We start from the raw sequence: 144,179 nt of genomic DNA on the forward strand, positions 1-144,179 counted from the left end.
ATCTACCTACAATTGACAATAATGAATAAAATAATAATCATTGCATTTGATATAGTGCTTTTCACGTCTTCTAGACATCTCAAAGCGCTTCACAGAATATACTGTAAAGTGAATTGACTGTATATTTGTGGGTGAAACGCGGCAATTGCGCACAGCAGTGTCCCACAAACAATTGTGGAATGAAGTGACTAATTTATTATTGTTTTGTTTTCTTGAGGGATTATTATTATGTGTGTGGAGTAAAGAATCTTGCCCAGGGTTTTGCCCTGCTGGGAATCAAACCCAGGTTGCTCACTTGCTGGGCGAGTGCTCTAACCACTGAGCTACAGGACTCCACACTTCTACACTTCCCTCAATTGTACACTTCCCTTCCCTCATAGATACATTCATAATATCGAGGTTTGACTGTGCAAACTCCTTGCTTGTCAGCCTCCCCAACTCCTCCCTCCAAAGGCTGCAGAACTCTGCAGCCCGGGTCCTCTCTCACACCCTATCACTCCCATCCTTGCCCAACTCCACTGACTTCCCATCACACGGAGGATACAGTTCAAGATTCTGGTTCTCTCCTTCAAAGCTTCCATAGCCTTACTCCATCCTACCTCTGCGACCTCCTAATCCCTTCCCATCCTGCCTGCTCTCTCCACTCAGTGGGCTGCAGCCTGCTTCACGTCCCCTGCCTCGCCCGCCCCACCATTGGTGGGCGTTCCTTCTGCCAATCTGCCCTATCCTCTGACTCCATCCCGCATTCCCTCCACCTCGACCCCTTCCTAGTCTCCTTCAAGACCCATCTCAAGACCCTCCTCTTCGATCGTGCTTTTGATCACCCTGCTTCCCCCCAGGCCTACACCCTCCCCAATCCCGATACCCAGCTCGGGTCTGTAACACTGACGGTTCAGCGCCTTGGGACGTTCTCTCAATGTGCAAGGTGCTATGCAAATGTAATTTTGTTGTTGTTGTTGTAGTAAATCCTCCTGAAGTGAATGAAGCGTTTTCAGACATAATCCCTTAAAGAAAACTTAACACACGCCTCTGTTTACCTAGCAGTAAGGAGGAACCCGGTTGTTAGTTGATTGGCGGATCACTTTCCGGGGGGTAATAATCTCTTCAAATTTAAAAAAATTATGTTGTTACTCAATCCACAACTGTTTGTGGGACACTGTTGTGCATAATTGACTGTTGGTTTCGCCCACAAAACACACACTTGACAGTCCACTTGACAGTATAGCTTGTGAAACGCTTTGAGACGTTTCGACAACGTGATAAAGCGCTATATCAAATGCAAGGATTATTATTATTATTATTACCAAAATTTCCTGGCTGACAAGTACCCACCAACACTACTCCTGAGTAGGACCAGTTTGAGGGATCTGGGGCACTAAACTAGATCACATTTTGGAGACCTTCGTACTAACCAGGCAAAATATGCAACAATTTTTTTTTGTGGATGACAGACATAGCAACGTAGCAAGACATTTTAAGAGCGTGTAAAGTTGTAATTGACATGATTGATAAAAGCGGATAAAAAAGCTGATTTACCTATCATTTCCAAGACAAAATGTCACAAGAACATCAGCAATGGGGGGGTTTGCACATCAATAATGTTGTTAATATTGACAGATGGGTAGACAACCAGTCAACAGCGATTTTAAAATGACCTGAGAGAATACAGAATCATAGAATGCTACAGTTTAGAAAAAGACCACGCAGCTCATCAAATCTGCATTGATGCATTACTTCTCTCAACCAGCACATAGAAACATATGTATACATAATATCTATGTAATAATAACATGCCCCCCAATTTTTTGTGGAAAAGCAAGCGCAAAACATTCCTTTCCTGTTCCAAATCACTGTTTGGGAGCCCAGTCAGCCGTGTAAAGTACTTTGAGGCATCCTCCCGATGTGAAAGGTGTTATAGAAATATAAATTGTGTTGTTTTATTGCATTGTAAAACTCTAATGTATATTACCAGGCTTTCCATTTTTTGTTGTTTGAACAAAGTCCCCAAATTGACAGCTCTATCAATCTCTGTTGAATTTTCCATGGCTATTGCAGTAACTTTAATGTTGTGCCCCCTCCCTCCCCTCCATCTAATTTTATAGCTTCCCTTATATTTTGTTTTGGATTTTGGATGACCTAATTACCATATAATTGAGAAAGAAAGTGAATCACTGGCTAGTAATTACTATATCATATTGAATTCTTTCTTACATGGTCAGCACTAGGAAAGGACAAACTATCTATTTTCAGGGTCAAGACATGCCCAATCTGAGGTAAGTGTCTGTCTTAAATCTTGAAAGCCAAAATTTGAGTCAAGCCACATAAAACAGAACTGAAAATCTTGCTGGCAAAAACACTAGAGAGAAAGGAGGATTGTGAATTAAGGTTGCGGTCAGATCTGGTTGGTCATTCGTACACTCAGCCCCGACCGTCACTGTAAACTCAACTCCGTCAATTGCTTGCTTTTTCTTTCTTTCTTTCTTTCTTTCTTTCTTTCTTTCTTTCTTTCTTTCTTTCTTTCTTTCTTTCTTTCTTTCTTTCTTTCTTTCTTTCTTTCTTTCTTTCTTTCTTTCTTTCTTTCTTTCTTTCTTTCTTTCTTTCTTTCTTTCTTTCTTTCTTTCTTTCTTTCTTTCTTTCTTTCTTTCTTTCTTTCATGTTGCATTACTTTCTTTTCTTCCTCCTTTCTTTTGTTTTCTTTTCTTCACGAATCTTTCCTTCCAAATGCAATTGATTTTCACACCTAAACCAAAATGAAATTGTCACTTGAATTAAATGTATTCTGCCGTATGTATATAAAATTTAAATGTAACCTTATTTGTGTGAATTGCTGTATTCATGTGTGGACATAGAGAGAGATCAACCATGAGTTCAGCTCAATTTGCGATCAAACATAGAATCATCCTGGTCTGCATGACTCAGACTGCATATCTCAATATCAAACCACAGAAATGTCCCATAATTAGCCATGAATGACCAATTTTATTTGGGGGATTGTTCGCCAGGACATTTGTTAGTCTGCAGCTTGTGTAGAGAAGAGCTGGGGAGTCTGGTGAGCAGAGCATTGGTAGAATCAATCTTGAACTGATGTGTTTAGCCCATAAAATATAATCAATTCACTTTGCATTGTATTTTGTGAAGTGCTTTCAGACTTCTCTTAGACCGTGCCTTCGGTCACCCACCTACCCTACCCGCACCACCCTCCACCTCTCCTGACAGCAACCACCAGCTCGGGTCAGATCCCTGATTGTCCAGCGCCTTAGGACATCCTCCCCACGTGAAAGGCACTATACAAATGTAATTGTTATTGTTGTTGGACAAAAAGGTCACAGCCTCAGGTTCATGAAGGACAAGGTTAGGTAGGACAGGTACCAGTAAGTATTTTCTTATACAGAGAGTAATCAGAAGCTGTAACACATTACCAGGAGGGGTGGCTAAGATATTACATTTAGCTGCAGACTAACAAAAACTCTGCAGTCCATGTCCTCTCCCGCACCAGACCTAGGCTCCACTGACTCCACATCCCCCAGCAGATAAAGGTTAAGATCCTCATTCTTCAGGTTTAAATCCTTCCTTAAACCATACCGACATGGTTGCTCCCTTCACTCAGTGAACACTAGCCTGCTTTAGATCCCCCGCACTATCCACCCTGCTATCAGTGGGCATGGAAATCCAACTTTGGGCTTCTCTGGCTTGCTCCCTCCATCCTCCTTGCTTTGACCATATTTTCAATCATCTTTCCCCTCCTCATCCCTCTCAGCTCCCACACTCAGCTCAGGTGACCAGCCAGCATTGTCAAGAACCTTGAGACATCCTCCTGATTTGAAGGGTTCTCTACAAGTGTAAATTGTAAAATTACTGCTTTAGCATATCTGAAAATATTGCCCTGTGTTTACTTACTCTATTTAGAATATTAAGTCCCCTTAGCAGATTTATTTTTAAGGTTTTAAGATGAGTTTATCCAAGCATACCTATCGGTTCATTCCACTAAAACTGTGATGAGCCAAATTGCTCTCTTCTGTACTACCTCGAGGATTATGGTAGCCCCCTTTACTTTTCAGCAAGCACAAATATACACAGCCTGACCAGAGTACTGCACAGTTTGAGTAGGATTTAGGGATTTGAAATTAACTACTTTGGCAGTGAAGTCCAGTACCCTGCTTGATTTGTTTATTGCTGTCTCACATTGTTTGGCAAGTGAGCAACAGCCAACTAATACCCTTAAGTCTCTTTCAACTTTCCCCATCATAATTTCTATTCCTTCCATGAAGTTCCTCTGATAGCTATTTTTGCTTCCTTTATTCAATACCTTGCATCTACTGGCATCTGTTGCTTAGTGGTCAGAGTACTTGCCTCGCAAGCAAGAGGACCTGTGAACGATTCATGGGCAGGGCAAAACATTTCCTTACTCCATATGCCTCTGGTTACCAAACAAAAAGTAGGAACTCGGTTGTTAGTCGATTGGGGGAATTGCTTTTCTGGGGGTAATAAACCCCTTTTTTAAAAATTTGGTCACTCAATCCATGACTTTTTGTGGGACACTGCTGTATGCCATTGGCTGATGCGTTTTGCCCATAAAATATGGAGTCAGTTTACTTTGTGAAGCTCTTAGAGATGTCTCGAAGATGTGATAAGGCACTATATTAAATGCAGGGATATTATTTATCTACCTGGAACTTTGTTTGCTTGTGATCGGACCAGCTGCAGAGTCTGTCAAAATATATTAACTTTCCTAAAATAACCCTTCCATTTGATAGAGCGCTTTTCACATCGGGAGAATGTCTCAAAGTGCTTCACAAGATTTACTGTAATGCAAATGACTGTGCATTTTGCTGGCAATTGCTTTAATTGTAAAATGCACAGAGTACTGCGAAAGGAAACAGTTTACCCTTTATACTTGGCATCATCTTGTAAAGGAGTTTCTAGCACTTTATCAAAACCCTTTTGGAAATCTAGACACATTACTTCATATAGATTATTGCTCTCAATTTGAGAATCCATCTTCTCAAAAAAGCCTGTGAGCGAAGGTTAAGCAGGTCAAGTGAGATCTGCCCATTCTGAAACTGTGTTGGCCAAATAAACGTATTTCCATTTTACTTCTGATTATTGATTCCATTAGTTTTTGAACCATTGAGGCCAGGCTCAACATTCAAGAACTAATGGAACCAATAATCAGAAGTAAAATGGAAATAACCTAATATGAATCTGTTGTTGCCAGGTATTGTGCTGTCAACTCTCTTGAATATGGGAACCACATTTGCTTGTTTCCAATCTATCAGACCATCGTAACTTGGATCGAGTTCCTCCAAATCACATGCAGTGCTTCCCAACTTCCTTCCTTGCTTCTCTGACAAAACTGATGAAGAACTGACATTCTGATGAAGGGTTGTGGACCCGAAACGTTGACTCACATTCCTTTCTCCATAGATGCTGCCTGACCTGCTGAGTTTTCTCAGCTCTCTCTGCTTTTGTTTCAGATTTCCAACATCTGCAGTATTTTGTGTTTTGTCCATCCTTTACTGTTCTTCCTATCTTTCTGAAACCCTTGTACACATCTTGTACTAAATGTATTCAATTCAGATTTCTGATTCTTATATTGTTTTATTGTTATACTTCCATCATTTTATTCTGGTTGCTTATGGTATTTATTGTATACTAGCAAATGTGTGTTTTTGCTCCTTGAACCGCTTACCTTGTCTTTGGGTCTTTCCTTGAACGTTTTGCAATTGACTCAATTCATTTTTCACAATCTGTTTTCTCTCCTGAGTTTTATCTTTACCGCTGTGATCTTCTCTAGTTTCACACTTTTGCTCGTCCCCTTCCGCTTGCCAAACTCAGGCCTGCTGCACATTCCCATCCTCTCTGTCCCACCATCAGGGATCAAGCCTTCAGCCACTATGGAACTTTCCAGTGGAACTCATTCCCTCATCCATTCAATATCAGCCCCATCTATCTTCGAAAAAAAATATCTTACAACCTACCTCTTTGACTATCCCTACAGTCACCTCCTTCCTGCCTCACCCCATTCAGTGTCTGTCACTGTTAAGTGTATGAGACGTTAGTCTAGGTGAACAGTCAATTCTCTTTACAGTATATTCAGGGAAGCGGTTTGAGACATTTCGAAGACATTATAAGGTGCTATATCAAATGAAATAATTATTATCCTATGTTGCTGTTGTTGTTGAACTTCAACTATTCCTCTCTCCACCTCCCTGAGATTTGAACTTTCCTACACGTAAAGTGATACGTGATGACTGGAGTGGCCACCATTCATTATATTTGTTCATATATTTGTAGTAGTTTTAATGTAACAACTACTTGCACTTGTATAGAGACTTTCACATAGGATTAAATGTTTCAAAGTGCTTCACACTGAACAGGGAGGAGGGGAAAGGAGAATTTCAGGATTTTATAACAATAATCCTTGTGTTTGATATATCTCATGGGAGGATGTTTCAAAGTGCTTTACAGGATAGCATGAGTGTAATGACTGCATTTGTATTTGTAAGTACACAGGGCAGCCAATTTGCACATAACACTATCCCAAAAACAGCCATGAAATGAATGACCAATATTATACTGGGGCAGTGTTGGGCCAGTGATTATCTCAGAAAGTTTTGAAGACAGGGAGGGAAGAAGCAAAGGATCAGGTGTTGCTGCTCTCTGATATTTTAATATGACCCATTATTAAGCAATGGAAAGTTAATGCTTACAGAGGTGAGTTGCTGATTTTGTCTATTTTGTATTATTGGTATTGGGTTAATTATTTTAACAAGTATACGACGTGTCAGCCTTGGACAGCAGCACAGAGCAGGGATATTTTCCCAGCAGAAGGTGACACTGCTGGGGGTCAGGTTTAACATATCCATCTCCAGCCAATTCCCTCCAGGACTACGATTTGGAAAGTTGGGCTATGTGCCTACTTTCTATTTACACTGGCTAACAGGCTGCTTCACCAGGTCACGTCTCGTCGTCTCAATTGCTTCGGGCCACCTCGGGTTTCACACTCCTACACTTCTTTTGTCCAGAATCTCGAGGTGACATCTCACTTCTACATATCAGAGACAATCTGAGATTGGGTTCAAACAGAGGGATGCGCTGAGAACATGAATAAACGGAAGGAGGCTGTGATTTATGTCTCTCTCTCTCACACACACACACACATATGATGTGGAATTGTCTTGGTTGGATTTGCAATAGGGGAATGCGGAAGGGCTGGAGGTTGCCCAGAGTTGGTCAATCACTGAAACACACACACACACAGATCTGAGCTCTCTCTACTGTCTCATAAGTTGTCCCTCAATTGCTCCCGTCTCGCAGCTTTGCTCGTTTTCTTGCAGAATGTCCCTCGGTGCCTTTCCCCAGCGTCCCTTAGCAGGAAGATCATATCACCCCTACAGTCCCACTTTGTCACCTCCTCTGTGCACCACAAAGCGGTCATTATTTATGTCTCGTCTGATCGACCCAGTACACAGCACAGTGCAGTTATGTTGGTGCCTTCCTGCGATCGCCCTGTCGTGTGCACAAGATAAATCGCATTCTCTCCAAGTGCACTTATCGAATGGCTCTTTTTTTTGTTCCAAGAAAAAAAATCTTAACTTTCTTATCTGATAGGGGTGTGTGTGTGTCTGTGTCGGAGGGGATTATTAACCAGCTCTCTGCTGCCGTTGAACCACAGGGGGTTGCTTAAGGCACATCCTAACCTTCTTATCTAATGGGTGTGTGTGTCTGGGGGTGGGGTGGGGGGAGAGAGAGAGAGAGAGAGAGGGGGTTATTAACCAACTCTCTGCTGCCGTTGAACCACAGGGGTTTGCTTAAGGCACATCCCGTCTGGGAGCTTCACTCTTTCAAATGCCTGTCCAGGCATTTAACAAATGCTTTCTGTGGGACAAATGTGGGTCAGATGCAGCCGATGCTATAGGTAGATGTGGGGGAATGCAGATTATTGCAACGCTTCCAGACAGAAGTACAGATCCTGTCTTGTACTTTTATCAATATACGTGTGAAAGCTATACTGCAAAGTGTGTGTGTGTGTGTGGGGGGGGGGGGGTTAAACAAATCCACTACGATTTTCAAGATAAAACTCTTGGAAGTTTTGATTTTTTTTCTCTACCCTGACCCAAATTAAAATTTGCAGCTCAGGAGATTGTTTACTTCACAGGGTTTTTTTCTTTGGCTGGAAATGGAAATAAATGGTGCAGTTCTAGATCTCGTGGGCGAAAGGCAAACAAACACGTGGCTTTGCTCTTTTAAAAAAAAACTGTGTTTTGATTTTCTTAATATTATATGCAAAAAATTGTTTTTGTCGTGAGAATAGATCGGGATCACGACAGCATTAACTGTAACTTGTACTGTATCTCTCCCTCCTCTCTCCCTCCCTCCCTCCTCTCTCCCTCCCTCCCCCTCCTCTCTCCCTCCCTCCCTCCCCCTCCTCTCTCCCTCCCCTCCTCTCTCCCTCCCTCCCTCCTCTCTCCCTCCCTCCCTCCCCTCCTCTCTCCCTCCCTCTCCTCCCTCCCTCCTCTCCTCCCTCCCTCCCTCCCACGCCATTCCCCTCGCACACATTTTGGATAAGAGTTTGCAATCGCAATTTTTAACACGATCTTTGCTTTGAGAGAGAAAAAAAGTTCGAGGAAGTCGGCGGATTTCTCACCCCCTCCCACCCCCCCCCCCCCCCCAACCACCCCCACACTCACCCAGGCGGCTATGTCCTCCCTTCATCTCAGAGAGCAAGTGATTCAGGAGAGGGGAGGGGAGGGGGGAAAGCATCAGTCACTCCACTTACTGCCTCTCAAGGCAGCACTTAGTTACTGGAACTCGATTGAATTTGCTGTAATGATTCTCCTTTGTGAGTGCACTTGTCCTTACGATCCGCACCGCAGCGATCGTTTCAAATAACTTATCCCCAACGCAACGCAACACAACACAGGGCAACACGTTGAGAAAGTCCAGATTAAAGACGTTGCATTTTTTTTTGAACCCCCCCCCCCCCCACCACCAACAAAAAACGAATTGCTTTGCGTGTCTTAATTCCAGCGAATTGCACCCAAACAGCTCTCCGTGTGGGAGACACGAAACCATAATAAAAACACTAATAATGTTCATTTGTTTCCCTGATTTCGATATGACTGCAGTTTTGTGTATTTAATCGTGTATTGTAAACACACATACGCTCTGTGCAGAATTCGCCGAGAGTGGGTTGTGTGTAGGAATTCCGTGAAGATTTCCAAAGAATTAAATCACGTAAAAGGTTTGATCCCGAGTGCAACGTGAAGGATGAACAAAAACTGGGAGCTACAGTGGGGAAGTGCCTGTAGGTACAGATGGCCCTGGATTTCTAACACGATCTGTGTTAGGATTAGTCAAACATGTAGTTTGGTTTGATTCTCTCTCTCTCTCTTTCGACTCCCTCACTGATCCTACAATCCACACTTACTCAGCCCCCGGCTCCTGTCTTAAAAAACCTTTCCCGATCTCCCAAACCTTGCAGGAAAACACATTACGTGGTTCCCTCACTGCCACTGTCATTTTTTTCCCCCCGTTCCGATCGTGGGACTCTGCAAACACGCACACACATAACTGCCTCACATCGACCCGTGTCCACAAGGAGTAAGCCATAACCCGCACAAGTCTCATTCCTTGGCGTAGGAAGTTTGCAACGTGTAGACAGAGACTGGTTCAGTGCCAGTGTGGGATAGCGATTCAGATGCGAAGCAGCGTTAAACCAGTGTTTAATCTACAAGTATGTGTTATGTTGCGGTCACGGGGACCTGCCAACAACTGCAGATATTAAAGGGATGTGGACATATGATTTATTAATGATCTTGAAACCGGTGAACAACGTAACCGGCATCGAGATACTTGTGATTCACTGAGAGCAGACATGGTAATGCTCGTGTCAGAGCTGTCACCGTGAAACGCTTCACTTTTGCCTTCTGGTTATGATTTAGTTACCAGTCTTTCAGCGCGTTACTGCGAACACATCCTTACAAGTTAATTGAGAGCGCCTTTGGGGTCGGGTGGACGTCTCAAAGTGTTTGGAAGAACCCCCTCTGTAAAGTGATGTGACTGTATTTTTGTAGGTGAGCACAGCAGCCAATTTGCACGTAACGACACCTCACAGGCAGTCGGGGATGGAGAGCCTGACCACTTTTTATTGGGGGGTGGGGGGGGGGGGGTTGGTCAGGATACCACAAACTCCCTCCTCAGTGATCAATAATCACCCATCAACAGACCTTCAACACCAACCAGCCAACAGCCCGATTCGTTTGAGTTATTCTCGGGTCAGTTAACCGGTCACCATCAAGTTTGTGTGTTTTTTTTGTTGCAAAAGAATAAAGTGCATCGTTTCAAATGATGGTTCGCCTTAAAAACGTCGACGCAAATCGGTAAGAATAGAGCGGCGCAAAAGCTTTCACCTTTGATACACGTGTTGCAGTGCGGTGCGGTCTGGTTGCAGGGATGGAGGCATATCTGAGAGGGTTATTCCGGGCTGATCGGCTTCCAGTGTTTCTCTCGGGAGAGACTGTTGGTGTGTGAGAGCCTCGTCGTGAGAAAGTGCGGTGACGGGCAATAGTCCCACAAGGCAAACCCTGCGCTGCGATCGCCTTGTGCCATTTTACTCAAAGAGCATCACAACAGCTTCGTAACAGTGCCCGGACTTGGCGATTTATTTATTGTGCAGCGCTTTCTGGTCTTGATGAATGGGTTGAGAAGTGTTGCCAATGGGGGCTGGAGGGGGAGGGGGAGAGAGAGAGGAGGGAGGGGAGGTGGAGTGGAGTGGGTGGGTGGGTGGGGGGGGGGGATCATTTGCGGCGTTAGGACCCCACGGAAGCTGTGTGGGAAGTTTGCTGCAGGCAGGAGCTGTGCTGTGGATGAGACGGGAGCACAGCACCCCCTATTAGGTTTCAAAAGCAACGCGTTTTCTCTCTCTCTCCCTCCCTCTCTCTCTCTCTCTGTCTGTCTGTCTGTCTGTCTCTCTCTCTCACGTCGTGCCCTTTGCTTCCCCCTTCGGCTGAACCTGAGCTGCCATTTATACCGTAAGGGTTGAACGTCATCGCTGAAAGCATTACAAGAGGCAGCGGACAACATCAGGGGCACCAGTGGTACTGTGCAGTCACTGAGCTCCAGCCACCAGCTCTCTCTCTCTCCCTCTCTCCACTTACTCATCTACAGGACAAGACCCACTCACTCCTTCCTTCCCTCCCAAACCATATCCCTTCTCCCCCCTCCAAACGAGCACCTTTTTTTCCCCCCCAATTCCCTCCTTTCTGAACCCAACGCGGATCTGCTAATATTTGGCTCTTCCCAGTAAGAGGAATTCAGATTTTTTCTTTGCTCGTCTCCTTCCTCCCCCCTCCTCCCCCCCCCCCAACACCACCCATTCCTCCTCCACTCCTCTTCTCCACACTGCTCCTCGTGGAATAATGTCTTGGGGGTTTGATTCTGTCAGAAACTTCCAACGTGTTCACTGACTGATGAATTGGAGGACACAGCTCACCTACAGGGATACAGTCTGCGGTGAGGCAGATGCATCTGCAGAGGTAATACTGTTTCAGACGCTCTCTTGAAAACACGTGCGGTTTATTTCTCGAGTTGTTTGCAATCGGACTGAAAGCAATGTGCTGAGCCGTATCCTTACGATCGCGATGGCGTGTAATCCGTAAAGGTATATCGTTGCTGTAAATAATGATGTCAATCCAATAATCCATTGGGCGCGATCGATATTACGAACCTTGAATTTCCAAGGAACTCGTTTCACTGTCTGTGATTCAATTCCAATAAAGCATTTGGCAATTGCCACGATTTCATTTGCTATTAGCTCATTCCTCAACGGGATAGAGAATTTTTTTCTAGTGTGATTATTTATAGCTGCTTATCTTAAAATGTCTCTGTGTCGTTTCTTCCATCCCCCGCCCACCACCCCTCCATCTCTCCCTCCCTCCCTCCCTCCCTCCTCTCTTTCTCCAGGTCCGCAATCGCTTTAACATTCGCCCTGAGCGAGGGTGGTCACCGCTCTGAAACATGTCTGGAGGCTTAGGTGTGAAAGTAGAGAGCTCCCCGTCCCATGTGTGAACAGCCGGACACACACCCGGAGTCTGAACTCATTGCTTTGACTGCCGAGCAGGCGTTTGGACACACAGCACAAGCCTTTGCCCTGTCTCAGAGATCCCCCATCCTCGGCAAAGGGGCAGTGATCTGCTGAGGTGCAGTGTAACTAATTCCCAAATCCAATGGCACAGATGCATTTTCGACTTTTCTCCTTTGCGCTGGTCCTGCTGAACTGTATGGATTACGGATACTGTCAAAGTAATCGAGGGAAACGCAACAAGCGAGGTTAGTAACGGGGTGTGCAGCTCAGGGGGGGTGTGGGGGAGGGGGGGGGGGGAGGGCTCTCTACCCTTTCCTTGGCTACACTTCTGACTTTACTGTGCTATTTCGCAAACCCCATCCACAAACCCACCCGCTCTGTTTTCAAATAAAGAAAAACACAACTCCGCCACATCGAGAACTGTTTCGTTGACACTGTTTTAACTCCGCAAAATCTTCCCCACTCGCTCACTCACTCACTCACTCACTCTTCGAGCACTGTAACCCACATCGGTTTATAACCAGCCCCGAAAAAGACGGAGCTAAAGCGGATCTCATCGATTTAGGCGACAGTTTTATCTTGAATTCCTAATGGCACCGTTATTGCACAGAATAATCCCCCCCACCCCCTCCCCACCCCCCCCCCCCCCCACCCCCCCCCCCCCCCCCCCCCCCCCCCGGTAAGATCAGTGCAACATTTATTGCAAAATCCGGCGCTGGTTATGGATCTGGTTAAACCGGTGTCCGATTGCGCTGCTTTTCATCATGTGCTTTTCATGTTCGATCGCCCTGGTCCCCCCGGGGCGCGGGGCATCGTCAGTGCACTTTATGGATCGCGTGGGAATGAATCGGTCCGGGTTTACAGTGAACAGCTGCTAACTAACTCGGTTTGAAAACTGCCGCGGAATCGTGTCAGGAGGTTTTATGTATGACTCTGCAGCAGCCAGAGACAGCACTGGCCAGTGCCTGGTGCCGTGCAAGGCTGTGCCTGCCCTGCCCTGCCCTGCCTGCCCCGGGGTGGGCTGCCTGGCTCCAGCACCCCATCACACTCCTTCATGGGATCATCTTTGCTAATCCGATTTCAGTCTCTGTTCTGCGGGCGATAGAAACAAGCGAGAGAGAGAGAGAGAGACAGAGCAGAAGGCTGCAGCTCTGCACAACACATGTGCGTGTGTGTCGGATTGTTATATTAATAATAATAATTGTTACATTCTAAGTTTATGGGGGGTGGGGGAGGAGGGGGGAGGGTTTTTTTTGCATCTATTTAAATAAGAACGTACTTTAACACTCCATTTAATATTCTTGACCGTCCAAAGAAAATTGGCCATGAGTTTGTAGAAAGCCCAGATCGATTTGCTCCCAAGTCGGCGGAGGCAGAGTTCAATACAGACCGAGTCGCCTCTCACTCAGACCAGGGCTGAAGGCTGCAGATGATCGGCCTCTGCTCTGCCTGACTTGGATACAGTGGCTATTAGCAAAGCGCCCTCTTAATGACAGGTATATTTTTCGTACAGTGTTTTTTTTAAAAAAAGAACATATAAACCTCATGGTTTCGCCGATTGCCAGTTAGACCCATCGCCGACTCATCTTTGGGTGGTGGTGTTGACCATGTTACAGGTGCAGCAGCTCTCTCTCTCTCTCTGTGCGCTCTGCACGCACACACTGGAGGAGTGTACCCTTCCAGCCCTCACTGCACTGCCTCCTGGATTTAACCCACTGCTTTTACGGAAATCCAGATGCACGTCGGTGCCTTAAGACCAATAACGGGCGATTAGCTCATACTATACCTATTGCCCATTACTGCATTTTCTTGCAAACTGCAAATCCAACCCAAGCGCCATCAACTGGTCTCAGAACAACGAATCCACAACCCAACACCCTCATATGTTTTTATATGGACACAATTCAAACCAAAAAATGCAAGGATTATTAATTAGATGTCTTTCTTTTTTTTTAGAAACAATCTATCAAGGACAGTCCCATTTTAAAATCGATTTTTCCATTTCATGATTCTTTCTGTTACGAAAGAGAGATGGAAATTAAGAAGTCATGTTGCTCTCTCGTAGTTAAGTCAATGGTTGTTCCTGATCTGGAACTTTGTTCTTCAGGAACTGGTAATATGAGATTTGTCTTCCCGTCACCTAAGTCCCTGCTCTCCTCAATAAAGGTAATGAATGATCTTGATCGGGCAACATCTCTTTGTTGGAAGAAAAATACCTTCCTGTTAATCCATTCATTTTTCGTTTGGAAAAGGGGAGAGGGGAATATTTAAAAGTGGAGAGCGCGTAGATTTGTCCCAGAGAGCGAGTGAGTGAGCAAATGCACAACCAAAGGTCATACAGGGTGGAAGGTTTCAGGTTCAAATGATGTCCTGAGTTAACTAATGAGGTAGTCAGGGCAGCCGCAGAGGTGCCACAATTGACCTCATGTTCCTGGGTTTGAGAGGGGAAAATCAGTGCAGGTTTCCTGTTGCTGATTGTTAGCCAATGATCCCTGCTGGAAGGTACAGAGTTTGACTGCGATGCTTTAACCCCCCCCATGTACAACTAGCTTGCAAACACTTAACACGCTCAGGAGGAGCAATCCGAGTAAGTAATTGGGAAGGTGACAGTGCTCATTGTACCACAATAAGACCAAGCAAAGGAGCAGAGGACGTTAAGGGATGACCTGATAGAAAGCTTCGCCATTATATGGAAATGACAAGAGTAATTAGTATCGCTGTCAGGAACAAGGGGCACAAATGTAAGGTGTCCCAAAAGGAATTAAAGGGAGGTTAAATGCCTTTGCAAGGACGGTGTTTAAAAATGTGAAATGCTCTGACGCAAACCGTTGTTGAAGTCGAGTCCACTGAGATTTTGAGAAGGGAATTGGACAGATGCTTGAAAAAGAGGAATCTCTGAGGTGTGGAGAGTGTTCTGGGGAGTGGGTTTGGAGTAGATTGGAGGCTCATGTGCAGAAAAACACGGATTTGATGGGCTGAATGAACCTGTACCAATTTCATAATTCATAATACCTTAAGGAGGAGAGAGGATCTGAGAACAATCTATGAACTTCCCCTGCACTCTGAGACGGGCTGATATGAGAGATGCTGAATCCAGTTTTACTATATTCTGTATTGTGTAAACAAGGCCTTCTGGTTGCTTTCTTGCTCTGTTAGTATCACTGGCTCTAAAGTCCTGTACATAGGCTGATCTCTCAGTGGCATGCTAACAGAATGGAAATAACAAAACCAATACTGCAGAACACCTGAAAACCTCAGGACATATTGGCACTATAGCTGGTCGGCCAATTCTCTCATCCACCGCTGGTTTGATGGAAAATAACGCACTTGCACTTGGAGCCTGGAGTGCTGACTGCGCAACCTGCGAGTGGCTCATTTCCCCTGAACTGCCAGATCCTGGCGGGTCTTCTATTTCTACAACGTAGCTGACAATTACAATCTTATCTACAATGTGTTTGCTGTGAGGTTGCTGACTCCAGCTTGCTGTACCAGGGCGGCAGAGTGGCGTTGTAAGGTGATGCGTACAAACACGCGTCTTGTTGGGAACTTATCTTAAGTTTTTTTTAAAAAAAAGTTGAGGGGAGAAAGAAACCTCTTCCTCTCGGCGCTCTCTCTCTCTCTCTCTCTCTCTGATCGATGGAGCATATGATTCTCCAATGGGTGCCTCAAGTAAAGAAGTTGAAGCTGCTGAGTGTAAATCATTGGTACTTCAAAAGCATGTTGTGTAATGCTGTTCTTGTGCTGCACGTATAGGTGCAGTGCGAATAGCGATTTAACAGTCAGAGCCTTAGACAGCGTGCTGTGGAGTCAGTGCTGGGTATGGCAGTATTCCATATGTTCACCAAGTGTTGCTTTCCAGCCTCTGATTGATGGGACGACCTTCTTTTTTCCTTTAGAAACCGAGAATTGTGCTGCCAGAGTGCTGTTGATCTCAGCCAGAGCAGCAGGAGGGATGCTGGAGTTGGCTGAGTGTGTTTTCTCCTCCCTGCTTCCTGACCCAACGTCTTAAGGCTCCTGTCCTGGATGCTGCTCAGTGACCCATGTTGGGAAGGTTGTGCATGTTGGGTACAGACTGGATCTTATGGCGCTCTGATGCCCCCTATGGTCAAGTGTTCTGTTTAGTGCTGCGTTTGACTCACACTTGACAGTCGAAGCGCAACAACCTTGGGTGAGTGAGTTCCCAGAGGCTTAGTTAATGTGCGACAACCCAGCACACGCTAGTTTTGGGGCATCTCAATCATTTCTTATTGCATTTCTCTGCCATCGAGGGCTTGCAGGTTTCAGATACTTCAGACTTTCCGAGTGCTGGTTTCCTGTAGCATTAAGGGAGGAGTTAAGTGGGAGGGTAGGAGATGGATGAAATCAGGGAGTGTGATTGTCAGGAATTTGATGTAGGCGGGATGCATGGAATTCTCAGTTTGGTTTGGATATTCTTAAGCATGGTGATGGGTTTCCCCATGTGTCACACACCCAGCTGAACACCCCCCACCCCCAAAACAAACAAAAAAGAAAATGCAGGCAGGTCACAGAAATGGCTCATCAGACATGTCCTGTCAGTCCAGTTTTTTTTTAAATCCCGAAATTAGGATCATGGCCAATTCTGTGAACATCAGAGTAAGCTGTGTCAGACTGAAGTTTTTTTTTTAGTAAGACTTTGGCTTTCGGATGGACATGGTTATAAGAGCTGACTAGTTATAACCTTCCACCGAGTGAGATGCAATCTTGCATTGGATCAGGGGCATGCTGAAAGGGATAACAGAAAGCATGAGAGAGTTCCCGGGAAGCGAGGATAAAAGAAGAAAGAACAAAAAAGATTGAAGGAGAGAGTCTGCGTATAATTAACTAACTGGAAGCGCTGTCAGAATGTCTGAAGTAGTGATATAAGAATGGCTCTGAACTGAAAATTGTGGCCATAAAAGTAGGATCAGGCAATTCTTTGAAGCTAATTAATAAAGAAAACGGTGAGAATCAATTCTTTCAGGAATCCTGTGGGTGAGAACTGTTTTGGGTCTCTACGTTCTTCCTTCGCAATCTGTTTAAGATGCACAAACCCCCCATCGACCCTAGGTGAATCTCAATCCCTTATTTCACTAAGCCTAGAGGAACTTCTCTTTTGAATTCCTGGCACTTCCCTGATATTTCTCAGCTCTCTCTTCCCTCCTCCCCGCCCCCAACAAGTTATACACGTGGTTGCATTTCATTAACTTTTGTCTGATCTGCAAACCCAATAATGACTCATTTTGTTACAAACAGCAAACAGTACTATTGGGGAATTTGTAGGCATTGGTTTGCTGGTTGGGATGTGTGTGATTCCTGATTTGTACATAGAGTACACAATACATTCTGGATGAGTTGATGATTTTCAGTGAAACCAGAATACCCTTGGGCTGCTCATTTAAAATTGAATAATAATAACAATAATCCTTGCATGTGATATGGCACCTTTTCACATCTTTGAGACGTCTCAAAGCGCTTCACAGAATATACTGTAAAGTGAATTGATTGTTTATTTTAGAAATTCTTTAGCCAATTGCGCACAGAGAGCAGTGCCCCACAAATTGGCATTGATTGAGTGACCAAATTATTATTATTATTTATTTGCAGCAAAAAAACTTATTATGCAGCAATTGGATCTTTGGCTTATCTAATTTTTATCTTTTTTTAATTAAGCTATAATAAGAAGTTGGCTTCTTCTTGCTTTAGTTCCACACGGTCACAAGGTGAATATTCCCATTTATGTGTGAAATGTGATGCTGTGCCTGTTTGTGGAACTGTGGCTATGGTTGTAATGTTGATAGTAGCTCCTGATTGTGGGGCAGGTCCACTGTCAGCCTACACTCCTGCTGCTTAGTTGTTTACACGCTCCATTGAGATTTTCTGTATGTATCGAACTTCATTATGTTGCACATATGACGTACAAGGACCAGTTGGCAATTTTTTTACTGAAAAGGAAAGCCACTGTCAGTTGGTGAAGACAGAAGGGATACTCAGTGGATAAGGGGGTTCAGCCATGCTTCGGTAGGCTAGGAATAGCCCTGGCTCTTAATTTCTAGAGAGGCCACACAGATCACATTGAAATGAGTCCAGCATATGTCGTTCACTTTCCTGGAGGAGGAGGAATGAGGGGGAAGCTGCAGAGAAGAAAACACTTTAAAAAAAACACACCTCATGTTGACTGGTGCAATTTGAAAGGAAGATTGTGCAGCTGGTAGTAGTTTGGTAACTCCCTCCTGTTATTGGCCAGCAGTGGCAGCTTTGTACTGCCCTTTGATGTCTGTTGGTTGAGTATGGTGGAGTGGCATCAGCATCAAATAGTCAGAAGGCACTAAATGACAGTAAGAAATGGATATGTGCTGGTGATTTACTCTGCCTTTTCTTCTCCTCTTTCCCCACTCCCCTACCCATCACCCTGACATGCCCATGAGTATCCGCTCAGCAGTTACTTGGTGTAGGAGACAACATCTTTCGGAATGTACTATCCATTCAGCAGCAGAAAAAGACTGGGAGCGAGTTTCATGTCTGCCCCCAAACAAGAATTGGAACTAGTTACGACAGGGGGTTGGATCTATAATGCGAGTTGGGCATAATATACAGTCAATTTAGTTTACCGTATATTCTGTGACGTGCTTTGAGATGTCTTGAAGATGCAATGACAGCAACAAGAATACATTTGTATAGCGCCTTTCACGTCGGGAGGATGTCCCAAGGCGCTGGATAGTGTACAGCATTTCAATAAGGCACTATATCAAATGCAAGGATTATTATTACTCTTATTAGTATGTAAAGGAATTACAGGTGTCTTCAATTATACATCTAACCAATGGAAAGGGTGACTGGTGATTCAATAACCTTTTTCATTGGGCAATAGCATAATTAAAGATATCTGTAACTCCCTCTGTTTACATGAGTTTAACACATGGTTTACAAAACTTGCATAATAGAACCCATTGTCAGAACAACTGAATTTTGAGAGATTGTAGATTTTGGCCCACCACAATCTGACTAACATTTGACTTGTTAGTGTTAAGTAGCTAATTTATTTTCTTTAGCTGTTAGACTCTGAAGGAACACAACTTTGCCTATCAACGCCCACACTGATGTACTTTATGTCTTTTTTTTGGTATGGGCTGGGATTTGTATGCAGCTTTTCTCCCATGGTGCAGAATGCCTTCAACACTGAATAAATGTGAGTGATGTGGGCTATCTTGCATTCTCAATGTGTTTTACATTGGGGCTCCTGGGAGGAATCTCCTTCCAAGGCGTAGTTTTAATAACTGAGACACTTTTTTTCTGCGTCTGTGGTCAGAGCCAGTAAAAGCATCCAAACTGCTGCCTGGCTGAGATCGGCAAATTTAGCAGAAAATGGAGATTCAAACCTACAACCATAGTATGTCCTTAATGCTATACTCGACACTGCCTTTACCTCCTCAGCCATTAAAGAATAATAATAATCATAATCCTTGCATTTGATATAATATACCTTATCATGTTGTTGAGACGTATCCAAGCGCTTCACAGAATATATTGTAATGTGAATTGACTGTGTATTTTGTGGGCGAAACGTGGCAGCCAATTAGTCAAGTGTCCCACAGACAGTCATGAGAAGCTACATTTCTCATCTGCAGTTGGTTGAAGACAACATTGACAATAGGATCTGTGTTTATGTGAATAAATATGCCCAATTCAACTCTGAACTAAGCTGTAAGAAGTTACAGCATCTCCCAGTAGATGAACAGGAAAAATTGAAAAGAATCATGCATTACATGGTGGTTATCTACAGGGGGCACTGGTGCCCTCTGAGATCACACAGTGTGCTTACCCTTGGTAGCAGGGCTTTGGCCATCTGGACAAAGAAAGGGTGTAATACCAAAATGGAAATTTACCAAAATACCAAATGACATAAATATTTTTCTCCAATAAAAGACACTTTAGAAGAGTAGATGTTCCTCTATAAAGTGTTCAGTGCAAAATTTCAATCATAATCAAAGTAGAACTATTATAACACAGTTTTGATGAAGTGAAATGACATATTTTGGAGCCCTGTAGCTCAGTGGTTAGAGCACTTGCCTTGCAAGCGCGAGACCTGGGTTTGAATCCCGGGCAGGGCGAAACGTCGGCAAGTTTCCTTTCTCCACATGCCTCTGTTTACTTAGCGGTAAGTAGCAACCCAGTTATTAGTAGATTGGTGGATTGCTTTTCTGAGGGTAATATTTCCTTTTAAAAAAATAAATTGATCACTCAATCCACGACTGTTTGTGGACCAATTGGCTGACACATTTCACCCACAAAATACAATCAATGAACTTTACAGTATATTCTGTGAAGTGCTTTGAGATATCTCAAAGACGTGATAAATGCTATGTCAAATGCAAGGATTATTATTATTTATTATTATTATCCTTGAACAATTCAGATCTGCTTTCTTTTTAAAACAAAACATTTAGTTTACATAGTTTACCTTTTGACTTTTTTTTAATGAATACATTTTTTATGCAGGTTAAAGGAGATGAGCAATAGGGCTATGCATAAAATATAATTTGCCTATCGGAGTTGGTGAATCTAAAACATATTTACATTTGGGCAGTAGATATTCAATGCAGTTTAGTCAATTTGGAAATCTTGTATGTTGAGAGATTTTTAGTGATTGTAATCTGGTGGGGAGAAATTCATACTAGCTCTAGATTTAAATAGCATTTCAGAGGTCCAAAATTTGGCAAATTGTGAATTGAACTGTGAAACCGCTTTTCTGTAAGTTATTTTAAGTTCTACATAAAAACTGACTTCAAAGTCGAGACTGAAGTTCTTAAAAATTGAACTTACAGCTTCAAACCAGCTTCAAAATTAAGACTGTTCAAGAATTTGCCAAATTCTGAATGCTGTAAAATGCCTCATAAATAGAGTAAATCTAGTCCCAAGTGGAATTTATCACCATAGAAGTTGTAGTTAACTCTACAATTCTGGTCTGCAAAAATCTAATTTTATACGGCAGTTTTTCCTTTATAAAAGACTTCATAAATTTGAACTTTTATGTAGTCTTGTAAATGCTCAAAACTTCAAGAGGAAGCCAGACCTGCACAATGAGGGAGAGGGGAATAGAAGAGTATGGGCGGGAGCACAGGAATAGGTGGAGACTCGTTGTGGGGTATAAACACCAGTATGGACTGGTTGGTCTGAGTGGTCTGTTTCCGTGCTGTAAAGTCTTTGTAAATCTTTGTTAGGTTCGCAGTATCTGTATTAACATTTTGTGTTAGAGAAGGAAGGGGCAGAGTAAATCAGTTATCCAGGTCAATAGAGATTGAATTGGAGACTAGAGTATGAATAACTTTTTGCATTCAGCCTGCAACAGGTTGATAACCGATTAATAAGTGCAATATACATTGATTCAATGCACCGCAAGTAATTGTTTGAAGTAGTTAATTTTTTATCATTGGTAGGCTCACTCCATGCAATAGTTTATTTTCCCCCATCAAATCTGTATTAGAGGCTGCCGAACTCCTGCAATCCATGACATTTCTTTTATAATCCAATCATCCTTGTAAACTTCAAATGTTGCATCTTGGTTATTTGCCTTTCTAGTGAATTTGATGTCCTGGAAATAAGTTAGTTGCCTTGACTTGTGTGTTATGCATATGTTTTTTTAAAAGCATGAAAACATTCATTCCCAGTGGTCATTCACTTGATAGCTGTTTGTGGGACATTGCTATGTGCAGATTAGTTGCCACATTCCCCTACCAAAAAGTCACTACACTTTACAGTAAAGATCTGTCTTGCCCCTTTCCTCCGCACTTACAAATTCCTCCTAAAGACCTTCCTTTTTGATCGTGCTTACAGTCACCTCCTCCCTCCCTCTCCCCCTGGCTCAGGGTCAGACTCCACCACTGTCAAGTGCTCTGGGACACTACCCGTGTGAAGGGTACTAAATAAATGCAAGTTGTTGTTAAATCCTGCGAGATGTCCTAACAGCAATGGTGCTATAAGAGATGAAAGGATTATTCTTATTATTATTATTATTAACATTACAGAGCAAAGTGTGTTCACTCTAATACTGACGTCCAAAGAAAACATACATAAAAAAACTTTACTAAACGTTTTAAAATTGGTGCTATGATATTTAATAATGTGACCATAACAATTGTTGGTTTTAAGGACTGAAATGAACACTTCAAGTTGAAGACCTGGCCATAATTTATAATTCTTTTTTGTCTTATTTACAGAAGAATTGAGTATGTGCCTGCTTGACATTTTGAATAATTCACTGCAAAAAAAAACTTGAGATCTGAGACTTATTAGCTTTACATATCTAAAAACAGGACATTCCAGGTTTTACATGCACAATACTATATTAAAGACTTGATGTTTGCAATAACTATATATCCAGAACTAAATTATGATCAGCCTTATGTGGGGAGTTTTTTTTAAAGTAAACTTTAGTGTTAGCCTGGACATGTATAATTTAGACAGCTCATTTTACAATTGAATCTGTTTTATGGGATTCCTAGAGTAGCGAGTTCATGTTGCCAGTTTTAAGACCACACAGCTGGTATAATGAGGTGCTTTTTTATATATCCACAGGCTTAGTTTACCTTTTTGGATCAGAGGTTCAGAAATGAAACTCATCAGCGCAAGCCGCAGTTTTTCACAATAAAATTGAACACCTTTTAGAAGTTTCTCCATGTATTCTTAACATAAATTTCTATGTAATGTGGAAGTAGGAAGATTCTTATATTTTGGATTTGAGGTTAGCCTGTTATTTTGCTAACAACAATTTCAATAGCAGAGTTCAGCACTCTGCTAAACATATGACTTGTTCTTTTCTTGAAATCTACTCAGTCCATGTTTAATATAATGGCTTTATAATGCGAGTGATTTGACATTGTTTCCAAAGTATGGTGATTTGGAGATGGAAACCAGGTTAAAATTGTAACTATTTGGTACCAACCACAACTTGCACTTGTAATAACATCTTTTATTTCAATTTCTTAAAACGCTTTAAAAGGACAACAGGGGCTTTAGAGGGTCACTGAACAAGGTGAGTAGGTAGGAAGAAGTTGGTCAAAAACACAGTCAAATGGGTAGGGTTTTGGGAGTGTTTTAAGAGACAGTAAAAAACAAATGGAGTTCTAAGAAGCAGGGAGGAGCATGGTGACTGACAGCTTGACTGCCAATGGTGAAAAAAGAGGGAGTGAGGGAGCAGCAGCAAGCCTAAGATTGCAGTGCATATAGTGGAAGAGGTGGAACAAGGAAGCCTATTTGATAACAACTTTTAAGAGAGAAGTAGATAATTATTTGGGGAGGACAGGTTTGCAGGGCTATGGGGAGAGATCAGGGAAGTGGGATTGAATTGGATAGCTCTTTTCAAAGGGCCGGCACAGACACGATGGGCCGAATGGCCTCCTTCTGCGCTGTATAATTCTATGATTCTATGATAAGGGCATGGAAGGATTTGGATCTCTTCTGGGTACAGAGACCCAAATGAGTCTGAATGCAAAGTGTTCGATACTAGTCATTAACTTTGAAAAGCTTACAATAATATAATCTTTGCATTTAGTATAACACCTTAGTCATGGGCTGAATACCTGTCTTCTGTGATGTAAAGTTCGATGGTTCTATGTCATCAATGTCTCAAAATGCTTCACAGGATTTACTGTAAATTGAAGTGACTGTGTAGGTGATTCTGACAGCTGATTCCCCCAAAGAACCATGAGGTGAGTGAGTAATGTTTTCTACAGGATTGTCGGTTTGATACCTTAAGGGTGGTGCATTGTTTAAACCCATTTTATTTGCAGTTGAAACTCTTGACTGAATCTACTGCAGTAACATTTTTTTGCGACCATAGGCCTCAATTCTATTCAGAAACTATCCTGATGAAGCCATTTTTAATGCCCTATCCTTGCATTTATGATTCAAACCCGTTGTTCTGTTCCTGTTGTAAAACTTTTTACAGTAAAGCCTCTATATTGGAGAACGGAATGCTCCTGGCCTTCCAACTTGGGCTGCATTTTCCAATCCTAAATGTGGAACATGATTCATCCACTAGTGTCGATTCCTGGCATCCTCAATGCTTTTATCACCTGTGTCTAAGGCAAAGATGTCTTGTTTCTGCTCATTGCCTCAAATACCTGAATGTCTTGTGGTTAGTAAGGAAGGCCAACCACATTTGATGGAGAACTTTTCTTTCACTTGCAGACTTGTCTTGCAGAGGGCTATTCAAGGGATGGGGTATTACAGTTTTGGCCTATTCATTTCAAAGGTATACTTTTTACACTAACCTGTAAGTTGATTTTAAATACTATCTGTCCACCCTTTTTTCTCTCAGAGAAAAATCAAACTGCTAAACGTTAAACTAGAAATAAGAAACCTAATGTCTTCCTCAAAATTTAACTTTGCTCTTCCTATTTAAAATAACCTGAATCCCTGCAACTAAAATTGCGGAGAGGTTTGAACATTTTAGTTTTTCTTAAAACCTTTTGTCACAGAAATTTGCCGATTTTTCTCTTGCTGGACTCTTAAAAAGAGTCCAGCAAGAGAAAAATGTTTTGGAAGAAATTTCTGGTTGAGAATTCGATGTGTGTGAGAGATTGTATTTCCATTTAAAAGTCACAATTCACTGTCGATTTTGGAAATAATCTGATTTTTTTTCTTTCCCTTCGGGTACCCCAAGTCCAATGTGAAGATTCTACAGTTGCATCATTTTCTGTCCTACATCTGTTAATAATTGAGTGCACACAGCAGGGCACCTGTACCACTATTGCTTTGGTATGCTGTTTTGGTCTTAACACAATTTTTTCATTTTTTTTTCTCTTTTCATAAATAAATGATAGTATGGTCTGGATAAAAAATCTTGGCAGAGACTGAAAATAACTCCACTTTTCCCACAAAGCCAAATATTGCAATGCAAATCATAGTTACTGCATGAATAAGATAAATGGAGGAGACTCGGCAATGAGGAATGGAAGAAACTATTCCACAATTGAGGAAACCTTTTGTTCCTGATTTGTTTGTAGAATGATTGTTATAAGTTTCTCTTTCCTGAATTTAGTCTTTTAAAATCAGGGTGGAATTTGATAATTTGCTTGTGAGGGAGTGGGGCAGGAGAGAGTGTAAAAGGATGTTTGGAGGTGGCGGCAAAGATTCTGCAGGGTTTTATTTGAATTGCTATAAACTTGTGTGGATTTGATCACAGGATTTTCTGTTGCACAGCATGAACCCATCCAACACACTTCTGTTTTGTACATGCAAAGTGCAGAAATTGGTGAATTGCAGCAGGATATTTCTGAACTATATTTGTCAGTTGCCTTGCACAAACACACACTTTTTCTACTTGTAGTTTAGTGCAGCATGTTTCTTAACATGTTCCTTTTGGTATAGTTTTTCTTTTTGTCTTCCTCCTCCATTCCCCCTCTTTACATGCCTAAGAAATGAGCCAAAGGACAATTTGCATTGTTTTCACTTGCAGTTGTCTGTTTAACTCCAGTTAATTTAAAAATCCGCGCAAAATTCATTAGCTGAAGGTTCATTTTGAAAAAAATCTTTATATCACAGTGTATATATATCTATATATTTCTGCAAACGTTGACATAGCAGCTCAAGGAGGTTTTCAGTTCAAGGATCTGAAGCTCATATTTCAGAGTTGCTTGACACTTGAACTTGCTGCATTTGTTGACGTCTTGCAGTTCCCTGCTGTGCAGTTGGATGGAGCACTGCATGGAAGCAAGTTGTTCCATTCTCTAAGCAGAAAGGAACAACTTGAGGGGTTTCTGCTCTCTAAACTAAAGGAGAGACTATGGGCTTTAGAGGCAGCAAAGAATTTTGACAGAATTAAAAAAAAAATCTATTTAATGGCTGTGAAACTGCCCTTGTTTCTAAACACTGGGGTCATTCTCTGTTTGTCAGTAAATTTACTGATTTTTGACATGATGTGCTTATAATAGTATTGACAAAGCAGACTCTTCACCTCAATTTTGACCCCTGAAGTGCAGAGATAATTTTTAAAAATATATTGGGAAAAGGTACAAGGGATGCTTCAGAAACTAATGTAACAGCTTTGTTTAGTGGTGCAAATCGCAAAATACTCCAGATGCTGGAAATATGAAACAAAACAGAAGTCGCTGGGAACACTCAGCAGGTCAGGCAGCATCTATGGAGAAAGGAAAATGAGTCAATGTTTTGGATCCACAACCCTTCGTCAGAATTGGGGCACGTTGGGAGGGAGAGGCTTTTAAGGGCTGACAGAGAGGGGGGAGGCAGGGCAAGGAAGACAAAGGAGAAAATGAGGTAGAGGACAGGGGATGATGGGTTAAAGAGGTGTTAATGATGCAAAACAAAGGGGCAGGGAAATTGCAACAAGGCAGGGAAATAGAGGTGTTAATACATCAGCTCTGCTGAAAACCTTTCTTTTCGACCGTGCCTTTGGTCGTCTTCCTCCCCCTCTCCCTGGCTCGGTCCCGGGATCCGTTACTGTGAAGCGTTCTGAGACGCCGTCCGGCGTGGAGGGTGCTATATAAATCCAAGTTGTTGTTGTTAATACTGCAGACCAAAGGGGGTAAAAATTGCAGCAAGATAGGCAGACCAGGGAGAGAAAAGGTATGTCTGGGACCAAGATAATGTGGCAATGGTCACAGAAAAGGGGGAGGGGGAAGGTGAGCTGTTATAATCTGAAATTGTTGAAATTAATATTGAAACCAGAGGGCTGTAAGGTCCCTGGGAGATAAATGAGGTGCTGTTCCTCGAACTTGCACTGTGGGTCATTGGAACAGCGTAGGATACCGTGGAGGACGGTTTTATTTAGTGGTGAGTGACCCTAACTAAGCTCGTTCTGATTCTCTTTTGCCTATTTTTTCTAAATCCTGGTTTATTAGCCAGGGGTACAAAGTTTGCATTTTACACATTTGATTTATTGTCCACTTTGTTCACACGCGAGTGTGTGTGTATGCGCATGTTTGCACTTGCTGTGATTTGGGAGGGATGTGCATAGTTGACATTGGATAAGCTTGAATGTTTACAGTGTTTTGAATGAGGTTCCATCTCCCATATAATTATTATTATAATAATGTTTTCCTCTTTTGGGGTCACAAGGCTACGTTTATTTCTCCCTGTCCCCCAGGGATCTGCGATTATCTGGACTCCTGTTGCTTTTCAAAAGTTTGAAAATTTGCCATACAGCAACGTCCCACAAACAGCCATGAGGGAATGACCAATTTTCCTGGGAGATTGTTGGCCAGAACAGTGAGAGAAACTCCCTTTTCTTTTTGAATAGTCCCAGGGGAACGTTAATATTCACCTGAACAGGCAGACAGGATCGCATCCTAAGAACAGCATCTCTGACAATGCAACATTCCCCCAGCATTGCACTGCAGTGTCAGCCTAAACTCTGAGCTCAAAGTCCTGATGTGTGGCTTGAACCCACAACCTACTGACTTGAAGGTGAGAGTGCTATCAACTGAGCCAGGCTGACGCCCTGCAGCGAGCACAAAGATTGCAGTAATTTCAGAACAATCAATGTAAACATTGATGATTTTCTAAAAATAGATGAATATGAAATAGAAACTAAAACCTAACTGAACTTTTAAACTTCAACTTTTTAAAGTGGGGAATTAAAATGCCAGTTTTGTTTTTCAAAGCTACTTTTTTTGTTCTGCGAATTTAATCCTTTCCTTTTTATAGGAGTCACGTGATAAAATAAACAACTTCTGCCCTAGTGTAAACCAAGTCTCAGTCAGCTAAATAACACAAGGCTGTGCTACTTAAACACACTCAGGGGTTTAAGGACAAATAAGGAAAATATTTGAAGAGATCAACTGAAGTTATTTGATTACAAATAACGTCACCTGAGAAGGATTACTGCTCTCAAAGGCTTAACCTGTACTGGAGCCAGCATTTAGAGTTCCCATTAAATCGGATGGTGCTGGTAGTTCTGTACCATGATTATATTACGTTTTGTATAATCCAGAATAGAGACGAAAGCAAATGTACAGTAGTAGCGAGACACCTGAGTTCAATTCCAGGCAGGGCGAAACCTTGGGCAAGTTTCCTTACTCCACATGCCTAATAATAACCCCTCCAAAAAACAATAATAAATTGATCATTTTCAATCCACGACTGTTTGTGGGACACTGCTGTGTGCAATTGGCTGCCACGTTTCACCCACAAATATACGGTCAATTCACTTTACGGCATATTCTGTGAAGCGCTTTGAGATGTCTAAAAGACGTGAAAAGCGCTATATCAAATGCAAGGATTATTATTATTATTACCATCAAAACATCCGCCGATTTTTCAACAGTTGCTATTGGTGAATGATTCCGACACACCCCTGAACTGTGGTGCTGAAAATAATACTGTATTATCTGTAATACAGGACTGTATTATATGGATTAAATCTACACAAACTTCAGAATAGCTTTCATAATACTAAAAAAAACTTGCACCAATCACTTAGTACCTTTCATGTTAGGAGGATGTCTCAAAATGCTTCAGAGGATTCAATGTAAAATGTACTGACTGTATTATGTAGGTGAACGTGACAACCAATTTGTACATAGCAATGTCCCATAAACAGCCAAGAAGTGAATGACCAATTTATTTATTACTCTTACCATTAATAATAATTCTTGCATTTGTTATAACTCATTTATAACTCATAGCACCTCATAGGATTCTACTGTGAACTGGAGTGCCTATGTATTTAGGGCAACTAGTTTATGCACAGGAATATCCCACAAACAGCCAAGAAATGAATGACAAATTTTATATGGGGGTGTTGCTGACCGAGACGGAGGGAGGCACTCCCTACACTTTTCACATGGGATCTTTAATGTCCACATGACTAGGCAAGATGGACCTCGGTTTAAAATGTCATCTGAAGGATGGTACCTCGTCCAATGCAGCATTCCTCCCCCCAGCGCTACACTGAAGTGTTGGTCTTGAAGACTCTTAGCTCAAGGTCCTGATGTTGGGCTTGAACCCACAACTTTCTGACTTGGAGGCGAGAGTGCTACAAACTGAGCCAGGCTGATGCATCATAATAACCTCAAAATGGTGAAACTAAATGTTCATCCATTTTGCTTTTATCGCCTTTCCTTTTCTACTACCTGTTTTCTAATTTCTCTGTCCAAGTTGTATTTAAGTTTGATTTCAATTCTTAAACATTGGGTTTCCACATTAACTGCTTTGGAAAGCACCAGCTTGCCTTCTCTTGCAGTTCCCATAGTACATTTTGTCAATAGAATCTTTTTCTGTGTGTGATACATTTGAAAAATTATTTCAGAATGGTTTGTAATTGCTGACATGACAAGCGCTGGTGTGTTTTTAAAACTCATTTGAACTGAGTGAGTTTACATCTGCATCCCTATTAACCCTAGAATTAAAGAAATGTACAGAACACAAGTAGAACTGCAACAGCTCTCAATAATTGAAACTAACTGACATTCATTGGTTTATATTTAAATATTAAATTTGCTATAGATTTGCTTAGATTATATGTTTTTCATTTGTCTTTCTTTTTTCCATTGCCTCCCAATTTATTCTTTCAATTCCAATAACTAGTGGTGTTTCCCTTTTTTGTACATAAAATTTACCTGTTTAGTCATATTCAGAACACATGTGTCTGTAGTTTGCACTGATTTTGTGTTAGCTTGGCTGTGTGATTGCTATAAAAATCTGTATTGAGCTTTATCAAATTAATTTAGCAGCTGGTAAGATTTTTCTCTGAATACCAGCTCTGCTAGAATAAATTCGGCTGAAGTGTATTACAACAACTTGCATTTATAAATTGCCCTCCATGCTGGCAGCATTTTGGAGCACTTATGGTTAAGTGCTGGGAAGTTTTATTCATATCCCAGCATTTGGGATGTCCTCCTGACATTAAAGGTGCTATACAAATGTAATTTGTTGTTATGTTATGAACCTTCAGCTCTTCAGATATCTTTAGTCATCTTCCAGTTTTCTTACTGCTTCCTAGCGTCTCTGGCTTAAAAAGCTGCCAGGGCCTTTACAAATAATAATCAACTGCTGAAAGTTCAGGAAAGCAACTGGAGGTCACTGACCTAACCAAGGAAGTTTTCATTCGCTGCTTTATCCCTCATCTAAACATAGGGCACTAGAGGCAAACCACCATATTCCCTCTGCCACACTGCATTGTCGCTCCATCCAGCACTCTCCACCCAAATGTTATATCTGGATGTTAGACATAAAAAATATTGACAGCCACAAATTGTTTGAACTATAAAGTTCCCCATACTGTGGATTTGAAGTGAACTGTTACAGATCTATGGCCTCTTTCAAATTACAAGCAGCAAAGCCAAAAAGAACAGCTGAGATACATAAGAGCCTATTGATAGTCTAATTAAATTGAGTGCTTATTTTTGCAGTAGAGTTCGCTTGAGCAGGATGTGATTAAAATTGTATGTTTTTCATTGAAATACTATTTATGTTCACTGCGATGCAGAGTATCATTTATGGTGACCTAAAACCAAATTCCCCAATCTTCTTCCTCTCCTATTCCTATCTTTTACCCTATTGCCAACAACAACCACACGCTTCAATATGTATCCTAATTATGCACAAATCTATCTTTCTGCCAGCGCTCTTGATTCCCAGACGTTGTGTTTCTGACTGTCTTGCATTCACGTCTGACTTTCTGCAGCTGAATGTCATGAAGAATGAACACATCTTACAAAGTTACAGAACGATACAGCCCAGAAATTGGCCATTTGGCTCAACTAGTCTGTTCATACTCCACGTGAGCCCCCACCCTTCCTATTTCCCTCACCTATAGCCCTCTATATTCCTCTTTCTCTCAGGTACAGTGTACATCAAATTTTCTCTTAAATACATTGATACTTTTTGCTTCAACCATGGCTTCAGGCAGTGAGTGCCACATTTTCACCATCCTATCTTGTTTAAGTTTTATTCTGTAATTTATGTTTCTGAATCGTATACTTCAACCTTCCTGGTAACTTAATCTGAGTGCTGGTAATCTTAACATTCTGCTTGACCCTCTGAATTGAGTGACAAATCCCACATTGGCAAGACTACCTTCTCCCTCTATGGAACATTGCCTGATCCTCTGCTGGTGAAAGCCCTATCTATCGATGGTTTTGTTACCTTGAGCATAACCTAATCCTTGTGCTTGATAACATATCAATGTTTTGGAGTTTCACAGATTTAATTGCTGTACCAACTGCAAATGTAGCAGGCAATTTGTATATATTAAAGTCTCCCAAAAAACATGAAGCTAATTGACATTTTATCTGGAGGAATGTTGTCTAGGACATGGGGAGAAACTTGCTTCTCTTTGCAAATAATCCTGTAAAAATTGAAAATAATCCTAATCCTTTGTAAACAATACAGACAGGCAGGACTTTATTTCAATGTAAATGTCTAATCCAAAATGACAGCACTTTCAATGAGGTAGTGTTCCCTAGCACTCCTGCAATCAATTACTATTAATTATTATTAGTTTGTTGCCTTTGGTCAGCATCTTCAAATCTTTAATTTGCCTGGGTTCCCTGTCCACTGCTATATTTTGCCATGCACTTTAACATGTTCTCTTATGTATAATGTGCTATGTCAGATGCAACAACAAAATTATATTTGTAAAGCTCCCAAAAGCAAGTGTAGTAGTTGCAAAATGCATTTGTTAATCAATGCATCAACAGAAGTTTCTTGACTAAATTAAGGTTAGTTTCTCCAATGATTTGAACATTTTGTTCCACAGGCAGTGAGTGGGTATCACAAGCTTAATATTGAGCAAGTGTTTAACATTTCTCTGTTTAATATCCCTGCTTAACCTGGGACACCAAAGCTATTCGTAGCAGTTAATGCTTCTCCAATTGAGACCTGCTAACTCAACACAGACATCTCAGTGCTCTGAGATGCTACTCTGCAAGGAGGACACGTATTATTGTAAGTGGTTAATTAATTTTGGTGCTTTCCAACTTATCTAACTGAGCTACTCATTGAATATCTCTCAAACTATCGGTGAAGCTGTGATCCTAATTTTAAAATTAAATCTGCTCAATATTCTCATGCAGATTTCATTTTAGGAAGGCTTCACTGTTCGTGTGGGGGGGAGGGGCTTAATTCTTCAGTTCTTTCCAAACAAATGATTTTCTTCTTAAGTGTGGAAACTTAGAAATCTACAGTGCAGAATGAGGCCAATTGGCCCATCGAGTCTGCACTAGCTCAAAGAGCAAGGAGATCACTTCAGTTCCATCACCTGCCTTATCCCCACACTACTTCAGGCCTCTCTCTTTCATATACCTGTCTACTTCCCTCTTGAAAACTACAATGGACTCTTGCCTCCACCACCTTTGTATAACAACATTGTGTTGCTTTTGCCATTTATTGGTATGGTTCATAATGCTTGAAGGCTGTAGAAAAGAAGTGCATATTATATATATATAAATAATGGAGCCTCTGAAAGATTTGATTTGAAAATTAAGGACTCTTGAAACTACGTGTGCTGGTTAGATGTGCAAATAAAGCACTGTGTGTATATATATATTTTAGAAGTTCATGTAATATAATCACGAAAATTGGATCCTTTTCCTGTTCTGGTCTCGCAGGTGCACTGTGCATGCTATAAATTACAAAGTCTCAAAGTTACTAATTTGTATCGGTAGAGTCTTTTGAGACATCACCCATGTGAAAGGCTCAATATAAACACAAGCTGTGTTGTATTTACACTACTTAATACCAAAAAGGAGATAGTGATGTGGAAATGAACGGATTGTGAAAGTAAATGCAATTTGAACACTGGAATCTATGAGTCGAAAGTATTTGAAGTCAGTGATATTGTCATTAAGTTTGAGAGGTACAGTATGGCTATAGAACAGAACATTTGTAGATCTTAAAAAAAAATTGTCTAGCAAATTTAGGTGGAACGGTAGTTGGAAGTTTTCTTATAAGGTCTATAAATATTATAATCTACTTAATATTTTTGTAGTAAATTAAATATCAGATGAATAATTCTTGATTGGGTCCATCACAAGATTATCAAACTCTCTGAAAATCAAACAAGATTTATCAGATATTGGCTAAAGAACAGATTGAACGATTTGTACATTAGATGCTATTTCTTCATTAAATGTACATGATGTAAGTGAGTGAAATCCAGTTGATTTATGCTCCTCTCTGCTGTATTTTCTAATTTCATTTGCAGGTAATCTCACTCAGATTTATTTTTTCATTTTCATGCTGGTGGACACTTGAAAGAAATCTGACTGAACTTCAATAAGTAAATGATTATCTTATACTTTGTGCATCACTTTTGGAAGTAGAGACTTGAGTTCTTCATAAGATCCTAATAGTTCCTGGGTATCATTATGACAATACTTGTCTTAAATTGTAACTTCTGCAACTTGTCAAGTAAAGACAGCTGAAAATTACTAGAAACAAACATTTATTGTAATAAATGACAAATTCCAATATTACAGTAACTGATTGGACTTTGAAAGTGTGTGTGTTTATCTAAAGCTCTGGGAGGCGAAATTTCACCTGGGTCTAGATTTAACACTACTGTACTTTCTTAGAATATTAGAATATGCAGAATTTAGCAAATCCTATTAAAAATATGATAGTAAAAATATGAAATAAGAAGAGTGTTTTTTCTCAGTGTCTTAGCCAACAATCCTCCAGATAAAATTAATCATTCACTCAAGGTTTATGGGACATTGTTGTATACAAATTGACTGCAGCATTTGCCTTCGGTTTAGTTTTTTCACAATCTGTTAAACTATTTTGAGACATTTTGACTTATCAAGGGCATGGATTATTATTAATTTAAAAACTGTTTTCAATAACTAAAAGAACTGCCTTTAAGAATTTACCAAATCCTGCATTCTCTTACACAACAAGAAATTGCATTTATAAAGAGCCTTTCACGCAGAGTAGCATCTTGGAACACTAAAAAATAGGGTAGTTTGACACTGAGCCAGGGAGAATGGGGAGGCAACTGTAGATACATTTGAAGAAGAATTAGTCTAAAATCTAGACCCTGATAGAATTTATTCCCTTTTAAACCTGTACGTACCTGACTATGGGGGAAAGTANTTTTTTTCAAACTGAAGATTGAATGATAATTCTAGAAATGGAGGGGTTTGAAATATAAGGGTTATCATCCAGCAGGCTGTGGGGGTAGTTCACACTAACTATTTTTATACAGAATTACAAACTTGGTAGCGCCTATTTTGGATATAAAAGTACTGTAATAGCGGTGACATCAACGCTTTGCTCTGTAAGAGCTAATTTGTGTAAGTCTTTTGCTTTATACTTCAATTCAAACAAATTGAAACTTGGCTCACAATGCCTTTCTTCTAAACGTTGACATTATAAAGATTTGTTGTGTAAAGGCTTGATAGATACTTTGATCCCAGTGCATGCTTCTGAATCTGCTGTCTGTTTCTAATTTCAGTTTCCTCAGCTCAAGACTTGTTAAGATTGAAGTTTGTAGTGTATTCCCTCCCTCAACATTGTTACAGAAAACCTTGACACTTCTACAGATGTTGACATGTATAAGATGCAGAGTTAGTTTGGGGAAAGTTTTTTTTTTTTTTTTTTGTCGGACACATCCGGAAACCCATCACTATGCTTAACCAAACCGAGTTCCATATGTCCCACCTATACATGGAAATTCAAGAGATATTTATTGGAATGGAATGCACACTCTCTCCCTGGAGGGACGGATCCTGTTTACCTAATTCCTGAGAGTATTAGGTACAGGTTGGCAAGAGCCAAGGCTTGGGAGCCCAGAGTGTGGGCTGGGGTACTACTGGAATCTAACCTGCTAAAACTACATGCTTGCCTTTGAAAGCACTGACTGACAAGCTTTCCAGCTGATTGTCCAGCTGGGACTACCCTTTCAATAGGGCTTTGACTTGCAGGGTTAACGGGAACTGAGTGGAAAGAGTCCCTGCCCTCAGTGACTGGTCTGCTCATGATCTGCCAATGAGCCAGGCTGGCTGTATTGTCATCAGCAGTGCTCTGGAGTACTGTGGACCTAACCTGCCTGAATCAGGAACTGGACTACCGAGACCGCCACAGAAGGTTGGCTCGATTCTGACATTTTGTCACCTTGGAGCTAGTTCAGCTCCAAGAAGATCCTGCTTCCCTCTCCCCCGATGAGAATAGTCTAGAAAAAGTGTTTATAAAATGACTTTTCTATGTACCGTGGGGACATAAACATTATTTGTTACAGAAACATTATAAAGTTATTGATTTGCTGATACTGAACTTGGGGAATTGAAAATAATTGATTATCAGGTTGATCTCAGGTAGATTGAGGAAAGAGAATTAGCTTTGGGAATAACTAAATGGGAATAGTTTACAGGAGTGAGCTTTGGTGATACAGTACTAGTAGATTGATCATCAAATCAATCAATTAATCAAATACAATATTGGTGTGCAGTTAATGGGATACTGACCTTGTGCATAGCTTAAATACAGCTCTTCCCCCACCCACTCTTCTCTCCCTGCAGAGTGCTGTGTAGAACTCAGTTTGCTCTCGTTCCATTACAGTAGGATATCTTAGCATGGGAGAAGAAACTGAATTGGGCACCAGCATAGCAGAACATAGAGACACTGGAGATGAATAGGCTCTAGGAATATTTCCTTTGGTCAGCTAGGTGTCTGACACTTGTGGAAACCAACACCATGTTTGAAAGTATCCAAACTTTACTGAGCAATCCACATATGTATAGCATGGGGATTTTCCAGTGTCTGGAATGGAGTATACACTCTCTCCCTGGAGGGATGCAGTTTGCACACCTAATTCTGTGAAGCATTAGGTGCAGTTTAGTGAGAGCCAAGGCTTGGAGATCCCAGAGTAAATTGAGTACTGTTGGAGTTTGACCAGCTAGAACTGCGTAGCTTGCAGTATCTGTCAAGCAGAACACCCTAACTGTGAGGGCTTTGGGTTGTGGGGTTAAAAAACCAAGTGGCAAGAATATCTGCCTACCGTGATCTGTTTATCCCTATTGAATGGTTTACTCTTCTTCTCGGACACATATCACTACCCATTGAGTGATTGTTCCATCAGTTGAAGTATATAGCTTGAGCAGAAGCTTCTTACCTCTCTGCATGCTGGTCAAGCTGAATACTAAGCCCTAGATATATGAACAGCGCAATATCCCACAGACAGCATAATTAAGTGAATTATCTGGTGAACGTTGGCCAAGATTTTTGAATAATTGCATGGGATCTGTATTGTGCACTTGAATGGACTGACAACACCTCAGTTTAACATCTCACCTGAAAGACAGCATTTCTGACAATGCAGTGCTCCTCCAGCTGTGCACTAGAATGTTAGCCTATATTGAGGTCAAAGTCCTAACATGGGTCTTGAACCCACAACCTTCTGTCCTGGGGAGGGGTTGGGGAAGAGTGTTACCAGCCGAGGCAGACTGGCACCTGATCCCATTACATTATTCAAAAGAGATGAGGGTTCCTCCCATTTCTGGCTAACAGCGCTTTGAGGCATCTCAAAGATGTGATAAGGCGCTATATCAAATGCAACAATTATTATTATTTTTATTATTAACAATCTCCAGATAAAATTGTTCATTCATTTAATGGTTGTTTGTGGAACATTGGTCTGCACAAATTGACTGCCTTGTTCAGTCACTACACTTGACAATAAATACTGTGAGGGTCTTTGAGACATTGCGACAACATGTTAAGGTATTATATCAAACGCAAGCATTATTATAGACTACCCAGGAGGTGAGTGAGAATTCAAGCGGAAATTGGATAGCCTCATTCAAAATACCATAAAAATTTAGACCTTTTCTGTTGCTTAAGAGTTACTACAATTCTTTCAAGCAGTTACACTTCAGATGGGTTGGATACAAATTTATGCAGTATTCAGGCCTGGATGAACGCCAGCTTTCTGCAGCTGAATGTTGACAAGAAAGAAACCATACTCCTTGGTTCCCGTCAACATCTTCTCGCCTGAGGCTCCAACCTCTTTGACCTCCTCATCCTATCCATCAGCCTTGCTGAACCTGTGTACAACCTAGGAGTCAAGTTTGAGTCCCAGCTGTCCTTGACATCCGGTCCCTGACAAGGATCACTTTCCTCCATCTCCACCACATTGCCCGCCTCCAACCATACCTCAAATTCAACACAACTTAAACCCTTATTCATGCATAAATCGCATCCCATCTTGATTTTATTAATGTGCTACTTGCTAGTCTGCCCAGCTCCATTTTCCACAATATCCAATTCATTCAAAATTCTGCCGCCATTACTAAACTGCACCCTCATCACCCCAGTCCTTGCCAGGCTCCACTGGCTCCCTATTGTGAATGGATCGACTTCAAGATTCTTGCACTCGTGTACAAATCATTTCATACCCTAGCAACTCCCTATCTCTCCAACCTGCTTACACACGCTCCCTTCGCTCAGATTGCCTCGGCCTCCTGCACATCCCCTCTGCTCCACGTTCAGCAGACATGATTTCAGCCGCTACAACAACAACTTGCATTTATATAGCGCTACTCATACAGGGTAGCGTCCCAGAGCGCTATGCTCAAGACATAGAAATGCTGCGTCAATTGCTCAGCCTTGCCCCCTCCTTGCCCATATTCGGATCACACCTGAATCCCTTCCTTTTCAACCATGCCTAAAGTCACCTCTCCTGTCTCCCTGGCTTGGCATCAAGTCCTGCTACTTTTAAGTTCTCAAAGATGCTATCCCGTGTGAAGGAGTCCTGTAGCTTAGTGGTTAGAGCACTCCTCTCGCAAGCGAGAAGACCTGGGTTTGATTCCTGGCAGGGCAAAACGTTACTCTCCACGCCTCTGTTCATCTTGCAGCAAGTGAGTTGATTGGTGGATCACTTTTCTAGGGGTAGTAAACCTTTTTAAAAAAAAATCAAAAAAACAATAATTTGGCCATTAAAACCACGACTATCTGTGGGACACTGCTGTGCGCAATTGGCTGCCGCGTTTCATCCACAAAATATATAGTCAACTCACTTTACAGTATATTCTGTGAAGTGCTTTGAGATGTCTTGCATATGTGATAAGGTGGTATATTATATAGATGTCTTGAATACGTGATAAGGTGGTATATTATATACTTGTAGTATATAATGGGTTGGAAAAAATGATATGTTATTATGGTCACTATTATTGTCATTATCAAATCAGAGCACATTTTTACTCCCTTATTTTTGAGTGGAGTATTGGGTCTTGGGTTAGTGGCTTCAGTGAAAGCCTGGTGCAAGTATACTTTGGTTAACTGGGTTGATAACTACTGTTATACTAATAGATAATACAAGGGGACTAACATCAGACTTTGTATTGGAAACCAAGTGGGAGGTGCCTGCAGCCTGTTACAGATTCCATAGTTTGCCAGATGCAAAGCTTGGTTTATCACATTCAGTGTATAATGCTACTGATCAGGTTGGTTGTGAATTCCCAAACGCATTGAATACCCAAGTGTGGCAGAAGGAGCTGCCTTTCAGTATTCAACCTACTGTAGTGGAGCCATGTTATATGGCTCTCAGAAAAGTTGCAACCCATCTTTAAAAATGAGAGCTATTCTCTTCTCATTAGGCATTTCCGATTAATATACATAAAAAGCTCAGGAAATGAAGTATGTGAATGTTATTTTCTTAATTACAGAAAATTGGTTTTCAAATTAAGACTGAATTATATTTTTCCCAAATATCTGAATGGTCTTAAAATATAAATGATTGGCCTCAAGTCTAGGACCGTGAAATTTCCCTGGTTGAATATACTTTTATTTAAAAAATCGCAAATCTCACATCTGGTTTTATGTTTCAGCTTCACCTGGAAATGGCACCTAATTTGTTGCATTTCCCTGGTATTTGTTCAGAATCAAGTCCAGCACCAGCAAGTTGTGCAGCTCAACTGAAGAAAAATTAAGTTACAACTAAAAGTACATTTGCTGAGGTTTTGTAATTAGTTTCTAAATTGCAGTTTTATTATTCATCCCCTTTTTTATGTTTACTGTTTTCAAAAAAAAATTAAATGAATAATTGATAAAATATAAGTGATTGGACTCAAACCTAGGACCATGAGGTTTCCTGGTTGAACATAACATCAGAAAGATAGGAGATCTGATCCCCAGTTTACTTGTGCATTACCTAATCTGAGACTGTGGTCCTGTTTTTTATCTAGGCTCCCCTTGTTGGAGGTTTAAGTGTGAATGCTGGCTGTCCATAATTCTGCTCCACTTTAATGTCTGCTCAATGTCTAATAGTCTCCCAAAGTATGAATGATAAGTCATTTGAACAGGGTATTGGATAGCATTTTTTGAACCAAACAAGTTACATCTTTATTGAGCCTTTCAACATCAAGGCACTGGACAGTCATGGATCTGCACCTGAGCTGGTGGTTGGGATCCGGTGGGGGGGGAGGATACAGGTCAGAGGGTGACAGGAGGCATGGTTGAAGAGAAAATTATTAATTTAGCAATGGAAACTGAAATCTGGGGATTTTAAAAAAACTGATTAAAGACCACAGTTTCAGATTAGGTAACTCAGAGTAAACTGGGGATCAGATCAGCTATTTTCTGATGTTATGTTCAACCAGGAAATCTCATGGTTCTAGGTTTGAGTCCAATCACTTATATTTTATCATTTATTTATTTTAAGTTTGTTTGAAAACAGTAAACATAAAAAGGGGATGAATAATAAAACTGCAATTTAGAAACTAATTACAAAACCTCAGCAAATGTACCTTTAGTTGTAATTTCATTTTTCTTCAGTTGAGCTACACAATTTGCTGGTGCTGAACTTAATTCTGAACAAATACCAGGGAAATGTATGTATTTGCATTGTAGTTATGAAACGACTAGTACGGTGTATTGCTGTTGAGTTATAGCACTTTGCTCGACGATAGATACAAAAGATTTTTGGTGTAAAGATTTATTTTGTTCCATCACTATCTTCGCACATCCAGGATGACAGACCAATTTTTTAAAAATATGACATAAAATTTTGGCTTATTCAGGCTTATCATCTAACACAAATTGAGTTTCATTCCGGGTATCCCCATTATGTGTTCTTGCTTAAAATTACACAGAAGCTGGGCTGGTTACATTCCACCTGGAGAGTTCTTTACCTATCAGTCTTGACTGTTCAAACAAGCCTAGTTGGTGATGGGTATGTTTGTGTTGTCAGAGCAAATTGATGTGGGGGAGATGAATTCCTTTCTTTTCCTCTCAAACACACCAAAACAAGTAAATTTGTGGACTAAAAATTGTATTGAGTATTGAAAATGGAACGCGCTTTTGATGTATCTATAAATGTAACAATTGATAACTTTACTGCAAGCTAACATAAGTTACAAATGCCCCGTGAAGTTGTTTCCAATTTATTTGGTTGCTACAGCTTTTTATTTTACATTCCACTCGTGAAGCAAACCTTTTTTGTTTTGTTTTTATTTGAGGATCACTTCTTCTAAGGGATCTTTGAAACAGCGAGAGGTGGTGGGGGGTGTGTATGAGTTGTAGATAGATTAAATGCCCATACTGAAATATATATGTAATCAACTTAAGATGTCAGTGTAGTCTGGGCTTTATACTAACACCTTGGTATTTACTAATTTTCATAGGATCAGTGAGTGGAGTGTTACCTCTGAATAACCTCAGCAATATGTTTGCTTTAAGAACTGGGTACAGCACACAAAATGTATAATTTGCTGCCAAAACTAAGAAATAAGTTGGAGTGAGACTGGAAACTAGAGTTTGATATTATGCTACTGATCACAGTATATTAATGTTTTATATTTGGCAGTGTACTGGAAGTTTATTACAATTCATAATTCATTGATTATTCTATTCAGTGGTGTTCAAAACTGCCAGCTGTACACAAGGTCATCGTGTTTTGAGTATTTTTATGAAGACGGTTATTTTTAGTAATGAAAAAAAGTGCATAGTCGCATTGGAATTGTCCATCTTCAATGCAATTTTACAATCTGTTAGCAACTTGTTACTGGTTAGGGAAAGTACATAAAACCATAGAAATGGACATCACAGAAGAAAGACATTTGAACCATCCTGTTTGCCTTGAAAAGAGCAACCTTTATGTAACATTTACCTTCCCTTTCCCATATCCCTATGGACAGTCAAGGAGCTTATCCCATTAGTGTCAGAAATCATGTCTGCTTTTTCTGACAATCCAATGTGTGCTACTTTGGAGGGAAGTGGGGGAGAGAGGCGTCCTCTGTTGCTTCTCGCAAAGAGCATTTATTTTGATGGACTCTGCAGAGGCAGCCTGGTTTAATTTTATTAAGTCATGGACTGAAAATGATGGGGTCTGTGCTTTACAGTGGGATCTTGCAATGGAGTTGATCTTGCTTCTTAAAGAAAAGCTTAGTCAGGATTTCATCTTAACAATGAACTATGTTAAAATAACAAGCCTATCGCCAAAATTTATGGAGTTTGTTTTGAGTGCAGTCTGAAGTAAATGGCTTCAAGTCAACATTTTTTTGGAGTTAAATCCAGTTCATGTAATTGGTTAAAGGCTAAACATCCCTGTTATGAGTTTTGTTTTTAAAATCTGAATTAATTGATATTTGTTTAATGATCTGCTCTCCTTAACTTATTTTTATTTAAACACTCAGTACCGATGGGAGTTCATTTTTGGTCTGACTTACACTAGTGGAAAAATCAAACGGTTTGTATTGCAGTAGTTGCACAGAGTTTCTCTCCAGACTAAACAACCCCCTTCACTCAAGGCGTTTTCAGCGCCATTGGTAGTTACAGATTGCAAACAACAGAATTGAAGTCCCATCAATTTCAGCAGGTATATGCAAACGTCAATGTCTCATAGAAGGGAATATATTGTACTTTGAAAAATAGGGTCAGTTGATCAGCTCTTGCCAATTACCCTCATGCTGTCACTAATCTATCAATAACAAATCACATTTGTGTAGCGCTTTTCACATTGGGAGCACGTCCCAAAGTGCTGGACAGTTAGAGATTTTAGGGATTTGGATCTGAGCTGGGGGTTAGGATCAGGGAGGGTAGAAGAGTGACCCAAGGTGCAGTCGAAGGGGAGGGTCTTGAGACGGGCCTTGAAGGAGGCAAGGGACCCAGCAAGGCAAAGGGACTGTGAGTTCCAAAGGGTTGGCGCAGAGAGTCTGAAGGTCTGAATGCCGATGGTGGGAAGGAGCGGACAGGTTGATATGTAGTTAGCAGGTCACAGAGGTAGGAAGGAGCAAGTCCATGGAGGGCTTTAAAGATGATGATGATGAGGATTTTGATCTCTATCCTCTGGGAGCCAGTGGAGCCAGGTGAGGATTGGGGGTGATAGGGTCATGGAGCCTGGTGCGAGAAAGGATACAAGCTTCAGAGTTCTATATTATCTGCAGCTTGTGGAGAGAAGATCTGGGAAGGACAACAAGCAGGAGTTAGCATTGTACTACCAGAAGCATCCGATTTGTTGCATATGATGTAACTACTATTTTTGTAACTCGTCATTACGGAACCATTTAACCACATGTACTGAGAAAAATGTTAGTCCTTTACTTCCTGCTATGCCATAGGTAAGAATAATAATTTAGACTCTGATTTCAACCAGTTGTCAGACGTTAGGTTGAGGTAATCTAGCTCAGAAGAGGGAGGATTAATTTGGATCAGACAAATCTGGATTTGCTTTGCTCCATTCTTGTGGATCAAATCATGGACGGCAAAATTCTTTCCAGCCTTCAAAATCTAAAACGTTTTTGAAGGTTTACAAAATACTCTTACTTCTGAGTCAGAAAGTTGTACGTTGAAACCTTACATCAGGAATTTGAGCTTAGAGTCTAGGCTGACACTCCAGGGCATTGCTAGGGGAGAGCTGCATAATCACAGGTACAGTCCATTGGAATGAGATATTAAACCGAAGTCCTGACTGACTGTTCAGGTGGAAGTTAAAGATGCCATGGTACTATTTCAAAGGGAAGGGGGTTTCACCTGGTATCTTGGACAGTAACTCCATCACCCCCTGATTTAAAATTGGTTATTCAATTCATGACAGTTTATGGGACGTTGTGTACAAGTTAGATGCCCCATTCACCTATCAATGATCACTGCATTTTACAGTAAAATCCTGTGAAACACATGTGAGATGTTCCAACAACATAAGGCACTATATTAAATGCAATGATTTTTATAAAAATAGAATAGCTTTAGCTTGACTAGGAATAGTTTTAGCTGGACTAGGAATGAGAAGCTTGCCTGACAATGCTTTCAATTACCAGCTTTTTGGTTTTAGCCTGGATAAGTTCCAGTAGTAGTAACCTGACATACACTCTAGGGTCCCCAAGTCTTAGCTCTTATCAACCTGTGAATAATAATCTCTGACATTAGGTAAGAATGGGATGTTTAGGTGGGATGTATGGAACACTGTTTGGATACACTTAAACGTGGTGATAGAATTCCGTATATCATGCCTGCATGTCTGGCTGATCCATTTTTTAAATATAAAAATCCAATGATCACTCTGATGTGGAGATTGTTTTAATACCCCAAACTTTCATGCCTTGAAACATTTGTATTTTCCAATTTCTCTAAGACACATATTGGCAATAGTATGAGACTGCATATTGTACATTGCTTTGGTAGCCTTATGTGACAGATGAGATCTTGATCAAATTACACTGTGATGGATATTTCACATACTAAATTCTGGTTACCCTAAATGCAGTGTTGTTCCGCTGACAAATATTTAAGCAATGTATTGCAGAACTTAAAACCACAGACCTCTCATTTCCCTTAAATGTGAAAAATTTGAGTTGAGTCCATATGACTTTTTTAAACCAAGGAAACTTTATTGGGAGTTGGATTTGTATCTATGATCTGGAAGCAAATTTATGCTGAACCAAAGTGCCATTTATTCTAGTTCATCACTCGCTCCCTCCCAAATGGAGTAGTTTTCTTAAGTAATTTCTCCTTCCTAATTTTTTCTGTAACTGTCTTATCCATTTTTAGTGCCAAGTGTCTCAATTGATAGCACTTGTAATAATAATCCTTCCATTTGGTATAACGCCTTTCACATCCTCCAGCCATGAAGTGAATAACCAATTTTATTTGGGGGAGTATTGGCAAGGACACTAGGAGACACTCCCTTGTCATTTTGATTAGCACCAAGAATCATTAACATCCACCTAAACAAGCAGATGAGGCTTCAATTTAATGTCTCAACCAAATGAGTTGCAAGTCCCGAAGTGGGGCTCAAACTCACAACCTTCTAGCTCAGAGGTGAAAGTAAGGACTACCAATTGAGTCAGGTTGACTCTTGCCTCTGAGTCAGAAAGTTGTTGGTTCAAGGCTCACATCAGAACTTTGAGCTCATAATCCAGGCAGAAGCAGGAACACTATACTGGGAGGTGCTGAACTGTCAAAGGTGCTATCCCTTGGATGTGCCATTGAGCCACCCATTCACCTACACTTTAAAGAACTCAAGAAACTTTTCAGAAAGAGAAGGAATTGTTTCCAAAGAGTCCTGGGGAACAATCTCTCGGGTAAATTCTGTCACTTTATGGCGGTTTGGGGGACACTGTTGCATGGAAATTGCAAACAGTATTGGCCTTGACAACAATTCCAGTAAAGCTGGCAGGTGGACTGGTTGGATTGTGTGATCAGAAGCTGTCTCCACTTGTGCGACTGGTATTTGCATATTGAGGAATCCAGTTAAGAAACGCTTCAAATTAGGCCCTCACTATCATAAGCTTACACTTTAGGAGCCTTAGGCTAGCTCGGCCCTTCAACCCAATGTTAGTTTTTGATCTCTGAACATAGAAATTGGTTAATTTGATCTTCCCTTAATAACTAGACGTAACACCTGCCAGTTAATTATGTGACCTAATTTGTTCTTTGATTCTGCTTCTCGTCAATGAAACGCAGTTGCTTAAGAATAGATATATTTTACATTTCATTTAGACTGAACTAAGTAGTAATAGCCTCATGACTCCATCAAGTCTGGTCTAACTGCAGCTCTGTACATTCACAGAAGAATCTAAATTTACACTTGGCAATGAAAGTGTTTATTATAATTTCTTTTATAAACCATTTAGACATTGTTTCCCTCTTTATTTACAGTACTTGTAGAATTCATGTGCTGTTTAGCTATTGAATGCTAAGATTATTACACTTTATTTTTTTTATAAAAATAGGTATTCCAGGGATATGTTTTATTCATCATATTTGAACCATTTTGTGTTTGCGATTTTTTTAGTAATATCCTAATTGTGGTAATGTAAGTTTTTAATTTGTGAAGGGCTGATTTCTAGCCTTATAAACGCCAAACTTGGGGATGCTATCACACAAGATTCTTCCTTTGGGTGCGGAATGAAGGCAGACTTTTGTGACTTGACTCCTCCCACAGGCATCCAAGCAAAATTCTAGAATATTTTTCTCCCCCCACCCCCATTTAATTTTTATACACACACACAGATTGACTGTTATGCCAAGTTAGATTTTCTACTGGAATTCCTGTCTTTCATGATCTTCTTTATGCCAACTAACTCTTCTCCTAAAAGCATTGGCACGTACTAGGATACTGATCTCATTACCGAGCAGCAGTACCTTCAGCGACATTATTCTGTTCATTTAAGATTTGTTTTCTCAATCAATATCAAGTTCATTCCCCAGTAAAGCTTTAGTGAAAACATACTGAAGGTAGGCTTGACCTAGCCAAATTGATCTAATCTGGAATGTTGGATGTCTGATCCAGTTTGGTATGTCTGCTAAACCCTTAACACCAAGTTTTTTTTAACTTTTATTTCTATCTTCACTTGTGCTGAGGTGCAGTTGTATGTAGGGTAATTGAAGTACCTTGCTTGAATAGCCATTCTTTATATATGAAACTATTTGGCAAGCAATCTATTGTTGTGCTAAATATAAAGTTGCTTGTGGTTGAATCTATCTATAGACCTGGACCTTTGAAATTTGAGTGAGGACTCCATCCTGTAACTGGAAGCAAGTCCTACCATCTACTTTGAAGATGAATCCACTTCTTGTAGTTTTACATGGTGTATAACTAGGTTCCCGATTAAATAAACTGTTCAGAAATCCCTACATGTTAAAGAAAAGCACATTTCAAGGATGAAATCTGGGAACCTCCTTATTTTGCATGTCTTAGTACTTAGTATTAATTTGACCTGAACCATAAGAGTGATGATCTAACATTATTCTAATTTTCTTGAAACCCATTCTGCTTAACTGCAAGAATACACATATTTGTAAAATAGGTTTTCTATACAAAAGTTCGGTTTGACCCTCTCAAGTTCGTCCTAAGTGGCCACAAGTTATTTTTAAGTCCGAAGTCTCAAGTGCAAAGTACAGTTTAACAATCTTACCATGTTTTGAAAACTAGAAATGTTATACTGTGAAATCTTTATTAAAATGTACAAGTGGGGATGTTATTAGATTTATAGCACAATATAAATGAAAAACGTAGATGGGGAATGTTTGGCAGCACTGTAAAATAGCAGCATGAGTTTGGAAATAATTCAGGGCAATGGAGGGGTCCTGCTGAGCAGTGATGATGTATGGAAAGTACACAGAGTAATATTTGGACCCGATATCTGGATTTAGAGGCAAGCTGGCAAGTGCTTTGATTTTAACACGCGTTCACTGACCAGTGTGCATTCATTATATAACTTATAAATGTTAATAAATTATTCTGCACTGGTGCCTGGTGAAGATTAGTTTCACCTTAAAGCGCAACACTTGCCTAACTGCTGACAATGTTGCACATCTCAGAATTCACCTGAAATAATTGTTACATTTGGTGTAGCATGATTCACGTCAGGAGGATGTCTGAAAGACCTTCACAGGAATACATTGTAAAGTATAGTAACTGTTTGTAGACAAACTCGACAGCCAGCTTGCCCACAGCAACGTCCCACAAAGAGCCAGTTTTATCAGTTTTATTTGGGGGATTATCAAACCAACTAAGCAGCTGGTTTAATATCTCATCCAAAGAATGGCATTTCCAGCAATGTAGCACACCGCTGGTGTGTTGGCATGTTTAGTTCAAAGTCTTGACGTGGGGCTTGAATCCTTCTGACACAGCGAGAGTGCTACCAAGGGAACCAGGCTGACCCACTTCTTTTAGCTTTTTTTCATAACCAAAATAAACCAGAAGTGGTAAGAACCCCAAAAGGTTGGAAATCTGAATTAAAATTTGAGGTGAATATTTCAGCCATAAAGTCTTTTGACGTTGACTTTTGACCTGCTGCTTATTCCCAGCAAGGTTTTGCTCTTATTTTGGAATCTTTATCTATACTCATTTGGGAGGACTTGGTGCTGTAAAATGTAATTTTGTTTTTGTTATTTTCTTCCTGCCGCTTGGCTACGTGCGTGCTCTGTGACGCAGGATGCCACAGCGTCACGGTCAGCCGGCACGGCCACCAGGTGTAACTGCAGTGCATGCGTACACAAGTGTTCTGTGACGCACGATGCCACAGCGTCACTTTGACTCAATGGCCACCAGGTGTAACTGCAGCAAAAACCACAAAACTGAAAATAACTCATGAACGATAGGAGATGCCCAAAAACAAATATGCCCATGTCACTCCCAATTACAAGACCTTTCCGATGAGGTATAAATCATGACTCGACATCAATCGTTTATTGAGATCCTTCTTGAAGCGCAGACAGACATTGTTGTTTTATTAATATATATATATATATGTTATATAATAGATGGAAGAAGATAGATTATCAGGATCCACATTTTTGTTTTTCCTTTGTTCTCAACATCCTGCACACAAGATAACATTAGACTTACTTGGAGCTGGATGTTTGGGGGGTTTTGAATGGAACACTTTCCCCTTTAAGGAATTCCTGTGTTTTTATGTCTTACCCATGTTGTGCTTGAGGTGAGTTGGCTCTGCTTACCTACAGTTATGTTTTCCCCAAGTCCACTGGTTGAATTCAGTGGGAATATCATTCATCTTGGATTTTGGTTGCTGTGATGCCAAATTCTGAACCTCCTAATGCAGTTTGCTGGATTAGCACCAGCCTCTCTAAAGCACCAAGCAGCACAGAATTGACTTATTCCATTATTCCCACAATTTCACCAGGGATCGGACATTTGGGCACATTTTATTCAACACATTTTGTTCTGCTATTTCATGTTCCAATAAACTGAATTCAAAATGGTACAGATTATGTATCCAATTTAGTTATCGGAAAGTGGCTCAATTTCAGATACATTTTATCCCCAGTACGTATTTGTGAAAAGTTGATAATTGTGCAAACAATCNTTTTAGTACTTTTTTTATTTTTAAAGCCCTGTAATATAAAGAAATTAATTACAAGTCTTTTTTTATCCTGCAAAAAAATTGGTTTTCTTCAATAAAAGGCAGCTGGGCATGCAGTTGTAAATCTTAGTTTGTTTTACATCTGTCAAATCCAACTTTATTGCTTCAAAGAAGACTGCTAAGTAAACGAAAGAAACACCGTCTATTATTCTCCATTAGACGTTTTGAGTCCTGACCGTGCAGGAACCATGTTGCTTATAGAAAAGCTAGCAGTTGGATGTTAAACAAGATAAATTATGCCACTGTGACTATATTTTCACATTTTAAATTTGGTTTGGGTTTAGTGTCCAAATTTGAGGAACTCCTTTTTAATGTGTTTTTAATGCCATTTGATGCGACTGAGAAGTCACTGCGACTAAAGCTTATGAAAAACAAGTGACCAACCCATGGTCTCCTTTTACTATTGCAGATTCAACTTGGTGTAAGCATTTCTCCACCCTCTTAGCTAACAATTCATTACAAGGCTAACTGAACCTGAAGTAAAAAGTGTAAAACGATGAGGTGCAAAGGCGTTTGAGCAATCCTGTCCCAATATCATTAATCTTCTGGATTTGTGGATGTGGTTTGTTGTTCTGGCAAGCATGAGATCCCAATGTTGCAAAACCTTAAGTGTGTTGTGTACCTTGCACCCTTTTTTTAATATATATTTATGGGTGTGAATCTTGTCAAGAATCGTAGGTAGAGATAAGTCAATCCAACGTGCTAATGGGCTGCCATTTTTGTAAAGGCTAATTTTCTGGTTTCAGAGCTCTTCACAGATTGTAAACATCTCTTCAAGATTAAAACCAGAATCATTGGGTCTTTCAATACACAATCAATATATTTTTATATTATATAGGATGGATGTTGATCAGTAATGCTTAACATTTTGGGCAAGTAAAAGTTTGTTTTGGTCCTACATGTTGCACCGATCACACTAACAAATCTGACAGAATAGTACAGCTGTTTCCAGAGAAGAAGCAGATGGTGTTTAAATTTGCTGGATTGATTACACAAATGATTCCTTGCTGTACTTAACAACACTTACCATCTACCCCATTATTTATTTAATCAGCCTGGTATGTAGTTGTTCCACTGCTGAATATTGTGGGAGTTTGACTGACTGGGTGAAGAGAGAGAGAGAGGGATAGGTCTTTTTCCCAAGGAATTGAAGGAAGCCAGAAATGATTGCTCGAGTGATGTGTTGAACTGCTACCTTTGCACCAAAACTTTAGAATAGAAATAGTCCAAAGGTATCCTTTCTAACCCATCCCCCCCTTTTTTTCTTTTTCCTGAACACCTGACTCATTCTGGGGTATGGATACTGGGGGTGCTGGAGGGAGTGGGGGCTTCTCTGATACCTTGCTTCACGTGTTCAAAATTAATTGGGGTGTTTTGAAACGGGTGTAAGAAGATGCTTGGGAAGTAAGGGCAAGAAGAAAAGATAGGGACATAGGATTAAAATATCTACCATGTTCTGATAATCAGGGCAGAACAGGCAAATGGTCTGAATGGCCTCCTCCTGTTCCTTGAGTTCCTTTTACACAAGGACATATGGTGATTGTCTATTTGACATTACCCAAGTATTGTCCCCATCTCATGGCCATAGAGGTTTACTTTCCAGCAGGCGTCATTGGATTGTGATCTTCAACTTTTCCACAAACCAACAAACAATGGATCAATTGTAACACTTCCTACAGGTTACTCAGCACAGACCAGGGATCAAACCTGGGACCTTCTTTGGAGTCTGGTTGCGTTACATTGGAACGGTGCATTTACCTATAGTATAATCCTGATTGCAGGGGCTTGACTGGCAATGACCGTTTCAGTTAGGTGCAGATCCGTAAAACTGAAGATGTAGCTGCAAAGTCTAAATACAAATCAACAATATGGTTGACTGTCTGGCAGTGCTTTGATGCAGTGCCTGTGCTTTGCATCAACCTCAGTGCATCAAGGAGACTTCCAGTTCAAGAAGAAATTGCATTAAGATGAAAAATGTGATGTGTACATGACATATCCCATTTTTCACCTAGTTATGTGGAAAGTCTCAGAACTGAAAACCGTGCTGTATGTCTACAGCTACTAAAGGTGAGGGATGCTTGTCCTTTGGAGAACTGATTATATCCAGTGTCTGCACCAGAACCTCCTGATCTAGTACACCGCAAAAGCTTGATGCAATCCAGCTCCCTTCCTGGTTTCTTTTACATTGTTTTTTGATTCCACCTTCAGTCTACTATCCTGTACTTCCTGAATTGGTGTCTATGTGGAATCCTTGTAGCCAGAGTGAGCCAGAAATCCTCAAATAATGGACAATTTATGCATAATTCTCTCTGCAGTAAATTGCAGTAAAACTCGCTCATGAGGAGATGTCCGCCTATCAGTCCAAGCTCAATGCTTCCATCTGTGTCTACAGAAAACTTACCCACAAATTCACAGTCACTACACCTTACAGTAAATACCGTGAAGTGCTTTAAGACGTTTTAGCTGTATGATGAGGTGCCATATCTATTATTTTATTAAATTGCCAAGCTCACTTGTGGTGTTGAATGCAACCAAAATGAGAAGTTTTTCACTCCTCAGTATGAGCTTGGGACTGAGTTTAAAAGATGAAGACTCAACATATTTTACCTCTTTTTTCAAATCCACGCCCACCTATCAAAATATTCTAAAAGTGATTTACTAGTCTGAAGTCTGTTGTAATGCTTTTCTTAATAAAAACTTCCCTTTTGAATTTGGCTGTGTTGGCAGATGAATGCAAGCCATAAAGTTGATGTTGTGAAGGCCCATAGGAGGGAGGGAGAGGAAATTTATCCTCCTGTACCTCATCACCTCTAAAATATTACTTGCTGCACAGATTTGTAGCATACAAATGAGGCCACAATATTTTTATGTCCATTGACGCATCATTTTCTGTGTTCCATTTTAACACAAACGGACAAGCTAATAAAGCCATGAAGGTGGTTTGCGAATTAAGGGTGAATGTGGCAAGGTGGACATTCCATTGGTTTTATTGTGCGTCATCGACATCTCATCATCTGGATCCTAATTCCTAATCGGAATTTGCTTCTACAAATGAAAAACATACCATATTTCTAAGGTTCATGAATCTTCTTAGAAAAAAAATCAGTAAACGAATTTGGGACTTTAGAAGACGATAAGATAGTAAAATGATTGGGAAGGTTGTTGTCGACCTTTTCACCCTCCCATACTTTGCATGATGTTTTCCACATTCTCAGCACTCCTTTGGATGGAGAGAATTCATGGGGAAATAGATCTTAAAATCAGAATGTTGTGCGTTGAAGCCACCGCAACACTGTACCGTGGCGTGAGTAAGTTCACAAACCAGTCAAACACAACCTCAGTATTTACATAATTTATGATCTTGATATTTTATATCCGCTCAGATATGTTACTTGTGCAGCGTATAAACAATTTATGACTAAATAACTTGAGAGATCACATGCAGCAGTACTATGAGCATGTTAACCTGAAAGAAGGAATTTTTTGTCAGAACCATAAATGAACATCTAATTAATTTACCTTGTGCAATTAAATGCTTTGAGACATCTCAAAAATGTGATAAAGCGCTATATCAAATGCAAGTATTATTATTATCTACTTTTCGTGTTCAGGTGCTTTTACTAATCACGCCAAGAATGACCTTAACAGCGCTTTGTAATGTCTCAGCAATGTGATTAAGCACTGCATCCTCGTTGGGCTGGAAACATGCTGATCCAGAAAGTTCTCCTGAACACATTTCAGGAATTCTTCCCCTTCCTTGCCCTTTACACTGTGTGTTTCCCAGTTCATGTTAGGATAATTGAAATCCCCCATTATCACTACTCTATTGGTTTTGCATCTCTCCGAAACCTGCTTGCAGATTTGCTCATCTATCTCCTTCCCACTATTTGGACGTCTGTAGAAAACACCTAACAGAATACAGAGTAACAGCTCCTTTTCTGCTCCGTATCTCTAACAAAATATATTCAGTTTTTAGACCCTCTAACACCTCGTCCTTTTCCTGGACCGTGACCATGTCCCTAATGAGTATGCCACCCTTATTTCTTTTTTCCCTTCCCTATCCGTCCTGAATAGGTTGTAGCCAAGAATATTCAGCTCTCATTCCTGTTCTTGCTTGACCCAAGTCTCCGTAATTGCTTCTACATCATAGCCCCATGTGGCAACTTGAGCCTGCAGCTCATCAAGCTTATTGGTCACGCTTCGTGCATTTATACACATGCACTCCAAGACTGGCTTAATCCACTCTACATTTCTCCTCTGTCTCTTTCCACTTTTTGCTGAACTATTCCTTGTTTCATTTCTATTTGTCTCTCCTCCTCCACTGCGTAACTCGGTTCCCTTCCCAATGATACATTCTGATCCCCATCCCCCCTCGTGCTTTTATACTCAAAACATGTACTTGTAAACTCTATAAAGGAATTCAAAATTTACAGCAAAAGTTTATTTGGGAGCCTTTTAGGGGAGCTCCCTTTCCTACCCTTCCCCGCACCACGCCCCCACCCTCAACCTGGGCTTCTTTTCAGCCTTGTGAAACTCTTTGAGAAGTCACAACATTAATAGTGATCTAAATATAAATTGTTGTGGAGTGGGTGGTAGGAAAAAGGAAAACCCGCAAAGTTCACAAACTGCAGTGATGTTACTCCTTTAGTGTGCCGTGTGATGAGTCTTGTGAAGCTTGTAATCTGAAAAATGTGTGTCTGTTCAAACCTATTCTGTCCATCTGGACATTAAGTTAATGGAGAGGCTCCTCAACGCATTGTATTCTGACCTTAGTAAAATGATTCCATCACCACTTTTTAATCTTTAAAATTTAAAATTATTATTGATGACTTGGAACTAAGGCTGAAACCTAAACTGAACTCTGCTTTTTTGACCATTGATAAAACACCGTCCAATCTTCTTTTATCATTTTTTTAAACAGATGTGCTTCCTAGACTGCCAAGGAAACCCAAAGCTTCTCCTTTCTCCTCTGCCCTCGCCACCTATCTCCTCTTACCATTACCAAGTCTGCCAGAGCATTCATTCATGACACCACTGAACTGGCAGGGAATGGATACAAGGGAGAAAAAAAACACTGCCTCAGAAACATAGCACAGAAATCTGTTTGACACATCAAGCTTGCACCACCTCACACAGCGAAGATATTACTTCAACCCCACTGCCCATCTCATCTCCATACCCCTTTAAACTCCCTCTTTCATATGCCTCTCTATTATTATAATAATAATACTTGCATTTGATATCGTACCTTATTACATCATTGAAACATCTATATACTATAAACATTTATAACAGAATATACTGTAATGTGCATTGACTATATTTTCTGGGTGAAAAGTATACAAAAACAACACTGCCTTAGAGACATAGAAATCTACAGCACAGAAGGAGGCAATTCAGTCTATCAAGCCTGCATCATCTCACAGAAAAAAAATCTATTTCCCTCTTGAAGGCTACAATGGACTCTGCCTCCACCACCGTACTCGACTGGGCGTTCCACTCTCTATTCTGTTATTGGCTTTTCTACTCTGCATTAATTTCAGCCATAGATCCACGTAGATACCCACACCTGCTAAATGCCTGATATAAAACACGCTACTCGTTTTGTTTTGTCTTTAGGTGCACAAGTGTATTTTATTAAACCAGCTCATCTTTTGTGTCTAGGTCTTTATTTTGAGTTAAAATTTCTGTTTTTAAGCCAAAAATTGTGTGTGATTCTTTTTATAAGTAAGACCAAAAATCACTAGATTTAGAAATTTTTGACCCTCTTATCTAAACTCCCATGCAAACTGACTGTTCTATTGGCCTTCTCTTTTTGAAGCAAACTCTGGACCATACCCAATCTGTAAAGGCTGCCTGCTTTGCTCGAAGGATAATGGATGTCTCAGCTGCCAGCAGAAGTTGTTCTTTTTCCTTCAGCGAGAAGGAATGCGACAGTATGGAGAGTGCTTGCATTCTTGCCCATCAGGATATTATGGTCTACGTGCTCCTGAGATGAACAGATGTGCAAGTAAGTCTTATTTTGCTGTATTAAATCAAGAAACGTTGGGTTGCTTTAGATGTGCTGTTACCTTTTGACAAATTCTAGAGTTAGATGAAAATATGTAAACGTATGGATTATAATCTGTGTAATCTGAATGGTTTCCTGAGAATTACTTTTTTACTTGCATAAAAATGTGAACTACAGAGATTATTAATAAGATGTTGGCTTTTTTGCAGCTTATCTGTAAAGGCTTCATAACCGAACCTAATTGCACAGATAAGTGGTGTTCGAAGTGCAAATCTTGCCAAATGTGCAATGTCAGCATTGATGTATGCGAATGAGAGAGTAGGAAGATCCATTTTGCTTTTGATTGAAGTGTTGTGAGAGAATAGCTATCAGCTCTTCTCCTCCACCCTCACCTCCACCATACCCATACCCTCTGGATGACTGAAAGGTCCTATTTGATAAGATCAGGTGGTTTCAAGAAACAAAACTCTCGATTTGATATTGGGCTGGCAATCTTGCGCAGAGAGTCTATAGAGTAGCAAATGACACAAGAATGTTGATGCTTTCTGTGGTTGGAGCAGAGTAGAAGAAGCTTAACTCTTAACTTAACTCTGCATCTAACAGCAACAAATTACACTTGTATTGCGCCCTTTACATGGGAAAGCCGCAATTCAAACAACCAATCTGAAACTGGAAATGCTTTGATTCTTAAAATGAACAACATCTTGAGAATTTTTTTCAATGAAAAAAAACAACCACGCAAGTTAACTATTTGGCTAAAAAGGTCTTATAACTGTGTGATGTTCGCTTCGTCCATTCCCCTCGTCTCCCAATTTTTACCAGCCTAGCGTATACCAATATTCTTACTGAAATATTTGCATTAAATAATAGCGCAGTTAATCATTTCTAAGCTACCAATAGTAGTAGAGGTTCATACCAATGATTGTTCATATGACAATAAGAAAGAGTCTGGCAAAGGTGACAGTAGGGTCTGAGCAGGGGCTGTGACGCTTTAGTTGAGGGGTGTGATCATTGGAAATCAGTTACTCTAAATAATACTTGCACACCCCCTGGTGGTGAATTGTAACAGCATTACCAAGGGCCTGAGATCAGGTTGCCTGTCCATCCTTTCTGCTGAAAAATGGATGGATCCAAAGCAATGCATTGTGAGTCTTGGAGTACTCAACACTCTGTGTTGAGCACTGCATGTGCAACAAGAAGATTCTTGGCTTGTATCCTCATTTGGAGGATAAAATAAAAAAAAATGTAAATTGTTTAAAAAAACAACTGGGACTATTTTTAAAATGAAAATAATTCCTGTAGTTGAAATGCATCAAAATAAATGATCTTGTCTTGGCATTGTTTACTTTACCAGCCTTTCTGGCTGTTTAATGAGAGGTTGAGGTCCAGACAATGCCTATTCCCTGAGAGGCAAAGCCCTAATGGATGAGGTTGAACAACAACAACAAAATTACATTTGTAAAGCACCTTTCACGTCATCTCAAGGTGTTGGGAACCCATCTGGGAAAATTACCAAGAAACATAACTGGGTTCTACATGATAAGAAACTGCATAGTTACATTTGGTTCAATGGTTAGATTTTAAAATAAATTATTGGCACTCACCTGTCAATGTGATGGGAGTAATAAGACCAAAAAGTGTTACGATATCAGTAAAATTCCAACTGTAATTTTCATGAAGTACTATTATTGCCTCAGCTCCACAGCAGTTCCTTTTTTCTTTTGGAAAGGACTAAAATTGTGACCATCTTCATTGAAAATGTCTTGCTCGTCACCCATTACTGAAAATGAAGTGTAATCGTTCCTCAATCCAATTTACAAAATGAACTACTATGGAACTATTCCTTTGAAATTGAACAACTTGAATTAATTTAAGACCTTCAGTCCTTAAATAAAGCTATAGTGTTGCTTCATAGCATATTAAATTAAGAGTCTATTTGACAGATCCCATTGATGGGATTAATATATTCATGTACTGTACAATAATAGTTGGCATCCATTGTCCCTTATTTCTTTAGTTACATTGCCTAAAGTGTCAGTCTGGCTCAGGTGATAGAACTTTTGTCTTTGTCAAAGGTTGTGGGTTCAAGCCGTTCAACAGAATGTGAGCAGAGTAAAGGGTAACGCTGTAAAGCAATACTAGGATAATGCTGGATTACGGCACGTGTTAGGTTAAGGATGGGAAATTAAATTGAGGCCCGATCCGTCTGTTCAGGTGAACATTAAAGATCGTTTGACACCATTCAAAAGTGAAGGGAGTTTCTCCAGGTATCTTGACCAACAAATGTGGGTCCTGCTTTGCTTTTTTTTTCAACTCTTCAATGCTTGCTGATTTTGGCAAATTCTTCAATAGTCTTGAGTCAGTTCTCTGTAAGTTCTTTTAAGTAGGATCCCCCTTCCTACTTTAGTTTCTTATTTAAAAATTGAACCAAACACAATTCTTTGATTTCAAAAGAGGACCACACAAATCTGAAACCCAAACCACCGAAAATCTAGAGCAGCTCTTTTCCAATCAGGACCTGAATTGTTGGAGAGCTCAGTTAACCAGTCAGTCTCTTTTGGATGCTGGGTGCCCTGTTGTGGATTTCCAAGGTTTCAGCTTTTGTTCAACTTGGATTTATTAGTGTTGTAAACCTTAATTTACTGCTGTCCAATAAGGAGCTCCTCATCAATGTGACTGGTAAGGCTTATAAAGGTATTGGCACAGAGACAGCAGCTGGATACTTTGTAGGTAATTATTGCTGCTTGTCGCAGCATTTGTTCATTTTAAAATACAAGTTAGCAGAGGATCTGATGATGTTTCATGGCAGGCAACTGATGGCGATTATCTATTTCTTTCTGCTCTAAGGCTGAGATTTATGCCCAACCGTACCAACGGAAGCTCTGTTGTAAACTATACAAAGTGTTGCATGTGGTTCCAATGAATGTTACAATTCCATCTTGATGACTGGATGGCTAATTTGGTCATGTAGCATATGCAGTGATATTGCATCTTGTGACCAAGTGTGAAAATGCAATGTCACCTGGCTCTGTCATTAGATATTCTCTACTCAACTATCTTGGGATCCACCTCCCCATTATTCCACATGCTGAGAGGTGCCTACATTCTGTGAGCTTTCACTGTCACAGGGTATTAGCTGAGGTGCTACTTTCACTCCTCTGCTGAATGACAGGATTTCACAGTTCAAGGGTTTGTTTAAGATCAGGTTTCTTGCTTTGACGTTGATTTGAGCCTCGCTCCTGCCTTGAGGTTGCTTGAGGTGGCTATATATCATGCCCTTGTCATGTTCAAGAAGCTTGGATTTCTTGTCATGTCTGAAGTTGGAGCCAAGAAACTTGCTATTCATAGTTGTCTATTTTCTTTTCTCCAGAAGGTGCTGACTTGTGTTGAGGTAAGACTTCTTAGATGTTGTGCACCCTCCAGCACCTTGCCCATTTGAGTCTCGGTGATGAGTAGTGTGGGCTATTGACTGTAGAGGGCATTCAGCCAGATCTATACTCTCGATCCATCCGTGCCCTTTACCCACAAAGAGTCATAAGATATTATTTGGGAGAAGAAACTCTGGTGGATATTTTTGCTATATTCCTGACCCTCGCCTTGACACTGCTTGGAATTGCAGAAGGAGGAAAATGTTCTTGAGGGATTTCCTTTATTTCTTCCTTGTGTATTTATTATTTTCTTTTAAAATGTAGGATCACATCTGTGGTTGTGGAATACAAAAACCTATCCAGATCAAGTTTGCTCCCACTTGATATTCTAATGGTTTGCATCTGGTTGTTAAATGGTGTGGATGTCTTATGGGTGACTGCATGATCTTTGAGACAATGACTCCATGGAGATCCCCCTAGAATTTAACTTTTCCATGATCAATGCTTGTTCACTACTACTTTCCAGCCAATCTTTTGGATCCAGTTTTGACACCATTCCCCACCGACCCCTGCCCCCACATCACCCTCTCAACTACCATAATTGGATCAACAAATTATACTGTTGTATTGTGTGGTGCACCAAACACACCAATCACTTTATTATTTATTTCCTTTACAGATCAAATGAACCCCCCCAAAAAAAACAATGAACCTTTAAATACCTTTGAATTACTTAAAGGATTTAAAATGTTTAACTTTCAAATGGTGCAACATGCATGTCCTTTATGGACTTTTAATTGAAACCATTTCACAATGGTTCGAGGAATGATTCTCAATTTGATCACGTTCCAAGTGAGATGAGAAATGGGCTTTAAATGTTTGCTTTCTTCCCACGTGAGGGAGGGATAGACCAGGCAATGGAAGGGTTTGCTCTTTTTGTGGCCAATGAAGTTTCCAGATCTGGTTGTTACGTCCGTTAAGTGAAAGATGAGACTGCTTTATACTGCCAGTGCCTTTCCTGAATGCCAACCACCGAGAAACTTTCTCTAATGTTTGACCATGAGCTGTCTGCTGGCTTTCTGCAGGAAAAAAACAGGCATAAATCGAACATTTCATTTGTGGGTGCATGTCATTTGGGAATTGCAGCCCACAGAGTCAGAGACATTCCTACATTGGTCTGGATTCCACCCAAGTCTTGGGTGTGACATCTAACCTACAGCTGTGCACAGCTTCCCGTTTTGCTTCTAAATTGCTGTGGCAATAAAAATCCAGAGAACTGTCTTCTCTCGTCTGTGTAATATGAGGTAGCAGAAATCATTCGTTTCCATGTAGCAGGAATAGGTTTTGATTAGACATGTAGGTGGTGACAGCTGACTGTAGTGTGCCTGGCAGCTGCTTTTCATTTCAGTACCTGATGATGAATTTTGTACTGTTACATTTTAATCCTGGAGGATGAAAATAATATTTGCAGGAATAAATTGCACCTCTGCCTAATATCTTATTAATGGTGGTCTTTTATTCCTTTCAGGATGTAAAATAGAGAATTGTGAGATGTGCTTCAGCAAAGACTTTTGTACAAAATGCAAAGCTGGCTCTTACTTACACAAAGGCCGTTGCTTTGAAGATTGCCCTGAAGGGTTTGTGCCATTGGAAGATAACATGGAATGTGTGGGTAAGTGATTTCATGTAACACCTATTACAGAAAAGGCGTATATGTTTCAAGCAGCTGGTTTTATTTAACATTTATGAATACCTCGTGTTTCATTTGGTTAAATTGAGTGGTAGTTGAAATTCTGTGCACCGAGAGACTCATTGTTTTTCCAATGGAGGAAATTAGCATCCTGTTTCTATGGTTTTCGATATGGATCATTCTAACTCGCTTTATTTATATCTTGGACTTGTCTGCAGTAGTTCAGATGGGTCATTGTGGAACTTGAAAGAGTAACTATATTAATCTACTGATGTAATAAATTATTTCACAAATGACCAGTTACAGGATCAGTTATACAGAAAAACTTTGTTATAATATTTTATTAATACTGGTCGTTTATTCCTTTCCAGGATGTAGAATAGAAAATTGTGAGATGTGCTTCAGCAAAGACTTTTGTACAAAATGCTAAGCTGGCTCTTACTGTGCCAGTTCCATTTTGTAGCACACAGAAGCTGGGCTGGGTTCTGTGTGCTACAAAATAGCTGACATTCAGGTCGTCAGGCGACATGGCTGCCACTGTCACTTGTTGCTCATGCAGGTGTTGTTTGACATCAGCAGCATAATACACAGTCTTCAGGAAGTGACTGTGGCAGCTCAAAGACCCAGAAGTTAGCAGAATTTAGTGCAGGAAGCTATTGTGTGTGCGTGCAACATGCATCAAGTGCCATCAATGGTGACCTGATGATACGGAATTTGGAGCTTTGTTATAATGTGAGGCCTGAGAGATTATAGCCATATTATAATGGGGTTCTACTACAGTAAAACATGCATAAGTGTTATCTTTATAAATCACTTAAACGCCTAAGTCGTACATGCAGATGAGCCGAATCCAATTCAGTTTCCCATCTCCTCTACTCTCCATTACTCCCACACTTACCGACTGCATTGAATTGAGAGATATTAGGTCCTGACCTGTCGACGAGCAGGCATTTACAAGTCGGCTGCATTGTAATGATGTCTTGATCCGTCATCGCATGCATGGAAGAACATCATTTCCCACGATTCAATGCAATTTTAATGCTTGTCGGTAAGTGCACATGCGTGGACGGGTCGAGACGCATTGAGTCGTAGGAAACATAGCCTTGGCCCATCATTCCATACACATATACCAGCTGCATTGAATTATGCATGTGCACTATAGATTATTGATTACATCGGATTTGATATGATTTAAGCAAGTTTGCCTGCAACTCTGACTTTGTGTAAATCACATTAAATGTTATGGCTCTGACTGATACGACGTATGTGAGTTTACTGTATATTACCAAAAACAAAATTCCAATTAATGCTTTTTTAAAAAAATCACACTCTTGGCTAATTGCAATTGTTTTGTTAATGCACAAGATATAAATTAGTTTTATGTGTTTGTGTGCATTCAAATTGTAATGGGGAACATGCGTAACAACAATAAGATGTGTGGCTACTTATTATTATGATATTGTGGAAGATTAAGAAATGAGTTAGGATTGCTTTTCAAAAGGGTGTTACATCTACATTGTTGTAAACTACAGTGTTGTTAACTCGAGCCTTACTTTTGAGTTGGTTCCTTTTGATCTTGCACTGTGGACCAAAAACTGTAACCCACCGTTGGAGGGGGAGGGGAGAAGGGAGGGGGAGAGAGAGAAATATTTATTTTCTATGGACATATTCAAATTGTAATGGGTTGGTGTGTTTGTGTCTTATCAGATGGTTGTGAGGTAGGACAGTGGAGCAACTGGGGAACGTGCATAAAGAACAACAAGACGTGTGGCTACAAGTGGGGACTTGAGACCAGAACACGGCAAATCGTGAAAAAGCCAGCAAAAGACACAATACCCTGCCCAACCGTTGCAGAATCCAGGAGGTGCAAAATGGCAAAAAGGCATTGTCCAGGAGGTAAGATCGTACAAAGTAACTTTGTATATATCCTCACCATGCATGTCACGATTCTTTCTGTGGAAAAGGTGGTAAAAGAAATAGGCAAATAGGCATAATAGGGTTACAAAACAGCCAGCCAACCAGTGCCTAAACTCTCTGGAGATAGATAAACATGGTCAAACGTATGTCAAACACCCAGCTCAAAATGTTCTGGTAAACTCTGTTGTACACTATCTCAATTGCCTTTTGGAATGAGAACAAAACCAACACTGGTAAGATTTAATCTTTCCAGTTCGTTATCATGTAGGGGCTGGAGTTTAAACTGCAAAACATGGAGAGGTGAAGTCACCAGCATTTTGTTACGTGTACAATGCGATCACATCAAACACCATCAACAAGCATCAACAATTTACGCACATAGTACTTCTGGGAATTCCGGACATGGTATGATCACTTTCTGTGATTACTTCTTCATGTAAGTGTAACAGAGCATGTTAAGCCTTTTAAAATTATTTACATATAACTTATCCTTCAAAAAACAATTCTTTTTGTAATCCAGTGATGATTTTGTTTTGAAATCACTAATTGAGTAAACGGTGACATTTAGTGTTATGTAGGAATTGGAATTTTTAACAGTTTCTTTTTATGGTTCCAGAGCAAAGACGTGGCTGCCAAGTGTAGCACTGATTTTGCTTTGAGGAGTGGTTACGAGATGCAGATGTGACATTTGGTTATTTTAGCGATGGTCTTTATTCAGCTATTTTAGGCTTCCTGCATATCCATTGGTGGCTAAACGTTTCAATTCTACCTCCATAACTTCTGGAACTCCTTACATTACCCCCTCTCGATCTACCTTCAAGTCCCTAATAAAACCCATCTCTTTTAACCATGCAAATTGTCACCTAATTACTCCCCCTCACCCCCTCCTTGCTTGCCACTTACCCGTCGACTGTCAGTACTGTGAAACATTGTTCTATGGGAAAGGTGCTATATAAATGCAAGTTGCAGTCTCGGAGAACTTTTTTTTATTTCCAGCAATTATAGTTCAACTTCAACCTTTTACAGAAGCTGTTTCAGTATAATAGGTGTCAGCCTGGCTGAGTCAGTAACACTCTCGCATCTGAGTCAGAAGGTTATGGGTTCAAGCCCTACTTCAGGATTTTGAATTCACACTGCCAGGCTGACACTCCAATGTAGTGCTGTGTGTGTTCTGCATGGGTAGTGGTGCCGTCCTTTGGATAAGATCATAGAATCAAAGATGTTGTTTGCTTGTTCAGGTAGACATTAATATTCCCTTGGCATTACTCAAAAAGTGAAAGGAGTTTCTCCCAGTATCGTGGTCAACTATTCCCAGATAAAATTGATCATTCCCTTCATGGCTGTTTGGGGGACTATGCTATGCATAAATTGGCTGTCATGTTCACCCACAAAATACAGTCACTACACATAATGATAATCCTTGCATGTGATATAGTGCCTTATTACGTCTTTGAGACATCTCAAAGCGCTTCACAGAATATTCTGTAAAGTGAATTGACTGTATATTTTGTGGGCAAAACACTGCAGCACTTGCACACAGTAGTTTTCCGTAAACAGACGTGGATTGAGTGATCACATTTTTTTTACCCCGGAGAAGGGATCCCCCAATTGAACCCTTCGATGGTTCTCACTCATTAATACATTGGGACAGACAAGGCAATTGATGACTTTTATTTATGGATCAGAATACAGTGTAACTAAAATCCAATGCAGAGTTTTATTCTGCAGAGAGCTGACCACTGAGGCAAATCATCCATTATTTATGGGACATTGCGGTGTGCAAATTGGCTGCGTGTTCATCTACAACATAATAAGTCATTATACTTAGTAAGATTTTGTGATACACTCTGATATGCCACCGGCCACCCCCCTTCCCCTCCCGATGTCCTCCCAATGTGAATGGCTCTATACAAATGTAATATTGTTGTTATTGATATGTCCTCCTGGCACAAAAGGCACTATATCAAATGCAGGGATTCTTATTATCCTATGTAACCATTTTGGAAGTGTTTCATTAAGCAAATTTCAATCCTAGTTGTCCTGTGAAAATCTAAATGCGATAAGAGAGTTCAGGTGGCGGGAAGGGAATAGACTGATTTTTTTTCCCACATGACTTTGCTCCCCTTATTTTGTTTGCGGATGCTGGTGGTTGTGTGTGTTTTTATAAGTAGTTGGCTGGCGGTAATGGCTCCTTCCAGGTGGTGTCTGTGATACCATCTGATATTGGACTTTGAAATTCTGCCTGAAGAAAACATTTTAACAGGATTAATATGCAATAGGCCTGTTCAGAAGAGCTTTCCTGTGACTAAGTCTCAGGGGGCTTCCCTGTGGTTTTGTAATTAAACCAAGACTCCCATGCTCTTAGCTGTTGGTCTTTACATAAACGTAAAACCAGGCTGCTACTCAGGTGCCTGAAAATATATGACCCTTTTAATAAATGAGTAAGACTTTTTTAAGAGTTCTGGATGTCAATTAGTTTATTAAGTAGAAAATATGCTGCTTAAACATCAGATTATGCTGGAGCATGATTTTTGGGATTGTCCATTGGAATAAAGAGACAGATTTTCTTCTTTGCCTCAAACTCTGCCCAAACATATGGGGCAACAACAAATTAAGATTTCATAATTTTTCACATTAGAGAAGCTATTGGAAAAGAAACTTAAGCATGTAATTAATTGAGCCGAGTGTTAGTTCGTCTTAATCATTTTAAGAGAGTGCAGAATCATAAACTCGATCATAATTTGGATGTTGATTTTAAAATGCTCTTAAAATGTTCAAAATTAACACTGAATTTAAGACATTTTCACACTTTTCTGCACAACAGAATGCTTTTACAGGCTAAGGTTAGGTGTAATTTCTGGCCTTGTGTCCGGAACCATGCTGATTTTCTTGAGTATGTAAAAGTTTAATGTACCAGTGTATGTTTTTAATTATGAGGCACAGTAGTATCTTGGGAGGTGTAACCACATTTGAACCCCATTTTTGAAACAAAAACAGAAGTCACTGGGAACACTCAGCAGGTCAGGCAGCGTCTATGGAGAAAGGAAAGTGAGTTAACAAGTCCATGACCCTTCGTCAGAGTTCACAAAGGGTTCTGACGAAGGGTTGTGGACCCGAAACATTGACTCACTATCTTAATTAGGATGTCAGGTGTACTACTGTGTTGAAAAATGAAACTTAACGGTGAAAGAATGGGTTGTTGCAAGTCACTCATTATTTAAAAAACCTTAACTGTCAGGTACATTTGTGAATGTCTTGTGGGGGGCAATAGCATGATAAAAGGAGAACAGTGCTCCTTTCCAAGTAGTTATGTGACCTTAGCAACCAGTCATTATCAATTGCTGGTGCATCGTCTGTTGGGAATTTGTTCACTTTTTCAGGTGTGCTAAGCTATTACATCATTGATAATAAATATACACAGATGTAGACTCACTTTTAGCTGTCTAATGTCTTTATATGGGACCCCAGTCATCTAATTTTAAAGTCTGTGAGAAACTCCTTTTCCTTTCCAATAACATAACTGCTCTTACCAGGAATAATGTTATTCTCAAAACATTAGTTAAATACTCGTGCATTTTATTTCTGTTTTTGAAACGCAATTCCTGTATTTTTTTTCTTTTGCTGCCTGTTTTATTCTAACTTGAACAAAACTTTTCTTAGCTGTAAGGCAGGTTTTTCTATTAGCACATATAAAGTTACTGGCAAGTGGTGCCTATCGCTTGTCCCACATGATTTTCTCTTGGTTCGGCTGGGTGGCTCTGTGGCGCTGGCTCTTATAATTTATTTGAATCGTCGATTTAATTCATTTCCAGCATTGCATTACTGCTAAGACTACTCTTCATAGCTGCTCCATGTCCAAAATGTGATCAGTGCATCCATAATACTTCTACTGATTACTATACTCCCACTCTTCCTATATTATCATGTTAATTGAGGCTAGCACTTATTTTGAATCTGTCCGAGTGGAACTTTTAATTGTATGTATTGTGTATGTGTGCACGCATGTTCTGAACACACTATACTTAATGCAAACAGTTTTTACTGCTTTATCTTTTGTTCCTGAATGATGAAGATCTTGTTACTTTTTGGGGTGGCAAAGATGAGGTGGGGCTTCTCTACCAATAAAGTTTGAGCCCTATGTAGACCCTGTCTACCATTGTGTCGGGCTTGAGGTTCATCAGAGGTAATTGATTTTGTGTCTTGAGTTAGTGAAATTCATTAAGTAGGTAGAAGTACTCTCTCACATGCTTCCCTCCCACATGACCGTGATATAGAGGAGATTGCTGCCTATACCCTCGGTGATTAGGACAAGGAGAAGATTGTTGACTATAGCTTTGGTAACTGTGAAACTGAGGGGATTATTGGCTAATAATACTAATCATCTTTATATTTGATACAGCACCTTTCGAATTGAGAGGCCATCTCAAAGTACTTCACAGGATGTATTGAAAAGTGTAGAGACCATTATCCTGTGCTGACTGTGATATAAGGGTGGATTATATAAAAATTTTAATGATTAACAACCAACACAGGTTCAGAAAGCGTAGAACTTATCTGGCCAACCTCATACACATTTTCAAAGTGGTACCATTCCAAATTGACTGTGGGAAGCCATATGACAAGGTGTAGCTAAACTTTCAAAAGGCATTTGACAAAGCATGATATGAAACTGTGGTCACTGGGTATCAAGAGAATGGACATTGACATGGATTTAGAATTAGCTGAAGGGAGAGAAAGAAGTAGAGATTTGTTGTTGTTGGAGTTAGGTCAAAATGGTGTCAGGTATTAGGAGGGGCACCTCAGGGATCTGTACAAGGACTCTTCCTGTTCTTTGTATATATTAAAGACCTGGATTCACAGACCTAAATTTGTAAATTACTCTTTAAGTTCAGTGGGGCCATGAATCAATAAAGTGGCAATAAAGATCTTGAATAGAGAGCTTGATAGGGTATGCACATAATAATCCTTACATTTGTTATAGCGCCTTAGGATGTCGTCAAGACACGTCAAAGCTCTTCACCAGATTTTACTGTGAAGTCTAGTGAGTGCATTTATAAGTGCTGACCACATTACATTGCCTGATGACAGCCAAATGACGTTCAGTACTAATAAGTGCAAGGTATTGAATATAGGAAATGTTTACAGCCAAACCATTCGATTAAGGTTGTTTTGGACTGTCATTTTTGGTAATTTTTCACCCTAAACTCGCTGCTCTCTATTATACTTCCCGCTTCATTTCACTCTTCTTCCACTAGTACAGCATTTGTTGAAAATTAGTTGTTTCACTGATATGTTCTTCCCCTTTCTTGAAACAGGTGTGCGTGTGGCTCATTGTATGCATACATGTGCCCGCAAGCCTGCGTGTGCATGGCCTAAATAAGCACCAGACTGCTTGACAGCTTTTGTTATGATCTGGTTAGATTGGGTCACTTTGTTGTACTTTTGGTAAATAATTGCTACTTACATTTTAGTACACAATGCAGTTCTTAAATCTTAAATTCAGAATAATGATATCTTACATTTTGCTTCACACCTAATGCAACATCAAGGAGGAAAAGGGATGAACCTTGAAACGAAAGAAATCTGATGAACATAAAATCGCTTAATCTGGAGAGGAGGAGGGGGAAAAAAAGCACAATCAGTTTTTTTTAAAGTAATACTGCCATATGTTTTAACCTTACAAAGATGTTGTTGTGATTTTCCATCTGTTATTGACCGTACTTAAACTAAACAGATCAAGGAAAAGGATAACATAATGAAAGCTTAACTTGGGAGGAGGAAATGGGATTCATTTCATTACATTCTGTAGCCTGCAGTAAAATCTTCCTCCTTAATTACTGGAGCCCTTCAACTTGCCTGTAAACATAAGGCTACCAGATACTTGATTTGCTTTGTGCATTTAATCGGGCTGTATTTTCGGAAGCCCTGGCACCCTGCAGCAGTTAGCCCATGTGCCTGCAGCATTCCCACATTCAGTCACCATCATTACTGATGTGATGGTGTATAGGGTTCTGGTGTACTGTGAATACACATGGTTCAGATCCCCTGCATAATGAATGGAAGTCCGCATGGATGCCCTCCAAGTGTTTAACTTACAAACCGCTTATTAAACTTTCAACTGGTCTTCTGGGCGATCAATATAAACATTGGACGTGGACACTTTAGACACTTTGAGACATCTTCCCAACGTAAAAGTTGCCACATAAATGTATATTGTCTTAATTACACCAAACACTGCCAACCTTTTTTAAGAAGTACTTTCCTAATAATTTGTGGTGAATTGAAGTCTGTCTTGCATTAAGGCTAGCTTCTGCCACCATCTTAACAATATTGTGATTTTTTTTTCTACAATGTCGCTCCATGTATGCGAGAGTACTATGGGTTGGAGGACTTTTTTAATCTCTGAGATCAAGATTCATTTTCAGTCTCTAAACGCGAGTTGGGATTTTAAACTCTTTGATCAGTTGTCTCTGTGTGAGATGAATTTATCCAATTCAGTTAAATTCTCAATAGATGAGTGTCTATAGTACAATATTGTAGTGCCTATCATTGAGCCCCAATTAATAACTAATGAGGAATTGATTGTTCCCTGTCCATGACATTTCAGGCATTCAAAAGAGAGCTGCATAGATGTATGGTAAGGAAGGATGTTCAGGTGAGATATGAAACCAAGGCACAGTCTACCTGTTCAGGTGGATGTTATGGATCCCGTGGCACAATTTTAAAAGAAAAAGGAGTTCCTCCTGGTGCCCTGAGCAACACTCCCCAAATAAAATTGTTCATTCATCGAATGAATAAATTATTAGAAAGAGTTTAATAATCTGCTCAGCCTGCTTAGTGATTGTGTTTAGCTATATTGAGAACCTCTTCACCGTCGAATGTGAAAGCTGATATGTTTACTGGTCAGTCCTGGGTGGAAGGAGGGTGTTGACCGCTGACTAATAGGCAGCCATGTATATTTGAGTTTTAAGGTAAATGCAGGATTTCCCTGATGTAAACGTTAACGATGACCTGCATCGGGCAGCCTGCAAAATTTCATAGGCATTGCAGTACATTTGTGTCAGTTGTTGTATTGTATTGTGGAATTTCATATCGTGCCCCAAATCAGTAACTTTGGGCTCCGCCTGAGTGAGTTGCATGGAAATGGAAAGGCAAGGCTGCCAATTTTTTTCTGCATAAGCTCTTGCTGTCTATGCCAGGCAGACTGATGGTATTCTGTGCGTGACTCACATCAATGTTCGGTGTGGTGCAATATTGGGTAAACTGGGTTTTGATCAAAACCATAACCTGCACCAAAACAAAATACTTTAACCATGCATCATTTACACTTTTTTCCCCAGTGTCCTCAAAACTTTATGGTTTGTTTTAATCAAATGAAACACCCTCTAACGGGCATCTGTGTGAAACTTTTTAATAAATACATAGTACCTCATCTAACTTACTGCACAGTGTCCTGCAGCATCTCTAACTTCAAGGCCGTACAGCAGTTTGTGGAAGTGGTTGGCATCATGTCTTCTGGTAGAAGTCCACATCCCACCTTCAGAGACAACCTGGACTAAAGGTTGGACTAAATCAGGGCCTTGGGACGTCCTCCCGACATGACAGGCGCTCTATAAATGTAATTTTGTTGTTGTTGTTGTAAAGAGCATTGTCTGCTGTCCAGTGTGACAACCAGTGAGGGTGGGGGAGGAGGAAGAGAAGGGGATTGTAGTATGAGTGTTGGCCTGTCCTGCTAGCCAGCAATGCATGTTTGGCATTTGTAGGAGGTCTGCAGTCAAGTTACAATTTGAACCAATGTGACATTCATTCAGTTGTGGTTGAAGCAGAAATAATCCATGTATTTGAAAGGAAGACAATGCGTACATGAGGGAGAATGAACTATAGATGTATGGGAGAGCATATTAGAAGGCGCATTTTGTGGAGTGTAAACACTGGCAGGGACTAGTTGGGCCAATGGCCTGTTTAATATCCTGCTATAATGTTTTATGTAAGACAACTTGTTTGATAAAATAATCACGTAACTCCCACTATACCCCAGACATTTCAACCAAGGTCACCTAAGAGCTATCATTCCCTTCCTTACCTTTAACCAGTAATTTAAATTGTGATTTTAACCATATTACCCAATAACATCAGTTTGTAAAAGAATCTCCCATGTGGCCCTTTATGTGGACAAAAGTCCCTCAAAGGACTTTTGGAAGTCTATAGTCCTCCACTGCGAAATTAGGATGCCAATTTTTTTTTAGAAAAAAGTTGAGAGTTAGTCAAATTTGGCTTTATTGCATTTTCAAGGAGGTAATCTTCCATTTTGCAGCTAGAGATTGATTCTGGTCCCGAGGTCTCTCTTGTCTGGTCATGGTTATGGTTCAGTTATCTATCCTTGACATATAGGAACCACATTTGCTTGCTTTCTGTCTCGTATCTTCTACAGTGTTGATTGACTGACTGTTTCAAAATATTATAATAATAATAATCCTTGCATTTGATATAGCTCCTTATCACATCTTTGAGACGTCTCAATGCACTTCACAGAATATACTAAAAAGTGAATTAACTGTATACTATATCAGTGTTTCACAAATCTGATGTTTTAGGAAGGAGTATGGAGCTTTTTAACTGGATGTAAATCAGAAGAATGAGAAGAAAACAGTTGAGATTATCTGGATTGTATCTATTTGATGTTTGCAGTACAGATTTTCCAGCACATTTTAGAACATTTTATGATGGCCAAAGACATTGTCAAAGAGGAAGGTCTTCAGACCAGACTTGAAGGAGGCAAGAGAGGGGGTGAGGCAAAGGGATTGCAGGATAGTTCCAGAGCTTGGGGGCAGAATGCTGAATGTCCAACCACCAATGGTGGGGCGGGAAGTGTGGGGGACCTGAAGCAGGCCAGTGTCCGCCGAGCAGAGGCAGCGGACAGGCTGATATGGGGTTATGAGGTCGGAGAGGTAGGGGGCGCAAGACTGTGGAGAGCCTTGAAAGTAAGAACAAAGGTTTTATACTCGATTCTCTGAGGAATGGGGAGCCAGTGAAGCCGGGCAAGAACAGGGGTGATTGGTTTCCGGAGCCTGGTGCGGGAGAAGACACAAGCTGCAGGGTTCTGAATAATCTGCAGCTTGTGGAGGGAAGAGTTGGGAAGTCCAGTGAGCAGGCAGTTGGCGTAGTCAAGCCAGGACATAATGAAAGCGTGGATCAAGGTCTTGGCTGCCTACGGTAAGAGGCAATGGCAGAAGCAAATATAGTCAATTCAATTTGCAATATACTCTGTGAAGCCAGAATATATTGCAAATTGAAACCAACATCCAGAATGTGTGTTGGTGTACTACTGGGCTCTAATCAGCTAAAATTGCGTAGCTTGCCATTAATATTGCTCTCCCACAAGCTTTCTTGCTGCTTGTCCAGCAAGGACCACCGTATCCGTTAAGGCTTTGGCTTGCAGAATTAACAGGAGCTGAGTGGGATGATTCCTTGTCCCCTGTTACTTGGCTGCATTTCCCGGTTCTACTGATGAGCCAGGCTGGCTCTGCTGTCATCAGCAGTGCCCTGGAATACTGCGGTTCCGCCTGGCTCAGGAACCGGATTACCAAGACCACCAGAGAGGGCCGGCTCGATTCCAACATTCCATAGCCAGGCATGGCACCTTGGAGCGAGTTCAGTTTCAAGGAGACCTCCGTTTACCCCCCACCACCCCCCCATCCCCTAAAGAAGATAGTCACTAGTTTGTCGTTCGACATCTGACAAATGCAATTTCCTGCAGCTTTAAACCCAACCGTTTGACTTAGGCAAGTTGATGTGGTGTTGGGGGTTGAGCTTCTTTATCCATAGTTAGACACTGATGGGAGCAGAAATTCCAAATGTTGTATTGTGACAGTAATAATTACCACATCAAATGCCCTATATATTTTGCACCTCATTATTACGATTGTTTCTGAACCTATAGTAAAAATAAAGCAGGCTACAATTCCATTGCGCAATAAAATTAGAAAAAAGAGCCAGACCAATATAGACTACAGCGTTAACGTATTCATAAGTACTCATCTCATTTCTAATTCAGGATTCACCAAACTACATTTGCTTTTAAACTGAAGGACGGATTTCTAATCTTAAGAACTCCTTTGATGTCTAATTGGCTTCACACAACTTAGCTCCGCTCACGTTTTTATCCATGGCCACTGCACAATGATATCTGTTCTACTCTATCACAGCTTTGAAACATTTTAGTGGTTTATTATCAGCACTTAAATTAGAGATTTCTAAACATTGAAAAATTAATTGAATGTTACAAATCTTCTTCCTGATCTTCAAAACCTGTCATGGATTCTATACCTGTGACATCTCCTCCGGTCCTTATTTTCCAACCCATACCCTCAAGTCTTTTGAATTCTCATTTACTGCTTGTTCCTTCCTCTCTCCATCCCACGTTGCTCCTCTAGGCACATTGGAAAAATGTTTCTAAATGCTTCATAGGATGTATTGTAAAGTGCAGTGACAGTATTTTTTAGGCAGTAGGCAACAACAACAACAACAAGATTCCATTTATAGAGTGCCTTTCACGTCGGGAGGACGTCCCGAGGCGCTGTACAGTTGGGTCAGGACCCGAGCGGGGGGAAATGGTCAGGGTGATGGGAAGGAAGGGAGGGAGCGAGGAGGGGGTAGAGTCGAGAGAGGAGCTGAAAGGACGGTCAAAGAGAAAGGTCTTGAGACCGGCCTTGAAGGAGGAAAGGGAGGAGGCAAGGCGAAGGCACTGGGGGATAGAGTTCCAGAGCCTAAGGGCTGAGAGGCTGAAGGTCCGGCCACCAATGGTAGGGCGGTTGGGGCGGGGGATGTGGAGCAGACCGGAGCCAGAGGAACGGAGGGTACGGGCAGGTAGGTAGGGGGATAGTAGGTTGGAGAGGTAGGAGGGAGCGAGGCCGTGAATGGCCTTGTAGGTGAGGGTGAGGATCTTGAATTCGATCCTCTGGGGGATGGGGAGCCAGTGGAGGCAAGCGAGGGTGGGAGTGATGTGGTCCCGAAGCCTGGTGCGGGACAGTACACGAGCTGCAGAGTTCTGAATGACCTGCAGCTTGTGGAGGGAGGTGCCGGGAAGGCCGGCGAGGAGAGAGTTCCCATAGTCCAGCCTTGAGGTGATAAAGGCGTGAACCAGGGTTTCAGCAGCGTGAGGGGTGAGGTAGTGCCGTAGTCTGGCGATATTCCGGATGTGATGGAAGGCGGTGCCAGTTGTGGTGCGGATGTGAGGGAGAAAGGACAGCTCAGGGTCGAACAGAACCCCGAGGTTCCTGACTGGCTTTGAGAGGTGGAGAGTGCAGCCTTGGATGCTGATGCTGTCAGCGCCTGAGGTGCGGAGGCGCTGACGTGAGCCAATCAGGAGGGCCTCAGTTTTACGCACGTTGAGCTGAAGAAAGTTGTCTCTCGTCCAGGACTCGATGTCGGACAGGCAGCTGTCAGGACATCGGTGGTCGTGGAGTTGAAGGTAGAGGAGGAAAGGTAGAGTTGGGTGTCATCCGCATACATGTGGAAGTTAACCCCATGTCTGCGGATGATGTCACCAAGGGGGAGCATATAGAGGGTGAAGAGGAGGGGACCGAGGACAGAGCCCTGAGGGACACCGCACGAGACAGTGCGGGGGCTGGAGGAAAAGTCATTCGTGGAAACAAAGTGAAGACGGTGGGAGAGGTACGACCTAAACTACTCAAGGACAGGCAGATGGGGCAGCCAATTTGAACACAGGAAAGTCCCACAAAATGACCAGAGTAATGAATTTTGTCTGGGGCATTATAGGCCAGGACACCAAGAAACTCTTCTCTTTTCGACTCGTGTTTGGGATCTCTAATGTCCACCTGAACAAGTAGATGGGACCTTGGTTTAAACATGTCATCTGAAAGTCAGCACCTCCGATAATGCAACACACCCCAGCATTGCATTGGAGTGGCCAAGGCTTATGAGTTCAAAGTCCTAAAATGGGGCTTGAGGCCCCTCTCATTTGACTCACTTCTCTTAATTTTTTTTTATTGATGCAAGGAATACTTCAGTATAGCAAATACTGAAATGTTGCAATTGAATTCTGGCTGCAAAATTGCCTCATTTTTATTCAACCATTGGAAAATCTATAGTTTTTCAATTTTGTAATGCTTTATTGAACTAGATAAGACTTAATTTAACTTGCTTTGACTGGCAAGCATCTTTGCATTTTTCAGCAATAAACTCATCAGTTTCTTTTTTTTGATCATTTACCGACTTACTTTCCTTTGTGGAACTATTTAGTGTTTTTAAAAGACTCCCACAACTGGGAGAATTCAGTGATGATTTAACTGCAGAGCATTGCCTTCACAGTAAAATACATTTTATGTGTGAGTTCCTTAATGGAACGTAATCCAATTTTCTAGCACGAAAATTAAATCTTGATGGCGCCAGTAGTCTCCTTTTATTTAAGTAGAAATAAAGTTCTACGAAGTCGTATACGTTGAGGAGGAAATCATTCTTTGTAATTACTTTAAATGTTGGCAATTTTTGCGCATGAACAGAAATAGTGGTGTTTGTGCTGCTTCGAGCATTCAGATGCTTGTTAGTAAATTGATCAAAAAATAATGATTTTGACAAACCCACTCTATTGATATTTACATCTTGGTAGTCCGGCTTCTGAGCCAGGTGGGTCTACAGTACTCCAGGGCACAGCCAGCCTGGTTCATCAGCAGGACCTGGAAGGGCAGACCAGTCACTGGGAGCTCCTGTTAACCCTGCAAGCCAAAGTCCTAACTGGTAGGGTGGGCCTAGCTGGACATGCAGGGGGAAAGCTTGCTGGACAGTAAAGTCAATGGCAAGCTATACAGCTTTAGCTGGTTGGACTTCAGCAGTACCCCAGCGCATACTCTGGGGTCCCCAAGCCTTGGCCCTTGCCAACCTGTGCCTAATACTTTCCGTAAGAAGGTAAGCAGGATCCATACCTTCAGGGAGAGAGTGGGCATTCCATCCCAAAAATGACTTGGACAATATGGAATATGACCTCATGTACACTGATAACTTTACACTACTTCACTGAAGATTTCTTTCTTCACATTTATTCATCAGTGTATTTAAGAAGAAAAGATGCATAGGTGAGGGAGAAGGGAATAGAGGGGCTTAGGTGGAGGCTTATATGGAATAAAAACACCAGCAATAGTGAATGGCCTGTTTCCATGTTCTATTGTTCCATGCTAGCTCAGAAGGATTGCATCTGGCAGCAATTTATCAGTGCAAGAAGCAAAATCCAGTATTGTTCTTATCTGACACCCACCTTTATTTGCATGTCCGTCTGCTTCTCTCCAGAATGGAGTCCGAATCCATCATTTTACTTGGGTGGTGGAGGCAGAGGCAATCCACATCTCAGCAACTCTCTGTGAAAATATTCCCTAAGATCTCCCTTCACTTTTGTGACAATCTTATACCAATGCCCTTAGTCATGCCTCACCCTGCCAAAATCCCTCATCATTTTGTAGAACTATTATCAGTCTCCTTTCAACCTTCTCTGCTCCAATCAAAACAGACCCAACTTCTTCAATTCCCCCCTCATTACTAAAGCCCCTCATCCTTGGTATCATTCTATTAAATCTCCTCTGCGATCCTCTAAGGCCTTACATCTTTCCTGAAATGCCCAAAACTGAATACAATACTCCAGCTGTATTGATGCACCTCAAATCGTACCGACCTGTCTGCTCCCTTTGTTCAGCAGGCACTGGCCTACTTCATGACCCCTGCTCCACCATCAGCGATTGGCCTTTTAGCCCATAAGCTCAATGAAAATGTCTCTATATAACCTAGTGGTGGTGATGATGTGGTGATGGGCAGCATATTTTGCTCAGTTTCCTGTTTTTTTTAAATCATCTTGAAGGAGAACAGCGCTAGATATATGGTTTGCTTTTACAAGTGGACTGAGTGGAGTGTGGGAGGAAAGAAAAGGGAACCAAAAATGCTATGAAGAAGCCAGGCTGCTGAAGGGAATGAATTGTGGTTGGAGAAGAGCCAGGAATGGCAGACGACCTTAAGGTTGCAAATGCTGAAGTTCAAAATAAGTCTGTTTTTATAGAATTTTACTCTGAGCCAGCAGATAAATATTTAACTCAGAGACTGGAAACATTTAGAAGAATATAGCAGAAACTAGGTGTGAGCAGTGTGTGCTTACTTGTTTCTTACTCTGTTACACTGCTAATTTGTTTGTTGCACAATTTGAGCTGTGGGCTCCCAAAAATTCAAAGTGTATGCAGAAAGCTGGCTACCGCGCTTCAAATCCTGTCTGGCGTCTTGCGAGCTTAACAAATGGGTGGCTTCTGAGTCATCTCATCACTGCTACACGTGAGAAGTGACGACCCAAAAGTTTGGCCAGGTTTTAACTCGGGAAACCAATTGATTGCGCCACCTGAACGTGTCCATTTGTTGGTAGTTGTAACACGATAGAAATTTTGTTGGAGACAGGGTGCAACAACAACAACAACAAAATTACAATTGTATAGAGCCTTTCATGTCAGGAGGACGTCCCAAGGTGCTGGACAGTTACTGTTCAGATCCGAGCTGGGGGCCAGATTGGGGAGGGTGGAGGGCAGTGGGGGAGCAGGGTGATTGAAAGCACAGTCGAAGAGGAGAGTCTTGAGATGGGTCTTGAAGGAGGCAAGGGAGGGGATGAGGTGGAGGGACTGTGGGATGGAGTTCCAGAGGCTAGGGGCAGAATGGCAGAAGACACGCCCGCCAATGGTCACACAGTCTTTGTATTGGAGATAAAGTCACCAGGAATGTTGCTTATAAACATAAGCAGTTTCAGTTCACGGATGAGAATTATTGTGCGGAAATGTTCCATTTTAGATGGTCAAACAATTTAAAATCTAATTTAAGCTTTATTATAATTATTATAATAATACTTGCCTTTATGTACAGGAAGTGCAATTTTGCTTAAACATTTAATCCATTTTATCTTTCTAGTTTTCCATTATCTTTGCTACTGTATTTGACTCTAATCCAGAAAAAGGTATCTTTTGAGCTATTGTTTTTAATTTAAAATATTTCTACAAATGTAAAACTATTTTCCTCTTCCATACTTTTTCCCTCGGGCTCCTCCCCATTAATTTTAGTCCTGACACTTTCCTTTAGATTCAAGAACTTGATTTCAGACTCTTTTCCAGCTTTGGAATAAGATTCCTCACAATAGCTTCTTATTTGTGCTTTGGCTTGATGGTTTAATATTGGCGGCAGACTTGTGCTGTAAATATGGTGATATACTTCTCTCCAACTTACCAGAGACCCAGCTGTGGTGTGGGTTTCAGGCTGCTTCCTGGAGGCAAAAACATAATGGGCTCTTGTCTTTGCTGTCTCTTCACATGGAAACCAAAGCGATGTGGCCAACATCCAAATCATAGAGTGTGCCTTGGACCATCCAATATGGAGTCACACCACCATTTCAATGTCCTGAACATATGCAACTGGTTAAAGTGATTGGACACATGTTGAATGTGTGACTCAACGACTCTACTCAATTCGGAAATGACAGGGTAAGGAGGTGGAAGGTTGGGGGGCTGGGAAAGGGAAACAAATCTGCCTCCACTTTATCCGGGTACACACTTAATCAATACATTATGAATGCTGATTAAATTCTAACCCAAATTCTAAATTGTTAGATCCCATTTTCTCTCCTCAAATTCCTCCCTTTTCACCCCCACAAATCTCAAGATTGTGTAACATTCTACAAGCACTGGCACAACTCCAGATCATTATCCACAGGACGTGTAAGGATGAAGAAGGTTTGTCGGCCCATTTGATCTGATTCTTCTAACGTACCAACCAGTGGTGCCTAGGTCCTGCTATCCTTCCTAGTAACCCGCTCCAGCTGTTAATTTCCCTCTGGATAAGTCATGCTTCTGCCATTTGGTCTAGATTTGCCCTTCACAGTGGTAAACCACTTCCCAATTTTAATATTCGTTGCATTTGATATAATGTCTTTCATGTCAGTAGGATGTCTCAAAGTGCTTCACAGGATTTATTGTAAAGTGTAGTGACTATTTATTTTGTAGGTAAAACGTGGCAGACAATTTGCATACGGCAATGTCCCACAAACTGCTGTAAAATGAATGACCAATTTTATCTGGGGAATTGTTGGCCAGAACACTGGGAGAAACGCCCTTCTCTTTTCGAAAGTAGGAAGAGAGAAAATCGATAGTGATGCGATTGTTCCCTTTGGTAGAGGAATCTAAAGCAAGGAGATAATAAATCTTAAAATTAGTGCTAGATGGTTAAAATTCAATTCAGAAACCATTTTTTCCCACACAGAACAAGCTAGGTTGAAACTTAGGAAGTAAGGGAATTAATAGTTATGGGAAGAGGTAGGGCCATGGGATTAAAAGGTCTGCCCTGTTCTAATTAACTGTTGAGACAGGCTGCAGTGGGCTCCTCCTTTTCCTATGTATAGGTAGGTTAAAAAGGATCAGAGTCCAGTTCTAAAGTGACTTGTAAGGATGGTAATAAGTTAGTAAATGTTACACAATTTAGAATGAATGGTTGAATAAATTGGCTTCAGTATAAAAACTACTAAACAAAAACAAACAAATGTTGCTGTTTCTTATCTGCAATGGGACCAGTGGCAATATTTATGCAATTATGCTGCATCCTTAGATCTGGTGGCAAAGATGCACTGTAGTACTGTACTGCTGCTAATGTTTTATTCCCACCAGTGACTGTATTGCACCTGCGGTTTCAATCCTTTTTTTTTAAAATTTAAAACCGAGCCTAATTACAAGTTAGAGATGGGTTGGGGTGAAATTACTTTACTTGTAGAATGAGGTGCTATCTGCTGGAAAAAAAAATACACTGGTCAGTGTAAAGGGTGAATGGAAGATATTTCCTTATCTTATTGCAGCCAGTGAATGGTATAAATTGAATTGTCCAAAATATCTACTGGCAGGTTGCTTTTTCTTGTTGTAATTTTAAAGGGGCAATAGTGCTTTTTAGAGGATGAAGTATGCATTGATGTGTTTCAGCATAGCTTACTGATGGATGTCAATCGATGGAAAGGTTCAATTTGCAGACACTTACACAAAGAAGGGATCACTTTAAATTTGGGGTCGACATCTGTAAGGCCCAAACTACTTTGAAAAGTAGCTAGCTTTCCAACACATGATTGCTACCATATTTTTCCTAGAAATTGGTGCAAGCATTAACAATTTGTATAACAACTTTCATGTCAGAAGAATATTTAGAAGTGGTTCATGCAAGTGATTTGGAATCAGAGCTGGAGGAGGGGTGTGGGAGCTGACAAATGGTGGGAGGTTGCCAAAAACGCAGTCAGAGGTCTTAAGGTAGGTTTTGAAGACTGGGAGAGAGGGGGCAAAGTGAAGGGTCTCTGCGATAGAGTTCTAGAGAGGAAGGCAGAATGGCTGAAGGCTCATCCACCGATGGTTGGGTGGACAGGGCAGCAGACAAAAAGCAGACCAGTGTTTCAGTGGAGGGAATGGATGGGTTGGGATGCAAAAGGTTGAAGATGTAACGTATAGTAAGATATTTGAAAGTAAAGACTTGAATCATGAATTTGATCCATGAAATGGGTTGTGCCAGTTGTTCCAAGTGACAATAAATATGTTGGGCTCACAGAACCCCATATGGGAGAGGACATGGCTGCAAAGTTCTGGATGATTTGCAGCTTTTAGGGAGAAGCTGGGAGTCCCACGAAGAGGGCTTTGGAATAGTCCATCCTGGATATGATGAAAGTGTGAATGAGGGTTGTGACTCCTGGAGGAGAGGTAATGGCGGACGCAGGCAAACTTGTGGAGATGAGGGAAAGTCAAGCGAAAGAGAACATTGATGTAGGACAGATTGCAGGACAGTGGGGATCAAACACAGTTGGGGACACTGAGGTTCCTTAACAGCTCTATGAGATGAAGTGAGGAGCCTTTAGGTCGATACGGTCAACGCCTGAGGGAGGCTGAGATGGGAGCTAAGCAGAAGAACCTCAGTCTTTGGTGATAACTGTAGGGAGTTAGAATGTACCAAGTGGGTTGCCAAATGTTTTTTTTTAAACTAAGGCAAAAAAAAGATGCGCTGTGCAGCTTAGCACAGGGCCTTTGACGTATGCCAGTTTCAAAAGTAGTCTCTGGATTTGCCTGTTACACCCTAATCTTGGTGGCGAAGTAGAGATGTTAATAATATTTGGAATCAGGTTGCTGTTTATTAAGGGTTGACGTCCTGTTTTTGGGAACTAAGCATTTCCTTATGGTTAAAGCTGGAGAGATAGATGAACTCAACTTTTGTTTAAAGTTGGTGATAGGTTACTCACACTATAGAATGAAAAACACTGACTTCTAATCCTGTGGAGTGCAGGCATCACCCCATCACATTTGATGTGCAATAATACAGCTGTTTTCAGAAGAAAACCAGAGATGGTGAGACATCTTTGGATTGCATGAACAATTCTTTGGACTTATAAGTTTTTTTAAAAAAAATCAAGGTTTATGCTCTTTCTATCTGTGTTTCATTTACTGCTGAGACAGTCTTGTGCCCATTTTTTATTATAACCCTCTGAGATTACTTTTCTGTTCTGTACAGCACATTCAATGCCTATTTGCAGCATTTCGCAATCTGTTGTTAATGCGTTAGCATACTCTTTGGGGGTTAGTTCCCGCCTGTCAGTAAATGTACTGACCTTAGCAGTCTGCATAATGCTAAAGGAGGCAATTACAGACAAGTGAAGCATGACCTCCTTTGTGTATGTTTTAAACTTCCGAAAGTCGTTGTTTTCTTGGTCTGGCTCTACTTATCCTGCATCCTATAAATCCCGGGTATAGCACTCCTGCAATCTGTGGCAAAAATATAAGTACAGTAGTTGGTGACTTTTGCAAAATAAGCACGATTGTGCTTCAACCATTGTAGGGAGCAGCTCTTGCTGTCGGCGGCAGTACCTCCATTTGCTGTTAGATAAATCTATGGTGCTGATGGTTGGCTCACATGTGCTGCAATGTTTCACCCTGGATCATTGCTAGCATTCCACATTGGGTACCAAAAGAGTGAATCGCACATTTTCTGTCCAACCAACCTCAGAAAAGCGCACTTCGAAGCACCGGCCAACCTAAGAAGAGGGTGTTACAATACAACACTGAACTTTTAACTTCTGCCCTGGAACCCTTTCATGAATAAATGCTAGAATTACACGTGCACCTACAGCAATGCAGTTTGTAATTTTCTCTGGCAGGATGCTGGCTCAAAACCTTGGTGATACTTTTCAGGGTGGAAGGAGTTAACTCTTTTAAGCAACAAAATTGCAGCTAACAATAATAATAAATCTTGTATTTGATATTAGCACCTTATAATGTTGAACTGTCTCAAAAGTGCTTTATGGGATTTACTGTAAAGTGTAGTAACTGTATGTGTATGCAAATGTTGCAGGCAATAGCTTGCAAACAACCATGAAGTGAAAGACCAATTTTATCTGGGACATTGTCAGCCAGGACACTGGAAGAAATTCTCTAACTATGGGGGATAGTCCAAATATAACCTATTTTGATTGTGAGAACTCTATTTTGTGCTTTTGTCCTGAGTGCTTTTCCACTTTGATGCATACATTGGGCAGCTATACCTGGTACCACTATCTATTTGATGTTTTCACCGTACCTGAATGGAGAACTCAATGTCCTTCTCTGGTTTGTGACATATGCAGTTATGATAGTAATGGTAATATCTGAACAGGAGGAGGCTGTTCACCCATCATGATCTTGTTCTGACAATTTATTAAGCGCTTTGAGACCACCGTCCGATGTGAAGGGCGCTATTTAAATGCTACCTAAAAAGTTGTTAAACTATACCAGATTTTAATCTTTCCATTCCCCTTAATACCCTTGGCTGCTTGTGGGACATTGCTGTGTGCAAATTGGCTGCTGTGATTGCCCACAAAACACACAGTCACAACACTTTATTATATCCTTTGATGAGTTTTGAGGTGTCCTCCTGACATGAAAGGCACTGTACCACATGTAAGGATTAGGACATTGCTGTTTGCAATTTGGCTGCTGCATTCATCCACAAAACAGTCACTCCACTTTACACTGAATTCTGTGAAATGCTTTGATAGGTCTTACAAATGTGAAAGATGCTGTACCAAATATGAGGATTATTGTTTTTATTATTTTCCGTTCCCTTCAATACTCTTGATTTCTATGTACCCATCTCCTTTATATCCCATTTTATTCTGCCTCTATGGCTTTGGGACAGTGCAAGCCACATTTGCACAATCGTTTTTTGATTTCATCTTTACCTATTTGAGCTCTAATTGTGGCCCCTTGTTTTGATTCCTTCTACCTGAGGGATGAGTCATTCACTAACCAGGTTGGTCAATTCCTACATCAGTCAGATCACCCCAAGCATCTCCTCTCCAGAGAAATTAACCCAAGTCTGCCTGGCCTCTCAATATCCACACATCCTCAATATCTACACATTAATGTGGTGAATTTTCAAATAAAATTCACACAAGACATTTAACAGAGGAAAAAAGTTCCATTCTGAAGTTCTGGTGAACGATATGTAGGAAGCTAGTCCACATGGAACAGGAAGTTCCTGCTTTTAATTGTTCAATTTCCCATTATTATTACAGATCTTCTCTGTTGTTGAGTGTGAGTGTGCAGCAAGTGGAATGAGTTACAGTGGGTGCCCCAGCCTTTCCATAGCTGGAATCTAGTTAAGGACAGACTGATCTCTGCTAATAGGATGCTTGGGGTTGCTCAGTCATGGTTAAATTGCTGATGGGAGTATATTCACAGCTGAAATCTAGTTGCAGTTCAGCACAAATTGGCAGGATTACTGTGAGCTATCACAATGGTGTTTGAGTGTGGGAAATAGAAACACTGTTCTACACAGCTGTGTAGAACGTTGGAGGGAAATAGGGTGGGGCACAATAAAGGAAGCTTCGCTTTGCATTGAACCAGTAAAAAGATTTACCTGCAATGCCAATACAAACACTCCATTTGTTACAAATAGCAATGATTTCCCCCAATTCTTTATAGTACCCATTGCATACATTTTGGAGTGGAGTCCCGTAGCTCAGTGATTAGAGCGCTCACCTTGCAAGTGAGCGACATTTATTCAATTCCCGGCAGGGCGAAATGTTGGGCAAGTTTCCTTACTTCACACGCCTCTGTTTACCTAACAATAAGTAGGAATCTGATTATTAGTTGATTGCCGGATTGCTTTTCTGAGGGTAATAATGCCTTTTTTAAAAAATAATTGATCACTTCAATCCACGACTGTTTGTGAGACAATGCTGTGCACAATTGGCTGCCTCATTCCGCCCACAACATACACAGTCAATTCACTTTACTTCACAGAATATATTCTGTGAAGTGCTTTTGAGACCTTGCGAAGACGTGATAAGGCGCTATATCAAATGCAAGGATTATTTATTTTATGGAGAAGATGCTTTTTAGCACGCATTTGATATGACTGGATGCAAAATAACAATAATCCTTGCATTTGATATAGCGCTTTTCACGTCTTCTAGACGTTTCAAAACACTTCACAGAATATACTGTAAAGTGAATTAACTGTATATTTGTGGGCAAAATGCGGCAGCCAATTGTGCACAGCAGTGTCTCACAAACAGTTGTGTGTTGAAAATGACCAATTTTTTTTTTTTTTGAGGGATTATTATTAGGCTTGTGGAGTAAGGAAACTTGCCGAAGGTTTCGACCTGCCTGGAATTGAACCCAGGTGTCTCGCTTGCAAGGCGAGTGCTCTAACCACTGAGCTACAGGACTCCACAAAATGTGTGAAGCTGCTGAATTTCTCAGCATGCCGACAACACACTGAGCAAAACAAACCACGAAAGTATGTAATTAGAATGAAATAACAAATAATCTGTGCATTTGTTGTAGCACCTTTCATGTCGGGAGGAGATCTCAAAGCGTTTCCCTAGATTTACTGTAAAGTAAGTAACTATTCCACGTGCTGCACATTTGAACTCAGCAACAGAGAAGATCTGTAACACTAATGAAAGCATGAGCCATTAAAGGCAGAAACTTCCTATTACTTGTGGACTATCTTCCTACACATCGTTCACAAGCACTTTATAAAGAACACATGGATATCTTTTCTGTTAAACTTCTCACATATATTTCTTGCATTTATATTGTGCACTTCACATGGAGAGCGCCATATAAATGTGGGGATCATGAAGAAGCTGGGATTACTTGGGTTATATTCTCCAGAGAGGTGGAGTTTGAGGTGATCAGATTTAGGCAAGAATTGACCAAACTTGATGGTGGATAACTTTGTAGGCAAATTACTTCACTCTGACTGTGTTGTCCATGAGCTGGGTTTTAGATAATTAAAGATATGTTTATATATTTTTTGAAATGTTGTAAAATCAGTTTGACTGCATACTATCTTGCGTGGAGGTTCACATTACCTCTGTGTCCCATTTACTATCAATAATGTGTGAAAGCCGCAGTGGCCCCGTGCTCTCATATGGCTTTTATTTAACATTCTTAAAATAAATCTGTTGAGCTGAGTCATTTTAGACTCCATAAATTTTATTTTGATTTTGGCAGCCTTTGTTTTTAAAAGAAAAGGTGAATATAGCGTCTTCAAGGACTGGTGTTTGATAATTAAAATCACTTTCAAGTTACTTGGGGAGTTCAATCACTGAGGTGCTTTGCTGCAGTTTCCATCTATGTTTCTGGAATGGACATGCGAGAAATTTGGCTGATACAGTGGATTCAGGTTGGTAAATTTAATCACAAGACAAATTAGTTTGGTTTAAAAGTGGAAAGATTGGGTCAAGTACATCAAATCTTTTGGTCTGGGCAAACAAAGTAGTGGATTCTATCTCAGTGGCTCTAATATCGACCTCCACTAAAACTATCATCATCACAGCTGGCAGGGCAGATTTTGAAGATTTGGAGTGGGCTACATGATGACTTTGGGGGTCTGTTGTATCTTCGGTGTCGGTTTGGCTCAGTTGATAGCACTCTTGGCTCTAGTCAGAAGGTTGTGTTTCAGTCACATGTTACACTCCAATGTGATGTTGGGTGTGCTCTGCATTGTTGGAGATTCTGTCCATTGGATGAGATGTTAAACAGAGATCCCCTTTGCTGTTAAAATTAAGTAGGTATTAAAGATCCCATAGCACTATTGAAAAAGAGAAGGGAGTTTCTCCCAGGCAAAATAAAATTGGTTGTTCACTTTGTGGCTGTTCGTAATAAATTCTGTGAAGTGCTTTGAGGCATGATAGTGGAGTCTGCAGCTCAGTGGTTAGAGCACTCGCTTTGCAAGTGAGAGACCTGAGTTCAATTCCAGGCAGAGGGCGAAACCTTGGGCAAGTTTCCTTACTCCACACAGAGCCTAATAATAATCCCTCCAAAAACAATAATAGATTGGTCATTTTCAATCTACGACTGTTTGTGGGACATTGCTGTACGCAATTGGCTGCCGCGTTCGCCCACAAATATGCAGTCAATTCACTTTACAGTGTGTTCTGTGAAGTGCTTTGGGACGTCCTCCCGACGTGAAAAGCGCTATATCAAATGCAAGGATTATTATTATTATTATGATGTGAAAGGCGTTGTATCAAATCTCAAAATTATCTTCAAAAGGCAAAATACTGTAGATGCTGAAAATCTGAGACAAAAAGAATTATCAGAATTATCTTGATGGTTTATGAAGGTACAATACAAATTTATATTTATATAGCTCCTTTCTCATTGGGAATATGTCCTAAGTTGCTGAAGTTGGTATGTTAATGGGTGGGGGAATCTTTGCAACACTTATACCCCAAATAGATTTGAAGTCTGGCTATTCTTTAACCATTCTTGGAGCAGAGCTTACAGAAATGCCCAAACTGTTGAGGTCATTGCCTGAGCTGACAGCATGGATAATTTAATATTTAGCTGATGTATAGCTCCAATCGTCAACAGAACTGATTAGCTCCCTCTTTCTCCTCCTGGTTGGGGGAGAAATATGGTATTGGTTCGAAAAGTTATTGAACACTTCTTATTTCCTTTTTAAAACAAAATTGCAGCAATACTAGTTTGGTGTACGAGGGGAGGTGATGTGTTTACAGGTTTCATTACATCTGCTGCTTTGGAGACTCGCTGTATTGAGACCAATGCCTCTCACATGTTGATTGGTATAAATAATGCATCTATGTGAAGGACCAGACAACACTATTGGGGGTCCATCTGACCAGCTGGTCCTAAAATGAATACCATTAAACATTAAAATATTAAACATTAAATAATAAAATCCCACCCTACTCTAATACCCTTTGATTTAATTCTCTAATTCTCTCCTGAATTTCCTGACTCAAAGAAAGAGACACAAACACAAAATGGGTTTTGGCGACTGTGAGGAGTGGGTGGGTTTTACCATTTGTAAAAAAAATCCTTATTTGATATACCAACTTTTATGTCAAAAGGACGTCTTAAGATATTTTACTGGATTTACTCTAGTGTGCATTACCTGTATTTTGTAGGTGAATATGACAGCCAAATTGCACGGAGTGGTGTTCCACAAACAACCATGTGAATGACCAGTTTTATTTGTGGGATTGTTGACCAGGACACTGGACTCTTCAAATATGCCACAACATTTCTAATGTCCACCTAACTAGGCAGACAGGAACTCTGTTTAATGTCTCATCCGAAGGACGGCACCTCCAACAATGCAGCACACCCTCAGCACTGCTTTGGATGGCAGCTTAGACTATGTCAGTTCAAGTTTCTGACTTAGGGCTTGAACGCACAACCTTCTGATCCAAAGGCAAGAGTTCTACCGACTGAGCAAGGTTGACATCTCAGTGCGATGATTTGTAGGATCTTACTGCGCTGCTGGGATGTTGGAGTTCCAAGACTCCTTTTATCAGAACGTGGCAGTGCTGAATTTTTTTTGCGTATGTGTGTGGACGTGGGTTGTGCATTTTATAAATGCCTCACGCCAATTGGCTTGTGGGCCTTGCGCATTGTGGTGCTGCTTCAATTATTTTCCAGTATTACTCGCTCTTTTTTCTTCCAAGCCCCTCTTGCGGGCCAATTGGTTACTCACTTTCCATCCTTCCCCCATGGCTGTTTCTCCACTGGATCCATCTATCTATCTCGATCTCCTGTCATTCCCTTTCCTGTCCCTTCTTGCTCCCCACTGTTTTCAATTCATTTTATGAAGCTCCCTGAAGTGAGTGCTGAGCCCTTGCCTGTGACATTGACTTCTTTCATGCCAAAGCATCAAAGGTATCAACCTACCAACTACCTCACTGCTGTTCAACATAGGACGCCAGCATTAAATTCATGTGGTAGATTTACTTTATAGAAGACATTTTTTTGCGACGTGGCGGACCTATCTTGCCGAGCTATGCGGACCCATGCCAGTAATCATTTTTTATAAAACACTCACGCCAGGCGTGTACTCTCCGATTGAGTCAAACCTCCTCACGTTCAGTAGCAAAAAGACATTAATAGTTCAAAACGATTTAAGCGAACGGTGGAAACTAATGCAGGAAACTTGGGACAGTTTTAGCCTTCGCTCACATTGCCTTACACCCTTATTGCATGTGACAATGGAGAAACTCGCAGAGGGAAGAAATCCTGGGGCCCACTGCATTCCTTTATAAGGTCATTGCAGTTTTTGAGTTTGTTTATTGTGGGTAATCCTGATGTGCGTGTCCTTTAGATTGTGAATAGGGAAGGAGTGCTGGAATTCTAATTAAATTGTTTAAAAATAAGAGGGTGGCACTTTCCAAATTTTGGGTTGCATTTTTAAAAAAAATCTGGATCATTAACCCTTCAGATGCTTGTTACTTTAACGTTATGCTTGAAACACTATTTGCAACCTTTCGATAGTTTTCTTTAAAAACACAATTTTGGGGACCTTATTTAGCACTGTGGAAGTCAATTTACCAAAGGGCAGGATATTTACCATTCTAAGTTACTTTCGAAGATCTTGGGATTGTGGTAGATTTGGATATTTATAATTGAAAGTACTTTTTAAAAACTTGTCTCTGATTTAATTGCATTAAATATTTTGGTTAACTGTAGAATAATGAAAATGATTTGTCAACAGCAATTTAGTTTACTTTTTTAGAAAATAGCAGACGTCCTAGCTTGCACCATACCAGTGTTTCTGAATGTCCAATGTGAGGTCTAGTACCAGACCATAATAACTTTACGGCTGTACCAGAGATCTCTCAGATTTCATGATTTGGCAGGCATATTTACAAATGGCCCACCACTGAAAAGGTCCCTGGCATCAAAAAAATTGAAAAATACTGTAATACATTAAGTTGCCTGCTTAACTCCCGTTGTTTGCTAGTTTTGCCTTTGAGAGTAGCTATTGAGATGTTTCCATTAGGCCTATTTTAAAACTTTGAAGTTTACTGACCCATCAAAGAATATTCATTGTAAGTTACTACTTAAGTGTCAGCCTAGCTCAGTTGGTGTCACTATCTCCTGATTCAGAAGGTTGTGCATTCAAGCCCCATGGTGGGACTTTGAGCTCACGTAGTTTAGACTGAGACTAATGCAGTACAGGAAAGTGCACTGTATTGTTTGAGGTGTCATCCTTCCAATAAGATGATAAACTGAGGTCCCATCTGCCTGTTCAGGAAGATGTTAAAGATCCCATGGCATTATTTGAAAAGAGAAGGGAGTTTCTCCCAGTGTCCTGGCAAACAATCCCCCAAATAAAATTGATCATTCACTTCATGACTCTTTTATGGTATATTGCCGTGTGCAAATTGACTGCCGCATTTACCTGCAAAATATAGTCAATATAATTTACAGAGGTGCTGTGAAGCACTTTTACGATATTCTCCTGACATGAAGTTCTATATCAAATGTAAGAATTATTATCAATTTATCATGTTTTTACAAGATAGTTTTCTAAATTTCTTAAAAAGAATGGCAGAAACCCAGTTTCCAAATTGAGACTGAATATAAACAATTTCCAAAATTCTGAATGACCTTTGTATTTTCAGACAATTAATATAAGGTCAAGACCATAAAGATTCTCTGACATCCAAAATAAGTTGCAATTTTCTGAAAAAAAACCTATGAACAAAAGTAAAGAGTTCCTGGTTTTGTGTATGTTAATTAAAACAGCCTGTTGATAGCAGACTTAAACATTTTCGGTTTGGTGAATTTGACACTTGCTTTTAAAGAGTGTGCTTTATTTAAAAAAAAAGTCATTCTTTGAATATTAATGGCACTGGGAGGAAGGGTGAAATGTAAATATGTTTTGAGGCTTTTTTTGTGTTATCAAAACCTCTGTCCTCGTGTCGAATCAGGTACAAATGAGTCTTCAATTTAGTAGAGGAGACATTTGGCTCAGTGAGCTGAAGTGGAAACTACTTGGTCATTCTCAGAGATACTTCCCTGCAAACCACATTATATATTCCCTCCCCTCTCTCCCCACCAGATGTGCAAAAGTGTTTAGTTCTTTTAATATAGCAATAATCGGTATTGACTGTGTAAAAAGTCATTCCCTCTGAGTTTCTTCATCGGGAGCAGAATATAGTGGTGGGATGCAGGGGTGTAGTGCCATCCAGTGGTGCAATACTAAAACCTAATGCAGAGTCCACTAAATTGTCTGACCAGTTTGGGTGTATTTTATTTGCCCTGCGCGTAGGGCCCTTTTGATTTGTTTCTTGATCTGGATACAGAGCATAACCTTATTCCCCTGGCTTGGTACCTTGCTCAGTATTGGGATTTTTCAGCTGATGTGGCTGGCTTTGCAGTGTGGATAATGTTAAAACAATCAACAGGAAATATTTTCAGATTAACCCAGTGTTTTAGAAAAACGTTTTCTTCCTCAACACTACTATTGAAATTCAATACCTACTTAAAATCTGGGAAAAGCGGAACTGACAAACCTGTATTTTTTGGTAATAATGAGCTTGACGTTGCATTATATCCAAATGTTGATGAGGTGGTCGTGAATCAGATTGTAAATAGCCATAATAATGGTAATGGTAATCAGAAGTGTGTGGAATAAGGAAACTTGCCTAAGGTTTTGCCCTGCCCGGGAATCAAACCCTAATCCTCTCGCTTGCGAGGCAACTTCTCTAAATGATACGTTACACAATTCCACAGTATCATTATTTAAATGTATTTAAAACTCCAGTCTTCCTTTCCCTGCCCCTTCTCCTCCTCCCCTCCCCCACCAGATTGCCTACATTAATGTAAGATCACTAATTCTCAATGATCGGTGGCTGAATTTTGATCTTCTTGTGCTATACAAGCGAGTTCCTAAAAAGGATGGCCTGGCAGCCGTTAACTCACACAAGCTTGTTGCATGCCTCATGGAGTTACTTCACACATGCGGAATGAGTAATCTTGCATTGCCATCATCAGTCAGAGGTTCATTCTATTCACATCTGTGAACTTTGACACCACATTGACGTCCCAGACACTTTTCCCTGAATCATCTAGGATGACTGCCCTCTGAATTAGATCCTTAGTGGGGCCAAAAAATCATCTAAAGAAAGCTGTAGTATTAGCTCTGAGGCAATCTCAAGTTGACACCAAATTCTTACAAGTTGGGTTTTTCTGGGTCTGATCATGAGGTGCCAGACAAGTTATTTCTTTCCTGAGGAGCACTTGTCATACCTCAGTAATGTATGTTCTGAAATTGGTGCTATCATCATAAGACCATTTAGTGAACATTGCAATCTCAGCCTTCAGTTCTGACAATCTGTTATAATAATATTTCCTTAAAATCTAGCATTCAGGGGCTTAAGCTATTTAAAATTAAGCTGGGTCACTTAATTTGAAAAGTTAATTTGCAAAATAAACCCTGAATTCCTGTGAGTTTTTAATCCCTTTTTGTTGGAGCTACAATAGTCCAGTGAAAACTACCGGGATTAGTTTTGCATAAGGTTAGAATTGTTTCTACGTGCCTCAGAAATTGTATAACTTTCTCATGAACTGTGTGTGTGCGCATGTGTGTACAGTTCTTTGTAACCCTGTAAACCACACATTGTGTTACTAGGGAATTTGAAAGATATGTGTATTCGTACTGGAAACACAAGACATTCAAAACAAACCAATACCCAAAGATAACTATTGGGTGTCAGAAATAAGATTAACAACGAGTATGTGCAATATCCACATTCCTAACAATATGCACTATTTGGCCTCTTTCCTCCTCCAAGGTTCCAACTAGTACATGGGTGGCCAAAGCTCCCATATACACCATATTCCTTCTCTCCCAGAGGTACCAACGGTGATAGGATTTCTTCCACCGTCATCACCTCTAGCATCTGCAGGAGGTCTCCTCTTGCACCCCATGCTGGCTATAGCTGTGCAGAATCTATCTCTGAGAGGAAAACATGCATAGTCAATAAATTTTCCTTTGTGAGCTTGCCAATGTTTAGGAAATGGGCAAGTGTTGGGCGTTTGAATCAAGAGTCCCTGAAAGTCATCCCATTCTGATCGTGTTACCATCCCAGCTCATTGAGTGCCATCCTCCTCTTCAGAAGTATATAATGGAATTCAACCACAACAACAAATTTACATTTACTTCACACCTTTCACATTGAGAGAATATTCAAGGCTGCCATGCATTCTTCCTTTGTCTGAACCAGCTAAGGTTGTCGGTGGACCTGAAGAAACATTTTCTATGAGCCATCAGTCAATGTGAGTGCCAGTTACCCTCCAGACTTCAGTCTTCTTCTGCTTTGTCACACTCCACTAAACACCATGATATTTGTGCTTCCATTACTCATTTAAACCATTATGTATGTATAATTGCCATGTCCAAGAGGCAATTGGCATCTTGCTCATTTTGTTGAATTGAGATCAATGAGATTCTTGTTCTGAAAATAGCTTCTGATTGTCCTTGATCCATCTGTTGCTTTTTGACCTTGCCAGAGATTAACACTGGGTGAAATTAATGTGGGACCACTGCCCAGACCCCTTTACTCAACCAGTGTAAGGCTAATGGAATTTCGAGCACTTAAGTGTTGAAAATCTCCCTGTCTTTCCTCATCTGAAGGAGAGGGAAACATATGCATTGCTACTGCTTATACAAAGCCCACTCCCATTGTACTGCGGTGTTTTGGGGTCCATAAAGTTAGACCCAGGGTTTATAATGGGAGAGGGGTTTGGGGTGAAAAAAGATTGCTGCTGACATTGCTTTCCGGGAGTCTGCCAATCCACCCTGGAAGTTTTTCTGCCACTGGTATTTATTGTGCATAGTGAGTGTGTCAATAACTTGGCTGTAAACTCGAGATACCAGAGACTGCGACAGATTCTGATAGGTTATAATTGTGCACGACTGTGCTCTCCCCCCACAAAAAAACCACACCCTTTATTGGATTAATAGAACTCAAATTTATATTCCAGGTGGAACCCAAATAAATTCCACCTAAATAAATTGCACCCCAGATGGATCCTCGTGTGAATTCGACTTTTTTACAATAAAGGTTGCAAGTCAGAACTAGAGGACAGACCCTACCTGCTGTGGATATTCTCATGTGCATATAATATTAATGGTCCAAATAGTAGCCTAGCTGCTCAACGCTGTATTGGTTTTAAATCTAGATGTTGTCCCATTAATGACTCACATTGTGCACAAGGCTATTACTGAAATTATATTCTCAGTGGTGAACTGCTGTTAGAGAGGAATAGGGTGTGGGGGAGGATATCTTCAATGTGAACCAACTTTCTAACTTTGCTCTCCACTGTACCACTGTGACTGGGAGGAAAAATTCAGCGCGGCATCTTGTTTACAATTTCCGTGGTTCTTGTGTAATCTTATAATTTTACTCTGTTCCTTGGACCATATTGATTGTAGTTTTTTTTTACAATGTTCATACATGCTCTGTGCATTGTGTTATTTATTTTGAACTTGTTTAATCTGATCAGTTCAATCTGCATAAGGAAGTGAAATAGGAATATATTACTCCATTGCCCTTTGACTGCTTGCTTCCTATAATGGGTTTTCTTTGCTACATCTTTCACTTTCTTTCCCCCCCTCAACCACACATAATAATAATAATCCTTTCGCTTTTCACATCGGGAGGACGTTCCCAAAGCGCTTCACAGAACACACTGTAAAGTGAATTGACTGTATATTTGTGGGCGAACGCGGCAGCCAATTGCGCACAGCAATGTCCCACAAACAGTCGTAGATTGAAAATGACCAATTTATTATTATTTTTGGTTTTTGAGGGATTATTATTAGGAGTGTGGAGTAAGGAAACTTGCCCAAGGTTTCGCCCTGTCTGGAATTGAACTCAGGTCTCTCGCTTGCAAAGCGAGTGCTCTAACCCCTGAGCTACAGGACTCCACATGCTTGTGAAGGGGCTTGATCAGTAATTTATGGACAGAAGAGATTGTTGTACTTTCTGCTGTTCCATAAATCAATGAACCTTAGAATGAAATTTTTAAATGAAATTCACTATTGCCAAGATCTGTAAACATGCTAATGAAGACAGAATAGGTATTCGTCCTCTTGCCTCCCCTCTACCACCCCCCCTCCCCCCCACTGAATTTCAATACAATACACGTTACATTTATGTAGCGCCTTGCGAGGACATCTCAAAGCAGTTGACAATGGTGGATGGGCACCCAAGATGGGGGAATGAGTTGAGGGGAGTGAGAAAGGAAAAGGTGCAGTCAAAGAGATGTGTTTGTATGAGTGTACGGAGGAAGTGAGTTGGAGGGATACCGGGATGGAGTTTGAGAGAACAAGAGCAGAATGATTGCAAGCTAACCTGCTGAAGGTGGGGCAGATAGGCTGGAGGACTTGAAGCAGGCCATGTTCATTGAGCGAAGGGAGCAGCTATGTCAGTGTGGTTGAAGAAGGTTGCAGAGGTAGGGTGGAGTGAGACTAAGTAGGTATTTGATTGTGAGAACAAAGAGCATGAAATCATTTCACTGAGGGGTGAGGAGCCAGTGGAGGAGAGAACATGAGCTAAAAATTTCTGGATAGTCTGTAGTTTGTGTTGGGAAGAGCCAGGACGATTTGCCAGTCGGAGAAAAAGAGAAAGTAATGATCCTGTCACTTCTTTGTGTCAGAATTTTTTTCTCTTCCAATAACATTTTGTTTTCCTGAGGAAGAACTTATTGTATAAAGTACTTGGACTTTTTGTGTGAAAATAACTTTCTTCCTTTGGGAAAGATTGCAGATTATTAAGACATCCATGTGCATACTGGAGTAACTCCAGTTTACTGTTTACTGGAGTTATTATTAAATCCATTGGTTTTGATGGGAGCCAGATCTTACCAGCCTCGGGGATAATCCAGAGCTGGCGAGTCCAAAGGAATTATTCCTATACAGGTTGGTGGAGCCACCTATAGTTAGCTATATAATTTGAATTGATTAGTAGGGAGTGAACAGTTAGCCTTGAATATATTGTATAGAACTGAGGGGTCCCTCCTAACTGTGAATAGATGCAAAGTGCTTTGTACAGAAAACATTCCACCTACATTATCTTAAGTCATTTTAGTATGAAGACTGGGTAGCGGCAGAACAACAACAAAGCAGGGTGGAGGCAGGGAGATCGAAAGCACGGTTGAAGAGGATGGTCTTGAGATGGGTATTGATGGTGGCAAGGGAGAGGGCGAGGCAAAGGGACTGCAGGATGGAAGTCCAGAGGGTGTGGGCAGAGTGGCAGATGGCCCGTCCACCAATAGTGGGGTGAGTGAGGCAGGGGACATGAAGCAGGCTGGAGCCCGCTGAGCAGAGGGAGTAAGCAGGATGGTAAGGGGTTAGGAGGTTGCAGAGGTATGGAGGAGCAAGACCATGGAGGGCTTTGAAGGTGAGGACCAGAATCTTGAACTGTATCCTCTGTGTGACAGGAAGCCAGTGGAGTTGGGCGAAGATGGGGGTGATAGGGTCACGGAGTCTAGTGCGGGAGAGGACGCAGGCTCCAGAGTTCTGGATGATCTGCAGCCTACAGAGGGAGGAATTGGGAAGGTTGAAGAGCAGTGAGTTAGCATAGTTAAGCTTTGATGAAATGAAAGCATGTATGAGGGTTTCAGCGAACTGCGCCAACTGGCTGAATGGCCCCTCCTGTTGCTTTTTTTCTAATAAATATTTTATGGCATTCGAAAAGCCAGATCATGCTACACTGAGCTTAAATTGGTTTGACCACTGGGATCGGTTTCCAATGCTGAAGAAGATGTTAATTGCCCACTCAGCTAATGGCAACAAGCCAAAGACAGATGAACTCACTCGATGCATTATCCAAAGTGGCTGTTTTCAAGCCAGGACATCACAGGTCTCTCGCAGGCTGCTCTTACTCGGTGAAATAAGAGTTTGTTTAAAATAAGAGTTTCTCCTCTTGGTTTAGAGATATGTAAAATAACTTTATTTCCTCTGTCTTTTTAAGAGAAGTACTTTTTAAATTTCAAACTCTTATTTCTTTCTGCTCCCCTCCCACTTTAAAAAAAAACTTCTCCCAGTAATATTTTAAGATGTAGCACCTTCCGATGTAAGGAATCAAATTCTTCCGATCCTGCTTCTAAATCAAACATTGGAATGTAGCAGAAACTACATAAAATAGTACCAATGACCGAATGTTTTGAAGTTTTCAAAATTGATCCAGAAGATTTTAGGTTTAAAAGATGGAAGCATTAATATGAAAACTGGTGAGCAAATTATTGCAGAAATGCTGCTATAAAGCGAGGCTGATTTAGTTTTGCTTCATGAAGCCTTGAAGTGCGCTATTGCTTACAGAACTAGCTCAGCTCCAGCTGTTGGCATGTTAGGCTCAGTTAGCCCATCTTTTGGTTTCCTGGAACTTGTTACTGTTGGAGCAGGATCAGGTATTTTGAGGGGAGATTTCTTTAATCATTAATGGCCCCTAAAGTGCTGAGTAATTTTAATAAGTGGTATCCCAGTTTGCCTTATCGTTTATAAATCTTAATGCAATGCTGACATGTGAAAACAAAGGGACTGAAACTATTACTTTGACCCAAGGATCAAAAAAAGTGCAGAGATGGGTATGTTAGATTAGCCCAGATTCTTGGTGTACAGTCCGATTCCTGTGTACTTTGACTAATTTAACCTTCGAAGTTGCACTGAAGTTTTACTGAAGAATACATGTGTTTCTGTTTTAGAAAGCCCCTTAATCCTACCTTCTTTAATGTGTGTCTCTATGATAAAGGGTCATTTTAGTACCTATTACAGAACCAGTAATTCTCTTAGAGCCAGTGGAGATCACTTGGGACATTCAACAATCTGTTAATAGTGAATGTGTGAAAAACTTTCGGTTTGAAGACCACAAGTCTGTCTAGTGCTTATTTAAAGATTAACATTTTAATAGACTAAATCTGTCTTTTCATTTACTTTTCTGAATGTCATTTTTTAACCAAGCAATGTGGTGAATAACATCTACAGTCAACGTAATATACAGTCTGAGCAATTCCTTTGTAACGGGGGTTTGCTTGTCTTGCGAATGGGTTGTGGACATGGTCATTTTTTAACTTAAATTCTGATGTGACAGTCATGTCAATGGTCACGTGATTAGTGACATTCCAATTGTAGATGCACCGATAGTGTCCCATTGAAAAGCTGACTGTCAGTCCAGCAAGCTAGATATCAGCCTGGCTCGGTTGGTAGCACTCTCACAGTGTGAAAACTCATTGCATCGCACTGACTAAGATGTGCAGTTTAGCACAAATTCCTGTGTTTGGTAAAATCTACCACACATTTCAAGTTCATTTTTGAATACACATTCGGACCTCTTTCTTCCTCCTTCCCTGACAAGAACACAGAAGAACTTGACTGCAGGTTAAACCTGTAATTCCCATCTGTTTTTTATTTGAATGCAATAGTTTGTTAATCTCTGTTCTCTGGGCACCTTACTATGATGATCGGTATTGACATTGGTCGATTCTGTGGTAAACCACAATGATTTTACCACAACCTGATCTACTCGAGTGTTGCTATTACTTGCCGGGTACTATCCACCTTCTGTTCATGCTTCCCAGTTTGCACAGATTTAATGAGTAGTGTAGATTCTAAGGACAAGAGTGAAGAAAAGTGGAAATAACCTGTGGAATGTGTTCTTTTCACAAGGTGATATCCAATGCTGAGTGGAATACCCTTCAGTGAATAAATGTCAGTATATTGTGCCTATTCCAGTGGAAATCTTAAAGGAAGTATTTACAATAATAATAATAATAATCCTTGCATTTGATATAGCGCTTTTCACGTCGGGAGGACGTCCCAAAGCGCTTCACAGAACACACTGCAAAGTGAATTGACTGTATATTTGTGGGCGAACGCGGCAGCCAATTGCGCACAGCAATGTCCCACAAACAGTCGTAGATTGCAAATGACCAATTTATTATTGTTTTTGGTTTTGGAGGGATTATTATTAGGCATGTGGAGTAAAGAAACTTACCCAAGGTTTTGCCCTCTGCCTGGAATTGAACTCAGTTCTCTCGCTTGCAAAGCGAGTGCTCTAACCACTGAGCTACAGGACTCCATTATACAATGTATAATGATCTGAACCAGAAAGATGCCAGAGTTAATGTTGGTCCTCATTTAGACTGAGTTAGCTGATTGATGAGAATATTACAATTATCCTTGTTATTTCTGATCCCTGGCTAGGGAGGGAGATAGAGGAAGAAGGGAAACTATCTTTGCTGAGAAGTATGCGCCTTGAGGTAATCAGACAGGATCAAGCTTGTCTGTGATGTACCCCATGGATATCTCTGTCGAGGCTTCTGTTTGAAGACTGGCCATTTGGGTGATGTAGCTCCAGTATTGTTGCAGAGCTTACTCCCAATATTACATTCTACCAGGCACAAGGTTTAATTGTGCTAAAATGTCTGAAAACCCAGTTTGCCTAAGAAAAAGTAACCTTGATGTTTTGCTTTCTGTTTCCAGAGAAAAGCCAGAGAACAAAAGGCAAGGGTGGTAACAACAGAAAAAAGAAAAAGAAAAACCGATCGAAGGCCCACAAACAACACAGTGTCCTGCAAGCTACAGAGAGCACTGACCAGTAAAAGGACAAACCCATTTATTATGCAAAGTGCACAATGCTGCTATCCGCTCCTGCACACTCCGCACTGCAGTTGTGCTGCTTTGACAGTATTGGTGGCAAATAACTTGTGTGAGAAAGTCCACAAGTGTGTTTGTTTTATTTATACTTTTCATTTGTTTTCCCTCCATTGATCCGAATGGGATGAGCAAACCTGGGCTCTGCCGCCGACGAGAGGAGGAAGTGTGCTGGTGTCTTTCACGAAGGCTTGTCACGAGGATGGCCGATGGGCTGCCAGCCATTAAAATAATTAAACACTAAAACCAATCTCTGCTTGAATAGCTGCAAACAAAATGGAAAACGGACAAGTGCTGTATATTTATATGAAAGAAGAGATTGTAAAGCAGGAAGAGGACTGTTCATTTATGGCGTTTTTGTCTCCTTTATTGTACATTCCAACCCCCCTTATATATTTGAATACATGCATAGCTACAATGTATGTAATCCTCAGCACAGATTCTGTTGACAGTCGCTGAAATAAAATGCTTAAAGGCTGTAATTGTATAAAACAAGAAATGACCAACAGCTCATTGCTCGACTGGCATGGCTGTCACCATGTGTACACAGTGCTGAGAGTACCCATAATAAACGTATTTACTGTACATGTAAGCATCCCAATGTGTGAAACGTGTGATTCATCACAGCCAAAAACTGCTTTGTTTTCCATTCCATGACCTTCCCTGAAGTCCACTTTTTGGTGACCATTGTTAGTGATGTTATTAAAAGAAAACTACAGAAGAATCGTACAACCTGACCCCCTTACTAAAACCACCATTATTTATCGTGACATCTTTTCTTCTGATCCTCGGGACTGAAGAGTCCCTTGTATTTGAAATAAATTCAGAATATCGCACATAATAATAATGATCCTTGCATTTGATATATACTGCCTCATCATGTTGTTGAGACGTCTCAAAAGTGTTTCACATAATATTGTAAAGTGAATTGCCTGTTTATTTTGTGGGCGAAACATGGCAGCCATGTAAATAAATGGCATCAGATTTAACATAATTTAATGCATGAACCCTCAGTTTCCACCCCTTTGTTTGCAAGTGTTGTAGTAGGTGATAATAATCCCTCAAGAAAAAAAATTATAATTTGATCTCTTCCATACACGACTGTTTGTGAGACACTGCTGTGCGCAATTGGCTGCCGCGTTATTCTGTGAAGTGCTTTGAGACGCCTGGCAGACATGAAAAGTGCAATATCAAATGCAAGGATTATTTATTATTATTATAGGTTGGAGGGTATGGACCTTAAGCTCTTGGTTAACCGAGCAAGTACCACTTCCAAATGTACCTTTTAAAGGGATTTTGAGCTTCCCCTTCACTTAAAAGTCAAAGCTTAAACTATGTAGTATTTGTTGCGTGTGCTTTAGAAAGTTATTTTAGGATCCTAACCCACGATTTGCTCACAAACATCTAAATGAAACGGAACTATCTGTATATCTTTTATATCTCAGACTGAAATACTTCCCTGAATGAAGGATAGAACTTTGGATACTAAAGTATTTATCTGAGTGTAATGATGTCAGATACACCTGTAATTGTTACAAAATTGTTATAATTTTAGAAATTAGGTCTTGTATAAATATTGAATCGCATGGGACATATCACGTTCTGTCTTGCATTTTTTTCTTGGTTCTGGATTCTTTTAAATAGTGACTTAATGTAAATAGTAGCTTGATAAATAGATTAATTGGGTGATGTGTGACCTAGCTGGGCTTCTGACTAGATTTTTTTGGTGAAGTGAGTGTTTGGTTATGGTCATTCTACAGATGTCTATGAGGTGGGAAGAGAAACTTCCCAGAGCTGTTGAGATGAGATTGATGAGGCAGGAGGTGGGGAGGAGGAGAGAGAGACCTGGAATTCAACATAAGTGTGTGAAATTGTGGGAACATTTGGATGTTTTCAATGCCCTTTATTTCATTTACACATCCTTCATTATCCCAAATTGTATTGTATTACACTGTTCTCTCTATTTAACAAATAATTCTGTTACTTAGTCTAAGGTATTTAGATGAAAACTGGTCCAACAAAGTAATATTGTAGTGAAACACCGAATCTGCGTCGAGTTTAGGGATAATGAAATGATTTTAGAGTACGATCAAGGTGTTAGCTGGTCATCAGACTACTTAGAGAAAGTGTTGAATAATTAAAAGACTATGGTTGACTATGGTCATTGCTTTAGTGAGGAGCATGAAATTATGAAATGCGTGGTGTCACATGCTGTGAAAGGCTTTGAAGGTGTTTGAGGTGATGACAAATGAATCGCTAAAGTGTTCCAAGAGCTGAGTGGCTGAGAAGATCACCAGTGGAGCCACAGCAAAGATAGGCAAATGAACTTTGGCAGAGCAGAAGTACACAGCATAAGTGAGCTGTAATAATTACTCAACAGAGACGGATGACACACTGTAACCAGAGAGTAATCAAACACATTTCTATCTAAAATGGTATACTTACAATTGCTCAGGTTTGTTTCTCAAGCAAATTTGAACTTCCAAAAGAGTGGGTTCATAAATCCAGACACAAATAATTAATTGTGACATTTTTTCTGCTGTCGATGATGATGAAAGCTATTGGACGCGCCCCAAAAAGACAGTTGTGTACTGCGAAAATACTGTAGGGTCAAAATTGTGGTAATTGAACAACGGGTTCAAATATTTGAACAACAGATTTGAAGTTTACAGATCATGGATTGGTCACCCCAAACCAGCAAAATCGGAATAAAGACCAGAGAGTGAGATAGTATCTGAGGATCTCTGTCTGCAGGGACTTTACTAAGATTGTAAATAATTTTCAACTCTTTAACTATTAAGACCAGTGCCTTGGGACATCAGCTCAATGTGAAAGGCGCTATAGAAATATAAAAACAGAAAAAAACAAGATCCCTTTAATACTTCAGTTACATTAACATTAGCTTCAAATGTAGGTAGAACTGGCGCTAACCCAGATATAATATATTTTTAAATATTGCATTTTATAGCATGTGTTAAAGTTATAGTTTTGTCAAATAAAATAAATGTGGCAGCCATTTTCTATATAGCAAGGTCCCACGTGGAGCATCAGGTGCTTGTTCGATTCAACTGGAAGATTATTGATCTTGGCACTGGGAGACTACACCCTTCTCTTTTTGAATGATGTCCTGATATGATTCAATCTTTGACATCCACCCGAAGAACAGGTAGGCGGAGCATTGGTTTGTTGTCCCACCTGAAAGTTGGTACGTGAACAGTGCATTGCTTCCCCCAACCACCCCATATTATATAATATAATTCAATTTGCAATTATATTTACATGAGGCCTTTCATGGCAGGAGGACATCTTAAAGCGCTTAACACCCGAGCCGGGGGTGAGAGTCAAAGAGTGTGCAGAGGGGAGAGGTGATCAAAAGTTGAGTCAAAAGAGACACAGTGAGTCAGAGGAACTCTGTGACAGTATCCCAGAGAACAGGGGCAAAATGTCTGAAAGCCTGATTGTGAGATGGATAGGGAGGGGGGCGTGAAGCAGGTGAGTGCTTGCTGAGTGAAGGGAGTGCTTAGATGCTGCATTGGAGTGTGGTCCAGACTGTTTGATTTAACTCTGGGGGTAATAATCATTTGAAATAAAAATAAAAAAATGTGGTCCATGACTGTTTGTGGGATACTGCTGTGCTCAATTGGCTGGTGCAATTCCCCCACAAAATATACAGTCAAGTTCACTTTACAATATATGTTGTGAAGCGCTTTGAGACGTCTCAAAGACTTGATAAGGCACTATATCAAATGCAAGGATTATTGTAACTCTTGCTGCTGGGCCCCTTGAATGACTGTTAAACGTTTTTGGGGGATAACTTTTGTTCTGTACGGCTTTATTCAGATTCGCTGTTACTATTATAAAACCAGAAAGCTTGCAGCTGTGCAACATTTGATCATAACAAATGATTTGCCACACTTAACAAACTGTATAAAATTAGATCCCACTATCCTACTTTCATGAACCAGACAAATGTGTTTTCTCTTCAGCCAAATTGGCCCTATTGAAGAATACTTTAGCTCCTCTATCCCTCCCAACCCTCTCCCTTTCCCATCTCCCTCCCTCCATTCCTTCTCTCTATCTTTGTTCCTCTCTCTACCTTTTCCTCCCATCTCTCTCTCTCTTCCCCACTCTCTCACACTCTTTCCCTCTCTCTCCCCCTCTCTCTCTTTTGTAATTTGTGACTCAAATCTATTCTTATGAGTATGGCATTTCAGACTCTAATAGGTTTGAAAATAAATATAAAAAGGAGACAAATAAATAATGTTAAAATACAGCTGATTGCAAATAACATAATTATGCAGGATTGCAGAGTGCCATGCTGTGGTACTGTAAAGAATGGATTTCTGTTTTCCTCTTCTATTAGACAACTTTTTTTTATGATGGACAACTAGCTAGATAATTCAGCTGAATTGTGGATTGGGACAGTATTGCTTCTTATTCTAATTTCCAAAATTATTTAATTTGTTTTCCTTCAATAGAATTTTGAAACTTTGGAAACCAGATGCTGGTGGAATTAAAAATCTGTCACTTTCAAAACCAGATCTTTAAATCTGTGAAACTTGAAGTTCAAGAGCTGTTTTGCCCACCAGGAAGCTCGCAGGGAGCTCCTGGTACCTGACATGTCACCTAACAGTGAGGGCTTAAATCCGCGCTTGTCAGATGTCAAATAAACAACTAGTGTCTATCCTCCTTGGGGGAAGAAGTAAATGGGGTCCCCTTGGAGCTGAAATGGCTCCAAGGTGACATGCTTGGCAAAGGCATCTTAGAATTGAACCATCCCTCTGTGGCGGAATTGGTTGTCCAGTTCCTGAGCAACACGGGTCTGCAGTACTCCAGAGCACTGCTACTGACAGCACAGTGAGGCTGGCTCATCAGCAGCATTTGGAAGGGCAGACCAGTCATTGGGGGCAGGGACTATTTGCATTCAGTTCCTGTTAAATCTGCAAACCAAAGCCCTAATGGACTCGACAGAGTGGACCGAGCTGAACAAGTAGCGGGAAGCTTGCCAGACCGTGCTCCCAATGGCAAGCTCTGCTGTTTTAGCTGGTTGTACTCCAGCAGTACCCCAATGCACACTCTTGGGGTGCCCAAACCTTGGCTCTTGCCACCTGGCACCTAATACTCTCCGGAATTAGGTAAGAAGGATGCATCACTCCAGGGAGAGAGTGAGCATTTCATCAAATGTCTCTGAATTTCCATGTTAAGATGGGATCTATGGAACTCTGGTTTCCATGCTCTTAAGCATGGTGATGGGCTTCCTCATGTGTCAGACACCCGGCTGACCAAAAAAATAAAGTAACATAAGCCTCCCTGTAGAGTTCTATGTATTTGATTATGGATTTTCAATTGAAGAAATGATAATGATAATTGAAATGAAATGATAATTCTGTAATGGATCGTACCAGTTGATATTCTGTAGCCTAGATCTTTAAGGAGATCTGGGATGTAATAAACAAGCTGTAAAATTGTGGCTCACTTGATGTGTTCAGAAACCACATCCTTGAGTTTTTGAAAATTGTTTGCTTCGTTAACCCATATTAATCCATGCAAGATCAAATTCTGCACAAAATAGTTTTATTTCATCTAAGCTGATGATAAATTCATTGTTGATGCAAACAGCCAAATCATTAAAGAAAAGTGCAGATTAAGGACAAAACTAGATGCTAAGCAACATGAGGTTGGCATGGGTATTCTTTAATTCTTGCACCCTGTAATCTTGAGCACTATTTCCTGTTACAATAATACAAATCATACTTTAATTCTGTTATTATAATGCCAGATGTGCACTGATGCATTTAGCTTGTCACCAGCCCATATTGTGCATGGCAGATTTCTTATTACAGCAGAATGTTCTGGTTTTAATGAAATATGGTTTTGAAATTCCTTTATTGGTTTCAAGAAGGATGGAAAATAACATGCAGTGCGAGGCAACCTATTAAATATGCCATGACCTGCTCTACCTTCCCTCACCTCCTTAACATCGCCCGACTCCGCCACTACCTCACCCCTCAGGCCACTGAAACTCTTGTTCATGCCTTCATCACCTTTCAGCTTGACTATGCAAATGCCCTGCTTGTCGGCCTTCCCAACTCCTCCCTCCACAGGCTGCAGATAATCCAGAACCCTGCAGCCTGTGTCCTCTCCCACATCAAACTCCGGGACCCCATCTCCCCCACTCTCGACCGACTCCACTGGCTCCCTATCCTTCAGAAGATCCAGTTCAAGATCCTGATCCTCACATACAAAGCCCTCCATGGCCTCGCCCCACCCTTGCACGTAGACTTGTAAAGCTTCTGCAAGGATCCAAGGTCTTATTAGGGTTAAAGGCACTTGACGGTGCATAAAATTTGCAAACTCAAAGTCGCAAATAGTGACTTGAATCCAGTTTTTGAATATTATATTCTAAACCTCTATAACAACAACAAAATTACATTTATATAGCACCTTTCACAATGGGAGGACGTCCCAAGGCGCTGGACAGTCAAAGTTTTGGACCCGAGCTGGGGGTTGGGATCGGGGATGGTGGAGGGCAGGGGGGGAAGTAGTGTGATCGAAAGCACAGTCGAAGGAGGATCTTGAGATGGGTCTTGAAGGAGGCAAGGGAGAGGGTGTGGTGGAGGGTCTGCGGGATGGCGTTCCAGAGGGTGGGGACAGAGTGGTGGAAGACCCGCCCGCCAATACTGGGGCGAGCGAGGCGGGGAACGTGAAGCAGACCAGAGCCCATGGAGAGGAAGGAGCGAGCAGGATGGTAGGGGGTTAGGAGATTGCAGAGGTAGGGGGGAGCAAGACTAGGTGAGGACCAAGATCTTGAACTGTATTCCTCTGTGTGATTGGAAGCCTGTGGAGTCGGGTGAGGATGGGGGTGATAGAGTCACGGAGCCTGTTACGGGAGAGGATACGGGCTGCAGAGTTCTGGATGATCTGCAGCCTGCGGAGGGAGGAGCTATAGAATCCATTGCTCACCAGGGGTGAAATTCTGCTCTGGGTTTAGATTTACTCTGTTGACTTAACATTTGAAAGCATCCAGAATTTGGCAAATTGTTGAATTCAGTCTTAACTTTGAAGTTGTTTTTTTGTAGTTGTTGAAAGAACTCACAGAAAACCCAGCTTCAAAATAAAGACCATACTTAAGAAATTGCTGAATTTTGAAATGCTAAGTCAATAAAATAAATCTAGAACCAGGTGGAATTTCAAACTCACCATCATTGTGACTTATTTATTCTGACTTCTTCATAGAACAGTTAAATCTTAATCTTAGGACATCTGCTGCAAATGGCCTCATTCTTGCCAGAATGTAATCAGAATGTTTTGCGATAATATCAACAAGTGTTAAAAACATTAGTTGTCAGCAATCTCCTTAAAGTACTCAACCCCGCTGTTGCCAGTTAAGCAGAAAATATTTGCTTGGCGCACTGCTTTTGGCATGTTTTTGAAATGCAAATTGAATGAGGCTGTTGGAGAAGTGTTCAGTGTTCAATAGTCAAGTTGTTCAGGTTGCCTACAAACCACACAAACTACACAGTCAATATTGTTTACAGTAATGCACAGTAAATCCTCTGAAACTATTGGAGACATCCTCTTTATGTGAAATGTGCTATATTAAATGTAAGGAATATTATTATTGTTGGGAAGCTGATCTTCGCTTTGATGCTGCTGTTGTGCTTTCAATTTTGTGACCGATATATAATAATAATAATAATCCTTGCATTTAGCATAGCACCTTTCATGTCAGGACATCTCAAAGTGCTTCATAGGATATACAGTAAAGTGTAGTGTATTTTGAAAGTGAATGTGACAGCCAAATTGTGCACAGCAATGTCCTAGAAACAGCTGTGAAATGAATGACTGATTTTATTTAGGGGATTTTTGGCCAGGACACCGGGCAAAACTCCCTTCTCTCATTCATATGAATCTAGTACTAAGTGTCTGGCATTACATTACTGTGCAAAGATTACTCTGGAATTGGTTTCTTTGCTTTTCTTCCAGCGAGAGGGGATGGAAAAGTGTTTGTGGAGAGAGGTTATTGGCAACTCACCTTTGTAAAAAGCTCCTGACATAAATGGGGAACCCCATGTGCATCACAAGCTCCTCTCCAGTACAGAAACTGACTCCAACATCTCGTGAATAAACTACAGTTAATTAACCTGGCAAACTAGGTGGGGGAGCAGTTGACTTGACTGGTAACTTCTATGTAGCTACAAGAAGTGAATAGTTGCAGGTAAAGTTGCATTGCTCAATGCTATTTGCTCATACCGCAGTACGTACCTATTATTGGCAGTATAGTGACTCAGTTGCTAAATGTTGCTATACTACCAATAGCAGATGATATTGGAGAAAACAGACATTTCCATACGTGGACATTTTCCAACACAGGATCTCATGGCCAGGGATACTGGGTACGAGCCGAGATCAGCTAACTCAGTCCAGACCACTAAACCAGCTAAATTAACCTGGAGAAAATACGTTTTATAATAATAATAATCCTTGCATTTGATATAGCGCTTTTCATGTCTTCTAGACGTCCCAAAGCGCTTCACAGAATATGCTGTAAAGTGAATTGACTGTGTATTTGTGGGCGAAACACGGCAGCCAATTGTGCACAGCAGTGTCCCACAAACAGTCGTGAATTGAAGTGACCAATTTTTCTTGAGGGATTATTATCAGGTGTGTTGAGTAAGGAAACTTGCCCAAGGTTTCACCCTGCTGGGAATTGAACAGAGATCTCCCGCTTGCGGGGTAAGTGCTTTAAGTACTGAGCTACGGGACTCCACCAGCAGTGCTTTGCCAATAGGCACACAGCGGTTATCAGTTGCACTTCTAGAAAGCTCCATAGATGCCACAGTCTTTCCATAGCCTTCCCTCCCAAACCCTCCTACCTGCTTATCGGGTGACAAATTCACTGCCTATTAAAATACAAAGCAAAGCTGGCAGCTTTAATTAGGAGACCAGCCAAATATAGTTTCCCATTACTAAATATTTAATACATTCTATTATAAGGCCTTATAAGCACTCATAGATGCTACCCAGGATTCTATTTAAATGGAAATTGTTGTTTTTGTCATTCAAATACATATTGGGGGGTAAGGCCATTCATTATTTTATGCTGAAATATTGCCTCTTTACCCAGGGGGCTGTCCTACGCAATCTCTGTCCCAGCATCTTGGGACATCCTCCCAATGTGAAAGGCACTACATAACTGCAATTTGTTGTTGCTCGCGTGGCACTGAACTCTACCTATAATTCAGATTCCCAGCCTCAGATAAAATAAACCACAGGTTCAGAATTGCTGGTATTTATTTCTTTGATTTTGAAGTTACTGTGTGGTTGGGCGATTAGGAGGACATTTTTGTGTGCATTTGGGTATGTGGCATGCTTGTTGCTGCTTTTGTAGTATGTTCTTTGCAGATCAGCTCTGTTTTGAGTTTGGGTTCTGTCTGTAGCCTCATGCTGGGATACAGGCAAAGACTTCTTTAATTTGTTGATCTTTCATAAACTTTGCTCGTTGTCCTAGTGATTTTCTGGAATGATCTAAAAATACAGAATAATTGAAAGTCACTAACGTCAATCTTATTCCAGGTGCTCTTTTGAGTTGCATAACATGTGGAAATGCTTTGATAGAACAGGACTTAAGATGAGCAATGACTACTGGGGTGGGGTACTATATAACTACATCCCGATATGAGGAGTCTGGGAACCAGAAAGAATGAAGCATTTTCTAATGGGGAGATGTTTACAAAATAATTGGACACATTAAAATTTTTAAAAATATCATTTCCTCCATTTCACTCCTGAAGTAGATTGTCCATCTGGGTTGGCAAAATGTTCTTCAGGCATCAGGAGGAGTACTCATTTACACAGCTTGTTTCCCAAATTTCGAAATAGATGTCAGCTTGATTCAATGTTTTACACTCTTGCCTCTGAGTCAGAAGGTTGTGGGTTCAAGCTCCGCATCGGGACTTTGAACTCCCATCGTTTCCGGTAACGCTTGGGTGACTACATTGCTGGGAGTGTGCTGATTTCACTCCTAATTTCATTTAGAAGTGAAATCAGGAGGCGCTTTTTCACACAAAGGGGTAGTAGAAATTTGGAACTGTCTCCCACAAAAGGCTGTAGATGCTGGATCCATTCAAATTTTCAAGACTGAGATGAATAAATATTTGTTAGGTAAGGGTATCAAGGTATATGGGACAAGGGTGGGTAATTGGAGTTGAGGTACAGTTCAGCCATGATCTTATAGAATGGCAGAACAGGCTTGAGGATCTGAATGGCCTACTCCTGTTCCCATGTTCCTATGTTTATATGCTGCATTGTCAGAGGTGCATTTCTTCAGATGATACATTAAACCAAGGTCTTGTCTGCCTGTTTGGGTGGACATTAAAGATCCAAGTTGCTAATCGAAAAGAGAACGGAATTTCTCCTGGTTTGTATTTCCAAGATTGATCATTCACTTCACAAATTAGCTGCCACATTCAACTATTACATTTTATTGCTAATACCATGAAGCATTGTGAGACATCATTCTGATGTGAAAAGCGCTAAATCAAAGGCATGGATTAACATTATTAAATATCGCAAATTGAACACCATTAATTGTTTATATTCTCTTGTACAAACAGCGGCCTTTTACACATATTCTCATTCCAAAGTGGATAATTTCACAGTTCATTGTTATATAGGTATTGAGTTAATCAAAATAAAAATTGTATTGAAATGATTTTTCTACAAAGAGGTTGTATTTCATGGTTTATAGACACAATTGTTGAGATTTTAATTTATTTGTAAAGAGTTTCAGTGGCCTGAGGGGTGAGGTAGTGGCACGACTCCGCCACTACCTCACCCCTGAGGCCGCTGAAACTCTTATTCATGTCTTCATCACCTCCAGGCTCGACTATGCAAACGCCCTGCTTGTCGGCCTTCCCAACTCCTCCCTCCACGGGCTGCAGATAATCCAGAACCCTGCAGCCCGTGTCCTCTCCTGCACCAAACTCCGTGACCCCATCTCCCCCATTTTCGCCCGACCTCATTGGGTCCCTATCCTTCAGAGGATCCAGTTCAAGATCCTGATCCTCACCTACAAAGCCCTCCATGGCCTCGCCCCACCCTACCTCTGCGACCTACTAACCCCCTACCAACCCGCCCGCTCCCTCTGCTCAGCCGGCTCCGGCCTGCTCCACGTCCCCCGACCCACCCGCCCCACCATTGGCGGGAGAGCCTTCAGCCACTCTGCCCCCAACCTCTAGAATTCCATTCCCCAATCACTCTGCCTCGCCCCTTCCTTAGCCTCTTTCAAGTCCTGCCTCAAAACCCTCCTCTTCGAACATGCCATTGGTCACTTCCCCTCCCTGACCCCAGCTCGGGTCTGAAAAGCTGTATACTGTCTAGCGAAGTAAAATACACTATACAAGTGTAATCGTGTTGTTGTAAATGATGAACAATTCCATCTGTTCCGAACTGGAATTTGTTTTGTAAAAACAAGAACAAAAATAGGAAGAGTGCAGAAATTACATTGTTCAAAACTTTTAGAAGTCTCTTTCTACAAAATAATATTTAACTTACAAAGTACAGTATGTTACACTCAAATATAATATGCAATAATTCCAAACAGGATTGCTAATAAGGAATTATAGGCACTGTTTTCAGTAACTGGTAGCGCAATTCATCTACTCATGGGGATTTCGCTCCAAAAATTGTTTGCTTCACAGTGGAGTTCTTGAAACTTGGTCTGACACACTTTCATTTTCTTTATTCAAAAATCCCATTAGAAGTCATTGCATGTTAGATGCCAGTCTCCGTCTCAATTTATTTTATTAATTGCTTTTTTTTCCCCAGTCAGCCGGGTGTCTGATACATGCGGAAACCCATGCTTAAGAGTATCCAAACGAAGCTGAGATTTCCATGCATTGGGGTACTGCTGGAGTCTAACCAGCTAAAACTGCATAGCTTGCCATTGATATTACTGTCTGGCAAGCTTTCCTGCTGCTTGTCCAGCTAGGACCACCCTACCACTTAGGGCTTTGGCTTGTAGGATTAATTGTAGCTGAGTGGGATGATTCCCTGCCACAGTGACTGCTCTGCACTTCCAGGTCCTGCTGATGGCCAGCTGCCTGTATTGTCACCAGCAGTGCCCTGGAAAACTGTGGTCCCTCCTGGCTCAGGAACCCGACTACCAAGTTCTCGTTTTTACAAATTCACAGTGGGCTGGTTCAATTTCGACATTCCTTGCCAGGTATGTCAACTTGGAGCCAGTTCAGCTCCAAGGAGCCCTGCCTACCTTCCCCCCAAGGAGGATGTTATGTGCTTTGCTGATCAAAAGTTAAGGCCAAAAATCCTGAAACCAATGAATAATCAATGCATTATTACCATATTTACACAATCTTTAATGTTCCATAAAGTTAGCAACCCTGGCAGTGTGAGATTACACTGAGATAGTCTTATAATAAGGTTAGCAATGCCAATTTTAGTAAATTTACGAATTTACAAGTAAGAGTGATATATCCCATAAATGTTCTTCTTGAAGGAGGGATTTTAATTTTACAGTACTTCCTTACTGTGATATGAAATATCACTTTTGCGGAAGCACTGAGAGAAGCAAATTAATATGGCTTGCACTCCATCAATGTGTTGCACTTGATGCCCGGCCTCAGCTCTGTTGATCACAACCATTTGAGAACCACAGGCTGAAGAAAAACACATGGGAAAAGTAAAAGGAAGAAGCAAAAGGCAATCATCTGGGCAGATATAGATGGAGACTATTTGGCTAAAATGGTCATTCGCCCTGTGATGAGGGCCATGGAAGAGAGAACAAATGAATTGTGGGACAGTTGTTAAAAAAAACAAAAGAAGCAGATAGAGTCATTGGAAAGTGAAACGGACAAAAAATTTCCTTTTTCATTGAAAATGAGAAGAGATCTATTATGAAACAAGAGATAAGGAGTTAGAAATAAAAAAAACAAGATGCAGATATCATATCAACCACAAAATAGGCGTTCAGAAGTGAAGTGTTAGCCAACTCTTCTTAACAGAAAACATATTTAATAAAACCAGCATCCTATTCAAATTAAAAACTATACGTATGTTTGTGGCTAAAGATTGTCTTCAGTAAGGTGATCACAGATTATATTTTCGAAATTTACCATGTTGACAGAGCATGTTTTAAATGGACAGACTGCTTACTTTTTTTTGCTATATTCTCTATAATAATAATATCTCCCTCTTTATTGAACCAGATCTTTATCCGTTTTCTTGGTGGTTTCATCGTAACCATCGTTTCATCTTTAAAAAGCTCAGCATTGCAGATATTTTGCACAATATTTGCACACAGTTTCTCAATGCACTAAACACAGATTGTTTCTGGTAAATTGACCCCATTGGTGTATCACAATCAGGTTGTGCCGGTAAGTAGCTGGATTAGGTCATTTAGAGCATATGTCAGAATGTGGGTAAATCTGGATCCAATATAGATAACATTCTCCAGTGGTGTCTGGATCTCATACTTAACTCTTCTTAATAATGTTGGTTTATGGGCTTTACTTCTGATCAAGAAGATTATACTTCAAATCAAGAGGCTTTTAAAAACTCAGGAGCTAGAGAAAAAAACTTGAAAGAGTTTGCATTCTTATAGCGCCTCATCATGTTGAAATGTCGCAAATTGAAATGTCACAAACTGCTTCACAGATAATTACTGTCAAGTATGGTAACTGTGTATATTTAGCTGCCAATTTGTGTATCATAATCTTCCACAAACAGTTATGAAGTGAATGACAAAATTTATCTGTAGGTTTACTGGCGAGGACAGGATAAAACACCCTACTCTTTTCAAATAATGTCACGTCTTGAACATTCACCTAAGGAATAGACCAACGAGACTTTGGTTTTACGTTCTCATTTGAAGGATGGCACATATGACAACAATAAGAGCTTCCCAGCATTATATTGGAATATCACAGTAGACTGAGCTCAACTCCTGAAGCAAAAGTACCACCATCTGAGCAAAACTGACACCATGAAACACTTCTTGTGTGTATTTGCCAGCTATATAGTGCTCTGGTCAGCTTGATCTTGGAGTACTTTGTGTCGCTGTGACATAAGAGGATTGCCCAGACCGTAGAGGCAGTATAGAGGGATAAATGATCATTAGAAATATTTATTTATCCATTTTTCCATTAAACCCTCAATCAACGTTCTATCTGCAGCTTTTTCAGGTAGTGCGTTCCAAAATTATATCACTAGGGTAGTCATTGATTCATATGGCCTGCAACACAAGGAAAGAATACATTTAATCAGAAACATGAGAGGCCCGGGCATTATCTAACATCCTTATATTGTATAGACTTCCAAATTAAGTAAATCTTAAGGTGACTGAAGAATTCAAATGAGTCTGAGTTGAGCCAACACAAAGGAGAATTCAATGTGGATCGCCTCAATTCAGTAATGCACCAACTTACTCTAAGAGCCGCCAAAATACAGTGGAAGGTTGTTACCCAATAAATAGCTAACATAATTGGGACAAAATTATAAAATCTGATGGCAGCTTTAATACAGGTTAATCTCAATAGAAAAGTAAGCGGTGAAGCATCTCAAACTCATTTTTGTTCACCTCTATGAGGTTTCCTTTGAGTTGTTTCTTTTTAAGAATAAATAGCCCTAGTAGACTAATCATTGTTAATTCCTCTAACACTGGGGTTCTTTTTTGCTGCTGCCTACTGAGCTGCCTCTCGGGACAGTGAACAGAGTTGAACAGAATTGTAATCGAACACTCTGGGTGTGGCCTGACCAGAGTAGCTGGAGTACAATGTCTGGTAAATACCCACAACAAGTGTTTGAGTGCAATTCTGAAATCAGTACTAGTTAAGGTCCTGCAAAACCTTTTCTGATCCCACGCAAGTTGTACGAGGCAGCAGTTATGACAGATAGTAGATGTTTGAGGTCTGAAAGGAAAGGGGGAAATGCGGTTGTTGTTGTTTTCCCAACCATATTAGAGAGCGCTTGGCGAAACAAAGTGCCACAACATCCCCAAAGCGCTGTGTAGACTATGTTCCTTCTCCCCCAGTATTAAACAGTTGATGAATACATTAATTGAACAAAGACTAGGAATAAATCTCATCAAATTTCAAAGGCAACCTGAATGTCCATGAGAGCATGAACCCAACATCCATAGCACACGTACACTCTGGGTAATCTCTGGGTAATCACCGTGACCAAAAGCCATGGCTGATTTCCCTCCATCCTAAAATATATATACATAGTAATAATAATAAATCCTTGCAATTGGGTATAGTGCCTTATCATGTCATTGAGACGACTGAAAAGGGCTTCACAGAATATACAACAACATCAAGAGTACATTTGTATAGCCCCTTTCACGTTGGGAGGACGTCCCAAGCCGCTGGACAGTGTACAGCATTTCATACTCTAAAGTGAATTGAATATATTCTGTGGACGAATATATATTTAAATATATATATTTATAATCATAATTAAAATGTAATATTATCTAATTAAATGTTGAAATCTCATGCAGTTGGTTAATATTTTTGTTGTTCACAAATTCCCAAGATCTAGGTTCCTTATACAGTACTTGATTATGCAGCTGCTCTCATATATTTTGTTCTTGTAGTAAAACCAATATGGTTTCTCATTAATTCTAGATTAAAACCAACAATAGCATAAGTTCAGAACTCCCTTCATTGCTGAGTCTCTCCATCCTCATCATATTGTTAATCAGCAGTAAGAGTGCAATTAAACAATGTAAGTTCACCATGTCGTGGGGTCAGACCTGGATCAAGGCCAAGCCTGCATCAAAACAACCACATGTCAACAGTGGCTTTTATTAGCAAAGCATACTTTAGTTCCTAAAACATCTGGCAGAATCAATGCATGCTTTGGATTGAACAGCTTGCATTGAATTTCTGTAAACCATCACAGTCTTTACAGAAAAAATAATAAAAGGGTAAACACCCCAGCTTTGACTATTCTGGCAATAAATTTGCCGCAAATGATCTATCTGACTATCCCCAACAGTTCCACAGTCTTAATGTATAATATAAATTGTCAGGCTATAAATCTGTCTGTCTCCTTTGGGGTTTATAATAATGTTCTTGGTTTGATTAGTACTGGTCCTTTGAGCCTTTCGGTCTCTTTTTCTTGCTCTCTGTCACGCGTTTCTGTCAGACATGCAGCATCTTACATTTTGTCAGTCTCTGAAAGATCTCTAGCTCAATAAAGGACAAACCCCAAATATAAATTTACAGTGATACTTGCCATTCCTCAAGCTGAAAGTAAACCTAACTCAAGGCGGTCACATTTTAGGTATTTCTTATTATTATTAACAATTAGCCTGTTACAATTGTGTCTGTTTGTGGGACATTGCTACGTGCAAATAGGCTGCCATGTTCGTCCACAAAACTCACAGCCTGCACTTTACAGTATCCTGTGAAGCAAATACACACCTGACTGTTCAGCGCTTTGGGACGTCCTCCCGACGTGAAAGGCGCTCTGTAAATGTAATTTTGTTGTTGTTTTTTTAAGACGTCCTTCCAAAGTGAAAGGCGTTATACCAAATGCAAGATTATTATGATTATTATTGCCCATCAAAATAGCTTCAAAACTAGGGTGGTATAGAAGACTTTGGTAAATTCTGGACAATCTAAACTGTTGCCTAAATAGAATAAACCTGGCCAAGGTGGAATCTCTATCCCTTTGTGAAATGTTCCAAGAAAGCAGGAAAAGAACAATTGAAAGATTGGAGATGGCAGATTAATTTCATTGATGTTACTGCAAGCTATTGGATATATGAGGCTATTAATGTATTTTATGAGCATTACCTTTAATGTTGTTACCTACTGTACCTTTGTGTGTGACAATCCAAATGTTAATTCATATAAATTAAAATGATGTCTAATTGATGGCAGTAGAGTGAAGTGTCAATGTAACAATTGTAGACATCCCCAACTTTCCACTAAAATCCTGGTGCACAAATTTACCATTCACAGCAAGTTCAAAGTGTTATATCCCATCACTCATATTGAGGTGTACTTTACACCCCTTGTGCAAAATGTGTGGGGTTGTGGTAAATTGTCTCTTCCTAGCATGTACTTACGGTTTAGATTTGTACTCCAGTGCAACATTGAGGGAGTGTTGCATTGTTGCAGGTGACATCCTTTAGATGAGACCCTCAACTGAAGTCCTGATTCTGTGTTTGGGCAGAAGTTAAAAGCTCTCTGAGACATTATCCTGTGAAGATTCTACAAAGTAGTTGTTGTTAAAGAGCCCGTGACACTATTCAAAAGAGAGATTCTCCTGGTGTTCTGGCCAACTATCCTCAAAATAAAGTGGTCATTCATTTCCTGGCTATTTGTGGGACATTACTGTGAACTAATTTGTTGCCACATTTCCCGACAAATACATAGTCACTACACTTAGAAGTAATTACTGCAAAGTGCTTTGAGAAATTTTTATTTCATAGGCATGATATCAAAAGCAAGGATCATTATTATTATGAGCCAAAACTGTAATTGGGGTAGGTATTCTGCTTCTGCTCGCCGATTCAGCATTTCCGATCTTGGTGGGATTGGCATATAATGAGATTTTCTACATTACAAACTCACATCACCAAGATCAGTAAACTTACTGACTCGGGAAGTATAGGATCCCTAACCACAGTTGTGGCTGATCCCTATATTCTCCATGACAGCAGATATTCTAGAATAAAAGCTTAACATGGCTCAAATATATCTCGGTCGAATTGCACAAACTATGCAATTGAAATAAATTTGATCTCAGGCTGATAATCCAACAGACATTATACATTTTCCACATCTTGCATTCCTCAGAAATAATAATTGTCCTACACTATTTTTTCAAAATTGGGAACAGTTTAGGTATGTATGTGTTGATTCTTTATAGCTTGAAAAGATTCCACTGAACTAAAATATACTGTATTCTCTTCAAAGGCACAATAGCAATTTCAAATGGAGTCCTTAATTAAAGAATCTGACTGGAAACTTCCTCAGGTAACCAGAAACACATCACATTGACTCTCAGAATGTCACTTTAAAAGGCAATGTCAACCTGCCTCATAAACCTTTCCCTGTCCACTGGCACTATTCCCACCCCTTTAAAAATAGGCGTCATCACTCCTATGTTTAAAAAACCCTCCCTGGACCCATCCGTGCTCTCAACTACCACACAATCTCCAACCTCCCTTTCCTTTCCAAGGTCCTGGAACGAGTTATTGTTTCCCAGCTTTGCTCCTTTCTCGCTCGCCACTTCCTTCACAAACCTCTCCAATCGAGTTTCCTTGCTGTCTAAAGCACAGAAACAGCTTTGGTCAAAGTGATAACACTTTGTCCATCTGTGATCAGAGCTTCCTCTGCCTCCTCATCCTCCTTGACCTCTCTGCTGCCTTCGATACAGTTGACCACTCCACCCTCCTCCACCACCTCTCCTCTGACCTCAACCTTCATGGTTCTCTCCTTGAATGGTTCCTTGAGTGATACCTCTCACACCATCTCCAGTTCATCTCCACAAACGGCTTCTCCTCTAGCCCTTGCACCTTCTTGTGCGGCGTTCCTCAGGGCTCTGTCCTTGGTCCCCACCTCTTCAATATTTATGTGCTCCCTCTTGGTGACATCATCCGCAGACATAGGGTCAATTTTCACATGTATGTGGATGACACAGAACTCTATCTCTTTGCCTCCAACCTCGACTCCAGGACCACTGTTGTCCTGACAGAATGTCTGTCAGACATCAAGTCCTGGATGAGTTAACTTTTGACACTGAGGCCCTCCTGATTGGCTCTGGTCAGTGCCTCCACACCTCAGGCACTGATAGCATCACCATCCATGGATGCACACTCCACCTTACTAAGCCAGTCCAGAACCTTGTTGTCTTGTTTGACCCACAACTACTCTTTCTACTCCTCATCCGTCCCATGTCCCGCACTGCCTTCCCCAACCTCCGCAACATTTCCTGGCTCTGCCACGGTTCCACACATCAGGCTGGCGAGATCCTCTTACATGCATTCATAACATCCAGGCTTGACTACACAAATGCACACAAAAAGTACATTCTCCTGTTATGAAGGGCGCTATATTAAGTGCAAATATTATTATTATTTCCTTTGTTTAATTTAATTCTGCTTGAGGACCTTTCAGCTATCTGTCTTCCACCCGACACCTCTCGCACCCTGTTTCCACTAAGTTTTTGTAAAAATATTTTGAAATGTTCTCCCAAGATGAAAGGCTCTATATAAGTATACTAATAATAATCCTTGCATTTGGTGTAGTGTTTTTCACGTATTCTAGATGTCTCAAAGTGCTTCACAGAATATAGTGTAAAGTGACTGAATATTTTGTGGGCAAAATGCGGCAGCCAATTGCGCATAGCAGTGTCCCATCAACAGTCATGGATTGAAGTGACCAATTTTATTTATTTGTTTTTCTTGAGGGATTATTATAAGGTGTGTGGAGTAAGGAAACTTGCCCAAGGTTTTAGCCTACTGGAAATCAAATTTAGGTCTCTTGCTTTTAAGGCGAGTGCTCTAACCACTGAGCTACAGGACTCCTGTATAAATTGTTGTTGTACTTGAATGGTCTCAATAGTTGTTAATTTGCTGTGAAATCTTAGTGATTTTCCAAATTATAGCTTGGCAGAGTTTCAAGTAGTTCCATTTTTCTAGGGAAATGTTCTGACTGTCAATTCAGAAGTGGCTTTGACATTATAACATCTTTGTCATTATTAACAAAACACAAAATACTGCAGATACTGGAAATCTGAAAACAAAATCAGGAGTCACTGGGAACACTCAGCAGGTCAGGCAGCATCTATGGAGAACAACAACAAAAACAACAATAAGATTACATTTGTATAGCGCCTTTCATGTCGGGAGGACGTCCCAAGGCGCTGGACAGTGTGCAGCATTTCAGACCCGAGCTGGGGTCGGGGGAGAAAAGGGAGGGGAGGGGAAGGGTGATGGCCTATGGCATATTCGAAGAGGAGGGTTTTGAGGTGGGACTTGAAGGAGGCTAAGGAGGGGACGAGGCAGAGTGATTGGGGGATGGAATTCCAGAGGTTGGGGACAGAGTGACTGAAGGATCTCCCGCCAATGGTGGGGCGGGTGGGTCGGGGAACGTGGAGCAGGCCAGAGCCGGCTGAGCAGAGGGAACGGGCGGGTTGGTAGGGGGTTAGGAGGTCACAGAGGTAGGGTGGGGTGAGACCATGTAGGTGAGGATCAGGATCTTGAACTAGATCCTCTGAAGGATAGGGAGCCAATGGAGTCGGGCGAGAATGGGGGAGATGGGGTCATGGAGTTTGGTGCAGGAGAGGACATGGGCTGCAGAATTCTGGATTATCTGCAGCCTGAGGAGGGAGGAGTTGGGAAGGCTGACAAGTAGTGTGTTTGTATAGTCGAGCCTGGAGGTGATGAAGACATGAACAAGAGTTTCAGGGATGAGGTAGTGGCGGAGTCGGGTAATGTTACGGAGGTGGGGGAAGGCAGAGCGGGTCATGGCTTGGATGTGGGGAAGAAAAGACAGTTGAGGGTCGAATAAGACACCTAGGTTCCTGACTAGCTTGGTGCATTGTAGTGTGCAACTCTGGATAGTGCCAGAGCCTGAGGTGCAGAGCGCTGGCACAAGCCAATCAGGAGAAAGGAAAATGAGTCAATATTTTGGGTCCACAACTCTTCGTCAGAACTGGGGCATGTTGGGAGGGGAAACATGCCCCAGTTCTGACGAAGGGTCATGGACCCGAAACGTTGACTCACTTTCCTTTGTCATTGTTAATACTATTTTTGTCCCTTCTGCAGAGAAACCTGGACGACTTCACTGTGAGAGGCTGCTCTAGCTTATTGGAGGATAGTGTGGGGGATGTCCAATTGATTTCAAACCTTTTTTTTGGTACAGGCAGCCTTTGCTGCTCCTCGTTGCCTGACTCCATTCCCTGCACAGATGGAACGCTATCTCTCCACTGCTGCCTGCAGAGTAACTGCTTCCCGGCCTCAGCCGCATCGCTCTGAGACAGGGAATTCAGTGGTTTGGGACTCTCCACCTATAGAATAGCCTTTTCACTTGGCTGTGCACCTTCCCAATCATGAAGCCCATGGAAGTTACAATATTAATGATCAAAATAACTTGCATGCCAATGACCCTGTGGGTAATTGCTCTATCACATGCAATTGACAGTGTTTGCACATCCAAAACATGTGGAGTCCTGTAACTCAGTGGTTAGAGCACTCGCTTTGCAAGTGAGAGACCTGAGTTCAATTCCAGGCAGGGCGAAACCTTGGGCAAGTTTCCTTACTCCACACAGAGCCTAATAATAATCCCTCCAAAACCAAAAACAATAATAAATTGGTCATTTTCAATCTACGACTGTTTGTGGGACATTGCTGTGCACAATTGGCTGCCGCGTTCGCCCACAAATAAACAGTCAATTCACTATACAGTGTGTTCTGTGAAGCGCTTTGGGATGTCCTCCTGACATGAAAAGTGCTGTATCAAATGCAAGGATTATTATTATTATGTTTGGACTATTACACTGACTGACCAGGATGATCAAGTGCCTTTGAAACACATGGCAGAGGAAATATGTTTAATGAACATGCAGAATATATATCTGCGCTTTTATTTAAAAAGAAACATGTGCTTTATTGACTGAATTGGCAACTTGAAATATCAAGCCCATTTATAATCTGCTCAGTCTACCAGTTTCAGAAACAAATAAGAGAAATAACAAATAATGGAAATGATTAAAAACAAAAGCAATTCAAGAAACGTCTTGTGCAGCACTGATGAATTAAGAAACAGTGGAATGACAAAGGAAATGAGAAAAATGACAGCAGAGGAATTTCCATTATTTCCTCTGCTTGACACAGACACTGACTCAAACTCCCTGGATGTAGATGGAAAAATAAGATTTAAAGGTTTAAAATTCTTTCCAATTCCTTTAGATACAAGCAGATAAGGCCGGGAAGTTTCATAATCTATTATACTTTACCAGTAATGGTATCCATGTTACGCCAACACAAACAGGTGAGGGTCGTAACTGATATGCCTTGGGACGTCCTCCCGACGTGAAAGGCGCTATACAAATGTAATCTTGTTGTTGTTGTTGTTGTTGATACTGCTCTGGGAAAACATGAGGATTATCAAGAGTCTTTCACCATTGGTATCACTAAGTGTAGCAATTTTGAAGAGTAAGAAATCAGAAAATTTACGTATCATGCTAATGTGAGGCTCCCAAGCACAGCGGTCCTCAGACACTGCTACACCCACATAGGATCTAATTTACAAGTTTGTTAACCATGTGTAAATAAGCTTCCTTTGAAGGAATCAGAGGTGTCTGTAATTGTACAATTAACAACATTAAAGGGTTTCCAAAATCACAAGAAATCTTTCACACGGGTTGTTGGTTTTATCATTAAGGGCACCTGCAATTCTATTTGTACAGATGTTTACACATGGTTTGCTCAACCTGTAAAACAGACCCGCTTGTTAGTAATTGATGAGGCAATACTTGAATAAGAGACACATAGAGACACAAATTGTGGGCTCCTAAATGTCCCTTTTCAACTCATATTGGACTCATGTTAGAGGTGAATGCAACAACAACAACTTTTTGCATTTATATCGTATCCCAGAGCATTTAATAGCCTTTCAATAGTACAAAAACCCATTCAATAGTAGAAATATCATGAAATGTCCATCTCATCTATAGGGCAGGAATGTAAAAATTCTCCATAAGCAATGTTCAAGATGCTGCAACAGAAGAATTTTCCTGTGAATTTAGGTAAGGGTGAATTCAACAAAACTGTAGGAGTGACATTTGCAATGTACCTTAATACTTTGCTTCTTTAAATTAGCACAAATAATGCATGAAGGAACATCCAAAGATTTGTCCCAGGTTAACATTGGAATAATGTCTCCCACAAATGCTCTCAAATCCAACTTAACAGTCCATCGGCAGATCTGGCTGGACCTTATCAAATCTTACCACTCCGCCCTCCGCTAAATCGTCCCAGGCTCCTCTTCTCCATAGGCTCCTCCACCCAACCTCTTGCCCATCCTCTCCTCCAATGCTAACTGTGAGGAGATGCTGGACTTCCTCGAAACCAAAGTCAAGGGATCTGCTCAGTTGCCTCTATCATTCCGATCACTACCACATCCCCATCTCCTCCTCACATCATGGCCCCTACCCATCCCTCCCTTCACACCTTTGAACCTGTCTCCCCCTACTTTCTCATCACCACCATAACCCACATGAAACAATCACCTGTTCTCTCGAACCCATCCCTACCCCTCTCCTTACCCACCAGCTCATTCCTTACCCCAATACTCACAGACATCATAAACCTCTCCCTGTCCACTGGTACCGTTCCCACCCCTATAAATACAGCCATCATTACTCCTATCCTTGAAAAACCCTCTCTGGACCCATCCTTGCTCTCAAACTACCGCTCCATCTCCAGCCTCCCTTTCCTTTCCAAGGTCCTGGAATGAGTCGTTGCTTCCCAGCTTCACTCCTTCCTCTCTCGACACTTCCTTCACGAACTCCTGCAATCGGGATTCTGTGCCACCCACAGCACAGAAACAGCTCTGGTGAAAGTGACAAATGACATTTTTTCCATCTGTGACCAGGGGCCCCTCTGCCTCCTCATCCTACTTGACCTCTCTGCTGCCTTTGATACCATTGACCATTCTATCCTCCTCCACCGCCTCTTCTCTTACATCAACCTATATGGTTCTGTCCATGAATGATTCAGATCCTACCTCTCACACTGTCTGCACTTTATCTCCACAAACGGCTTCTCCTCTAACCCCCGCACAGTCTCGTGCAGAGTTCCTCAGGGCTGTGTCCTTGGTCCCCTCCTTTTCCCAATATCTATATGCTCCCACTTGGTGAAAACATCAGTAGACATAGATAGGGTTAATTTCCACATGTATGCAGGTGACACCCAACTCTATTTCTCTGCCTCCACCCTCGAATCCAGGATCTGTCAGACATCAAGTCCTGGATGAGAGCTACCTTTCCACAGTTGACCGCCAAAGTCCTCCTAATTGGCTCCTGTCAATGGCTCCACACCTCAGGCACTGACAGCATCACCATCCAAGGATGCACATTTCACCTTACTAAGCCAGTCCGGAACCTTGGCATCTTGTTTGACCCTTAACTATGCTTTCTACCATACATCCATGCCATGTCCTGCTCTGCCTTCCCCCACCTCTCCAACATTGCCTGGCTCTGACATTATCTTACACCACAGGCTGCCGAGACCCTCATACACAAATTCATAACATCCAGGCTCGACTACGCAAACTCTCTGCTTGTCAGTCTCCCCAATTCCTCCCTCCATAGCCTGCAGATCATCCAGAACTGCAGCCAGTGTCCTCTCCTGCACCAGGCTCCGCGACCCTGTCACACCCATCCTCGCCCAAGATCCTGGTCCTCACAATCATGACTTTGCTCTCCCCTACTTTTGCAATCCCTTGACCCCCTTATCAACCTGCCCGCTCCCTTCGCTCAGCTGGCTCCAGCCTGCTTCATGTCCTCTGCCACGCCCACCCCACCTTGGCCAGCGGATCTTCTGCCACTCTTCCCCCATTGTCTGGAACTCCATCCCGCAGTCCCTCCACCTTGCACCCTCCCTTGCCTCCTTCAAGACCCATCTCAAGACCCTCCTTTTCGACCGTGCTTTGGTCACCCTCCTTCCCCCATGTCCTCCACCCAAGCCCAACCCCCAGCTTGGGTCCGAAACATTGATTATCCAGCGGCTTGGGACGTCCTCCCGACGTGAAAGGTGCTATACAAATGTAATTTTGTTATTGTTATTGTATTGAAGGCTGTTCTTGATCCACACAGCCACAACCTCAGAGCAGCTGGTAGTATCCATTCAGGTAAATGATGATTAAGCTAGTTTTCTGATCTATGCCATGGGAATACAAGATCTAATTCGAACTAAGGAATAATAATAATAATAATCCTTGCTATTGATATCGCGCTTTTCATGTCTTCGAGATGTCTCAAAGCGCTTCACAGAATATACTGTAAAGTGAATTGACTGTATATTTGTGGGCGAATGCGAACATAGCAATTCTTCTGTCAATGTTCAATTGATTTTGTGTGATTCTTTTTACCCACTGGGCTGCCAGCAGTTGATCTGGAAGATCAGTGGTGTGTTATCAAGGACATTGTAAATGTAAATCCTATATCTCGAGTTACACAAATATAACATTGGTTACTCTTGGTGTACTGCGGCGTACATACATTGCTTGTCAATTTCCACTCAGGTTCTTGGTGGCATTATTGTTGTGCAAAGGATTAAAATAAGTGAAGGATTGAAAATTGAAGGATTGAAATAAAAGGATGATCTTCATGACATCTACGGAGCATGTTTCAAAGCCATGATGAGATTAACACCAAAGCAGATGGAGGATTCACATAAACTACATCGGCATTGTTGGCTTCAGAGCTCACACAGCTTACTCTCAGCTACATTCATATGATCATTATAAACAGGCTGGTTGATCTTCAACAATATTTAGAAACATGTACATTGTTCAGTTTTCCTTCAATTTGCCTATTGTTACAATGACAGCCAATTATCAATCATCACTAAAATGATTCTTTCACTCAGCCATATGAGACTTTAAAGGCTTCTCTGAAATCTAAGGCGCTTTTGATGGCACAAGCTGCATAATGTATTGATCAAACTGTTAATGGGACCCAAAGGGCTCCCCATTAAAAGAACCTTTGTGCCAAATTACATTTTATGATTTTTTTAAAAACATGTTATTGTTCTTTTGATTTAAATAGTGTTTGTCGTAAAACATCTGGATTTGCAGATTTCTTTTTCCAAGCTACTTTTTTCTTATTCTATTCCAAAGAATGCTGCCACATGCTAACGGTTACTCGCGATTTCTTTTAATTGCTCCGTGCTTTCTAATTTGCTTTAGAATTGGTACTTGTAAAAGCAGCCTTTAGGTATTTTATTGAAGTCAAGCCGAATGTAGGAACGCATTCCTTCTTCTCTAATTACAACATCTATGGTTTCATTATCCTTATTTCTACCTGACATTTGAATTAAAATTCAGTTTCTGATGTCGAGCATGCTGGAAAGAAAGAATTAGAAATGAATTAACTGCGTAAAGATGTTTTCAGGCTCTGCATATTATCCTTCAAAGCTAGGTTCCAATTGAGGTACGATTCAGCAGAATGCTATACTGATGGCATGATACTATAACTTGGTGAATGTTATCTGACCATGCCCAGAAGGCAAACTGCAAGCTGCCTATGTGAGAAATAGGTGAGAGTTTGGATAACATGGTAAATTTGCCACTTTCTCCATTGGATGCTCGTCTGATTTAGGCTTATACCTCGATGAGTACATTTCTATTTATTTATATGGATTCTGAGTTTGCATATTAAGTGAGTTTCAATTAGATCAATGGAAAATATTTTGAGGACAATCCACAATTTAATGTATTCAATCATTAAATACCTAAACATGTCACTTGCAATTTTTATGTCATATTTTATACTTTAGCATGTATATGTTACAGCAAAGTTGTGAAACCAGGGATTTTGCGAAATCCCTGAAATTATTTTAACCAGGGATTTTGTGAAAAAGTAATCATTTCATCATATTGGTAAACTTGCCTTGACACTAACGCATTATCAACAAATAAATAACACATTATGAAAATTAATATTTTATTCACCGTAAATTTCATGTGGCATTTCATTCACTGAGGAATCAAATATTCGTTTGTTAACGCAAGTGAGGCTTCCATGACAGCAGGAGTTATATTTTAGCTTTGCTTTGAAGCATTTACAATGGTTGGTCTGACATTTCTTCTGACCCCAGTTACATTTCGTAAAGCCGGTACAGGAGATCCCAGGAACATCCCTGGTGTTTCATTAATAGAGATTAGACACTGACCAGTACAAGATAGTAGTGAAGGCTGGCATCCTGAGGGGTCACTATTCCAGGAACCAATTTGACCTCTGTCCACAGCGATTGTTAACAGAGACCTGCGTCAACCAGGAGAAGTCAGTGTCTGTGAAGCACAGTCTGTTTATGGTAGACAAGGCTTTATAAAGTGTAACTGCGGTCAGAAGAAATGTCAGACCAACTGTTGTAAATGCTTCAAAGCAAAGCTAAAATTAATTTTCATAATGTCTTAATCATTTGTTGATCATGCTAACGAGTGTCAAGGCAAGTTTATCAATATGATGAAATGATCACTTTTTCATGAAGTCTCTGACTCCTAATTTCAGTGATTTCATGGTTTCACAATTTTACTGAAAATGTCAGGTATTTTGCAAAATACCTGGTTTCATAACTTTGTAACATATGTATGAAAGCATTAGCAAACAGTGTCAAGGAAATGTCGACTGTCAGGGCCAGGGCAGATATTTCCCTAATGCAATAAATATATATGTATACGTTATTGGTGTGCTTGTTATTGACCAAAAGGTGGATGAAAAGCTACGTCGCCGATACATTTTGTAGGTTATAGTGGTTGTAATTCATTTGGATATCTTAAAAACTGATGAGCTTTGAATCTGTGCTGAGTTACTTGATCTCAGCCAAGGCAGCATTTCTGGTGATACAACAACCCAACTTGCACTTATAGAGTGTCCTCCACGCAGGGTAGAGTCTCAGAGCGCTTAACAGTGGTGGAGCCTGACTCCGAGCTGAGGGGGAGGGAGGAGGTGGCCATAAGCACTTCAGGAAAGTCTTCAGGTGGGAATTGAAAGAGGGAAGAGAGGGGGCAAGGCGGAGGGACACAATTGCCCTCAGCAGCTTGTTGTTAGTGGAAAGAAAAGTCAGGCTGTGAAAGTGATTTCGAGTGGGTGTCAGGTGAGGACTGATTTAGGATTGTATTTAGTTGTGATATTTGCACATGGTCAAATGATCTGTTGACAATTATCATCTAGGAACAGAGATAAGGGAAGGAAATAGGTCTATGAAAGGTGGGTGATGAGTGCAAAAGTCAGACAAGTTTCCATCCACTGTTAAAGACAAATGCAAAAAGAGCTCTATATTTTAGAATCCAATAATGATCAAGTTGTGCAGTTTATTTTTGCTTATATTGTACATGTCATGATTTACATTAAATCCGTTGTAGTGATTTTAATCGTATATATTATATATATTATATTTTAATCTGTTCCTTTAATGGATACTTCCGGAAGGATTTCTTCATAAAACATCATTTACAGAAAAAAACTTTCATTTGATATAGTGTCTTTCACTTTGGGAAAACACTCAAAGCATGTTACAGGATTTACTGTGTATTTTTGTAGATGAAAATGGGGAATCAATTTGCAACATAACAATGTTCTACAAATAGCGCTGACATTAATGATCAATTTAATTGTTGGATGGATACTGGAAGAAACTCTTTTCTTTTTGAGTAGTTCCTTGGAATCTTCAACGTAACCCTCAACAGACAAATTCGACTTTGGTTTCACATCTCACTCAAAGAATGGCACCTTCAGCAATATAACGTTGACACTTTATCGGAGTGTCAGCCTAGATTATGAACTAAAAGTCCCATGGGGCCTGAACCTACAACCTTCTGACCCAAAAGCAAAGCTGCTGCCAACTGAGCCAGGCTGACACCTAATTCGTAGTAAACATGGCAAAAAATCTTGTTAATCTGATATTTTTGTCAGACTCAATACTCTTTACTGACAAAAAGGAAAGTGACAAGTTGAACGGCAATGTAAAATACATGTGCACAACTGTCTCTGTGAATATAAAGCTTGTTACTTTAATGCAGCAATACAATACCTCTGTGGAAAAAAGTTTACTTTCTCAGTGCTCTAATCTTTGGGGAAGAAACGTGAGATTTAGCAATATTCTAGCTCCCGAAGAACAAAAATAGTTGTGAATATTTTAAGATGAGATCATAATAGTCCTTGACTTAAATTTCCTCCACTTTTACTGCCATATGTGACACACACTCCCATGGGATAGTAGTATTTAAGATAACCTTGAGAATGTGTGAGATTATATAATGGCAATTCCATTGCACACAACCAAAATCTTGTGAGGTCCACATTGCTACATGACAAGGAAGGTCAAAAACAGACATCCAACGAATGAGTTATGTTGTAGCTGATCAGCGCTGAACTGCTAACTGGACATTTTAGGAAAGCCCATTTCAAACATTATTTGAAAAGCTAATAGAGTTCTTGTAAGAACAACAGACAAGATCTTGTCTGATACTAGAGTTCGAAGTTTGAATCTCTCTCTCTCTCTCTCTCTTTGCCCTTATAGACCCAATCCAATGTTGACAGAGTAATTGGTTAGTATCCTCAAATTTAAATATATAAAAAAAAAGTCAATTCACTTTACAGTATATTCTGTGAAGCGCTTTGAGAGTTTCGAAGACTTGATCAGGTGCTATATCAAATGCAAGGATTATTATTATATATTATATTAACGCTCCTTTCCTCCATACTCATCTATTTGAAGCACTTAGAGACATTCATCCTCTGTAAAGTATAATAAATACTTGTTTCTGACCATTTAATCTCTGCTTGGAGTTTTAGTTCTGTGAGTCATGGCTACCTCTATTTCTGTGAACATGAGCAATGTTCTGTTAATGCATGACAGAGAGATTCACAAACAACAGAAATGGTGACTGAAACTTTGCCATTCAGCTTTCCCATTGCAGTGCTCATGGCAACATTTTTGGAAGTTAACTTTATGGTATTACAAGACCATTTGTTAACTTACAATTCATGAATACAATACAATTTACCATTATATAGTGCCTTTTTGCATCAGGAGGATGTCCCAAAATACAGTGCTGGATAGGCACCCAAATCAAGTCAAAGGCCTGAAATTTAACTGAGTCTTAGCCTACATAAGACCTTTTTGTCTCAGGATATAAGATTCTGCAGAACTGCAGAAAACAGGCTTTCTAATTAATTGAAGAATTTTCCTTAATTAACTTTGCTAAGTCCTGTAGTTTAGTGGTTAGAACACTCGCTTTGCAAGAAGAGGACGTGGGTTCGTTTCCTGGGCAGGGCAAAAAGTTGGGCAAGTTTCCTTACTACGCACCCTGCTTACCTAGCAATAAGTAGGAACCCAGTTGTTAGTCGATTGGCAGATCGGTTTTCCGGGGGTAATAATCCCTTCTAAACAAATCAATAAATAAATAATAATTTGGTCACTCATTCCTCGACTGTTTGTGGGACACTGTTGTACGCAATTGGCTGTTGCATTTTGCCCACAAAATATACAATCAATTCACTTTACGGTATATTCTGCGAAGCGCTTTGAGGCATCTCGAAGACATGATAAGGCACTATATCAAATGCAAGGATTATTATTTACAAATTCAACCTGGGATCTAGATTTACTTTTTTTCTTAACATTTCAGAGCACACAGAAGATGGCAATTTAAATAAATATATTCATGGATTTTCCATTTTTAATAATACAACTAACAAGAGGAGAAAAACAAACACCTTAAACATGTAAATCTAGAAAAGGATGAATCAAATATATAGAATTACATAGAAAGTTAAAGTTCGGAAAGAGGTCATTTGACTCAACTAGTCCATGTTGGTATTTACGCTTCACACAAGCCTCCACAAAAGCTTAATATTTCCTTCTCAGTATGGTGTACACTAACTAGATTTGGAAAATTCTTAAATATTCATAATTTTGAAGCTGGCTATTTGTAGGTTTATTTTAAGCAAACTACAGACAAATTTCATCAGCTTGAAAGTTACAACTTAATTTATCAATTTGGTAAATTCTGAACACTTTGAAATGCACAGAATGTTGAGTAAATCTACACAACTGGCATTCCTCACCAATAACGGTCTCGAGTCCTGTAGCTCAGTGGTTAGAGCACTCGCTTTGCAAGTGAGAGACCTGAGTTCAATTCCAGGCAGGGCGAAACCTTGGGCAAGATTCCTTACTCCACACGGCCTAATAATAATCCCTCCAAAACAAAAACAATAATAAATTGGTCATTTTCAATCCCTGACTGTTTGTGGGTCATTGCTGTGCGCAATTGGCTGCCGCGTTCGCCCACAAATATACAGTCAATTCACTTTACAGTCTATTCTGTGAAGCGCTTTGGGACGTCCTCCCGACGTGAAAAGCGCTATATCAAATGCAAGGATTATTATTATTATTATTATTATACATTTATGCAGAATCTTAGGGCTTTACTATTATTTATTTATTATTATTTAGTGTTTACTATTTAGAGGATGTGACAAATTTGTAATAGTTTGGAATTAGTGTAGAGATCTTTTTGAGGCAATTTCCAAAACTTTCTCTGAGGCAACTGAAGCATAGCTTGGGATCTAATCATTATCTAATTGTGAACCCGTCCTAAAAAAAATCCATGGAATTTTGGCTCGCTTGTTACCAATTGCCTGCTTGCAATATCCCCTTGATGGCATAATAAGGTCTTTGAAAGATGATATTTCAAAAGTCACATATTTTGACGGTTAGTGAAGAGCAAACCAGATCTCGCAAGAGTACCTCCAACTGGCTTGTAGGAACTCTGTATAACAGGTGGATGTTGCATTAATATAGCATTCACACCACTTCGGTCTCATCCCCATACTATTTAGAATAGATCATGTAAGTTGTTTCAAAACCTTTTTACCATCTAACTCTGTGGCAAGTAGAAAGAAACCTGGAGTTATCTGTTGACTTTAAAGAAAAAACAGGCTTTTATTTCCTGGATTCCAACAAAAGAAATTTCACCCTCATGCGATGTGCTGAGTTCTCCATTTCCAGATGGTCAGCTTCAGTTTTCACAATCTGTGGTGGTTTTAATAACTATTACCTTATTAAGTGCCACAAACATACATAAAAAACATAAGGGGCAGATCAACACAGAGCCCAATTGCCAGCAACCACTGTTTAAGGGGAAACACTTGATTTTCTGGCAAGCTTCAATCAGGAAGATCACAGTGTGCTAGCTACTAAACAGTGCGAACATTTCATCAGAGCTTTGAGTGAAAGTAAACAGTGGCCAGATAAAGCAGCGTTAATATGGTGTGAATTGACTACATAGCCTGAATTGAAAGTACATATAGTCTGTGCTTCATTATAATAGTGAAGATAGATAATAATAATAATCCTTGCATTTGATATAGCGCTTTTCACGTCGAGAGGACGTCCCAAAGCGCTTTACAGAACACACTGTAAAGTGAATTGACTGTGTATTTGTGGGCGAACGCGGCAGCCAATTGCGCACAGCAATGTCCCACAAACAGTCGTGGATTGAAAATGACCAATTTATTATTGTTTTTGGTTTTGGAGGGATTATTATTAGGCTCTGTGTGGAGTAAGGAAACTTGCCCAAGGTTTCGCCCTGACCTGCTGGGGATTGAACTCAGGTCTCTCGCTTGCAAAGCGAATGCTCTAACCACTGAGCTACAGGACTCCACCAGCTATCTGTGAATAGAGGATTCAATTTGCAGAATGTGGAATCCAGCTACAATTCTCATCGGTCAGTGGCAACTCTGCTCTGGAACTAAATGGTGCCAGAAGGGAGCACTCAGTTGGAGTTGGAGTGATGCACTTTCAGTCACCGGGAGGGGTTTTCATTTGGATTTCTCTTAAAGGAATTCTATAATGTTTACTGAATTAAAAGGAGGCTGCTAGTCAGCTCCATGATAGCTTTTCATTGTAGATTATTTGTGAACAAAATTGGTTTTTAAAAAATGTTTTTTTCTGGAAAAAAAACATTCTCCGATTGTTTTGAGGGGCTTCCTGCATTAGTATGAAATGCAGTCCTGCTATTGCAAAACAGTCTATTTAATGGCCTGAAAGATTCTTTACTGAATCTTCGCGGACCTGCCCTTGCCTGGTTCGATTCCTATCTCTCTCACCGTCTCCACTTTGTTGCCTCTAACGGTTTCCCCTCCAGGCCCCCACCCACACTGTCACATCTGGTGTCCCCCAGGGCTCTGTCCTTGGCCCTCTTCTCTTTAATATCTACATGTTCCCCCTTGGTGACATCATCCGCAGACATGGGGTCAACTTCCACATGCATGCGGATGACACCCAACTCTATCTTTCTGCCTCCACCTTCAACTCCAGGACCACTGCTGTCCTGACAGACTGCCTGTCGGACATCAAGTCCTGGATGAGGGCAAATTTCCTACAGTTGAATGTGACCAAGACTGAGGCCCTCCTGATTGGCTCGCGCCAACGCCTCTGCACCTCAGGCTCTGGCAACATCAACCTCCATGGTTGCACATTACAACTCACCAAGCCAGTCAGGAACCTGGTGTCTTGTTCGACCCTCAATTGTCTTTTCTTCCACACATCCAAGCCATGACCCACTCTGCCTTCCCTCACCTCCGTAACATCACCCGACTCCACCACTACCTCACCCCTCAGGCCGCTAAAACTCTTGTTCATGCCTTCATCACCTCCAGGCTCAACTATACAAATGCCCTGCTAGTCAGCCTTCCCAACTCCTCCCTCCACAGGCTGCAGATAATCCAGAACTCTGTAACCCCTGTCCTCTCCTGGACCAAATTCTTTGACCCCCATCTCCCCCACTCTCACCCGACTCCATTGGCTCCCTATACTTCAGAGGATCCAGTTCAAGATCCTGGTCCTCACCTACAAAGCCCTCCATGGCCTCGCCCACCCTACCTCTGCGACCTCCTAACCCATACCAAACCGCCCACTCCCTCCGCTCAGCCGGCTCTGGCCTGCTCCACTTCCCCCGACCCACCTGCCCCACCATTGTTGGGAGAGCCTTCAGCCACTCTGCCCCCAACCTCTGGAATTCCATCCCCCAATCACTCCGCCTCACCCCCTCCTTAGCCTCCTTCAAGTCCCGCCTCAAAACCCTTCTATTCGACCATGCCATCGGCCACCCCCCTTCCCCTCCCCTCTCCCCCGACTGACCCCAGCTCGGGTCTGAAATGCTGTACACTGTCCAGCGCCTTGTGACGTCCTCCCGACATGAAAGGTGCTATACAAATGTAATCTTGTTGTCGTTGCTGTTGTTGTATCTTGTTAAGTCAAGTGCCAGTCGGACTTTGCTGGTAGTGTTCTTGCTTCTGAGTTAGAAGGTTGGAACTTCAAGCTCCATGTGGGAATTTTTGCTTAGAGTCCGGGCTGGCAGTCCAATACAGTGCTTAATTCTCTCTGGATTTAAATAAGCAGCGTGCATCCTCCAGTGAGAGTTTGCATTCCATTCCGGATACAGGGAAATTTCCATGTGTAGGCCCTTGCTTTCATAAAACAGCCAGTTAATGGCCCAGAAATTACCATGTTAAACAAAGTTTCAGCATAGATCAGCTCTTAAACCAAATTGAAAATGAAATGCGCGCGTGACAGAACATCCTCATACATATAAGATAAATGGGCCAATATAATTTGATTGGAATACATCTTTGTGCAATCACTCTTTCATTCCAGAGCATGGAAGCCTAAAGAGCTGTTTCACTAGGCTGTATTGAGGAGGACAGGACTCCAGACTCCACTGATGAATTACCAGACAATAATAACAATAATCTTTGCATTTGATGTGGTGCCTCATATTGTTTATGTATTGTTGAAACACCTCAAAGTGCTTCACAGAATTTTACTGTAAAGTATATTGGTTGTATATTTGTAGGCAAACCTGGCAGCCAATTTTGTGCACAACAATGTCCCACAAACAGTTATGAAGTGAATGACCAATCTTAACCGGGCAATTGTTGATTAGGAGAAATTCCCTTCTCTTTTTAAATAGTGCCATGAGATCCATATCATCTACTTGAACAGGTAGACAGGACCTTGGTTTAACATCTTATCTGATGGACACAGTGGAACAGCACTGTAATTTGTCTAGTGTTCCCCATTATGCCAATCAATTTTGGGGGTTCTATGTTCTTCCAAGTGTCCATCACCATCTTTGGAGCTCTCAAGTATTTGGCAAGAGATCAAGGAACCCTTGGAGTTTCCAATCATTTAGGAAAATATCAATGTGGACTTGCAATTTTCAATTGGTTAAGGCAAAATGAAACAGATGTAGCATAAAGCTAGTGCTTGGAAGTCCAATGAGGAATACAAGGTTTCATTCCTACTTCCCCTCACTACCACAAACAATTGCATTGAGCTCAAGAAAATAGAACCACTGTAGAATTTACTATGCACTTAATGGACAATAAACTATAAATGCACAATGAACAATAGTTGTAGCATATGCCTAGGTATGTGACTAGCTGCATATTAATTACTATACAATCCATATCTTGATCAGTGTAAGTTATGGTCAGTCTGGTTGTTATCATGAAATGTAGGAAAATATTGCTGCATACCGATATCTTAACCTAAAGTTGTACAAGACATTTTTTCCATGAATGCCCTGCAAATATATGGGTAATAACTGGTTGTCCTTTAAAGTAACATCTGTGCTTTTATTACTGTTGAGCCTTTGTAGTTACACCCATCACTTTGGAGCACAGTGTGCATTAGAAAGTGCATACTTCATGGTTTAATGGACGAATGACCAACTTAGTTTGTTTCGACCACTGTTGCATGTATTGTGACAATGACATTTTAGTTTAAAAAATACATATGACATTCCATGATCTTGCTACTTGGTAGAATCGTTATGTGACACTCATTTGAAATATTGCATGGATATGGTTAATTGAGGGAAAGCCCTGCCCACTTTGGAGACTGATTGCAACCAAACATTTTTGCAGCAAGGTCATCTGCATGGTTAAGCATACTACATCCACCACCTGCAATGTCAGCCTGACCCCCAAGATATCAACGATCCTAATCACGACCTCTTTGACTGTTGTTAGCATGAAACTATCTGTCTTAATGACCTACGTGATTGTTGGAGGACAGTTTGGAAATATTCCAATCATTGGCACTGTTCATTCCCTGTGTTTGGGTGTCATGCTCAAATTTCTCAGATACTATGAAATTCCAGTGAAGGTGCATTTCATTTCATACACATACAGTATTCACTTTACAGCAAAGGTCACTGGATACTGAAGCAGTAAAGTCAAATTTCTACTTGATAGTTCCCATTCTTATCTCAGGGACACTAGGGTCTAAAATGCAATGATTTCTAACAGGATTCTTTAATAAGGAAACCACTGAAATCTCCAGGAAAGTAGCCTATATTTGAAGCTTGAACAAGTTTGATTCCTTTTTAAGGAAGTCTATTCGATACCAGTTGTCTATGTGACCCACTGAGGCCAATTGTAACACTGCTGCTCTTGCTACAGCAAAGATTAGTTAATAACACAAACGCAGGAGGGGAAGGAGTCCTTGCAACATTCTGACGTCCGAAACCCTTTAGGAAAGGAACAAAAATAAAGTGCAGCAACATAAATTGGATCATTTTTTGGAATCTCCATTTAACTCCAATTCTTATCTGAGTTAGCTGTAATGGTCTTTGCAGAGCTATAGAATACTGACTTCAAAGTTATGCTGAATTGAAGAATTTGTCAAATTCTACATTCTCTGAATTGCTTAGAAAAAAGTATAAGTCTACATCCATGTGAAATGTAGGTATGGATTTAATTGTGGATTCAGGTTATGGTTGGATCAGCCTTACAAACTCCAAGTGTGGACACCTGCTTATTGGATAATATTATGGGTTGAGCAGTGCATAATTGATTCTTATGATGGTTTCGATATGAAAGTAATATGCCATTGATATGTCTGGAAACCTTCCACGTTTTACGTGATAGAAAAAGACAAACATCAGAGGAGGCACAGTTAACATCTTTTGTATAGAATCATTTTGGCAGCAGCTCAGCTAACTTGTGGTCTGTCGCAATAAAATTCCACAGATGTTACGTGATTAGCTGAAACATTTGATTATTTAAAATTCATTGGGCCATTTCTTAGAGAACATTTCATGTCTTTTTTTCTAAGTCTGTGCTCTGGAGTTAGCAAAAAAATTGTCATCCATGTAAAAAGGATAAATTAACCCTTTGGGTGCTTTCCTTGTTGTTATGGTGCAATACTGAATAAATTGAGTGCTGTTCCAAATCACCAGCGAAAGGATATTATAGGTGTAATACTATAAAGTAAAACACCAACAACAATTTGCATTTATATAGCATCTTTCATGTAGGAAAATAAATGCAAAGTTTTTCACAGAGAGGGTGGGGAAGATAGAGGGGAGACGAGGGAGTGTAGGGTTTTGTGACCAGAGTGTTTTGTCCTCAACCCATTCCATTTGTTCACCCTGAGGTAAGGTATTTGAACAGAGACAAAATATGATAAACTAAATATTATTTATTGCTAACCAAAAGAATGGTTACAACAGTTATAAAACACTTAAACTGCAGAAGATGATTCAGTGCTCAGTTCAATCAAGATTCTTACCCTGGGAGACCTGGAGTGACTACTGGTCGATGTTGCTTGTAGTTCTTAGTGTAGGCAGATAACTCCTCTGCGACAGCCACGATCTACCCCTGCCGCTGCTCACTCAAGTTTTTTAACCCCTTTTTCTTCCTATCCTCTGCTGATTATTTGTGAGTCTTTCATATAAGACTATATAAGGACTTTTTTTCTGCCCTGGACGCGAAGTGTCCTGAGTCCAGTTTGAGTCAGTTCATTGTGTTTGATCCAGTTAACACCTTGCCTTTTGTTATGGCCAGTTGGTGTTAGACATCTCCTTTTCCTTGCAAGATGGTGTATGCATGCCCTGAGGTCATTCGACTCGATGCTTTTCAGCTTGATGTTTCCTTTTTGCAGCTTCAGCAGCTTACAGGAGATGACTGAAGGTGTTGTCAAGTTTTTAGAATGAATGACCTGCCTTTAACCAATTCATTCAATACCAACTCTTTCAATCCATTTTTCTGCCTTGTCTCCATATCCTTTAATATACTTGCATACCAAGTATCTGGATATGTCTTGAACACATCAATGACTGTGTATTTACAAACGTCTATTCACACAACCGTTTTGTGTAATGATTATTTTTTCTCGTCACTCCTTTCACCAGTCAGTTTTAACATAAATGTCATGCCTGCTTGTGGTGAATTCCCAAACCAGAGAGAAGAGAGATTCATTGTTTACTTTGTCATTATTTTGAACCCTCAATAAGATCACCCCCCAAATCTCCAGAACCGCTAATAAATATCAACCCAGTTTGTCAGAGTTAAATCTTTTCATCCCAGTATCATCCTATTGCTGCACTTCCCTGGCGGTAAATACAACAACAACAACAACAACAATTTGCACTTATGCTGGACAGCATCGCAGAGTGCTTAACAATGGTGGAGCCCAAGGCCGAGCCAGGGGGAAGGGGAAGGTGACCGTAGACGTGGTCGAAAAAGAAGGTCTTCAGGCACGACCTGAACATAGGGAAGGAGAAAATAAATTCTGCCTCAGGTGGGACAGCTCAAAACTGAGTGTAATAGAGTATAATACAGTATTATTTGCTGTCTTTTGCTTGTGGGATTTAAACAATTACAATGTCATTTAAATAGCATTTAACAACATTTTTCAAAATACAAATAAACGGCAGACCGGCAGTGTAATTACACCAAACTGGAAATTCTGGCTCGCTACCCCACATCTCTCCTGCATTAGTCTGGCTAGCCGGACACCAAATGAGGACTGACCTGCTATTGCAGCAGTCTCCCCAATTGCAGCAGTTCTTCCATGCTCTTACATTCTATGCATTGTAATAGTTACAAATCAAAGACAATTTGTAAATGATAAATCCTGCCATTATATCAACCCACAGATACTCACCTGTTGTTTTCTATGCACAGAGTTTACTATTTGGATTTTGTGAGGAAAATCGCTGCTTTGAATGGGTCATTTTCATATTCTGGTCACTCATCATTCATAACACAGATTAGGTTCAGAGTAACACCAGCTCCCTGCTCTTCCATCTCCATTCAACTATGAAGTGTAATTTAGATTAACTTTACAAGAACATTTACATAGTGTAGTAATTCTCCTTCTTGGACCAACCACTCTCATGGCTGAGTGAGATTGCTAATGTAATACCAGATTTGGGGCCACGAGAACACATGCCACTGGGATGAAAAGAGTCCAAACTTATTTCTAGTTTTATCCCTTACAGCTAACAAAGAGAGAAAGGAAACTAGACTGCATTCAGCTCCGTGTTCAGCTGATGACAGGCAAAGGTGCTAACCCACTGCACAACCTAATCTTCTCATGTTTTATCTCTTTAAATTCCGAAGCCTGACCAGAATTCTCAAAACCTTCCAAAATCGAATCTGAAATCTAACTGTATATGTATGGTGAGCTGCTTATGTTATAATCCACATAAATCAAAGTGAGCGTATTTACAACCAACACCCGGCCACCCCCCCCACCCACCCCATACACACATCCTCAAGTTAATCAAGGAATTACAGCAAACAGCACGCAGTGAACATGTCTAATAGTTTCATAACTTGTGTCCGCAGAACAATGAAGGGAAGGAAGCCTTACAGAAATGTAACCTGGCAATTTCAGAAGAACTCCACTGGGAGGATAATAATTGATGGAATAATGATTCCTTTGCTGGGTTAATAAATAACCGCTAATCTGAGGCACGAAAAATATAAGTGGATTGTAAACGGCTTTTTACCAATTGTTGTAGGTCTGCACCATCTAGTGGACATTGAACAGGATAGGAGCTGTTAGCACAATGGAAAGCTTGAAGGATGGGTGTTCTAAGGTCACACTGAGAGTAGTTTAATTCTATCTGCATCTATCTGCAATATATTGTAGTGTGCTTCTGAATTTCTTCGTGATAAAGCCTTTACTCCAACTTTGACCAACAATCTAAAACTTTTTTTTTAACAAATTAAGATGCCAAAGTGCTAAGATCATGTTGGGCAGCTGTGTTGAAAGTGTCAATGTTCAGGTCTGAACCAAAACCCAAATGGTATCTCAATTCAGACAAAGAAACGTTCAGATGTAGAGATGGATCCAGCAGTGAGATTATCATTTCAACTTGAATTGTCTGGTTGTGTCCGGGGGCCAAGTAGCCCTCATCTATGAAATGTCTTTTCAAGACTGAAATTTCACCTGGTCTTAGCCTGTAAGACTATTGTTTCTCAAAATTTTATATTGTGCAGAATTGTGGAAATTTTTCAATTCAGGCTTAATTTGGAAACTTTTCTGCAGTTCTTAAAAAAGAATTGGTTTGCAAATCAGGACTGAATCAAAGAATCTTCCACAGTTCTGTGCAATCTTAAATTTTAAGACTAGATTTCGGTCTTTACAAGATAAGATTAAATTGAAATTTGAGCCTTTTGAGTTGGGAGCTGAACTCTTCAATATTGGAATACGCGATATTGATTTTGTGATTCTTTCTGAGTGGGATATACATAAAATGAACATTCATAGAACATTAATTGCTCGTTTCAAATGTTAATTTAAGCAAACTTTTAAAACCCTTTTCTAAAAAAGGCACTGCTCAGAGTAAAATGCACAGTGTAGAGCAGGAAGGTGCTAGAATTGACCCTTACTATATTGAGATGGCAGTAAAGGTGTCCTGGGATTGGGTGAAGAAATTAATTAGCCAGAGTTCCAAATCTTGTTCATCTCTGTCCATGTCTCCTGCTAGAAGGAACACGTGTGGACTTCAGAGGCCTGAGATTTTTCATTGTCTTAAAATGTAAGATCTTGCAGAATTTGGGGAAATTCTTTGATTCAATCCAAATTTGAACGTTGTTTTCCTGCAGTTTTTTTTCATTTTTCCTATCTTTCAAAATTCTGCATGATCTTAAATTTTAGGCAAATGTTTTAACCACCACTTTATAATGGGGTCTGTCTGCAGTTACTTTATATCTAGAGAGGAATAGACTATCTCGGGACATGGTGGATGCAAATTGTGTCAGCTGATTCAAGAGGGAATTAGATATTGGAGCATTGTGGGATAATAATTTTTTGACTTTATCACAACCAGATGGATATCAAAATTCTTTTCCACCCTGTACATCTTGTTTGGACTCAAGTGTGATACTTCCTTCCCACGGTCAAATTTTCTCCTGACATTGCCTAGAGTCACATGCGAAGAATAGTCAAGAAACAAGATACCAGAGGACAACTAGCAAGCACTTAATAAGACTTAATAGTGTCAATCTTTAAAGATGGTAGGAAAGATAAAGGGAGAGAAAGAGAAAACTTTAAAAAATGTGAGAACTGGACATTCGTTGAATTTCACCTCTTGAATTCCAATTATAACTGGAGACAAACAACAACAACAACAACTTGGATTTATATAACGCCCTCCAGACCTGATGGAGTCTCAGAGCGCTTTACAGTAATGGATCCTGGGACCAAGCCAGGTGGAGGGGTGGGAAGATGACCAAAGGCGCGGTCGAAAAGAAAGGTCTTCAGCAGAGACCTGAAAACGGGAAGGGAGGGAGCGAGATGAAGGGAGTGAGTTCCAGAGCCTCAGGGCATAGTGGCTGAAGGCACGGCCGCTGAGAGTGCAGAGGAGCACTCAGGGGACAAGGAGCAGACCAGACCCAGAGGAACGAAGGCAACGGGTATGGTTTTAAAGAGAGAGGAGGTCAGAGAGGTAGGGGGGTGCAGAGGAGTGCAGGGACTTGAATACGAGGGTGAGGATCTTGAAATCGATCCTCTCTGGGACAGACAGCCAGTGCAGTCTGTCAAGGACTGGGGTAATCGGGGAGCAGAGTTTCGTGTGGGTGAGAATGCGGGCAGCAGAGTTTTGAATGATTTGGATTTTATGGATGGTAGTGAATGGGAGACCGGCGAGGAGGGCGTTAGAGTAGTCCAGTTGAGAGATGACAAAGGCATGGACCAGGGTTTCAAACAAGGGCTCAGTTTATGACTAAGGCACAAAGGAAACAGTTGAAGTCTTGGCAAGCATATAGGAGATTATCACTTATTATGGTTCACATACCAAAACTAGCCAGATGGATTTAGGTCACTGCAGAAAAATATTCAGTTCCTGACCATAGTTATCTCAACTTCACCTAGAGACTTTCCAATTTCCAACTCTGCAAGGATATTTGCCACAACTGATATAAAAGAAACCAACTCAGGACCTCCTCTAGACGCAGTGACACACTTGCCTACAGTAGCCATAATGTTCACAGTCTGGTCTGGTATGTTAGAAGTGAATTAGCATAATTCTCCTTTACCACACTATGGAAAACAAATGTTGCTTCCTTCATGTCCAAGCTACATTCCCTAACACAGCACAAGATGCTGTTAACACCAATGTCTCATTTCTGTGCAGCCACACTACAATTAGCATGTAATTTTGAGGTTTTTGTACATTTGGGTGAGTATAAATCAATATTTTAATGTTAATGCCTGCAAAACATGCAAATGGGAATGAAAGCAAGCAAATGTTGGTGTTTTGATGGTTTTTGGGGACCAGTAGTTGAAAAATAAAATAAAAAGGATCCATGCATTTGATATGACGCCTTTCATGTCGGGAGGATATCTCAAAGCATTTCACAAGATATACAGTAAAGTTATCTCAACTTCACCTAGTAAAGTGTAGTAACTGTGCATTTTTGTAGGCGAACATCGTAGTCAATTTGTGCACTGTGAGATGAGGTACGTTTGATGGATTGTTGTCCAGGACACTGGGAAAAACTTCTTTCAAATAGTGCCATGGGATCATTAATGTCCACCTGAAGACGCATGATGGATCTCAGTTTAATGTCTCATTTAAAGGATATGTGTGGGAGAGGGGATTCTATTTACCAGAATGGACTAATTGGGCCAAATGGCCTGTTTCCATGCAATAACATTTTTGTACTTTTGTGTAACATAATTTTTTTTAAATATTCTTTCTACCGCAGGTTGCTGCTCTCTCTCTCGCTCTCTTTGCAGACTTGCACTCTCCAGCACTCAGCTTGCCTTTCTCAGCTTGTTGCTTGTCTGTGTGTCTTTGTCACTCTCACAATTACAACCGCCACATTGCCGCTCACTCTGAAGTGAAGTCCTGTAGCATCGTGGTTAACGCACTCACCTCGCAAATGAGAAGACTCGGGTTTGTTTCCCGGGTGGGGCAAAACCTTATACAAATGGTAATAACTCCTCAAAAAAAATGTGGTCACTCAATGCAGGACTGTTTGTGGGACATTGACATGCATAATTGTCTGCCACATTTTTCCCACAAAATACAGTCAATTCACTTCACAAATAGCACTGAAGTCTGCACTTGTGATCAGCAATAATGGCAAGTGGTCTGTTGCTAAAATCAAAGATATTGTGGTCAATTTTTGAGCTAACTTTGGATCCAACCACTGTAATTTGAGGTCTTCCTTTGAAATATTGTAATGGAAAAATGTGATATTTATCATCAATAATAATAATTATTACCAGGAATATAATGTTATGTTGAACATCAGTGTTAGTGAATCTTTATAAAACACTGGTTAGGCCTCAGCTAGAGTACTGTGTTCAGTTCTGGACCCCACACTTTAGGAAGGCATTGGAGAGGGTGTAAAGGAGATTTACCACGATGGTACCAGGTATGAGGGATTTCAGTTGTCAGGAGAGGCTAGAGAAGCTAGAAGTATTCTCCTTGAAGCAGAGAAGGTTACAAGGAGACTGAGTAGAAGTTTGAAGGGATTCGATAGGGTGAATAAGGAGAAACTATTTCCACTGGTAGGTGGGTCGGTAACCTGAGGACACCGATTTAAAACAGTTGTTGAAAGAAACAGAGGGGAGGTGAGGAGACATCTTTTCACATAGCAAATTGTTGGGATCTAGAATGCATTGCCTGAAAGGGTGGTAAAAGTCAATTCCATAACAACTTTTAACAGAGAAGTAGATAATTATAATAATAATAATAATAATAATAATAATAATAATAATAATAATAATAATAATAATAATAATAATAATAATCCTTGCATTTGATATAGCGCTTTTCACGTCGGGAGGACGTCCCAAAGCGCTTCACAGAATATACTGTGAAGTGAATTGACTGTATATTTGTGGGCGAATATACAGTATATTTGTGGGCGAACGCGGCAGCCAATTGCGCACAGCAATGCCCACAAACAGTCGTAGATTGAAAATGACCAATTTATTATTGTTTTTGGTTTTTGGTTTTTGGTTTTTGCAATGCTTGAATCAGGTAGTATAGATGCATTCAAGAGGAAGCTCAAACAACCAATGATTGCTTTTGATTTTTTTTGTACATATAATTATTATAATAATAATCCTTGCATTTGATATAGTGCTTTTCACATCTTTTAGACGTCTCAAAGCGCTTCACAGAATATACTGTAAAGTGAATTGACTGTATATTTGTGGGCGAAACATGGCAGCCAATTGCACACAGCAGTGTCCCACAAACAGTCATGGATTGAAGTGACCAATTTCTCTTTTTTTTTTCTTGAGGGATTATTATCAGGTGTGTGGAGTAAGGAAACTTGCCCAGGGTTTTGCCCTGCTGGGAAACAAACCCAGGTTTCGCATTGGCAAGGCGAGGGCTCTAATCACTGAGCTACATGACTATTATAGAATCATAGAATTATACAGTACAGAAGGAGGCCATTCAACCCAACATGTCTGTGCTGGCTCTTTGAAAAGAGCTATCCAAATCAATCCCACTCTCTCTAGATAGCCCTGCAAACCTGTCCTCCCAAAATAATGGAGTCCTGTAGCTCAGTGGTTAGAGCACTCGCTTTGCAAGCGAGAGACCTGAGTTCAATTCCAGGCAGGGCAAAACCTTGGGCAAGTTTCCTTACTCCACACGCCTAATAATAATCCCTCAAGAAAAAAAAAAGAGAAATTGGTCACTTCAATCCATGACTGTTAGTGGGACACTGCTGTGTGCAATTGGCTGCCATGTTTCGCCCACAAATATACAGTCAATTCACTTTACAGTATATTCTGTGAAGCGCTTTGAGACGTCTAAAAGATGTGAAAAGCACTATATCAAATGCAAGGATTATTATTATAATAATTATATGTACAAAAAAAATCAAAAGCAATCACTGGTTGTTTGAGCTTCCTCTTGAATGCATCTATACTACCTGATTCAAGCATTGCTTTGGGCAGCAAATTCCCAAGCCTTGGCTCTTACCAACCTATACCTAATACTTTCTGGAATTAGGTAAGCAAGATGCGTCCCTCCAGGGAGAGAGTGCACATTCCATTGCAAGAATCTATCTCTGGGATTTCCATGTATAGGTGGGATGCATGGAAATCTCAGTTTGGTTTGGATACTCTTAAGCATGGCATGTGTCAGACACCTGGCTGACCAAAAAAAGTCACTACCTTTTACACAAAGTAGTTCTTCCTAAATTATCTTTTAGATCCTCTAGTCACTATCTTATACTCATGTCAAGTATTCCTCTCATAAAGAAAGATTCTCAGTCTACCTTATACCTCAAACACTCGTATTATTAAATAAGCTTCATCGATTGTGTAAGAAATCACATGAAGTACCTCAGCACACAGTATTCAGATTATAGTATCCTTTAATTGTTATATTTAACACAAATACCACTTTGCATCCGAATAAATAACTGGTTCCGCCAACATTTCCTACATAAAACAATATTAGAGAAAAGGGGTATTTATTTATCTGGAATATTTCCTGAAGAATTTTCTGAAGAATAAGCTTTTTTATGCCTTTTTTTAGCTGGAAGCCATTAGCACACAAACGTCAATACCCACTTAATCCTGTAGCATACATCTGAAAATAAAAAGGGTTCAGATAAACTTATCAGAATGTACATATGTTCACCATTCCAATCATTCCCTTACATGGTACGTAATACATTGTGTTGAAAGATCTTTGCTCTCAAGAAAGATTAAAGATTAGTTCCAGGTTCACATGGAATGAAATTGATTATGTCTAATGATAACATGAAAATACTGGAACCCCTTATTCATTACACATATTGGCTTGTATTTCAGTGGACTGACATTGTTCTATGTACCTAACGATCACTCCAAATATTTTCTTAAATTACCCTAAATTATAACTTCATCAAAGTAAATTGCCAAATTGATGAAAAGTGTCATGAGTGGAGTAAAATCCCCACAGCTGAGTGATATTTAACAGGTTTGACGTGGGGCGGATTACTTAAACTGATTAAAATGCTGATAGCGCAAACATCAACATGCTGTTCATATGCTGCTCAGAAACCTCAAAGGAATGCTTCTAACTAACAAAGCGACTGCACACCATCGAGTTTGCTCCAGAGTCATCATTGTTCTGTATAGATATTAAGCAGTTTAAATTGTTTAACATTATACTCTCCTGGATTGATCCTTCCATTATCTCAACATCTAAGCAGCTTGATGCTATGATGGGAGGATGGTAGAGTGGGTGTTCTGGAGGGATAAGACCAGATGGGTCGAAGGACCTTCATCTGAAACAATCTTGTGACCTTGTGATCTTCACTAACATTGTGAAAAAGAGTAATTGACCATTCAACTCATGGCTGCTTATGGACCTCGCAAGCATAAACGGCTGTGATGTTTGCCAATAGTTATGATACGTGCAATCCTTGGATTTGATATTGCACCTCAACATGTTGTTGAAACATCTCAAAGTTTATTGCAAAGTGTAGTAGAGTTTATTGCAAAGTGTAGTAACTGTATATTTGGGGGTAAACAAGGCAGTCAGTTTAAACATGATAAATATGCCCTAAATAGCCGTGAAGTGACTATCCAGTGTTAAAGGAATGCATTATGAGCAATAATTTGATAAACTAGGGCTGTTCAGTGCTCAACACCCACCAATACCAGCTCAACTGGCTATTAACACTACTCATGGCCCAGGTTTTCCAATCAATTGAAGGTCTGTACCTTCAAACGAACCCAAGCAATAGATCTTTAGACTTTTAGTCTCAAACAAGAGATCTTGAGATTTTTCGT

The 144,179-nt window shown here is 40.6% G+C and overlaps 1 protein-coding gene, 1 long non-coding RNA gene and 1 other non-coding gene across 4 annotated transcripts; 1 reads left to right on the top strand and 2 right to left on the bottom strand.

The window, feature by feature from the left end:
- Nucleotides 1–261: 261 nt before the first annotated feature.
- trnaa-agc lies at nucleotides 262–333 on the bottom strand. Its single transcript has one exon. It is a non-coding gene; the product is annotated as a tRNA-Ala (tRNA).
- Nucleotides 334–2,688: 2,355 nt separating this feature from the next.
- On the bottom strand, nucleotides 2,689–10,670 carry LOC121848145. 2 transcript variants are annotated; one of them, XR_006084877.1, is made up of 2 exons: nucleotides 10,413–10,670; nucleotides 2,689–2,740 (listed from the first exon to the last, which is right to left on the bottom strand). It is a non-coding gene; the product is annotated as an uncharacterized LOC121848145 (long non-coding RNA). The 2 variants fall into 2 exon arrangements; XR_006084878.1 differs by lacking the exon at nucleotides 10,413–10,670 and adding an exon at nucleotides 8,691–8,904.
- Nucleotides 10,671–11,391: 721 nt separating this feature from the next.
- rspo2 (R-spondin 2) lies at nucleotides 11,392–97,948 on the top strand. The gene is made up of 6 exons (XM_042332074.1): nucleotides 11,392–11,537; nucleotides 11,965–12,330; nucleotides 54,191–54,379; nucleotides 59,276–59,419; nucleotides 61,145–61,333; nucleotides 97,181–97,948. The coding sequence occupies exons 2-6, from the start codon at nucleotides 12,228–12,230 to the stop codon at nucleotides 97,297–97,299; spliced, it is 744 nt and encodes a 247-aa protein (XP_042188008.1). The 5' UTR covers nucleotides 11,392–11,537; nucleotides 11,965–12,227; the 3' UTR covers nucleotides 97,300–97,948.
- Nucleotides 97,949–144,179: the final 46,231 nt, after the last annotated feature.

This window comes from Callorhinchus milii, unplaced genomic scaffold, assembly GCF_018977255.1.
Source record: "Callorhinchus milii isolate IMCB2004 unplaced genomic scaffold, IMCB_Cmil_1.0 Scaffold2, whole genome shotgun sequence".
Classification (NCBI taxonomy): Eukaryota; Metazoa; Chordata; class Chondrichthyes; order Chimaeriformes; family Callorhinchidae; genus Callorhinchus; species Callorhinchus milii.

Coding starts and splice junctions, on each gene's coding strand:
- rspo2 (XM_042332074.1), top strand. CDS start 12,228: ATGGCACAGATGCATTTTCGACTTTTCTCCTTTGCGCTGGTCCTGCTG. Junction 12,331..54,190: donor AGGGAAACGCAACAAGCGAG/GTTAGTAACGGG, acceptor CTCTTTTTGAAG/CAAACTCTGGACCATACCCA. Junction 59,420..61,144: donor AGATAACATGGAATGTGTGG/GTAAGTGATTTC, acceptor GTGTCTTATCAG/ATGGTTGTGAGGTAGGACAG.